This window comes from Accipiter gentilis, chromosome 4 (genome assembly GCF_929443795.1).
Source record: "Accipiter gentilis chromosome 4, bAccGen1.1, whole genome shotgun sequence".
In the NCBI taxonomy this organism is placed as follows: Eukaryota; Metazoa; Chordata; class Aves; order Accipitriformes; family Accipitridae; genus Astur; species Astur gentilis.
This window is the reverse complement of record NC_064883.1, coordinates 7984155-8128333: the sequence shown is the minus strand read 5'-3', so window position 1 is coordinate 8128333 and position 144179 is coordinate 7984155. Positions and strand designations below refer to the sequence as shown.

Here is a 144179-nt window from a genome sequence, read left to right as displayed (position 1 = left end):
TCTTATTCTTGAAAGCGAGAATATGTGAAGATGAAGAGGGGAAATGTTTGCCTCATCTCACTGCCGCCGTGGAAGGAAGCTGTCTTGCTGCAGAGGTGTGAAATCTGGAGTGCAGCACTTAAGCATCGTAGTCAATACTAAAAAGTGAAAGCCTGTAGGCACAGCAGGGTCGCAGGCTCTGGCAGGCATCTGTAGGCAGAAAAAGCCTTTTCTCTTTGCATTTAAGAGGTTAGCATTAGGCAGATCCAGTCATAAGCTGTGCATGTCAAAAAGGCCTTGCCGAAAACCTCTGTAAGAATGCAGGGGATGTGTTTACATCTACAGATACATGTTTACAAGCAGACCACAACTCCAGAATAAACTTTAGTGGTGATAGGCACCCTGTCTTCAGCATTGGATAACCGTTCGGTGGAATAAACTGCTTTATACATAAACTCGTTTATACATATATTGATCTGAAAGGAAAAAAACCCAACCAAATAAACCTGGCTGGACGTGGATGAAATGTGGAGTCTGGTTAACTAAATCATCTGTCAAGCCCTGAAGATTTGTCCTAAAGGTATTATTATAGAATGACCAGAACAGCATTACCCAGCTCTGACTTGGGAATTAAAGGGGCAGGTTTCAATTTTATCTGTGTTTTGAAGGAAAAAGGACAGAGATTCATAAAGTCTTACAAATAAAATACATGGAAATGGATACATGAAGCAGAGACAAGTTGGTAGCAGGGAAATTGCCGGCCTCCTAAAGCAAAACAGGTATAGATTTGTTGAGACAGGCTGCAAAAATTATCTAGCTCCATTTGTTGCACACCAGCAGCTGACTGCTGCCATTCAGCAGTCCGTTCAGATGATTAAAGGAAGATTTTCACTCCGCTCACCAGCTGGTTTTTAAAAGGAAGAAGGCGAGGGAATCCCTTGTGATGCTCGATACTGATACTCCTCCGTAAGGATGAGTAGCAGTTCCATCTCACCACACCACTTCAAAGGAAAAGCAGAGATGAAGTGACTACTATGTCCCCCGAGGTGTGACTTGATTGTCAGCAGCTAAAGGCTACATCAGATTAACCCTCTGCCTACTCCAGATTAGAAAAGCTGTGGGTAAGTGAGATTTGATCAGATCTTACACATCTTAAGCACCTGGATTCTTCTGTTCCTTGCATCTTGGAGCCCTGTCTGGATGATATTAGGGCCAGGACCTTCTTTTCCATTTTCTCTCCTCCGTTTCACAAGTGTCAGTCACTCTGCATCTGTCAGGGAAGGCTATTCCTTGGGGATTGGGGCACCGGGAGCTGTGGGGTCTCCTCACGGGGCCGGCAGGGCAGGCGGGGGGGGGGGGTGGGGGGGGGTGGGGGCAGCACAGGGTCCCCATCGCCAGGCATATCCCTGCTGACATGCAGGGACAGGCTCAGTCCACAGGGTCAGGATTGGGGTCCAGATAACTGGGTCCTTGGTGGGGCGCAGGTGTAGCTGTGACACAGCTGCAGCACACTTCAGGCAGGAACTGAGGGCAAGACCCTCAGCTGAAAAGCAGCTTCCTGGGAAGCAGGACAGCCCTTTGCTGAGGTCTCTTCTCTTTCTGCCAAGGCCACCAGCCGTGCTGTCCCGAAGCTGGCCCTGAGCCCAGGAGGCTGGACGCCCAGGAGCTCCTCGGTACTCTGCAGAACTCGCTCCACCTATTTGATCAAGGACTCCATCCCACCTGCCGCTGACGGCCGACCCTAACTTTCCTTCCCTCCTCCTTGTTGCGGTCTTCAGAACCGCCTCACCCTACCCTATGCTATCACTAAATCGGACTCGAGGCGAGTAACACTTCCTTCGCCGCAAGGTCAGCTTTCCCCCAGTCCTTCGCTTGCCAGCTTACGTGGGCAGGTGGTTCTCTGAGCCTCCAGTACTACACGAATAACCGTGCTTTCTGCTGGATCTATAAAGTGTATTTACGATTTAGATTGCTGATAAATCTTTGAGGAAATTCTGTCTACAAATTAAGTACATTCTGGTTTGCCACAGGCTGCGGTTTATTGGTCGTGAATTTAAGTGGTTTGCAGAGGAGTACAGTTGAGATGTACAAAAATATTGGTTACCCTGACTGTCAATCTTACAGGTTAGTGGGAATGTCAAAATAGGAAAGAAGCTATTAAAAATACGTGAAGTTAAGCTCTGAATCATATTTAGCAGTACCCAGTTAGAGAACAGGATATTTAGCAGTACCCAGTTAGAGAACAGGACAAGCAAACCCTAGATTTTCAGTACTTAAAATTCATTCAACCTTTGGGTTCCTAAACCTAATATGATCGTATCACTGGAAACCAATATCAGAAATGCTGGGGGCTCACAGAAAGATGGAGACAAGTAGGTAGATGGAGCAAACCACCAGTGTGATTTGGCTCTTGGAGAGTGCCATGTCCATTTCCTTGTGAAAATGACACCCTCCACATATCTACCGTAGAAAATAATGTTTGAAAAAGCAGTGCTACCACAAGGAATAGCCAGTGGTTACATGATTGTTTTTCTTTTTACATCAGAAGGATGCAGATTATGGAGAAATAGTGCCTTATTTAAACACCAGGAAGGAGGGAGATACGGGCATCGATTCAAGCGTTTTGTATGATAAAGTCTCAGGTAGTGAGTACAGTATGGAGCAGCCTTAACAGCAAGAGATAACTGCTCCTGCATACAGCAGCAGTGGATTTATTGCCACCTGACAGAGCTGGTGTTGATGCTTCAAGGCAGCACCTGTAGGCTCAGGCAGCATTTCAAAGCAATTCAGATACCATCAGCTAATATATCAACCAGCATGTGAAATTCTGAATGATGTTAATGTCTTTTAGCACCGTTGTGTTTGGGAAAGGAAGTTATGAGTTACTGTCTCCCAAAGGGGATTTCCTATAAACCCCTTGGGTTTGCTCTAAACCCCTTGGGGACAGATTTTATTTAGAATTTCATATGAAGGAATAGAACTTAAACTGTGAAAGAAACAGATCTCTTTAATTTTCTCATTCTTTAAAGCATCATAACTAAACAGATCCTGCACAAAGAAAAGTCTAGGCAAGGTGGGATTTAGAGTCTTACACTCCCTACATAATTTAGATGCTTTTGAAAATCCTACTCACTGCAAAGTGTATTTATTAATGGGTATCAGAAAGCTTGATAAAATGAACAGAGCTTACACTAACGGCTTTGGGGAGTATCTTGGTAACTTCTGTTTTGCAGAATAGGAGTTGTTGTTTGTTGAGTCAGAGAGAACAACACTGCCGAAGCTACAGCTTCTGGCGGGTGGAAGGTCACATTCTTGTGTCCGCCCTCTTCCACCACAGATAGATGAACCTTCAAAGAAGATTGACGTCACAGTCTACTGGCTGAGAATAGGTACCTATTTCCAACTTCTTCCAGTAGTTTTTAAAATAGGCTTTCCTCCAGATGACTAGGCTACTACTCTGACTGTGCCATGTACACATTTTAATCAGTACTGTTTGTGACTGCAATTGGAAATACTGGCTTATTTGGAATTCCAGTGCTGTGCATGATAAGGGTTTAGATGTATAGGTGATAGATGACACAGTGCTTTATGTGCATTAAAGATGACTTACCCGTCATGTATTTTGCACTTTAAAAACACAAATGGACGCAGATAAAACCATGATTAGTAATTACGAATAACATTTTCAAAATCAAATAACCCCCTTATCTGTTAAATCAATAAGCAGTGATTTGATTCATCTGATTCTGAGGATTAATTCTGTAAGCCAGCTTACTGTTCAGATCTGTAGAGAAAAAGGAAACTTGAACGCTATATTAAGATATGTTCCACTCAGAATAATAAATGTGTTTTAAAACTTGAGTGCATCAGAAAATCAAGTTTGGCCTGAGCTTTTTAAAGCTTTTGGTCTATTAGGTTATACTGATGGCAAAAAATTAGTATTTAATTTAGGAAGCAAATGCTACAGATTCTAATAATACTTTAACCGAAATACAAGTGAATACAAAATGCAAGCTTATTTGAGCAGCATAAAAAGTAACCAAAAGTCTTCTTGGCACATGAGGGGAAACAACCTTGTTCAGTAAAGGCCTTTCCTTTCAATTATGGGATAATATTTGCAATTATTATAAGATTTTTGGCCAGACATTTGTTTTTAAATAGGCTGTTTGTCCTTCTTAACCTGAGACGTGAGAGCACCTCTGTTGTTGGGAAATATTCTCTGAATGAATGAGGTGAGTTATTCCAGCAGACAGAGAGCAGATGTACTGCAGATGAAATCATTGCCCTGCAGTAAAACTAAGGAATGTTACATGGTACGTAATGCATTGTACTGGGACTTGTACAGTGTGAGTGGGCTCTTGCATAATGTCTAAGGGTCTGTCCACTCTGGATGCGGACACTGATGAATAGTTTCCCACTAGGAAGACTCACATGTAAAATGTTTTAAGTGACTGAACATCTAACTTTGGATAAGCATTTATATTACTGAAATCAGGTATGTAAATATGTATATACATATTCCAAAATCAGTTTGTATATTGTTTTGGTCATAGTATTTCGGGGTGAAAATACGATGCAAATTCTGTATTCCTTTCAAATGCCTAGTGACTCCTCAGCTGCGAAGCATTATATTCTAGCAGTGACCTCTGCCCAGCAAAAGCTGTCTCCTGTTGTCTTTCTGCCACCGTGATGGCTTTTCTATACGCTGTCGAGGCTTTGCGTTCAATGAAGATATCTGAGTCTTGATATTTTTCTCTTCAAAAAATAACTGTAGGTGAGTCAATAATAGGTTGATTAGCTTTCTCTGGAGATGTACCTTTTTAGTGTCTATTTATTGATTTCTTCTTCTAGCTACAGCACAATAAAATAAAATGACAGAAACAATATGCCTAATTTGGTGATTCCTACTTAAGCAGCATACAAAAGAGGAATTAATTTTTCCTATCAGTGAAATCAGATGGTACAAAAAGGATGTTAAAATTTTAGAACTACCCTTATACCTATCCTGAAGTCTTTCACTTTCATTTGGCCATGTGTTCATTTTATCACTGGCAGCATAGGGAGGAAGAATCAATCAACTTAAACCCTTTTTTTCATACAGTCCCATTACTCCAGCTTCATCTTGCTGATTGTGCTTGCTGCTAGTTGTTGTATACAGACTCTCTATATTTCTCCCATTTTATTGTTGCCTAATTAAAAAGGAAAAAAAAAACCCAAAGTGAAACTCAAGCAAGAAGAGGTGCCTTGCATATCATCCAGGCCTTTAGTTAGTCCACCAAGTAACTTCTTTGCCCATCAGCAGCCGAAAGACAGTTCGACTCCTTTGTGGCTTGGGCCGTGCTATGTGCCACCCTGCAAAATAGCAAACTAGCCCGGAGGTGAGTTTTTCGTGCAGCCAGTTAGTCACACAGACAATATCCAGTTCTTGGCTGCAGGGGCCACCTGCAAGAAATTGTATTTTCCCCGGTCTTCTGATGGGAAGGTGCTTGTGGGCAAAGCGGTGAGGGCACTGGTTGCCTGGGAGGAAGGCACATGAGGCCTGGGAGCCCTTGCTGGGCTTCCCTCACGTGTGTCCTTCCAGGTGATGCCCTTCCTACCCCTCCGGCAGCAGTCGGACCTGTGGGAAGGCTTGCTGGGGAACTTTGTGTGGGAATTGTGGGGAGGAGAATGGGGAGACCCTAACCCTGCTGAGCTGTGTCTTTACTGGCCCACCCTCGTCATTTCTGTTGTGTATTGTTGTGCTAATATATTCCTTTTTCCCTTTTCTTCCCAGCTTGATGGACTTTCAACAAGATACCTTCCCACCAAAGAAATTGTTTTTCTCGTCTTCCAACTGTTTTGCGTATGTGAAGTCCCTTCTGAGCTCAGCTAGGTTCACTTCAGAGAAAGGGCATTGCGGTGCTATAAATGCTATCAAATCCTTCCTAGACAAGTGTTGGCATCTTATTTCTCCACTCTGTGTTAATTTTTTAACTTCTCTTTTTTCTCACTTTATGATGTAAAATGTATTTGTGGCTTTTCCTTAGTCCCCAGAAATCCCAGAATTTACTTTCCTTTTCTCCTGATTGATGCAGCTTTTAGACCGGTATAGGACTTTTGGCTGAAGTTGACCCACTCCAGGTTTATTCCAGCATACGCAACATCAAAGTGGGACCATGCTGCTCACTTGCTGTGTGATCGTTATACTTCTATTCCTGATTGTCTCTTCCTGATTTTCTCTTCCTCCCCTTTGTTTTTATTATTTATAAGCAACAGTAGATTGAAGTTCTTTGAAGCAGAAAGCATTTCCTCATACGTATTTGTACAGTCTCCAACTTAATGCTACCCTGTCTTAAGGTCTCTGTGTAATGCTATAGTACTATGTAATGCACTGTAAAAACGATAAAAATACAATAAAACCAATAGAATACAACCGGTGGTAAGTACAACTGGGTACACTAAAGAGGAAAAGTTTTCATTTAATTTCCGAACAAGGTTTTGGGGAGTCTTGTTTTGACGTCCCTTCCCCTGACCTAGGTAAAGATACATGTTCAGCTTTAAAATTGGGTCAGCAGACCATGTATGCAGGCAGCCAGCGGAGCTACAGTTCTACCTGTCACGCCTACCTCATCTCATCCCTTTTGGCACTGAACATTTCTGAAGAGTTTTTCAGTGTCAACCACCCTCTACTTCTGCTCAGCATATATATATATAAGCCCAGAAAACATTCCTCGCCTGTTGTTTCCCCTCTTCTCTTGGAGCATTTAATGTAAAAGCTTGGCAGAGTCTTGCCCAAATTATCTGAAGTCACACAAAAGAAACAGTTGGAAGGTGGAGAAATATAAATCATGGTTTCAGTTTTCTTGCTCATTTATACTGACTGAACTGAATTGAGGGTAATTCTATAGTAGATCAAGATGGGAATTTGATAGTAGGAATTGTAACTTCTGGCACATGGCTCAGAGTTTTACTTGGTCTTGTGGGTTTTGATTTTTTCCAAGTATAGTTTCAAAACTTTTAACAAATTATTATTTTCTTCCGCCTTCCTCAGCCCAAGTTTAGCTTAGCTCATTTTTGTAGCACTACCGGTCCACATTAAAGTTTGGTTGTTGTGTTTTGCTTTGTTTTGTTTTGTTTTAAAAAAAGCAAGCAAAAAGCTGGATATCAAATTTTTCACAAAATAAGTGAAACTGATTTTTTTTTTCTCGCAGACAATTTCTACCTACGCTAAACCAGATTTTCACCAGAATCAGAACATTAACCTGCTTTTATTTTTTCACAGACTTTACATTTCTGGGGACAAGGCATCGTGTCACACATGGGATGTCAAACAAGCCTTGTCCTTCTATTTGAAAAGGATTAAAACTTTTCTTCTTTTGTCTGTGCCTGTGGCCTACAGTGAGCATGGCAGTCTGTGCACAGATCCGCTCTGTAAATAGCGATCTTCAAGATACATTGTCCATATGCACTTTCATCATTTACTCTCCTTCCTCTCTTTTAGGGTCTCTTTAATTTCTTGGGATTCTGCAAGTGAGCAGGCATAATGCATGCTATATAGCTGTGCTTGGTGCAGAAGGAGAGAGGATATGTGTACATCCATCCTAAAATTACTGCTAACTGAAAAGTGTTTGATCTTGAATGTCTTGAATGGAAATATGCTTGAGGACGGCACGTCTGGAAGAATTCCAGCTACCTTTTTCCTCTCCAATTGCACCACACAAATTTTACTCCTCAAAGTCTGCACCAGCTATGGATGTCAAATTTCAGCTATATTTTAACTTTTTTAGCAGATTCCCAGATGCAACACAATGGAACAAGTGGAATTTCAGAAACTCTGAACAACCACAAAACCATAATCTTCCCACTTAAGTGGCCATTTCTCAGGCATCGAGAATAATTATACACCAAATTGCTGCAAGTATTAACCAAGAGCCATTTAACCCTGGAATGTGCCTCATCTCCAGCTCCTGGAAGAACCAGTGGCATTCCCTCCCTTGTAGTTTCAGATTACCATATTCCTCAAAATAGAACTATAAAACCCAAATTGTAAACAGAGTCCCATCCAAGCTAGTAAAAATGGTTTTTAATTGAAAGGGCACTTTGAAATCCCTATCCTGAAAAGACTGAAATAATGTTTGGGTGTCTTGGAGGGCAGGGAAGGAGGAAATGTTTCCAAGAAGAGCAGGCTGTTCTTCCAATAATAAAATATAATCAAAACTACCGTTTAACATTTACAATTTACAAGCTGGCAGCTACATGCCATATAGACAGTAATGAAAATAATCAGTCACGCTCTTTTATGCAGTACAACCACTTTGTGCTATAAAATAATGGAAGTAGCTGGCCCTCTGGCAGAGTAACTGGCACAGGGATGATTACTTTATTTGAAGTGCGTGTGTGCTGTGGAGACCCATCTAGCAACGTTACTACTTCCCTCTCCCCGTGGTTGGTGTATCAAAGCAAAGGGAGAGGGCTGAAGGAAAGGAATTCTTTGACCAGGTTTATTTGGAGACCTTTTTGGTTTTTATAACCTACAAGCAGCTTCCTCTAAGGTAAAGGGAGTAACCCTGAGGAACAAGGAGCAGCGGCGATCACGAGTACAAATGAAGGGCAGCTTTAATCTTCAGGTTTCCATCCTAACTGTAGAATTGGCAGCACTGAAAAATAACGGAAGATTCATCTCTGATTACTGTTAGAGACACATTTCTAAGAAGTTGAGATTAATATCTGTCCATAATGAAGGCAGTTTGGATAAGATCACTTCAGTAATTGTTAGGGGAAAATGCAGAATTTGCCTTCACTGAGAAGTAAGTTCTTGAACCTGAATATGGTAGATATGATGTGACTGGACTCTATAATCACTGTTTTTCTTTTTGATTTTTTTTTTTTTTTTTTTAAGTTTTGTTTTAGCCTGCTTGCAGATCATGAATCATATCTTTGTTCCATGAGGAAGGAAAGATTCCAAACTTTTTTGCTTTTCAGATACTTTTGCAGTGAGTTTCAGACTAAGAGCCCTCAGGACTGACTGGTGCTTACTGAATCTCATAAATACAGTCTCACTTTGAAGTCTAGACTAGACGAGTTAACTGTAAGCCCAAGTGAAATGCTCTTTTTTTTCCTTGAATACGAAAGGTTATACTATATCTAGGAATACAGCTATTTTATTGGAGAATTGAAGAAGCAAACACTGCTGTAATTAATTCTTCCAAAGAAGCCGCAGACAGCTAGGCCACATATGACTTCTGACATCTCAAAAAAATCTAGCGGAGGATTAACCCTTAGAGCTGAAGGTTAAGTATGTAACTTGTAAAGTGGGCATTCCTAGGAGGAGAAAAAAAGAAGCTTGACCTTGGCTTTAGGGACCTGGGACTGTGGAAGGAAATGATGATCAAAATTATGTACAAGGCTCTAAGCAGAAGTGACCAAAAGAGCAGTTATCACCTAAAAGATCTTTGATATTTACAACAAGGAACAAGCATTGACAGATCAATGAGGAAATGGGGGAAAAACAAGATATTCAGAGAAAATAACTACTAGTTCTTTGAGGATTTTAACCTGGCCAACATTCTAATGAAATTCTCTATTGTTGGTTTAAATCCAAAATGCTGCAGAACACCAAACTCTGTTGAATGGGATTCACTAACCTTTGAGAGCTAGTGACTTCCATATTGGGGGAAATGTCAATTCTTATACTATAATGAAACTTGACCTGTAAATAATTTGTCTAGAAGGAGCTGTCTCTCAATAAATCCATACTCCAGGAGGAGTTTGAGGTAAGTTGGTCATCCATATTTGACATTGGATTAGTTATACGTAAAGGAGGCAGATATACATTAAGGATAAATGATGCCATGATACCTGAAACTCTAAATGGCAGAAAGCAAGGCAGAAATTTACAATCTGCTAGGACTGAGGAGGAAGGGGGGTTGAATATAAAGGACAGAGACATTTGATGGTGAAACAGTATCCAGGAAGTGAGATAGGAAATGGAGATTGTTTCCTTGCCCAGAAATATGAGAACTAGATCATTTTCTGCCAGCAAAAAGAGCCAGAGTATAGAGCAGAAACTGGATGGGCTTCAAGAGCTTGAATGAATAGCATGAGGGATAATAGGAGAAGATTGCAGGGTATGCACTGTGTACAGACAGCATTCTGTGGGAGAATCCCTGAGAAGGGAATTAAAGATGCAGGCAGACATTTATGATATTTCTGATACTGTATGGAGGTAGGTAATAGCAAACAGAACAGAAGGAATGATTTCATATAGGGTGATGGTAGACACGAAGATCCTGAATGTCAAAAGGAAGAATGAAGAAAATGAAAATAGTGTGAAAAGCTGGAGACCGGAGGGAGGGAGAGCACGGGGGCCAGGAAATGTGGGAAGCATTGAAAAATAAGGGAAGGAGTGGGAAAGACAGATAAGGACAGTAGGGAGAGGGGGAAGGAGAATTTTTACAATGGCCTGTAAGTATGAATCCACTGAAAAAAAGCAATTTGTCTAAAAAAATTATATCAAATACAGTATCACTATACAATACAATATACAATTCATTACACCTTTTATCAGATACTCCCGAAGCTCTTTGCAAGGCTGCAATAAATAGGATTTGAATTCTCTGCATAATCTGTTTTAGAGAGGCAGTCAATAAATTAACCATTTAAACAATATTCCCAATCTATTAAGTCAAATCCCAGTTTGTGGAGTTTGTGTAGTACGGTATTTAGTTAGTTGTAATATCTACGCAGATAGACTCCAGTGCCGTAAAATGTACCGCTTCTCTTTGTGGCCTGTGGTAATTTTAAAGTTATGCTACAAGTTGTTACTGTATTTTAAAATTATGTAATAAAGGAAAAAGAAATCAAATACAATCTCTCAGCTGATGGACCCCACAGGCGAGGAAATGAGTCACACGGCTCCTATGTCTCCAGTGTTATGAATTATTTCAGCGTGCTGGAGAAGAAGAAAAGAGTAGGGGAAGAGCACTAAAACTAAAAAGTGAAGAGCAGGCATCTTTGTTGGGTATAACCCAAACAGAGTATATGGGCTCGATGCGTAGATGGTTGCGTTAGGTTCTCTGGCCTGTCATGCCTGCAGCCAGACTAGACAGTCCTACTTAACTGTTCTAATACCTTACAAACTCTACCAACAGATTCAGCAGAAGATAACATGGAAAATAGAAAGAAGGTAACAATGAGAAATGGGATACAAGAAAGACAGTAACAAGGATGAGAAATTGGTATTAGTACTTACCCATTAAAAAAGAGCTTTTCACTAATAGATTTGAAGTAACTTTTCCAATAAACTATTGAAAACTTTTGTTATTGCCATTACAAATGGGAAAACTACTGGGTAATACTGTATCAGGTGATACCAGGGACATTCTTCAGCATCAGGATGTGTGCTGATGTTGCCATCTCACAGTTGCATTGCAAGTCCTAATACATGTAATGCTTGGCCCAGCGCTCACTGTTCTCAGGGGCAAGATTCACCCTGACTTTTCCCATGTTACAGAATCATTTCCTGGTTGCAGGAGTGTTTTCTCTCTCAACTAAAATAAAAGGAATACTGTGGTTTCTATCTTGGTCTTATTCAAATCCAGACTTACTGGTGACATAGTAATTTTGCTGAATCATAGACAAACAAAATAGCTTTACCAAGTTACAGAAGCACAAGACATTACTTAACTACCATCGGGGTAGATTTTGATAGCTAGATACTTTCCAGTCTTTTATGGTGACATCTCCAGCCATGTGTTTGTTGGCTTCTTTATGTATTGATTACATCTACTGAGGACTAAAGCATTATTAACATATTTCCTTTAACTGATTATATTTGTTCTTGGCATCTGTTCGAATACTGGCTGGGATTGTTTCCTGGTTAGCTTTAGAGCACAAATTGCTCAGGGACATAGGGGGTAAATGTCATTTCTCATGACTGTTTTGTCCTCAGAATACCTCAGAAAGCAAGAATTTCCAAACTGTCAGTCATAAATTTGTCTCTCTTCCTTTACCAGCAATGTTAATACATTTTGAAATAATAGAGGTTCAAAAGTTCACTAGGAATATATTGGTTTTCACTGCTCATTGAAAAACCTTTTATCTGTCCATAGCTGTAATTCAACATCATGTTAACATCATCAGGGTACATGACGCAGTAAATGCTTACATGTTTTAACTAAAACTCCAGCTAATTCTAATCTAATTAGTAAAATACCATGATGGTTTCTGCAGCATTCTGCATTATGCTCTTGCTGGTTTGCTTGAGCTTTTTCAAGTCACTGTTGTTTGTTTTTCCTTGAAATACAGCTGTCCAGAGCGACTGTATTAGCTGACTATGACTGCTAAGGTTCTCAGTGTCTTGACAATGTAATTCCAAAAAATGCATCTGGAAATTTTCATGGTCCTGTAATCAAATAAAGAAGATTCTAAAGAGGCTATTTTTAAAAAGGTTTGGGTCAGACTACTGGAGTTTAGGCTTCTGATTGTGAAGTTGAGAGGGACAATAATAACTTGCTGGAGTAATCTGGAAAGATCTGGCATACGTTTGTAAAGATCATATTAGATTTCTCTAATGTGAAAATGCAAATTCTGAGCAGGTTCCCTTCCTACGTGGACAATGTCCCTTCCTAGTGCCTTCTGCTAAGCCTTGATTTTGCTCTCCAGTTGGAAATAATCCTTCCCTTGAATGTTGGTGTTATCCCCAAGCCTGGATTCTTTCTCTGTCTGCTCTGCTGTTCCACTGTCTCTGCTTCTTGTCCCGCCCCAAAGAGCCAGCAGTTGCGCCATTTAGGGAACCATAGGTCTTATATAGAGTATACTGCTCCATTCCTTCACACCCATTCCTGCTTCTCTCTAGTGTGGCAGTATGTGGTGCCAGGCTCCCTAACCGATGCAAGGCATAGAATAATCCAGCCTAGACCTCTCCCTGCAGCTGCAGGGAATGGAAGCACCTCCAGAGTCAGCAGCATTGGCCTTGCTGTCCTTGGGGTGGCCTGGCTGTGGCTGGGACAGCCTTATTGTGGCCGTGCCTGAAACGCACAGCCAGAGCCCCACAAGTGCTGTGGGCTCCCAGGAGTGTGCTCAAGCTGAACGTGGAGGTTGTGAGAGGAGGGCAGCGGTCTGCTTTTGTCTCAAAATCCCAAAAATGGGGTTGAGGGGAAGGGAGGAAGAACACAGTACTTGGCTAGAAAGAAAGAGGTTGGGTTTTTTCCCTCCCTTCATCTCATAATTTTCTCTCGGTGCAATGCTCTGCAGTCCTCCTCCTGCTGCAGCCTTCCTGTCTCCCCGCTGTTTGCCTCCGGGGCTGTGGCTTCTCTGCTCAGCACCAGCAGCCCACAGCTGGGAAGAAGCCTTTGGGGAAGGCAGCAAGGCCCCCAGGGTTTTTGCCAGCAGCGATCATCCCTGCAGGCTCTGCCAGCCTCCAGCTGGCAGCTGTGTGCTCACGGGAGCGTTCAGTGAAGCCACCAAAATACAGATGCTGCAGAGCTGTCGGGCAGGAAAATTCTCACAGGAGCTGACCACGCTGTCGCTCTTTTGCCCACCTAGGCAATCCTGCCCAGTGTGTCTAAATTAGTCACTGTTGGGATCTTTGCATTTTCCCCAATATAGGAGAAATCTAGATTATCGTAAAATCATTTAGGTTGGAAAAGACCTTTAAGATCACTGAGTCCAACCGTTAACCTGACGCTGCCAATTCCACCACTAAACTATGTTCCTAAGCACCATATCTACACGTCTTTCAAATACCTACAGGGATGGTGACTCCACCGCTTCCCTGGGCAGCCTGTTCCAGTGCTTGACAACCCTTTTGGTGAAGAAATTTTTCCTAATATCCAATCTAAACCTCCCCTGGTGCAACTTGAGGCCGTTTCCTCTTGTCCTATCGCTTGTTACTTGGGAAAAGAGACCAGCACCCACCTCGCTACAACCTCCTTTCAGGTAGTTGTTGAGAGCAATAAGGTCTCCCCTCAGCCTCCTTCTCTCTGGACTAAACAGCCCCAGTTCCCTCAGCCGCTCCTCATAAGACTGGTGCTCCAGGCCCCTCACCAGCTTCGTTGCCCTTCTCTGGACCCGCTCCAGCACCTCCACGCCTTTCCCGTAGTGATGGGCCCAAAACTGAACACAGCACTCGAGGTGCAGACACACCAGTGCCGAGTACAGGGAGACGATCCATGCTGTTATAACCAGTAAACTGCCAATCTATTGGTGTGGCTGCAGTGCTCAAACCAACTCCTTTATTAATCTGCTAAGACAAGACATTAATCTACAAGAAAAGTTCTCAATGTTTTTAAGCTTTCATGGTGCGCCAGTCTTTGCTGAAATACCCTGTTTCTCCTTCTCCCTGGTGTTCAGGGCTAGGGCAGGAGAGAATGATACCTGAAGTTTCCTACCTGGACCTGAAAAAGGAGTGGAGAACCTATATAAGTGCAGGAGGAGAAGACATAGAGAGTGGACAAGATAGGACAATGAAGCTGGTTGATAGTTATATTACAGGCTACAGGTACTAAAGCTGGGAGAGACCAGTACAAACTGTAGAAGGACTGGTATGTATGGTTGGAGCTATCGCCATAAGAGACAGTTTGAGTCCAAGACAAAGTGTGTCAGTATGAATTGTGAGGCACTGTAATTAATGTCAGGCTGAAAGGGCCAGAATAATTTATGGAACTGAGAAGATACAGGGTTGAGAAGCGTACAATTAATTTATGTTGAGACGGTAGGCTTGCAGGAACCTCTGACTGAGGATAAGGGATCCAGATTTAGCCATGTGGAATTTAGGGAAAAAATGAGTCTTTTGTACGACCAAACAGAAGTCTGTGCAAGTATATGTAATTTATGTGAGTTATAGGATATTCGTCATTGTTGCAAAATGTTGCCTGTTTTGAAATGCTAAAGGCATCTTGCATCACTGGGCCAAATTCTGCTTCAGTTACACTAGTGCACTGATAAGTTCACCAGGACTGCTCAGACAAGAGAGTAAAATGTAAGCAATTGACTTTTTAATTTTTGGAGTCACGTTGCATAGCAATCATTGACGGCATGTTAAAAACATCTACACTGCAGTTATTAAATCAGTGTTTTTTCTAAGCTACAGAAAACTTGTGAAAAATCCTAATGTCTGACTCTGAAATCACTTACACCCATTTCACACTGATGTAGAACTAAAGACGCCCATAAAGTTACTGCAGAATTATACCGATAAAGGGGAACTATTCTCTATAGGATCATATTATGCAAAATGAAACACAAAGGGAATTTAGACTCCATTTAATAACCTGCAGGTAAATCAGAAGGATATCTGAATCCCTACTCCATGAATGTAAATGGAAAGAGGAACGATTTACAGTTGAAAAGAGGTGCATCCATGCTTCCCAAATGTCACAGCCGGCGCTGCCCACCACGTCTAGGACCTTGTGGGGCAGCACATCTAGTGAGCCCTATTGCAGAAATAGGAAGCGCAGTGGTGCTGGGTGGGGCAAGGGCAGCAACGCTCCAAGGCCTGCTTGCTGCTGCTGCTCTCAAACGTATCAGGGAGGATCTGTCTAGGACCTGTCTTCTAGGGCAGCATATGGTTTGCTAAACGTTTTTGCAACTGTAGGATGGCACACATCCAGGCGGCTTTCACTCCCTGCCAGAATTTTAAAGAAATGTTAACAATGTTTACACTTTTCAGTTTTGACAGTCTCTAAAAATTACCTATTTAAACCTTCTCTCCCTCTCTGACAACACAAGATCCAGCTCCTCCTTCAGATGCGAAGTGCCACAGCACTTACTCAGTTCTCACCGCAGGACTCAGAGGAGAGAAATCCCGTTGGCAGTGCCGCTCTGCCACACCAGCGGAGCCTTGGTCAGCGCTGCAGCTCCTTGGGCTCGGGGCGTGCGAGTGCCTCTGCCCGTGCCACCTACAACAGAGAAATGGGAACTTTTCCACACTCAACAAATTCGGCGCCTCAAATCTGTTTGGGGGAGCAGCAGTGGGATTTTAATAGTGGAGGAGCTTTTGTATGGTTCGGCTTGTCATTTTTTTAAAAAGGGGTGACTGCTTTTAGAAGGACATCCATCAATAATTTAGGTGAGCAAGAGAAGCATGTTTGCTTGACCAGGCTGTGAATCTTGATCGTCAACTCTCTTTAAAGATAAGGAACGGCCCCTCATTACCAGTCAGACACTTTCCTCTCATCCCCTTCCAAATAAACACATCTCTACTGTCAGCATGATGAAGTCTGATTTGTACGGTGTGGGACAGACTAATGAAAGCCAGGGAAAGTACCTCCCTCACTACGTTTAGAAAAGGAACATAACGAGACTTCTGGGAGATGCTGTTAGTGGAATACTACAGCACATCAGGGGATGTTTAAACTAAATGTAAAGACCAATATTTTTTGCAAGGTTAAGGACAGAGACAATAGCCAGAATGTTTTGTTTCCAAATAGACGTCTGGCAAATATCGATCTACAATCGTATTTAGTGTGGAATGGAAAGTACAGGTTGTGACATGAGCAGTCAATTGTTTTTTAGACTATTGATCTTTACAGTGGCTATTGATTGGTTTTTAGGAGATAGAACAATCTATTTTTTCATTTAGCTTAGCTTAAAACAAGTGGATTGCAAGTCGTGTGCCTGTACATGTGGAAAGGGACTCAATATGCAAATATTGTTTCTCATCATTGGCAATGTATAAAAAATAAATACTAATTTTTAAGTGTTTTTTTTCCTCCCCTGTTATTTAGTAGGACTAAATCTACTCAAATATTATAACTTTAATAAGATAAAAAGTGAAGTTGGCTTCAGGGGAGTCCAGATGCCACCATCTCCCCTCTGCTGCCTGACTTGAACTTTTTGCTCAAAAAAATTCTACTTCTATGAATAAAGTCAACTGTTAGAATGAACACATAAGAGATCTAGCTGATTTCTGTAGACACATAATCTTTTCACTCACTCTCATCCCATCTGATTTGTTTGCTTTATTCTGCAGAGAAAACACGCTGTTGCCTACCGCTTGGGGATTTTATATATGGTTTAGTAAGTACTCTTGAGTGTACTGGATTTTACGAATGGTAAAATAAGCTGATGATATTTTTTGTTCAGTTAAAAGAAGCTGTACGTGGGGAAGGACTGGCATACAAGAAATGGCAGTAAACTACAAGCCAGGTCATGCCTCGAGGTGTTAGTTCTTGTGATTGCTATTTATATTTCAGGGCAGACTGGAGTCTTTCTTTTGACCAAGGCATAATATTCCCACTACAGGCAATAGCCAGCTAAAGTTCCAGCCATTCTGTAAATAAGTTAATCCAGTGTTTGCATTTGGTCCCTCCTGCGAGAGCTAGAAACAGAACTGAGGTGTTTATTGTACAGTCTCAATGCTCATCTATGCTGACTTTTGGAGTAAATAAAGTGTCAAATGTATGCATTGAGCAATGCTATTTATGTTATCTAGACAAGCTGAGAATGCATCATTATGCTGTACTGCACTTTCCCAGATCCAAGAAAGCAAACCACAAATCTTTCTGCTGTTATCTAGCAAGTAGTTGTATACCACTTTTACATCAACAGCAGTAGGAAATGGAACTATTTTTTTCAGGTGTCATATATATCTTGATGCACTGTCTGTCCTGAAGGTCATGATTCAAATCATTCTGGGAACAGATTTTTATCTAGTCTGAAAACATTAATCAGTTACAGTTTTACATCTAAAATAAAGCAAACGAAAAAGTCTAACAGAAGTGTAACAAAAATGAAAGCTACCCTTATAAATTTAAATTAAAAAAAGGTCTTATAAAATGTTGCAATTTGACTACTGCAGAATCAAAAAACAGGCTGTTGAGTATTCTGAGATTTCACCCTTGACATTGTTTTAAGATAAATTTGTGTAACATACCAGTGAGGGCTATTCACTGATGCTGCTGCATACCTTTTTAGTATTTAAGAATTAGGGATTAAGGATTCAGTACATTGAATACTTTGGTGGGATGACATGGGATATTTGTTTAGAATTAAAGATTTCTGTTTTGTTTTTGGAATGAAAAAAATGCAAATGCCTTCCATTTCTTATCTTAGTGTTGCATAAAGGTGAATTTGACCTACAGTGTGAAATCTGAAGCTGGATCATGACTGCATTTGGTCAAGACCTAGAATCAGACCTTTCTTGAATGCAGCCTGGTTCCAGATGAAGGGCTGTAAACCATCCCTCCCTCTCAATGATGATTTGGGTTCCGAGAAGGTGTGTGGTTAGATTAGATCTGGGCCCATCTTTAATAACTGATATAAAAAGCAAAGATTTTTGGGCAAACTGCTGAACTTTCTTGACTTTTATTGACATCAAACCAGCAAACAGAACAGGAGAAAACCAGCTTCGTCATACAGACAACATTTTAGTCTTTAAGACACTGAAAAGTACTTTAACTTGATGTCTGTAGCTGCTTTATTAGTTTTGCCTTGATTGTAAGATAAGGGCTTATGCAAGCGGCTGTAGAACCTAAAAGGCTGTTAATTGTCTGAAATGACAACTGAAGCAGCTAGCTTCTGCAGTGTTGTCCATTTTAGCCTTATAAATTCACTTGGGATGGGAGTTTGTCTATGAGAGAAGGGTTCTTTTTTTTTCAATCTCTGTATTTTTATGAAGAAAGAAATCATCATTTTAAGCATTTAAATGTCTTCTGGGCAGTAGCTATTTATCACACAAGACAGTATTTCAGGACATCTTTATTTTCTTTGAGAAACTCTGCAAAAATACAGTATAATATCAGTTATTGCTGGATGTGCATGCAGAGCAATATTGTTCTGTTGCCTGGTAACCAGTGAGAGGGAGGCACTTTGGAAACACTGATAGAAAAAGAGAAAGAGAAAGCTTAACTGCACACACTTGAGCAGAAGACTTATAAAACTGGTATTTGTTCCAGGTAGGTTTGAAGTGGAGTTTGGGTCAAGGTTCTCATAAGGTTTTGTGAGCTTTTTTTCCCCATTAAAAAAACCCAGCAGGTTAGTTTCTTGTGTTATAATTTAATGACTAGGCTTATTTTTTTTAGCCATGTTTAAAATTTGCATACTTTGGAAAGAGGAATGTTGCTTTGTCTTAGTATACATTCTTGAATGCTTCTTAAAGGTGTGTTCTCCTTAGAATAGCACACTGATAGTGTTGTAACAAAACAAATATGCAGAAGTGTTTTGAACTGATATTCTTAACAACTCTGGATGATGATCATGCATGTATTTTCAAAGCCAAAATGCTCTGACAGTTCCTGGAATACTGAAGTGCTAGGTCATGTAACAAAAACAATTAACAAACAATAGATTTGCTGCGTCAAACAAACAAACATGAAAGAAAAACAGAAAATATTTTAGCTGGAATTCAGTCCAGCCATTGCTTCCTGTTTTACATGCAACAGAAAGTCAGCATAAAATCAAGGCAGAACAGATTAGTTCATAGGAACCAGTTTAACCTTTGGCCAAGGTCAGACAAAGTGCTCCTGAGGATTTTAACAGTCTGGGTTAACGTGTTGTTCTCTGACACTTCCCTGACTTCCTCCTTCTGACCAGCGTCAGACCCAGACGGTCTTTTTTGCGTGGTCTTTCTTACCGTAGAGCGAGCAGGAAGTGCTGAATGTCTGCGAGGCAGTTTATTGCTGCAAGATTTACAACATTGTTTTGGGAAGTTAAAAGGGTTGTGTAGCCCAAGTGCAATTCGAGATAGTCTTCAAATTTCAGGGTGTTAATTTGAATTGAGCAGAATGCAACCTTTATTTTTTCTGGCAGCTAGTTAAACTTAGAAGCTTTGTAAACTTTGTTGGGTTTACCTGTGGAATAATGTCTTACCTCATGCTGAATATCAGTATACTATGAAGAGGGAGTGATGCATCTTTAGATGTTGATCACTCCACTGATTATTGTGTACCAGAAAAATTAAGGTCAGAGATCAACTCCTCCACAATAACCTTCTGTGGCGTTCAGCTGGTGGCACATGTGCAGGATGAAGAATGCATGAAGAAGATGATACTCTTCAAACCAGTGGGTTAGCTTTTCACTTTTCCTCTTCCAGAACAACCTGAATAGTAAGTACACAAGCACTGGAAAATTCTTAATTAGGATCTCACTGATTAGTATTTCTCATTTACTTATATAGGTAATATATACATATCGGGGCCAAGAAGGAATTTTGCTCTAATGGAAAGCCTTGGAATTTTTGCTAAAATCATTAATCTCAGTTATTTGATGAAAGTCTGAAGGAAGCTGAAAGATGAGCACTGTTGTTCTGACTCCATGATTGTGTTGCTCGTTAACAAATTAATTCCTCCCAGTAGAGTGGTTCACTAAGCTCTATGTGACATATGTCACAACAGAAACAAGCAGTATTGGAGAGGTCTGTAAGGGCCAGACATGGTTGGACTTTCCTATCAGGCCTCATAAAAGGTGTATCCTCTTTCCCTTCTGTGCTTGGTACCTCAAACAAAGAACTGGTAAGTGACCGCAAAAACCTCATTTTTTGTGAATTTCTGTTAATTATGCTACACAGGAAAAATATATCAGTAATGAGGGCAGACAGCCATTCAGTTACTGGAGAGGAAGAATAAAAACTAAGTCTGAGCTATGAATAATCAGCTTGCTGGATTCTAGGGCAAAGAACCAACATTCAGCTGCCATGCTGCAATACTAGCTTATGATTGGACAGTCAACATAATGCTAAGGTATCTTGATGTTCTTTTTCCATCAGAAATGCTACCAAGTTTGGGATCTGGTCATTTGTCTTGTTTTAAAAAAAGCTCCCTCACAAAGATGCAGGAACTAGCATTGCTGCAAATGTTTGACAGAGAGCAAACTAGGGGTGACAGAGACTTAGATATGCCCTGTGGGGAAGGTTTGAGGTCCCACTCAGACCCTAGTATGTCCTGTCCTTTCAATCTCAACACCCCACAGCACTGCCGAAACACAATGACAATCAGGAATACCTTATACTTATTGGAAGTAATCACATAGCTTTTCTATGGGGTTGGACTGAAATCTGATGCAGTAATTGTTCACTGAATATAAACTTGCATATTTCAAAGAATTTGGAAGGCAATTACTATTGCATAAAGCATTTGTGCAATAGTAATAATTGTGTATGATCTAATGATGGGTTCAATCATTCAAAGTGCTGAATAGTCTGCATCCATCGAACAAAATATTTAAGGACAGGTTTAGCTTTACACAAGTAAGTAGTCCAATTGACCTCACTAAGGCCACTCATCTACTTAAATGTCAACATGTATCTAAGTGCTTTCCTGGATTAGGGCCAGAACATTTTGTCTTTTCTGAGACAAGGCCCTAAGAGGACCTGTTGCAAATGGCTGTAGTCTGCAGAGTCCCAGAAAGGTGAAGCAAAATAAAAAAGGACAGTATCACATTATAAGATAGTTGTTTATTTATTTAAGGAATGTGGTTTGTCACTAATGATTGGCATTACTGCAGAGAAGACTATTACTATATAAAGAAAGCAATACTAGGGAATGGAAAGGGAACATCCTTAGGTATTTGAAACATAGAATAGGCCTGGGAAGCAGAGGCACTTCGACTGAGATCATGATTATCTTGTTAGTGACTCAGTTATGGGGTTCTTTGGTGCTCGTTTTGCAGTGGGGGACTATTTTGTTGCATTACTGCTTCTGGAGTCCCAGCAATGGAGGGGGGTCATATAAAAATGAATATAGCTTCAAAACTGGCTTGCCTGAAGGATGGAGTACACTCTTTCCCTCCTGATCCTTAGCTCTCTGAAGGGTCTGAAGTTCATGAACTGCAGTTCATGAAGGTTCAGTGTAGCTGATTGCTCTTGGCCCTACTAAAAAAATAAAAAAATCTAAATACAAGCAATCCTCTCTCTATCTTAATCAGAGTGAATATAATGTGAGCCCAAGCATGTCACTACGAATGAAATAGAATTCCCTTCAGGGTAGCTAATGTAGCCATGGTCCTGCAGGTCATACTATCAGTTGGTGTAGCCAACCTAACTTTATGCTCATGTTTGTAGCTAAAGAGTCTTTAATTTATGTGTTGAATTTCTCAACTGCTGTCTTTTTACACGAGGAAAAAAAATCCTGTTTGTAATTCTTTTTAGTTGAAAGCATGATGAAGAATACCCTCAGAGACCTAGGTTACAGAAAAAAAATACAGCTATTCAGATAATTTCTGTAAGTTTTAATTAATTCAGAGCTTGCAAGATGTAAAATATGTAAAGTCAAGCTGCTGCCCAGCTCTTTCTGCTTCTCTGGGAATAACGGTTCTCCTCTTTGTATTATATGGACTTTCTGCCAGTCTGACAACCAAGGAACCCATATATTAATTTAGGTAGCACTACTCTTGTAGGCTTGGTAGAGCAGAAGGGACACTATAGCTAATTATAGACTGCGTTTGAAAGAAAAGCAGCTCCATATGTAGAATAGTATGTTTTAATGCTTGGTGGATTTGTAATGTTCAAACTGTTTTATTAAAGATTACAATCAAGATGGAAGCTTTGCTTTGCCTGGCAGATATTTCAGAGAAATTTGTGCTAGTGAACTGAAAGCTCAGTCTTTAACTACAAGGAAAAGGAAGAATTACTATGTAGTTTGTATATCTTACATTATTCCTATTTAAATTTAAAAATATACTAGACAATTTCAGGAAAACTAGTTCACATATAATGAAACGATCTTAATGCCTTAGGGTAAAGATTTTGTTTGCTGAATCAATTTTGGATTCCCACTGGATTTGTAAGTCATTCATATATTAAAATCTTAAGTTGATTCCAAACCCCAGAAATTCAAGTAAAGTACCTATTTATGGAACCTACTGTTTTTCTGGCCAATTTTTCTCTTTTTCTTGGGCAACTCATGTTTACATTTATGACAAGTATTTGTGAGGTGTTTCCCATGCTTGGTACTGGGGAACAGTGCTGTGTATTGTTCTTTAGCTTTATTTGGTCCTTGCACATAGTTTGTCTTGCTTGAAACATCTATTTAATCTGCTTCATGTAACTTCATCTATTTTTTTCCAGAGCACAGCTTTGTATTTTATTGGGAAAAACAAAGGATACTCACCACAGAATGTGAAAACAAAGGAAATAGTCATGAACATGTGTGTGTGCACATACTCATCATCCAGAAACCATGCTGATAAACAATGTGAAACAAAGCATTATTAATAATTCAACAAGCTAGATAGAAAAAAAAAAGCCAAAGAAACTGATTTTTTTTCCAGCTGAACAATATTTAAACATTTTAAGTGGTACCTCCTCAGTCAGAAGTAATGACTGAGATCAGCAGAATTGAAAGTTCTGAGATAATTGGTCAGAAAAAAGAGCTGAACTTAGTTCTGAGGAGTTGGGGTAAACACACCTGCATTTCTAAATGCCCAGGGAGCCTTTGTGAGGCTTTAAAAGACACAAAGCTAAATAAATCAGTCCCTGAATTTCATTGCCTATCTTATCTTAAAGAGCTGCACTTAATGAAGATTAATCAAGATAATTTTCCTTTCATTGACACCATCACCCTCAGCACCTGGTACGGAATCATTTATGTAAAATGGCTGGTATTATTATAGTGCCTCTTACTTGAGACTTCAAATAAGATTAAAGCATATGAGGTACCTTAAAATAATTAAACCAAATGAAAATACAAAGATGCAGACTGGTAGAAATCATTGAAGCCCGTTTATGTACACTGGCAGATCCTTTGGGTGCACACAGTGCTTCAGTTCTTCACTGCTCTTTGTCCTAAATTCCTTCTAGCTACACACATATGCACCAGAAGACATTCTTCCAGAGAAGAAAGATGATCAAGTGCTTAGAAAGAGGGTCAGGAATTTTGGAAGTCCCAGATCCATTTTCAACTGTTAGACATTTCCTACATTACCCAGAGAATGTCTATGTGGTCTTTTGCAAGCAGATGCAAGATCACACTGTTTGCGTTCCAAGCTGGATGGCTAGGTGCCAGCTCTGAACTGGATGATGCCATATATTTATACAGTGTCAACGGCAGTGAGCCTTGATCTTGACTGGGGCCTTTAGTCTTCTCTGTAATGCAGATACAAGTATTATTAATTTTAAAAAGATTAAAATCAGTAATCTGATCTTATTTTTCATAGACATGCAAATTTGTGTTCTGTTTCTTGCTTAGCAAGAACTCAGGAACTTAAGGGGGGGGGGGGGGGAAAGGAATTTTAAATGGAGCAAAACCCCAACATCCTCTTTCCCCCAAAAGTTACTTTATTAAGTACTGAAATGACTGATGTCAAATAGTCAAGAAGCATGCATTTAGGCCTCAGCTGCTTCTGCTGGAAAAAATGCATACGGAACATATCAATGTTAGCAATGTAGTCTGAAAGACAAAATCTTTTCTTCAGCCTGTGACTGTTACTGCCTCATTGTATCTCAATGTAAGGAGCTCTTGCATTCAAAATAATTTCAAGATAGTTTTCTTCTTCCCCTGTACAGTCATAACCCTTGACAGCTACATAAGTTCTTCAAATTTTATTGTAATGTTGTATCTCAAGACATTCTTTGCAATAATGTATTTTTCTTTCATCTGATCAACCTTTTTTTATTTCCTTCTGTCCTCTTCTGTCTTCAACTCTGTTTTCCAATTCCAGTGGCTAACAGTTCTTATTCCCTTTCTCCTACCATGGCTCTCTCCCTCTCCAATTTTGACTTGCCCTTTACCTCACGGTTCACTCTCTTCTTTTTCCCCCATCACTATATTAGTGCTATGGAATACAATAACAGTAATCTTGAAACTTAGCGATTTAGGAATGCTCAGAGGATTGAACTTGGTGTAGATTCTTATCTTAGGTGGAGGAGGAAGAAGCAGTTTTTACAATGAGTTCGAGAAAAGTAAACATATAGATCCATAACGGAAAGGAGGAGCTCGATGGGAGAATGAAGGATGGAAGGATTTTTTCCGTACAAAAAGGAGTTAGAGGAGTGCCAGATGCAACAACTTTGTTTCCCACCCTCCTGATACATTCAGGCAAACAGGTGAGAGAACTAGAAATTCTTAAAGTACTGCTTAGTCCTACCATTGTCCCACTAGAGATTCCCCCTCCTGGTGACTCTTCTTCCAGGAGTACATTGCCATAGCAAAGAACAGAAGTGGGGAATTTCCCTTCTGTTTTCTGGCAGAAGAAAGCTGGTGCTTTCCCCTTACTTCAGCTGCTGTTTACTCAGAAAATGAAGTTGTCATATATTAGCAGTGAGATTTTGTATATATACATTTATCCAACAATCCAGAGAATATAGGAAAAGTTACATTAACAGTCAGGACCATGATTTTAATGGATGGTTTATGCAAAATATAAATGTTTCAGAGAAATTACGAAGAGTATTTTCTGCCTACTGCACTCCTATCAGTTTGTGGTAAGGGTACAATAGATGCTTAGTTAAGGTCTTCTGACCAGATGTTTCAACCATAAAGCTATTTCTAGTAAAGATGTTTTGAATATGCATGTGAAAGCATCTATAAATACTGTAACTTATTAGCATTTTTAGAGCTAAAAATAAAGAAAACAAATATGACTGTTGCCTTATGCTTCAGAATTTGAAAGATTAGGTAACATTAAATGGTGGAACTGACATCTGTTAAGAGCTGTGCCGGTTAGTGCAACAAACCCAAGCCTACCATCCCTATGGAACAAGAGCTGTTGTTAATTTTACATTTGTGAGCAATACAAAATAAACTAATGGGATTAAGGAACTGCTTTACAAGCTTTAGTACAGGATACGATCTCACTGGCTGTTGTGATGCAGTCTACCAGTCTCCATGTCAAAGAGCCCAAAAAACCTGTCTTCCGCCTTGTGTTAGTAACCTTTTTAAAAACTGTTTCAAATAATTTGTGCTGTGTGATTTTTCTCAAATGACTAAAAGGAAATGCTTTTGTGTCTTGGGGTATGACGAGTTTAATCAACTCCTGTTGTCCCTCCACCTCTTTTGTGGTATATACTAAGAATACCGTGTGATTTCTTGCAATTCAGAAAAGTTACTAGGTTAAAGTGAATAATGTGGATTTTGACTGCCATTCATTAAAAGAACTTCATTCCTCTTTTATACACACCTTTTCCTTTTTCTGTGGCATTGTGTGTCATAAGCCTTCTAACAAGAGAAACTGACACCAGCATATAGTTAACTGTTTATCAGCAGAAGTGTGTATGTGTGAACTTTCCTGTTATGTCTTCAAAGTGAAGACATAACACACTGCAATTCCTACTAAGCATGTGTGGACCCTGTGTTTACCTTCACGGACATGAAAAAATGCAGACGGAAAAAATTTTAGAAGGAACTTAGCTGACAAAAATCAACCTATTTTATTTACTTACTCTCCTACAATGGAAGAGATGCAATTTTCCTCAAAGTAGTGAAAGTGTTTAATATTCTGCTGTGAAGAGAATTCACAAAGCATATCATCCTGAAATTACAAATGAAAAAAGCTTTATGTTTTATTTGTTTGTGTTTTTTTTTTTTTTTTTTTTTTTTTTAATGTGAGAATTTAATGAAAGGTTTTGATCAGTATTAACACTTCAGTTAGTTTGCAAAAGAAAAGTTTAGGTTTGAAGAAGTTATAAAAGCTCATTGTGGGCTATTTTATTTGCATGCTCCTGCAATAATAGTCAGATGCCTCAAATTACAAAAATAGATGACTTGCGAAATGCCTTATGTCCCAGAAGTCAAATGCCTCTGTATATATCCAACAGTTACTGACAAATATAAGGAGGGACAAAATGAAATCCAATCCTTTGTGGAATTCTGGCTCTCAGCCCATTTTGTAACTCTGTAACTGTTCCTTAGAGGGCAAAGAACAAGCTAGGAGATGGCAAACACTGTTTATATGCTCTTTTTAATGATGCATCAGAAACACTTCAAGAACAGGTTTGTTGCTGCAGTCTCTCTGGTAAAACATATGTGCCTCAGCTGAAATGCACATTATGCAAGTCTTATCCACTGTGTCTTTCCTAGTAGAAGGAAATACAAATTTTGCTCCATAGAAACCTTGCCCAATATAACCTCAAATATTATTGTTACAAAGTAAGTTTTTCCAAACAATGATACTGAAACCAAACAAAAAAGATTTGATTTTCAGCCTTTTCAAGAGTGGCAAACAAACAACATGCTATTAGAATATGATAAACTCTCCTTTCCAGTTAAGATAACTTCAGGATCCCCAACAGATTTACTCAGAATTAGTGCCTAGGTCAAGACTTTGAAAAGAGACTTAATTTCTAGTTTGTAAACTGAGGCCTTAAGGGAGCCTGACTTCCAGAAAGTCATTCACGTCTGCTCTTTAACTTTCCATTAAAGTGTCTAGTTCACTATTTTAAAAGGCAGGGAATACTGTCATTCAGTTTTGAAAAATCTTGACCTTTTTTTAAACATATAAACAGAGCCTCATTTTCAAAGCAATGTGATTTAATGCTGCATTGCAACCAATTAACCCCACAGCATGATAGCCTTCATAACAGACAGTTTAGTGAAGAACTTTTGAATGATCTTTATTTGGAAAAACACTCCTTCTGGATTCAATAGTCTGTAGGGGAAGAGTTGATTTACTGTTAAGCTCTTGTTAATCCTCAACCATCAAATTTAGTAGGCTGGTAGCCAAACTAATTGGTATGATAGGTAGGATAGGGAGTAAACATTCCTTAGGCTGCAATTAATAGGCTAAAATGGTTGATCCGCTTGATTAAAAAAAAATCCTCATGCTTACTGCTAGTATAATGAACTTTCCAAAATTATAAACATAATTAATATCAAGTACACAGTGTTAACAAATGCTTCCCGGTAAACAAATCTGTCAATTTAGCCTATGTTTGCCTACCTACATTTTTGCTGTCTTTAGTGCACATGCATTCATATACCCCCACTCGTACCGTCTGCTCTTTTTATGTGCATACGACACACCTGCACTTTACAGATGTTGTATACAATAATGCATTATTTATAGCTAAACTTTGCTTTGGATTAATTATGAATTAGATTCCGACTGTAATGGGACTGCTTAAACATGTATACTTAATTATAAACAAGTATAATAAGTATCTGCAAGACTGTGACCTGAACAATCAAGTCAGGCAATTTAAAAAATTATCACTGGAATTGTAGAGATACTTATAATAATGAAAAAACATATTCCAAGCAGAGATGTCAGAAAAGCAACATTTAAAGAAGATAATCGCTAATTAAAGTTTTTCATGTTTGGAATAAAAAGTATTTAGGCTATTAGTAATATTCCGGCATTTGGCTTATTTAAATACTAGTCATTTAGTCACTGGTTAGGGGTTTAAACATAGTCCTTCTTGGCAGGTTTCTACTGCTACACTATTTGAGTTAGAAAAGTCCGATGGGTAATATTAGCTTAGGTGCGCAACTAATATTTAATAGGATTTTATGAAAATAGCTAATATGTGCACATGACAGCAAGTACTCAGAGTTAAATATTGTCACAGAGGTGTCTTTTGATTCCATTATAATCCTTATTTCACTTAACAGTTAAACAAATAGAGCCTGCTGAGGCCGGTATTGAATAATGATAATGAGAAAGTTTCTTCACCCCATGATCGTCAAAAAGCTGTGGCAAAGGAAGTATATGGTATACATTAGTATAACATTAACTACTTCAGAAACGTGAGCTCACTGGGATAAACAAAGTCTCTACAGAGTAGCCCGATCTTGGTGGCCATTTCTGGGACTTTAGTTTATCAGAAATGCTTCATTTTGTATATGGAAGTATTTTTCAACTTAATGCATCAAAAATGCATCTGAATAAACACTTTGCTAATGTAAGGAAATTCTGTAAATTGGGGCAATAATAAAAATCAGTGAATGGTGATCAGAAGAAATTTCAGATTCAGAGAAATAATTATTTGCTACCTCCATCTTTCTAGCACAACTTTTCTATTTTAGTGTCTGATACCGTGTTTTTATCAGTAACTAAGTTTCAGTAATTAGAATAAGCACAATGCCGGTACTATTACATTGACTTGCAGGCATGTGTCCTCAAGATGAGGTTCAGAAGTTTCACTGGTTCCTTTGTATTAAATCATCACTTTTACAGCCAGAAGTCTGGCAATGTCTGCATGTCTTGATATCATTCATTACAGAACTGCCAAGGCTAAAGTGAAATGATTTCTTTTTCAGTGGTGTTATCTTGTTTCTATACAGGTTGGACAGATAAGCAGAGTTGAAAGGGGAGGGTTTTCTTCTTCTTTTTTCCTCTGAGAAGGGACTGATCAAATTTTGCTAAAGGCCTAAAACCTGGTGTTTTAGTGTGTGCATCTTAAGTAGTAAAATGACAGAAAGCACACATCCTCCTCACCTGTTTACTAGCAACGCTCTGTGCCAAATTATTCTAATAACATTTTGTACCAGTTGTATGTAAATCTCCTCCTCCAGAAGAAATAGCGATGATCCTAACAACAAAGTGTTTCCTGTAGGGTTGGTTTGTGATGTGCACACCTGGAGATACAATACTGAACATTCCTTTAATATTCAAGGCTGCCTTTTCCTACTTAAATGGCAAAGCAAGATGTTCAGGCAAGAGACATTCAGATATGGCCAAATGGTAAAATCACTGTATCTCCAGCTAATGGAAAACACAAACTTTGGCTATTTCAAATCTTAATATTAGTGTCCTTCAGTGTTTACAGCCTAAATCCTACAAATGTCTACGTTTTCATTTAAACTTAAGCATTGTTAATAGTTTGATTAAAATTGGGACCACATATATGAGTGATGTAGCAGTGTCAGGTTCTGAACTTCCTTGACCCACTAGAAATGATACTGAATAAGTAATATTCTCCAAATAGGTTCATACTTTTCACCAAGCTAGATCATACTTCATGGTCCCTTTTTCCTACAGTGATGAACACCATTGTAGACAGACTTGCGGACAGAATATTGCCTGCAAGTCATGGACCAGAGACTAATGATTTATTACATGCAATTATTATGCACCTGAAGGAGATTTACTCTGTGGGAGTGGTATGGCACTTCGATGACACAAAACCAAGCGGGTTCCTGTGTCTTAGTTACTAGACCTCTCACCTCAAAGGTGAGTTGTTTGGTCCTTTCCTTGCTACCAAGATGATTATTTAATAACACCCATGAGCAGATTACTGCTAAACTGCAGTCACATTCCCACTTGTGCTCCGTCTTCTTTCCGGCCCAGTGTCTCTTGGTTTCCTTTCCATAGTGTGGCATAGCTTCCCAAGGAAAATGCTCTCACCAGAACCGGTCTGTAAATTGGCAGCTGCTTAATGGCAGTGGGGACACGTGTGTGAATCCGTTCAGGAAGAGAGGGGATTGAAATAAGGGCTCTCATGCTCGAAGCGATCTAATCACTGAACACAGACAGAAAGCAGCATCACCCCTGTGTCTCTCAGTGTTTTGGAGGAGCGAGCTGTCCCTTGGTGCTCCAGAGGAGAAGCTGGAGGTGCCTTCCCTTTGGAGACAGCTCAAGGCAGTGGGCCACCAACGGGTGGAGGTACTGCTCTGCAGTCCGTGGTAAGGCCCTGGAGCCGAGGGACAGGATTGAAAATGTACTCTTTGCTCCAGCGCTTCCACCACGTGACTCCGCACCAGCACACCGAAGGGAGGTATTTATGCTGCCTTATTGTAGGTATCTACAACAGGTGTCTGATCTCTGGTGCCAAGGCTCCAGACACAGTCAGCGATGTCCAGAGAGCAACTGGGGGAACCTAAATTAAAAGCGTAGTGCTTTCGTTCGACTATAATCCGAGTCTAGCTCCTGGCATTAAGCACTTCAACCAAATGCCGAAGGTCAGATGGCGTGGGCCGTCTTAGGTGTCTCTTCGCTCAGCGTGACTCTTTGCACTCCTATTTCTGCGATTCCTAATTTCGCCCGTGATCTCAACGTAGTGCCTCCGCATCTGACTCAACTTCTGAATTTCAAGCAGAGGGCCAAGTGCCTCAACTGCGGCATTTCATTTCCCTTTATTCAACACAGTCATGAAATATCAAGCTCTTGCAATACGCAGCCGTGTCAAGAGGTAAAAATAAACGTGTGGCTCTTTGAATTATTCCTCATACGTGAAGTCACTTGTGTTTGTCTCATAGCACACGTAAACAGGTATGCATGGGGTATGTAAGGGCACACCGGCTGTGCCTGCTTTGCCGTGGACACCACTCTTAGCTAGGGTAACCGCCAAGTTGCAGTTCTCATTAAGCTTTTAATATTCCAGCGCTCCGTCACCTTCTCCCCTGGATTAATTAACGGATCTAATCGGACTCATCAGTCCCCGCCGGCTGCGAGCTCCGCAGAAGCCCCGGCGGCAGGGCAGGGCGAGGCCACCTCCCCGGCGGCCGCCGGTCACCTCACGGCGGGCGGGAGCGACCGTTGGGCGGCCGCCGCCCCCCCGCCCTGCCTGCGCGCCCCCGCCGCCGTCGCCCCGCGCGCCGGCCGGCGCAGCCCGTTCGATGGGCGCGGGCACTGGGCAGGGCGGGTGAAGGGCGCGGGGCCACAACGGGGCGGGTGGGAAGAGCTCCCGGCGCCGTCCGGGGCGAGCAGCGCTGCGCCGGCCCCGCGGTGGGGAGGAGCGGGGGACGCGGCCCGGCGCGGGGCGCCGAGGAGCGGGCTTTCTTCTGTGTTAAGCCAGGGGCGTCTGCGCGGGGAAGGAGCGTGTGCAGGAATCCACCGCCAGCCCCGGGGCGAGGGAAGGGGCCGGCCGCCGGCGGCGGGGCGGGCGCGGGACCTGCCCTCCGGCGGAGCGCCCCCGAGCTGCCGGAGGGGGGTGCTGGCGGCGGGGCCGCCCAATCCGCGCGGGGCCGGCCCCTGTGATTGGCAGCGGCGGGCGGCGGGGGGGGGGGGGGCGGCGAGCCCGGCTCGCTTACTCTGCTTTCCCCGGAGAGTTTCCCAGCGGGGGCGGCCGGGGCTGCCTGTCCCCTCGGCGCTGTTGCCGAGCTCGGAGCCGGGGGAGGCGGCGGCGGCGGCGGCAGCGGAGAGCGAGGGAAGCGAGCACATGAATCAGTTTCTCTCTGTATCCGGCTCCGGGCAGAGGCGGCGACCATAGCGGGGAGGAGGGGGGAAAAAGCGGCTACTGCAGCAGCGGCGGCAGCGGAGGGGGTGGCTCCCCTTGCCACCTGGCCGCCGAGGTGGGTAGCGGGGGCGCAGCGTGCGGGAGGGGGCCGGCTGCGGGGGAGGCACGGCGGGTAGCGGCTCGGGAGGGTGCCGCTGCCCGGGCCGCGGCTGTAGCCGCTGTGAGGCGGCTGGATGTCGGCCGGCAGCGGGGAGGGGAGAAAAGTTGCGGATGGCGGCTGGGAGGGTGCCCCGCGGGGCGGCGGCGTTGCTCGTGTTCCGCCGCTTCTCGATCCGTCGCGCGTGGCCGGAGAGGGGCTGCGGCGGGTCGTCCCCGCTGTGCGTGGGACGGGCTTTCCCCCCGGGCTGGGGCCGGCGGGTTTGGGGCGTGTTGTTCTCCAAGTTCTCTTTTCGCTCCCGCCTCGCTGCTCTGCGACTGTGGGTTTCACCGTAAGGGTGAGAATACCGCCATCACCGTCCCTCTTGTTTTCCTGGCTGAGCAGCCCGCACGGCGCGGTTCCTCCAGTCCCCCTCAAACCTTCTCGCAGCGGGCAGCGGCCGGGCCGGCCCCTCTGCCCCGCGGCGGGGCTGCCCCCCGTCCCCGCGCGGCCCCCCGCGGCGCTGCACCGCACCGCACCGGGCCGGACCCGCCGGGTCGCGCGTGTGCCCGGTGTGGCGTGGCGCCTCGCGGAGACCTCGCGCGGTCCCTCCTCTCCCCTCCCCTCCCCTCCCTTCCCGCGCGCGTGTGTCTGTAGGGGAGCGCGCCGTGGTGTAACGCTCCTCCGCCCGCCGCCGCCGCCTCGTGTGCGGGCAGGCTGTCACGTTTCGTTTCTTTTCCTTCCCCAGGTGCTGAAGCACTGGTGCTCGCCGAGACGCAACCGAGACGTTTGTCCCCCCTGCCGGAGCTACGCGGCCTCAGCTGCCAAATGTGCGGAGGGGAGAGACTTTTGCTCGAATTCCCCCGATCGTAAATACACAGAAAGCGGAAGAAGAGCCACCGCCGAGCAGCTGCAGGAGGAGGGGAGGGGGACAGCAATATTGTTTCTGCTGTAGTCAGGGAGGCTGATGGCGGAGTTTGGCAGCGGTGGCGGCACCGGCGGCGGGGGGCTCCCTTCCTCCCCGGGGCCGGTCCAAGGGAAGGTGGCCTTCAAGGCAGGAGATGGGGAAGGAGGAGGAGGAGGAGGAGGAGGAGGAGGCGGCGGCGGCGGCGGCGGGAGATCCCGCTTTGACAGTGCGGGCAGCCGGGTCTCCAACGGGGACTGTGCCCTAGCGGGAGCCGGCGAGGAACCGGGATCAGCTCCTCCTGCAAGCCCGGAGAGCTGCAGCAAAGAGAAAGGATTTTCCACCGGTCAACAGCGAGAAGGCAAACCTGGCATCCCCCGGAGGAGCAGCATAATTAAGGTAAGAGCACTTGCTCCTCCCCATCGGGGTCTTGGTTCTTTCTCTGTGACAGAGGCAGGGGGATGCGCGTTGATAGATTTGGCTCACAGAGCCTTGGCTCTAGATGAAAGGATAGGCGGCTTTTTTCTTCTTCTTTTTTTTTTTTCCTGTGGTGGGGGGACTTGATTCTTTCTTTGTCAGAAGTAGACAACAGTGAGAGGATGGCTTTATACACATCCACGCTTGGGGATTGGGGGTGGGGGGAGGGCGTCGTGTTTTGAGGTTTATTAAAACAGAAGGCTCTAACTCCTGTTGGAGAAGGTGAGAGAAACTAGCTGGCTTGTAAAAAGACAACATGGGCACCAGCCTGGCAGGGAAAGACATGGATTACACAGTATCCCTGTTATTTGGGATGCACCTGTGCAGAGCAATTTTGTGGCTCCATTGGCTTGTGTGTGTGACAGGCACACAGCAGGTGATGAGGGATTCGGGAGCTCATTGGGCTGGGGGTGGGAGAAGGTAGAATAGGGAGCATTCGTTTTGTTAAAAGTGACAGATCGTTTAACAGTAGGCTGTGTTGTACTTCACCTATAGAAACATCTTTATTTATACTTGGCTCTGCATATTCTGAATGCTAATGTTTCAGCTTGAAAAATAGGGGGAGCATCAGTGGTAGAATGCAGATTGGAGAAAAAGGAATGTGAGTGGCTTTTTAATACAATTATTTATACAAATACAGTTGTTCTCTTTTCTTAAATTCACGGTTCTGAGAGATGACACTTTTGGCTTAGCTTTCCCAACTCCACCGAAAAGGTTCAGAGAACATAGAGAAATGACTCCATTGGTGTAATGGCTGTACTGGCTATAAAATGCACAAATTCACGTACTTAAGAACTGAATTTAATCAAGATCAGCTAGATGTAAATCAAGCTAGATTTGTTGTGTTCTTAGGTATTTATATGCTTCCAAAATCAGCTGTGGTGGGTTGACCCTGGCTGGATGCCAGGTGCCCACCAAAACTGCTCTATCACTGCCCTCCTCAACTGGACGGGAGAGAGAAAATATAACAAAAGGCTCATGGGTCAAGATAAGGACAGGGAGATCACTCAGCAACTACTGTCACGGGCAAAACAGACTCAACTTAGGGAAAAAAATTTACTTTAATTTATTACCAATGAAATTAGAGTAGGGTAATAAGAAATAAAACCAAATCTTAAAACACCTTCCCCCAACCCCTTCCTTCTTCCCAGGCTCAACTTTGCTCCCAATTTTCTCTACCTCCTCCCCGCCAGTGGCACAGGGGGCCAGGGAATGGGGGTTGGGGTCAGTTCATCACATGTTGTCTCCGCTGCTCCTTCCTCCTCAGGGGGAGGACTCCTCACTCGTCGCCTGCTCCACCGTGGGGTCCCTTCCATGGGAGTTGGTCCTCCACGAACTTCTCCAGCGTGGGTCCTTCCCACAGGCTGCAGTTCTTCACGAACTGCTCCAGTGTGGGTCCCTTCCACGGGGTACAGTCCTTCAGGCACAGACTGCTCCAGTGTGGGTTCCCTGTGGGGTCACAAGTCCTGCCAGCAAACCTGCTCCAGCGTGGGCTCCTCTCTCCATGGGTCCGCAGGTCCTGCCAGGAGCCTGCTCCAGTGCAGGCTCCCCACGGGGTCACAGCCTCCTTTGGGCATCCACCTGCTCCAACGTGGGGTCCTCCACAGGCTGCAGGTGGGCATCTGCTCCACCGTGGACCTCCAAGGGCTGCAGGGGGACAGCATGCCATCTCTCCATGGTCTTCCCCACAGGCTGCAGGGGAATCTCTGCTCCGGTGGCTAGAGCACCTCCTCCCCCTCCTTCTTCACTGACCTTGGTGTCTGCAGAGTTGTTTCATGTATTCTTACTCCTCTCTCTCTGGCTGCTGTTTTTGCAGCAGTTTTTTTCCCCCTTCTTAAATCTGTTATCCCAGAGTCAGTACCGCTATCGCTGATGGGCTCGGCCTTGGCCAGCGGCGGGTCTGTCTTGGAGCCGGCTGGCATTGGCTCTGTTGGACATAGGGGAAGCTTCTAGCAGCTTCTCACAGAAGCCACCCCTGTAACCCCCCCCTGGCTATCAGAACCTTGGAACCAAATATATTCTGCCTCTCGCCTCTGTGAATCACATATTTAAGAATTATCATTGAAATCCACATTCATCGCATCATGTTCACAAACTTCAGTCACATCAACAAAAAAAGAATTCCCCACACCAAAATCAAAATAACATCATCACAGCACTGAAGAGAAGTGGTCAGTATTCACACACAATCCACCTCTCATCCCTTCACTGCAGTTGGAACAACATAAATTCCCTACAATCATTCCACTCTCTTAAAATTGTTCAGTCCATGTTTTGCCCATTCCCTCTGTTCTGTTGGCTGGATGGTAGAAAAATGTGTACAAATTCAAGGCTAGTAGTGTATCTCAAGTTGTGTTACCCTCTCCTGGACCTTGCTATAAAAACCAAGGGGAGAGCAAGGGCAGTCAGCAGTGGAACACATTTGACAGCCTGCACCCACCCTTCCTGTTTGAGCAGTAATGCTGGGCGTATACGTGTGTATGTGTGTGTGTGTTAAAGAAATTATAACAATAGACAAGGGGCAACTGAGCTTGGTGTTGGAATAACTTAATATTTACTGGTTTTGCCAGGGATTTTTTTACAGGTCCGATATTTCCTAACACTGTAGTGTTTCTTCTGTGGTAGCCCAAGAAAGATACTAGCTTTGTTTGCAGTGTGTATCATGCCATCATGCTACTTTGTAGTGTATGATTTGATTATACAGCTACCTTCTGCCTCTCTGGGGACCAAACAAGGATACAATACCTAGGGATTCGTGATATATTAAGATCAAGCAGCATGAGATAAGGAAATACGTTTTAGATTACATTTCACGAATACCCAAGTGAAGATTCTTAGTTCCTACAGAAATGATAGCACTTTGGAATATAAAATTATTCAACTTTCTGGTATTGCCTCCGATGAATACCATTTTGCAAATGTGAACGGTAATCTGTATAGCTGCTAAGAACTGATTACTACAACTTTGTGTTACAGTTTGAATAAATATACCATGAGTGGAAAAATTTGACAGCACTACCTTTAAAGTTATGTCGTCCATATTTATTTTAGATATGACTGTTATAATACTTCTGAGAAAAATCTCTTATCATCATATATACTGAATATTCTTCTGCCTCCTTAGTTCAGCAGTTCACAGGGAGTTTGAATCTAGTTGTGTAGGTCCCTAGTTTTTGATATGAAACCTTTTGGAGAATCTGGCATGAGTAGTAAACCTTAAGATGCTTCTTGTTGTCTGCTTTTGCAGACCAAAAGTCTGCAAAACACAGTGGAAAAAGTAAAATGCAGTCTGTTTTTGGAAAATGTTCTGGAGTTTTAGTAACTTACATCAGTGATGTAAAACCGCTCTTAAAAAAAATGCATGGAGTAACCTCAGGAAACAGGTCTGTCCCATGCAGATTTCATACCTTCATGCAAAACACAACATCCTTAGTTGATCTGTAAAATGCGTGTTTGTGGAATATCTAATACTTTAAATGTTTTGCCTGCTGATTACTGTATAGGCTTTTGAGTCACAAACAGAAAATTGACATTTGAATAGTAGTTCCAGTTGAGATTAAATTCTTCAGAACTGTATGTTTGTGCATGAAAATCACGTGCACAAAAATGTATTTTATTTTGGGTTTAGTCTGTGCTTCTACTGGTTGTCTGTTTGCATAACTCAGAGCACTTGCTGCTTTTTTTTCCTTTCCTTTCTTACTTGCAGTCTCTGTTATTTTTCTTTTTTTCATTGGTTCCGTATTTTTTTTTCCTATTTTTATTTATTTTATGCACCTGCATAATTTTGACTTTTTCTTTCTTGTTTGGTAGAAGAGGATATACTCTTCGAGCTTGAAGTGTCATCTAGGATGATGACAGGTGGTACAACCACTATTACTGGACAAACTAATACAATCTTCATACCATGATAGTTTACTTGGCCTTTCACTATCATATATAAGCTGCATTTAGGTTGAAAGTGTTAAAGATTGTACCCTTCATTTGTAGCAATTTTTATGGAATAGCCTATTTCATTGCTTACCTTTGCTGAACCAAATTTGAGGGCTAGGGACTGCATATCTGTGTTTATGGAGACTTTTTCACTTTCTATTTCTCACTCTCTGTATTTATGAGATTCTGATTTTTCAGAGGTGATAGTGATGACACATTGTGCATTCATGGGATTTAGGCTCTTCAGATACCTGAAGTGGTGGGGTTTTTTTGGTCACTTTTTTGGTTTTGCATAATATTTTCCTTGGTGAAACTAGCTATGGTTTCCTGTAATGTAATTTCCTACAACAGTTCGTATAATGTTCTGTAAAATGAATTTACAGTGAGTCCATCTTGCAGTTCAAAGTGGATTTAAGCATCTTATGAACTTCTCTTAGCTGCTCTGACAGTTGGCAGTGGGCTTGCCTTATTTTTGTGTGAGACTTGTTCACATCTTTCTTAAAGAGACTTTGAAGTGGTAGGAGTTTGAGAATCTTGAAGGCAGCAAATAGCATGTGGTATATGTGTTTCCTCAGAGCTGCTTGCTTCCAGGGGTCTCCAGTAAATGCTTATGGAACCTCACAGTTTGTCAAAACTATAGACCTAGACAGAAAGCGATCCAGTGGGATAAATATGTCTGTATTAGAAGAGGTGTTAGAGTAATAAAACGAGAAGAGATACATGTAGAGACCACAGTTATTTGGGAAGACAACAAAGAGAAATAGAGGGAGACAGGTGGCTTGGCATTCTGTGAGCAGGTCTGTTCTTATCAGCATGTGTCTAGAAGTAAAGTCCAGGATTTTTTTTTTTGCATGTAGTAATGCTGATCTCTGTCAATAAATCTGTTGGCCGAAAACTTAAAACAAATTTATATCTCCCTTTTTTATTCTGTGTGTAAACTCAAGCTTTCATTTTGTAAAGTCATGCACTTGCTGAGCATTGGAAAATCCTAAGTTTGAAAGTCTGTGAGAAGAGAGGAACCAAATTTAGCAGGTAGATATTCTAGGGTATAATCTTCAGCAGAGCTTTGCTTTTGAAACTAAACATTCTTATATCTGTGGCTTTGTGAGACTGGGGAGTTCTACAGCATGTGCATCAAGATCTTCTTTTTTCTTATTAAAATGCCAGCATATGTTATTATCTCATTCAATCTTTTATGATCTCCAGTTCATACTATATACCTGTTTGTATCAGGTGTACAAAATACCAACTATGGGGAATGTTACAAAGTATTTTCTACCACTGTGATTGTTTTAAAGGCTTTAATAAAGCCTTTTGTGTTCATGGTAAACTCTAAAGTAGTATTGTCAGTAGGTCTAGGTTCTCTGCAGTCCTAAATTACTTTACCCACAAAGGGATATTAGCAAGTCTTCATGGAGACCCAGGAACATATCATACATGTTCAACTTCCATCTAAAAGGATATAAAGGAGTTAGGTTGCTGGAATCAGTTTGAAGTATATGAAATTACCTCATTTTCAGTCATCTTTCATATTGGGAAAGAAACCTGTGTAATGATGCTGTTGAGATAGTTTTTTATATATATATATGTATGCATTTATGCCCAAGTAACTTTTCAATGTGCTGGACATTTTCAGGTAAACTTGATTAAGCAGTCACAGGCTCAAAGGAGCTAAGGCTTCTTAAGTTCAAAGAGAACAGACATACAGGGGAAGGAAGGAGAAAACTAGCACGTACTTTCTTTCTCCATATCCCTTCCCTTTGGAAACAAAATGCTATGGCATGACCTGAATTATTCCTAGTTACAGAAGACCTGTGTGGACGAAAGACATGAATGTCCCAACAATAGAAGATGTTTTGCTCAGAGCACACGTGCTAATTGACACCAAAGTTGGTACAATTGAGACCACAAAAAAGCGCATATATTTGGGAAACAAGGCTATGATAGTTGAGCTACTCCTACATCTTACCTTGAGCAGGCTTTCAACTAGACAACCAAAGTGTAGATTTTTCTGAGGAGCTGTTTCTGGATTTGTTTTGTTTGTTTGTTTCTTAGTTTTTTCTTGTTGATTTACTGTAGATCTATCTCATTTCTGTGGTTTGTCAGATAGTATGAGAGATCTCAGTCGCTAACTGCAGCTCCGTAAATCCTGGAGCTTTCTTTTAGAGGGTACTTTCTCTTTGAGTTGTTGGACTCTCAGCTAGATTATAGGAGGTTACCAAATACCTATCAGTATTTGTATTTCTCCTTCTTCATCCTCTACTACTGATTGTGTACTGGCTTCCTGATTTAAAAAAATATAATCTATACTTTAAAACAATAATTAACACCATATAGTGGCTCTTCCCAAGTCATGTTTTCTGTCATAAAAAAGCTGTATAGCTTAGGTATTTGCATATAGTATCATATATATACATTAGACTTATATATCAGGCAGTTTGCTACCTGCTAACAGTGACACTGGACTGAGATATGTCACAGCCACTCAGTGGGTATGTTGTGCACTGCATTTTTTATGTATTTTTATTTGCATTAGTACTTTCTGTAGACCGCAGTAATCAAATTTTTAGTTGGATCTATGTAACAAATTTAAAAAAAAAAGCGTTTGTAGAAATGTTTACACGAGGATACTCACTTTACCCAAGTTCAGCATGTAATCTAATTAGCTTATATACTATAGCACATGAAGAGAAAGTATTTTTTCCAAAAGATGACTTGGAGCAGGAGCTTAATTTGTATGAATGTAGCTTCTCTGACTTCTCTTCTGGAAAAGCTTATCTGCCTATTTCTGTCGACCAAGTAAAGAGCTTGGCTAGTGTGAGTAACAGCAGCTCCTTCACCCCTTCCACCCCCAAATCCTTAGAATATCCACAAAACATGTTCAGTCCGTTCAATGGTGAAAAATCAGTTAATGGAATTTAAAAATCATTATGAATACCTGATGAGATTTTCTTATGCCTGTTATCAGGCTTGATCGAAGATATGACTATTAGTTTAGACTTTTTTTAAACTAGGAATTAGAGCAGTGGTCTCCTACCCATGGCTCACAGATAATACATGGCATTTGGTTGCATTCATGGAAGATTTAAAAATTTAAACTGAAACTGACAGGACAAGTTAATTGCATAGTTTCCCAGCCTTTGCTCGTCCATGTGGGTGATATTGACGTCGATCTTTGTATTAATCCCACTGACTCCATTAAAAATCTGCCTTAAATAAAATTTGCTGATGTCCATCGTTCAGGGCCAAATTAAGTTAATACATGTATTGTAATACTAGTGCATTGATTCTAAAATATTTATCTTTGCACACAAATGTGGGATTGTGTACAAAATTCAGAAATCTAAATATAAATAGACTAGGAGGTAGATTTTTGGGGAAGAAACTTGTATAATAATTTGTTTAACATACCTGGAGAAGAGGAAAATATGATAAAAAGCAGCAGCATCTGTGTATTGAAGAATGTTTGAAAATAGGGATGGAAGAGACCTCAAGAGGTCAGTCTACTCTGCTCCACTGCTCTGCTATAGGATCAACTGTTAATAAATTTCAGTATGATGCTCTTTGTCTTTTAATCACCTTTTGTTTGTGATCTTTCTATGCAGAACTGCTGGGTGATTATTCCTCTTTGTATATGGGCAAAAGCAATCATCTGCAGAGTTTAAAAGCCTGCACTTGTCCTACTGACTGCATTCTAATTATTTCTGATCATATTTTCAATTTGTCAGTTTTTTTCTGATTTTAACTTACCTTCTAACTTGCATGCAGCTCTTCCATCTTCAGGTGAACAGCCAGCTTTAACTATGCTCTCATTTCCATCAATGCAATGATACGTGATTTTTTTTTCTTTTGTTAAAGGATTGTAGTTTATGGGTTTTAAATATAAGTTCAAATTCTATACTCTATGGTTAAAATAAAATTGGGTTTTTTTGCTCGTTACCACCTGTAAACTGGGCAATATGATGTTGCGGAATCTAGTTCAGAAATACAATTTATGAGAAATTATTTTTCCTTCAAAATATATTAAAACAATAGACAATAGGTACAAATTTATAATATTATTTATTATATATACCAGACTGCAGTGTTGGCATAGAAAAGGGTGCTTTGAAAGGGGCTGGTTGGTTTGTCTTTGAGGAGAGTCAGTAGCAAGTGTCATCTTACCCTGTTCTGCAGTTGTGTTTGTAAAGACTGTCATTACAGTTTTAGTTATTTGCACATCTGGCATGCCTTTTAAACATGAGGTAGTGCCATCACTGTACTTCTGCCTGTTGTAGGAGATATGTATGGAATGATCCTTTGGAAGGATGTGTTGCCTATTCTCTTCAATGCAGTACACCTCTTAATTTCTACTTAACTAGTTTCTTTTCAAGAACTGTCAGAATAGACTAATCTGTCCCTTGCTTCTGAAGACGAGCATGCCTGAGTTTGCCCACCTCTTCCCTCCTAGACCTTGACCTCGCAAAACATCAATGTTCAAGACAGTGAGGAGTGCAATATAGCATGTGACTGGAAATCAGCAGTACTGAGGCTCACAGTGTTAAATGGTGCAGCCTTGGGAAAGTTAAATAGATGTGATTCATTTCTGACTCTCCTGGGATTCCTTTTAATGTCATTTGACCCTTTGGAATAAGTAATAAAATATCCCTGAGTACTTCAGATTGTATACTGTGTTCAGGGATCTTTTCAGATACCAAACATTCATGTTCTGGAAATTGTAGTAGGTAGTTCATAAGTGCAGGCAGACAGAAAGTGCCTTTAAACAAACAAACAAACAAACCCCTTTTCAGAATAGTGGCTGAGAGTTTTATAAAATGAAAAATATAAAATAACAAGATATTAAGCTGGATTTCCAAATTTACTGAAAAAATATTTACTTTAATGAAAGAAACTTATTTGTGGATTTTATTTTGGTATAAGCAATAGGAATCTTACAAATACATAGTGGATAATTGATATTATGCATATTAGTGCCATGACTGTCCTAATACCTTTGCTAAAATGGCTGAAAATGGTTTGATATTTCCTCTAAATTACGAGATAATCATATTGCAGAAGAAAAAAGAATATCTGCCCTTTTGTTAGTAAGCACTTCCACAGAATTTTCAAGTTCTTTTTATGGTTGAGCTTCTGTGATTTTAACTTCTTTTTTCTTTCCCTATTTTCTTTTTTTTTTTTTTTTTTTTTGTCCTTTCTTCTTTACCAGCATTATTATTTTGCCTTCACTAAAAAGGGCAGAGCGTTATAAGGTTCTGTGCATGCTTTGATGTGTTAGCATCCATGTATGTGAACACATCCCCATCCTTTACTACCCTTTTTAGTGTAGGATAAGAGAGAAAGAACGATTGTGAAAGTCTGCAGCAGCAGAATGGTCTGTGTGGTTTTTGGTTCGTGAAGCACCTCTTACGATGGAAAATACTGGATGCTTTATGTATTTCATTACCTAGTTCCTGATGACAAAAGTGTTTGACATTGTCCACTGTTTACTCTAATTGCGCTCTTTAAAATAAAGTGTAAATGACACTTTATTGAAATAAAAAAAAAATTAATTTCATTGCTTAATTTTTTGTATTATTAAAGTGTAATTTGGTCTAAAAGGACAGGAATTAATCTCGCTGTCAAAGCTTTTGTTTAGGTTTTTTTCCTCCTACAAGTTATTGTTGGTGTTTTGAGGATAGGCAGTTGTTTATTGAGTTTAGGTAACTCCTGTAAATGGTACAGGAACAAGATAGCAACTTTATGTACTCTGCCATGCTTTTTCCTTTAATAAATTAGAAGCAGAATGAATATCTTTCACATACATATTGTAGAAAAAGTTAGTTTCTGAGTTGTTGGAATAATACATTCATTGCAATATATATGTGCTTACAAATACATATATTTTTGCTACATGAGGCAGGAAAACCTCAGTAATAGTTGGAAATAAATTGCTTCAGGAAATAGCTTGAATCAACCAAAACGTATTTTGCCATTTACAGAGAATGGTCACTAAATCAGGATTTTTTTTGATATGCTGATAGATTGTTGCAGAAAGCGTTTCCAGCCTGAATCCTAGAGTTAAAGACTAATATTTATGTGAAATGAGAGTGTATTTAGTTGTGGCACGTTACTACCACATAGTGGAGAAAGCTAGAGCAGACATAAGTAGTTTGAGTTTGGATAGTAGTATGTTTTTCTTGCTTTTGAAGAACCCCCAAGAGCGTTTTATGGCTTATTGGATGTACTTAATTTGTTAAACTCTCCTTTATTTTATCGTTGTTCTCCCCCGTTGTAGTAGTTGCAGTGGTTCATCTCACGAGCATTGTTTGAGGCTGACACTTTACAGCTTTAGTTCCTCAAGTAATGCATACCGTGTGCCTCACGCTTGGTCCTTCTTCAGTGAATGGCCAGCCTGATTTGGAATCTGCTCTGGGAGTGGTGGTATAGTGTGAAGGCACTGAGTGCTTTTAGTTGTGAGTGTTGTCTTTTGGTATTCTGTAGATTTAGAAGTAAGGCTGCGGAAGAATTCGTAACATGAGTCTTTTACTCTCCTGCTTGGCCTGGTTCTGGTTTGTCTCACCTTGTCTATTGTGTCACCCTGTCTGTTTGTCCCTCCCCTTCTTTGGTCTCTCCCCATCCCTCGTTCAGCTTGGCTTTTCTGCTTCAGCAGCAGAGAAACCACAGACTGGCCGTACTCTGCTTTTCTTCCTTAACAGCTAGTGGAGATCTTCTATTCCCAGCAAAGTGCTAGAACAGAGCAGAGCTCTCTGTGGGGTGTGTGCAGTACTGCAATAGTTCATGTCTGCTTTTGAATCCCCAAAAAGGAGTAACAACAAGGGAGTACAGATTCCAGTGCAAGGCTGTCAACCTTCATGATGGGTTTAAGTCCCACAGGGTTTGAGACCTGAACTTACGATGAAGGCTGACTGTGCAGCTTAGGGTAGATGCATCTGTCTCCCCCAGTCTTTGAAAGTTGCCAGCCCTCGTGAATTTAAGAAAGGCTGCCGGGGTCACACCAAAAGTCCATTTGGCTCATTAGCTTGCCTGCAACAGCAACCGCTATAAGATAGAAGAATAAATAGAAAAAGCCTCCTTTCCTGACATGTGCTCCCAGCCTTAAGTGATTTGGACCTAAGACATCGTTGCGTTTAATAATCCATATGTTTTTTTTTTTTTTTTTCCCCCCATTAATTATCTAAGGCCAGTTTGACTTTTGTAAGCTTTTCACCACTGTAAAGTCCTGTAGCAGTTTCTTAACTATGTGTTGTGTAAAGTCCTTTTCTGCCTGGTTTTACCTGGCAGCTACTGACTTGTTTACCTGCTGTCCCCTAGTTCTTGTGTTAGAAGAACACTTTCTCTATTCCACAAATGAGTTGAAAGGTGTTTGTCATGTTTGCTCTGTGTCATCTTTTTTTTCCAGGCTAAAGAATCTTAATGTGTTTATTTGTTGCATGTATTGAAGCTTTTCTGTGCTTTTTTTCATTCTGGTGCCCTTTTATGCATTTTTTTCCTTCCATTTTATTAATTTTTTGCAGTGTGGGACTAAAGTGGTATTCCAGCTGTGAGCCAGTCAAATGTGTAAATCCACTATGGCATAATGAAGATTTAGCAATATTGTGATACTAAGTTGGACTGTAATTTATTTATTTTTAGTGTTGTCATCATCAAAGATTTAAATGGTATCACTGTCACTAATTGGCAATGAAAGAGTGGTGTTAAAACCTTTTACTAAATATTTAAAACCTTGTCTTTGAAGAACTGTGTAAGAATGTCTGTGCTGGTGATGATGTTTGTGTTGGAAGTGGCTGGCATTAACATCTTTGCAGGAGACTGAAGTTCTGTTAGAAATCTTTTAACGTTATAAAGTCTTTTTATGGTGCTGGTGACACAAAACATTGCTGATCAGCACATCTAGCTTCAAGCTATGGTTGAGTACATTTGTTTGCTCACTAACAGAATAAAATGGCATGGACGTTGTATAAAGCTGAAAAATACAGTACTAATAAAAGTGCTTTCATTTTATAATAAGCTGTTAAATATGAAAGAAAGGGGACGGACCTTGTTTTTGTAAATGAAATCTGATAGTATTTTGGATGTCGTAGATTTTTAAGGTTCTTGCCCAACACTTATGTTAATGGATTATTTTATTCAATCTTCTATTTCTTTTGCTTTTATAATGTGTGAGGCTCTTTAGGAGCCCTGTGTCAGAGTCCAGAACAACCAAGAAGGCATTTCTGGTCTTCAGGAAACTCAAAGCATAACAATGAGGTCAGATAGCTTCCTGAAAACAGAAGAGCATCTAATGTTTCACCTAAGAGGAGAATTCATCTGAGGGTTAAAAAGGTTATTAAATGGTTATAGTAAGCAATGAAAGATAAAAATAATTAGAAGTTTTTAGGTCCCATGGCACTGATACAACAGCATTATCTCAGAAGGAATTCCCAACACTTTGTCACTTGAGCTGTTGAAAGTAGAAATGGTGTGAGGAGTCTGTTAGGATTCTGTTCTGAGTTTTCCTTATGATTATCTCCTTTCTGCCCCCCCCCCCCCCCCCCCTTTTTTTTTTTTCCTTCTCATTTGAAGAGGGGAATTGCTTTGTTCTTCCCTTCTTCAGAACTTTCTGGCTACTGAGAAGAGGAGTAATCCCTATTAGCCTATTCCTTCTCAGTCAGGCTGCTGTGTTGAGATGGGAGAAGAGACCTTGGCTATTCCTGAAGTCCTGAGGATTCCTGAATCCTCATGCTTTTGTGTGTCCACTTTGTGACAAAGTCCAATGCCTGACTCATCATTTCTGTGCATCACTTTCAGCAACATTATCTTTACGTAATTCTGAAGTTTCAAAGCTTCAGATAATTCTACTGCTTGCTTTAAAATGTCTGATAATGAGTTATTGTTCTTCTGTTTGAAACTGACACACAGTCAGTTGGAGTAACAGGAATAGAACATGACATGGATTTACATTGTTTTACATGTGGAAATTAATATTTCTGTCCATAAATATTGAACTTAACCTACCAAAATAGTTGTTTAGGAGTTCCTGCCTTGCCAGGAGAAAATGTACTGTTTTTGTCCTAGTAATTGCTGATGTATTTTTGTATTAGCCAGAAATCATAGCTCAAATACATACTTTCAGTGTGGTCAGCTGCAGCAAATGTATTTTTTATTCCACATCTAATCCCAAATTCTGCTCTGTCCTTAGTGGATATATAAAATTTACTATAATCATTGGGGGGAAGGGGGAAGGTAAATGGGATAAAAAAAGGGCCTTGTGATTAAAGCTTTGTCCTCTCAAGAATGATTTGCAAGATTGACCACTTGCCACAGACCTTAGAATCTTGAATTAATTTTAGTAAAAAAAAAAAAAAAAGATTCTAATGTTTAGATTTATAGTATAGTCTGCAAACAATCCCTGCATGTATTGGAAATACTCTGAAGTGAATAATTAATTACTGAATTTATTTCAGCTCTTTTCACTTTTTCTGGTGAATTAGTAAAATTACATTATGGAATACTATCAACTAAATGCATCTTTTGCTAAGTAAACATACCACCTTGTGATTTAACATAGTGCCTAATTGTGCACCATGAAATAGGTTTTATATTAATTCAGTAGAGGCTCAGAGTACTTTATCAAATGGTACTTGTGGCTGAGGTGATGGAGGAATAAGAATTTTTTGATGTGTTCTGTTAAAATACAGCATAGCTGTTAAATGTTTAAAAAGTTTTTGTATAAAACAAATAGAAGTGAAATTATTTAGTATATGAAACAGAAATGCAGAGCAACATTATGTTTTTTTATGTTTGGTTCAGAACCTTACCCCTATCTGCCATGTCAGTAAATTTTGCGATAGTCAAAATTAGCCATAGTAAAAGCTACTCCTTACTTTTTTTTTTTGTTTACTACTTTAAATATTTAGAGTACAGTTCTGTATTCTAGGAAGGCACACCTCATAACTCTTCCTTATTTTAAATGTCTGATCTGCACCACTTGTTGATGGGAATAAGTCAGGGTCTTCTGCTGCAAACTTCTGTTTGCTGCTTTGATCATAAGCCAGGTGGGCTATTGTGTGTGTTTACTTCTTTATTCCAGGATTTTTAAAAAATACAATACAGAGTGACCTCTTGGTCCATCGATTTAAAAATCTTATATAATTATTAACAATGCAGTTGTATAAACCTTCCTCTTTTTACTTGCCTAGAAGACATTGCTAACAAACTTGTGGAGGTCCTTGCAGGACAATGTAAACATTATTGGTCTTGCACTGATCAGCTGATTACACAGTTTAAAGCCCTTCGTAACCTTCCCTATCCTTGAATTCTGATTGTATTCAGGATAAAACCAATATTAGTGAATATTTCTGTCCATGAAGTTGACCTGCAGTAAGTCCTCATGAAAAGCAAGCTCATAAGCATAGTAGTAACTTCTTCAGCCTTACTCTTGAACTTCTTGGGACTCTCCAGCTGAATTTTCTTCCTTTGTTGATCCCTCAGTTGCTTTAGACAGTGTGTTCTCTTTTGCTTACTTAGATGGTTTTTCGCTTTGGTTTAACTGTAATGAAACCCTTTGAGATAAAGTGTATGAAGTACATGTTTTGCATTCCTGCTATGTTTACCTGCAGTATTCTCTAACCTTAACATTCAAAAATCACAAGTCAAGTCCTCAAACTCTGAGGTTTTTTAAAAAAAATCATAAGACATGAAAATTAATGTATTGGTTTCAGGGGTCCTTTGACTTAAGCCATTCTGCACGTGTGCCATATTTTCCAAATCTTGGCATAGGAATGCATGAATAAATATAAAATTTAAGTTTATTTGGAGATTCTGATATCTAAAGACTTTTAAGAAAACATCAAGCATCATGAGATTTGCCATAACGTTTGGAAGACCATTTGATTATTACACAGATAGCTATTATGTTGGGCAGATAACACTAGATAACAGAATATAATACTGATAAACCATTTTACTTTTTATCATTTTACATACTTGGTCTTATTCTTTTGTTTCTTTGTTTAATTGCTGTTTTATTAGCAAGACTAGCAAGGTGCTAATGTGTATTTTAAGTAGTTTCAAACTCCTCTTGGCAAAGATTTCATGAGTTTTGTAGTTACTTGTTTAATGTTTAGTTATGTTTAGGAAGAATGTTAACTGTTCTTTAAACTGATCCTATATTTAAACTATTTGTTTCAGCAATTTGAGAGCAATTACCATATATTCGGAATTGTGTTAGAATAGAGGCCCTGCAAGCTTTATCCACATACTGTGGTGATGACAGGAATCAGATGATCACAAGCTTCTGTTTAGCTGTCTGTGAAAATTTCTCTAGAGGAAATCAGGATAAACAGTTCTACAAAATTCTCAAAACTTATAACCAGTTACAGAAAACTGAGGACCTAGAAGTATACCAGTTTAAAAAACCAAAAAAGTTTTGATAGTCAAAAATTCTTAAAATGCTGTTCTTGACAGGCAAAACTTCAGAAAAAAGTGAGGCCTCAATTCAAAGCTCTTAATTTGTTACAATAGAAAGGAAAAAAAAAATAGTTCTGTATTATTTCAGGCCAGCAACTTGGCAGGAATTTAAATCTGAGTCCAAGGTTTCTGAAACCAGAGGCTTGAGAATGTTAGCAAGTTTCAGGACTGGTCATGAAGGGGAAATACAATGATTTCACAGATAGCTGGGATACAAATCATAATCAGAAAGTTTAAAGGAGTTACATGGAAAATGTGGAATTATATATGATAACAAACAGAATGAGGTGTGCGTTAAGTGTTAGTGTTGCATATGGTCCTTGTTGCTAAGTAGTAGGGCAGTTTTTGAGAGCCAGTGAAAAAAATAATGGCTTTCTGGTTGTGGGTCAGGATGTGGTCAGGGTGAGTTTTATGCCAAGAATAATGTGACTGAATGAGGCAAAATATTTTTGAGTCCTTTACCTACAACTTTGGTAGCACATAAATGATTTCAGCACGGTACAGCATTGTGGAAGGCTACTAGTCACTAGTGTTTTGTGGTGGTGTTTTGTTTGTTTGTTTGTTTTTTTTTTTTTGTTTTGTTTTTTTTTTTTTTTGTGGATGCCAGTTAATTTCTTGCTGGAAAGTGTCTTGGGAGATCTTACTGTGAGAGGCAGTTGTTGAGCAGCAGCAAAATCCCTCTGTGACTTGTTATATCATCTCTCAGTATTACTGTGTATGAAACGAATGTGACATTTCTTAATGCTTCTTCTGGAAATATGGTTCTTTTTATGATAGTTCTTAGTTTATAACATTTCTTTCTTAATATAGGCAGATTAAAATTTTGCGTCTAATATATTTTTCTTTTGTTTCTACCCTGCTTTTAATGAAAGTCACGGTCGTCCCAGGGAGGAAGCTGCATTTTCTCTTTAATGTTCCAGTGTGAAGACAAACAGGACTGCCATTCTTGCACCTGCTACATTAAGGAAAGGGAGGGAGGCAACAGTTTAGAGAAAATAAAACATGTTTGGACTTCTGTCTTACATTGCACTACTGCTCAGGAGTAAGAAACGTTCTCATCCAACTATGTTTATGTAGATGATACAGGAGAATGCTCTTCATTCACTATGTCTATGGTCATTCTGTGTGTTACACTAGCTGCAGTTCTGTGAGGCAAAAATTATGCTGCTTGAAACTTCCTTGTTTCTGTCCCTGTTGTTTTTGTAGCTTGCCAAACTCGTTACTTGTTCTAAATCAGCAATGAAAAGCCATTTCTCCTTGCCTCCAGGAATCTTTGTGTTAATTTAATTTGTTACTGTAAAACATGATAAGAAATGCACTAAAACTGTAGGAGACCTTGAACCAAACTGTTACTGAAAAATGTACTTATCTCACATTTTACATTTTCTTTCAGTGTTCACAGTAACTAATTGGGAGAAGGTGACACCTGCTAGAATTTTATAACCCTGTTTTTTTTACATGTAAGAACTAAAAAAAAATAGTCTGGTTTTAAGATGTAACTTCAACCATGAATGCCAGAAAAATGTCATGGTTTATGGGCATCTTTTCCCCAGTTCCTTGACCAAATTATTTTGAGATTCCTTACTAAAGGTATTTGTTATGCTCAACTTTTCACAATCTATTTTCCTCCAATTATTGCAAAGCTTATTAGGGCTGAGACACTTGTTTGCAATTGTATATCATAGAGAAACAAGGTCTCAGAAATCAATGTAAGGGACAGAACCATGATCAAGAAAATGTTTCTGAACAAATACTTTGGAAGGAAATCTGGCAGTTTTTCAAATAGAAGGAAATAAGCACTTGATGCAAAAAGCTGTCTTTTAAGGTATCATCATGTAACTCCTTCACTTTTAATTCCATCCACACGTTACTCACTCCCCCCTTTCTTTTTGTGTGTGTGTGTGCATGAGGCTGTGGGGAGTCTCTTCTCTGGCCCGCCTGTTATTTGAGTTCTAGTAGTTGACCGGTGTTGCTAGCTAAGAACAATAGAAAGAATAGTGTCATTTTCTTTTTCACTACTATATGCATAAAATTATTTTATTATATGTGTTTCTTCTTCTCATAGCATGCATGTCGGCTGTGTATCACTTCATATTTTTGGAACCTTTTCTTTTCTTTTAAAAGGTAGTAGCATAAAGTTACTGTCATTTTCTTGGGCCAAACTTGTAAGCTTGTTCTATTTAGTTCAATGCACAGGATTTATTGAATGGACTACTTTTATTTTTGTGGATATATGTATTTTAAGGGGAAGACCAGTTTACCAGGAAGGCAAAATATCGTATTTAATATGAGTATCATTTGAATCAAAGTTGTGGTTTTCATGCTATTTGCTCCTGATTCATAGGAATGTTCTTGATTCATAGGATTCATTGGAAGAGCCAGATGTGTGAATAAAACAGAATTCTGCTTGCCTTTAACATTGTCAATATAAACTTAAAAGCAGAGATATTTTAAATATTCCTTATTTAATTTGAGACCAATTAAAAATACTAGTTACCCTTCATGTTCATTTTGTGCCTTGGAGATGATTAACTACATGGGAAGAAAATGTTGTATTGCTGTGGTGTTCCAAATGGGCCAACTGGCTTCTGGTCCGTAGCGATACCAGTTTGCTGTTCCAACAAGCATGCATTGTTAAAAAAAACACCACAGAGCAGGTCAGAGCATAAAGGGAGAGTGTTTATATAAAGGGAAAAGGGAAAGGTACAGAGTACTAGAGTTGCACATCTCTTGAGCTCTCGTTCTTTTACACCTCATTTTCCTTTACACTTTGATACAGTCAAGGAGAAAGGAAGTGGGAGGTAGCTCAAAGCTACCTTATATTCTCCTCTCCTCCTGGGGCCAGCCACAGATGTGGTAGTAGGATCCTTGCCATGAGCGAAAGTGGCTTCATTAGTTGTTACAAAGGCTCTGTATGTTAAGTTCCTCAGTAAAATTCACTTCCATCTAGCCCGTGTTCCTGTTGGAAAAGAAAAGGTGGGTTTTGGAAGCTGTTAAACTGGTAGTTAGCAGCTAGTCTGTTCCAGTGGTGTGCTGTAAAGCAAGCATGGTGGTGCAACAATCTCCATCATTTGAAGCGGATCAGAGGCTTAAAAACTGGAATATAAATTAAAGTTGTTTATTCTCAGACACATCTTTCTTTCTTAAGCTTTCTTAAGTCTTCTGTTAAGAATGGCCTTTCTGCATCGAGCCCATCATCCTATCTCCACTGAGAGCGGGCATGCAGAAGAGTGCTTGAATGGAGGCTCTGAGAGGCATGCAAGGAAGGCAAAGCTGAAGGTCATCTAGGCAAAGGATGAGCAACAGGACAAAATAAACTGATGGGTGGGTGCCCACTGAATAGATACTAGATGGCGACAGTCTGCTCAGAAAAGTACAGGGAGTGGAGTTGGGTGGCTTGGCAAACCTGAACTCTTAATAACTGAAAAAGACAACTCAGTGCTGAATGTCGAGGCTGCCCTGTCCCTGATCCACAAGCGCTGGCTGGATTGTAGCACAGGGAAGAACAAGGTACCAAACTACCATGTTGGAGCTTCTCCAGCAACCCAGCTGCTTCACAGCGAGGTCACCTGGAGTATATGGTCACGCTAGGGCCAGTGCAGCCATCACTGCTGCCTTTGCCTCCTGGGCTGCTTTGCCCTTGAGCTGTTGTTGACTGCAGTCAAGGCTGCCAGGCTGGGGAAGCTGGGTGAGAGCTGCAGCAAAGCAGCTTTGTGAAGCCAAGCATCCAGCTGTGTGGTGTCGTCACCTCTGCGGAGTTGAGAGGCCTCCGGGAGGTGCCCAGGTGCTGTAACAGCCTCTCAAGCTCCAGAGCACTTGGAAGCAAGGACAGCATCTCCCATTGTCTCAGAAACCTTAGGGTGGAGGAGGAGACAGACAATGAAGCCCTGGTCTGTTCTTCGACTTTAATAATAAAAAATTTTGCTGCTCCTGGCCCCTGCTTTTTGCAGAGAGAAGTGCAAGTATGAAGTAAATATGTATCATTATCCCTCAATATTGACTTAGTATTTTTCAGCGACCTATTGCTCAAGGGTTTTCTGAGTCACAGGTGGTATTCTCGTATTTAGTATCTACATTTGAAGGACAGGTTTTGCTCCCATTATTTTTCCAAGTTTCTTTTTGAACCCTGTACACTTTGGTACCTGTAGCACATCCTGTGGCCCAGAGTTCTGTATCTTGAATGTGTTTGTAAGGAAAAGGTACCTTCTGTTCTTTGTTTTGAATCTGCCACCTGCTAGTTTAATCTGATGTCTCCTTGATTTTTTTTATAGGGTGAGATGGTGAGCAATCATTCCTTATTCATGTTCTGTATTTCACTTGTTAATTAATATTCCGATGTCACATTTGCTGTCCTATAAAGTAGTCATGTATGATGTGTAACTTGAAAGATTTCTTGAGATCTTGGAATCATATTTTTAACATAACAGCTGTGCAGTCTACTTGGAAAGATTTGAAGTCTTTTATTAATAATGTGCTGTGTCCCTCAGCCTCTTTTTCCTCAGTATGTGAAAGTATCTTGGCCACATCTGGAATCTCAATGCATAGGGACCTTGTGATATGTGTTGACAGAACTAGTTTATCTCATTTAACTGTAAGCCACCTTTCACCTATAGCAGACCTCTTCTACGCTAGCAGTTTATTTTGACTTTGTGAACTTGTGTGCTGCTAGTAATTTCCCACTGATAGTCTTCATTACATTGAGTTTCTGAAACATCTGTCACATCAACATCCTCACTTAAAGTCTGGCATTCCTGTTTCTCCATCTTGTTTGGCTGCATTGTTTAAATGTCTCTGTTCTGTTTTATCCTCATTCACTATTGAAGTGTAGTCACTTCCTATCTTCTCTCTTATTTGAGTATACAGTGTTACTGTGGTTCTTCCACAAAGGATTCATCATCTTAAACTGTTTGCTATTCAATCCTTAACAGCTTTTCTCAGCTATTAAAATTTAAAAGGTCACAGAAAAGTATTGAATTAAATTGCTTACACTGTTCCTTTTTGGTTTAGATGAAGCCTTCTTCCAGTATGTGCTCACTCTGTTTCTTCTCGTTTTGGCAAATCTGCTTGGAATCATTCTTCTCAGAATTAGCCTCTCTAGGGAGGTATGAACTCTATATTCTTTTATTTATTCTCCTTCCCTTCCATTCACCTCTTTTACCCATATAAAAAAAACCACCCTTAGTTCTGAAAATGATTGGAATGATTTGATGACTTCTGTGTGTGGGAGAGAGGAGGGTTATTTTCTTCATTCTTGATGTCTTTTTCTCTTTTCAAGGAGTTCAAGCTGGCCTTTTGTTAACAGAAATTGCTTGCTGGTTGAACCTATTAACAAAGTTCTTGCATTGAACTTAAGATACCTGTGACTATCTCATGGTGGGTACTGGAATTATTTCTTCATGCTCAGCAGGGGTGGGAAATGTGGTGTGTATGAGAGGTGAAAATGAACAGAAAACTCTTCAGTGATTGTCCACAGTGTTTAAGTAATATACTGATGGGAACTGATAAAATCCAGTTGATCTGGAGGGTCCTTAGCAGGTCAATCTGAATCATTTGGAACTGGAGAATATTCTGCGGCCCTGAAAATGGCAGCCCTCAGTGTTCATCCCTAAAAGCTGAGGCTGCAAGAGAGGATTTCTTCCACAGTTCCTGTTTAGTATTCAAGCTTTATTGCTGCCACGTTTTTATTACTGATTGAAAGTAAGATAAAAAGTATTTGTATTATTTCCATGCTTTTTTAAAAAATTATTTTTTTTATTGTAGATCCAAGTTAGAACATAGAACTAAATACAACCCCCAAAAACTTAAGGAAGATGACCTTGTAAGTCTGGTTGCTTAAAATGGCAGAATCTCTGCCTGGAGGATTCACAGGAATTGTAGTTTTGTTTTCAAGTAAGAATTCTTCTGTTACTTTTGATACTAGTTGGAAGCTTTGAACTCCAGTCTCTATCAAGACCTTCAGGAGAAATCTACTTTTCTCCCAAGGGAAATACAGAGAATGGTTAGTTCCTCAGAAGATTGCTGGACACATTTTCTGTCTGCAGTACTAGAAGCTGCAGATAATTTGGAAGTAGAACCTAGAAAAAACAATCTGGGCTGTGAGTGGTTAGACTAAACAAACGGCAGTTTCTGGGGTACTGAGAAAAAATTTGGAGACGCTTTGGCAACACAGCTGTTGAACAACATGGTAAAATGACTCTTTCTAACTTAAGAATCTAAAATTATTTCTGTGACTTACAGAAGTGTGTACAGGTTTAGTATCAAAATAATGAGAATACAACTCCAGAAGAAATTGAATTGGTAAGTTTTCTTAGAAGTTTATCTATTTTATTGCTTGCTCTGCAGCATTTTTCTTGGCTATTTTTTCTCTGTATTTTTGTTTTTTTTATTCTTCATATAGTTGTCTTTTAACTACAACAAGGACAGTGTTATTAATCCCAAGAAGGTGCTACTGAAGATCCTTTCAGCAGAAAACAGGGCTGGAAAGGATCATGGAAGTTACCATGTGTAGTGGGTTGACCTTGGCCAGCAGCCAAGCACCCACACAGCCGCTCACTCGCCTTCCCCTCTCACGGCCAGCGGAGAGAGTAGGAACAGCAAAAGCAAGAAAAACTCGTGGTTCAAGATAAAGACAGTTTAATAAGTAAAGGAAAGAGGAAAGAAAAACAAGTGATGCAAAAGAAATCACTCACTACCTCCCACAAGCAGACCAATGACCAGCAAGTCTCCAGGCAACAGCCACCTTGGAAGACAAGCCCTCCCCTTCTGCTAACGTGGGTTTTATTGCTGAGCTTGTTATACAGTACAGAATATACCTGTGACCAGTTTGGGTCATTTGTCCTGGCTGTATCCCCTCCCAGCTTCTTGTCCACCCCTAGCCTATTTGCTGGAGTGGGGCTAGAGTGAGGGAAGAAAGAGCCTTAATACTGTGCAAGCTCTATCCACCAGCAGCCAAAACATTGGTGTGTTATCCACACTGTTTTAGTCACAAATCCAAAATACAGCTCCATACAGGCTGCTGTGAAGAAAGTTAACTCCATCCCAGCCATATCATGGTTTTTCCCGTGTCACAGAGTGGAGTCATCAGAGTAATACACTTCTAATTAAGTACATGTATGTATGATTTGGAGTTTCTCTGTGTGTGTATTTCGGTTTGGTACGCTGATGTCTTTTAAATGAACCATTTCTTGTGGTTTGGTGTTGGTGAATGTAGGGAATATGACAGATTTGTGATCAGACAACTTGCATACAGCTAGTATGGCTTTGAAAAGTGATTGCTTTTAAATGCTTAATAGCTCTTTAGAGTACTTAATTTTTTAAGTATTACATACATTAATCAAAAATTTTGGCTCAGTCTGTAATGGAGATTGAATCATTGCAAAGCTGGTGCAGCCTGCAGGCTGTCAAGGCTGGCTTTATAACAGCTCTGTCTTCAAATTTCCCTGGCTGCTGCTAATACCAGTTTCTCTGCCTTCTGCATGCCTCTTCCCATCTTTTTGCCAGTTGAGAATAGAGTGGTGGTAGTAAAAAATCTTAAGGCTATCATGTATTTTCAGTCTTAACAAGAAAAAGAAGGCAGACCCTGGTCATTTGGAAAACGGTGACAGTCAGTGCTAGAGAGGCGAAATCTTCGTGGGTTTTTCAAAGTACAAAGTTTAATTTTAGTAACAGGGAGAGACTTTGATCAATTCCATTTTCATCTTGCAATCTACCCAGTGCATCAAACTTCCTTATAATTTCAGTAATTGTATGTCACTTTCTAGGAATGATCTAGTACATGTAGGTCAAAAAGTCTGATAAGATAATAATATTTTAATAACATTTTAAACCAATTAATTGTTCCTGAACTGTCAAAAACTTGTCTTGAATTCAAAGAGAAAATGGCTTGCTATCTACAGTACTCATATATTTGGGAAAAGGAAGTTTGTCTTTCATGTAAAAACTGTTACACAGAAACTGTAGAGAAATGACCATAGTTATTATTTCATTGTTCAGGCTGCTTTATTTCCTCTGTTATAGAGGTGAGTAGCTTAGCAGGAATTAGTTTGAGAAATAGGTCCTAGATTTTGTGTCACTTATTCTTTTTCCGTGTGTAGGTATTTAGAACAGGACCTTAGATTAACTGCTCTTTAAAGCCCTTGTGTATTTTTGTTTGTATAAAATTTTGGTTTAGGTAAAACTTAAAGTTACTATCTTTGTATAAACAAAATCAAAGATTTTTGATTCCCCTAGTTGTTCCTCAGTGTATGTGGGGGTTTTTAAAAAGTAAAGTATTAAATGCTTGCAGAAGATGCAAAGCTTGACTTGAAGTGTTTTCCTGTAACTAACTGCATTGGCACAAATAGGTGCAATTTTATGCATGAATGTTTTTGAATTAAATGAGAGATAGACCAAGTGCTAAATTAGCATTAATTAAATTGGCATACATCTATTATGACTTTCTGTAGCCATCAGAATATTGCCAGCTGAAGTGCTCTTTGGTTGACATGTGAACATATATTGTACATTCTGTGACTAATGTTTCTTTGAACGTTTTACAAAACAAGGCAGTGTTAATTTTACTTCTGCATTGTTAACAGAGCTCAGTATGCAAGTGCCTGTAACCTCTTTGCGGGGTTTTATGCAACACAAATGGAGGAATTGGAAAGAAAGCCCTTTTGCTGTAGAAGAACTTGCACATTGGTTTACAGTGGAGTGTACTAGCCTTGCATGCAGCCGCTGAACAGCCTAGCAAACGGGTCATCAGAAGGCTTGAGAAACAGACAGCTGGGAAGTCAGCCATAGACTGAACTGTTACTGATGGAAAAATACATTCCCAAGCTTGGCATCTTGAGTCTGCTACTGCCAAAAATATCTGTGAATGGTCCGTTCTGAAACACATTGGGCAGAAAAGGTTAAAAAGAAGCACAGTATTAATACTACAAACAGGAGGAAGCAGTGCCAAGATAGTGTTGGATTTATCCTATGACCAGTTTTCTTTCTAGGTGCGGCACGGTAGAAGGCCAAAATGTGTGTTGCAGACCTTGTTTCATTCACACCATGTAGAAGTTGCAGAGAAAGGATTGCTATGCAAACATCCACTTTCAAACGACTTTTGGTCAACTGTTAGTGAAATGCCAAATAATTGGGTTTTTTGTTTGTGCATTGTTAGGGAAAGTTCATTAGTCCTGTTGTCTGAAAAGCAGATTTGTAACCCAGTGTGCAATGAGCCAAAAACTGCACACTCAGGGGAGACATTATTTATTTCATATTTGCGTGAAGATGGGTGCTAGGTGTTAATTCCACAAAGCTAGCACACCCTGCAGTTAAACAAGCAAGCAATTTATACAGTTTTAGGTTCACCCACTTAATTCCAAAGTCCTTCCCCAAAGTCATTATTGGTAGTCACTTATCTGCTGCCATTTCTATTGGGCTAAGGTTTTCTCTGTTTTGAATTAAAAGTACAGTGTTTTATTATATAGTACATGCTCAAGGCAGAGCGGGGGGGTAAGTCTTTTAGGTCTTGAATTGAGTCGGTGGTCGTGATCTCCCCCTGCCACCTTTACGTTTCCCTTCGTTCATGCTTCTTTGGCAATCATTCGGCCTTTGGTGTCTTCTAGAGCAGGATGTTTCCTTCTTATCAGTCTTTAGTTCCTTCTTCAAGGGTATAGTGGCTGGCAAAGCCTGCATCGTTTATAGAAAGTAACCAGGCCTACATAGTGAAACTGTTGAGTAGTGGTCGTCCTTATAGTACAATGCATCTTGTTTAACCCCTTTTTCAGCAGTATCACCACAGTTAGGCTGTAACTCAAACAGACGACTGCAGTCCTATTAAAATATATTAGTTCTATTAAACCTGATATCTTCAAACAGGAGCGAGCAACTGCTCTTGTTTTAAGATTTAGGAATAGAAGATGTTAATGCTGGAGCATGGATATTATACCATTAAGAACAATTGTTTGAAGTGGGTATTTTTATCTGGGTTTTTTTCGGCAGTCTTACACTCCTTAGTCGTCATAATTTAACATATAAAACTTGCCAAAGTTAAATAGAATGTGGGAAGAACATACTTATTCTTAGTTAGCATCCATTTAGAAGTGGGGGAATGGTGGTGGGGAAAAAAGACACTTTGCAGAATCTAATATTTTTGCTGGATTCTAGTACTTATATCTGTTACTATGTTCTTAGTCTTTGAAACATAATTTTTTTTTTTTAATGTTTTAAAGCTTAAGAAAAAGGTAACGTTTAATAGATGAAGTTAGCAAGGAAATGTGAAATGTCATCAAATGTTAAAGAGCCAATTGGATTTTTGTTGGTGCAACACTGAAATGAAGAAGCCAGACCATACTGATACTGCACTTTGCACTCACTAAAGTAGAAGTAAGCAGCTGTTGTATAGCTCAGTGTTAAACACAGTAGTGCAAGGGTCGTACCAGTAAAAGCAAAAAATTAACTTACCATGTTGTGTTGGAGAATTGTTGCATGTGCTGTTCTCAAATTAAGACCTGACCTGAAAGGTGGTGTTTGCTGATTCTAAGTAATGACATAATTGTTATGCTTTTCTGCACTGCCTCCAAAGATCTGAGTAGCTGGCTTCCCCCCCCCCCCCTCCCCTTCATTAAACGTGCCTATGGAAGGAAACTTTTATCTAGATTTTGTGGCAGCTGAACACCATTGCTTTTGTGACTTGAAGTCAGAAACAATAAGAAGATTGCAGATGAATTTCAGTACTTTGGTTTCAAAGAAAATGGCATGAGCAAAACCATCTCCCTAAATTGCAGGAGTATATAGTTTAAAGACACTTGAAATTAAAAACGTAACTTTTCCATTTAATTTGAACTTTTATCAGAGTGCTTGTAATATTTAGGCAGGACGAGTGTGTTAAAACACAGTAAGATAATAGAAAAATCACTCAAGCTTGAAGATAAATAGGTGATTCTTAAGTTGCTTGGATATAGTTCATAAAAATAAGATACCAGAAGTACACAAATGGGATGAACACTTTCAGAATCTTTTTGTAAAAAGGTTTGTACTCTTGTAGAGAAAGTAGCAGGCCATGGCAGCCAAGTGACTGCCCTAATATTGTCTATTCTTGGTTACAGTATAAATGTACCTATGAAAGGAGTAAAAAAGAAATTGCACTTGTCTTTAGTTGCAGAGTTACTCAGCTAAGATGCACATGTCCAGAGCTACCAATTATTAATGAATACTTATTCCAAGGAGTAAGAGTGAAAGTAGTTCTATATTGCTGTTTATAAACATGCCTGCACAGCACCATTCTAATGCTAGTGTGTTTACCTCACAAGGGACTTGTGTGCTGGGAAAGGGGTTTTATCTCTGTTCTATGAACATAGTTTCTAGAGACTTGAGTTGAATTCCAATGTTTTGTTGTTTTTCAGTGAAAAGTAGCCCAAGGGTTAGGTTAGTTACCATGTGAAACATTGCTGAGAAATCACCACTTCCTCCCTTTCTTCCCCTCTTTTCCTTGTGAAGACTTCTTCAGACTGCCTTTGCCTTTTTCTCCAGTTCCACGATCTCGCAGGTCAAGCAGAACTGCTTTCCCATCTTCATCAACTTGCACAAAATCCTGTCTTAATTTCTTAAAAAAAAAACAAACAACCCATACAAAATTAATATGTCTTTGTCATCATCTTCACCCAGTGCTGTTTGTTTTCTTCTGGTTGCCTTTGTCACGCTACTTGCTACAGTGATAAAACACCTTCTTGTTTCCCTTGCTTCTCCATGCCTCGTTTTCCTTTTACTTTATTTATGACTTGCCTAGGTTCTGCCACTCTCAGTGGGATATGCTCAAGGACTCTTGCCTCTCTAATTACAAGTACTATCTTTATTCTCTCTGCAAAGTTCATTCTGTGTGCCCTGTCAGCAATGAAAAGGAGTGTACCTGTACATGATTTAATGCTGATGGCTCTGGTAGCTCAATGTATGATAAAATTCCTGATCTTGAATGACACACTCAGCCTTATTGTTTACCAGTTTATAGAGTGCAGAAGAAAACCTATGGACTCTTGATTTCTTTTTGTCAACTCTGGGACTGGCAGTTTCTAATAACTTATGTTCGGGTGCCTCTCCTAACTACATTTAGGCACTATCACAACATACTACAGTAACTGTTTAACTGATGTAGTTTTGCAGCCACTTCTGTTTAAACTTTGGAGGATAATCTAGAGGTTATGTCTCTTCTACTGCTGGCCTTCAGGAGTTAGCCAAATGTGTGCAAACATTTGTGATCTCTCACCCAAGAGCAGAATAAATTTGCTGAGATAATTCTGTAGTCAGTATGCTTGCAGTAGCTGTTAGTATTTGCTTAGATTTTATAGCATGGCAGCTAGAAATGTGAGTATGTAACTAACAGAAATTAGTTAATTACAAAGCAGCAGCTTGTACCAGTTGTAAATAATGATAGGCACATAACACAGCACTAACATTGGCAGCTTGTTTTTGTAATATGTTTATGTAAGTATACTATCTAGATTTTATAATTTAGTAAAGCTTAAAAAATATTTATATTGGCCCTAGTGACATCTTAGTTTTCTTGCATTTATTTCAGTGTATATGTGGTTAAAACAAAATTGCGAATATGATTTGAAAATACTCTTACTGTATTAAACAATATAATGGGTAGTGCAGTGTTTTGAGAGCTACTCCTGCTGTTCATGTAGAATATTGTCCTTCACTGGGGACCTTGTAAGTGGAGAATTCTAGTGTTATATATTACAAGCTATTAGTAATAAGGACATGAATTTGACAAGGTAATATACAGTGTAATGATGGAAAAATGGGTAGGAAATTGACTTTCAAGTTCCCAAGTATAAATTAATGAATGTAAATCAATGTTGCCCATTGTTACTAAGGTCTCTAATAGAAAACTTCCAAATCAATACAGATACTTAAATAGCTTCATTAAAAATCAGACCCTGAAAATTATATTTGAACTGGTGTTAACATTTTAAGCTATATCGGGATATGTCTAACCATTTACATCATGTCATGGCAGATTCTCAGTAAAATGTGGGATTCAGGCACATTCCTCACTGCTTTACTAAGAAGCAGCAGGATTTTCTTAATTTGTTCAATTGTCAGTAATCTCAGGAAATAATTTCTTCCTCTTCTGACCAAAGTGATTCCATGTTTGGTATTGAAAGTCATCTGAATTGCCCCAATATCTCAAAAAACTTGCATACTTTTTGATAGCGAATCCTTTTTTGTCTATCAGGTCATTAGCACGTATATCACTAGGAAGAAAGGATGTAGTTGTTTTCACACATTGATTGTGGCTGCTGCCCTTGTGCCAGTATAGATAGGTAGTGTCATACTGCAAGTGGAATATGTGAACTGCTGTTTACTTAATAAGCATTATTACTTCAAATACTTATGTTTATCTGGGTACTTGACTGTTGCTGATGCAATCAGAAGTTTCAGGGTAGCTAAATCTGTTGACATTTTGTGTAGACAAGTATGGGTTGGGAGAAGAGATCTCTGAAAAAGGCTGTGTAAATTAATTGCTAATGCAGATGTTATAAAAATTCCTATAAAAATACATGGAAGTTAAAAGTGTCAGATTAGGGTTCACTTGGTTCTAAAGTATTTCATGTGATTATAAAAGTGTTGATAGGTATTGAATTCTCCTGCAACAATCAAATCCTGTTGGACTGGGTTGTCTAAGGAAATTTTTTGCAAATGTAAATATATACCAAAAAAAGAGTGCATTTTTTTATGTTTCAGGAAATAAGGTTCCTGGTCAACAAGAAATCTTGATACCAGTGTTTTCCTTAGTTGGTAAAGTTTTATGACCTTATATAAGAGTAGATGAAAATAAAGTTCCTTTTTGGTCCTACAGCTGAGGAAATCCCAGAACTTGCAACCTGTTGCCAGAAGACGTAATGATGACTGTTGACTATGCCACATTCAAGAAGTAATTAAAAATAACTTTTTTTCTTACATTTTCGGAACATGATGTCCTCATTCGCAAATTAATTTTACAGGGAAGAAATAAATATTACTTTTTGTTATTTGGAAAGTAAAGTTGAGAGAGCATTTCATAATCTTGTGATGCAAGTTTTGGTTTCAGGTTTTATTTTTTAGAAGCACTAGACACTTATAAGGGTTCTGTACATTTGTATGTGCACAGGAATAGATAGAAATTAATAGAAAAGATGTAAAAGCTGTAGTCAGTACAATGACTGTTATTAGCTGACAAGAATCCAATGTTTGGATCCAACTCTGCCCTGCATGCCCGCCCCCCCCCCCGATTAAAGTCAGGAGTAATAATGCTTGATTATTTGTTAAGGGACTCATGCTGAATTGTTGAAGATGTCTGGAAACAAAACAGAACATGTAATTTTTTTTTATATATCTCATTACCTATCAACAGTGATCAAACTTCAGATATACCATTTTCTGCCTTGAATAAGTAACACTAGCTCTTAAATGCATAGAGCTAATTTATTCTGCAAACCAAATCAGATAATGACTTTTCAATATTTTTATTCTTAGCTGACTACAATTCTGAAAAACGCAAAATATGCCTATAATAGCAGCAGTAAGACAAAACATGCTTTAAAAACTGCATTTGTGAATTAGAAATTCTAGTATAAAATTGCAATTGCATAAGCTTCAAATGAGTCTGACATTTTTCAAAACTGCATTAACTTACTCGTAAAAAATAATCCACTCCAAAAATACGAGATGTAAGCCATTGCAGCATAGTATCTTTCTGAGCCTTCTATAATCCAGAGAAACTTCTGATATTCCATTATCAGTTCTTCAGCCCAGGGAGAATGGGATATGCTTTATTTATAAGATGATATACCATGAGGATATTCTGGGGCTGATGAGAGATTTCTGATTACCATCTGCTGCAACTACTCGAGTTTCAGAGTGGATTAACTATGTGTACTGAGACCATAAGATCCTAAATCCAGCTGTAGGCTGTTTATCAGTAGTGGTAGACTGTAAAATCTCCTTGGGTAGAATGTCTGAGGCCTTGTCTACAGCTAAAGAAACTTGGCATGTGGAAGTCACAGTGTTAATGAAACAGTTGCTCAGTCAAACCACAGTTTTTGTTCCTTAAATGGTACTTTTCCATTTTGGAGAAGATGAAATGGGAAATTGAATCTGTTGCTTCTAAAGGTGTGACAATGGCCAAAATGGCTTTGTAGGAGTTTGCCATAGCAGCAGCCATGGTTTTGCTGTCTAAAGAAGCTGAAAATGAGGGTAGAACATAATTTCGTTTGAAATTCTGAATCTAAGACATGATTCAATGCAGATCTTAAGATTCTTGAACATGCGACTTCTGTGCGTCTTCCTGGCTAAGAACACAAGGTGTTCTATGGGTAGTAGAAAAAAATGAGACTTTACAATAATAATTGTTAAGTTTGAGACGTATCTTTAGAAAACTCAGAACTTTACAGTAACAATTATGAAGTTATCCTGTTAAGCTCCATTCTTGAAGAAGCAGCTGTATAGGTAGCTATAGATATGCCAACTGGGTGATGGGTTTTGATGAGCAGCTGAATTTCATGCACATTTTCTAGTGAGAAATACTAATTTGAGTCTCCCTCCTTCTAATACCAATTTTTAGGAAAACTGCTGGAATAAAATGATGTTAACAGATGTCTGTCTTCTCTTTCAAATTTCATTAAGGTAGGCTTGTACATTTAAAAGCTATGAGTAGGGGACTGTAAGAGGGAGAGACAGACTAGGTGAACATTGAAAGTATTTACATAATCTCTGTGTTCTTAGAGAAAGTTAGTTTAAAAATATAGACTTATCAGTTTCTGAAAGAAGAAAATTAATTACGTCAGTAAGGATAAACCCCCTTTTTTTAGAAGAATGCCAAGACCTTATGTAACTTTCGTTGCACTTCAGTTGTCAGTCTGCCATAATTTTCCTGCTTGGCAACTGTCATACACGCTTCTGTGGGAATTTGCAGGTTTTTTTTAGGGAGGCTTTTCACTATTGATGTATGATAGCAAAGTAATCCTGGTACTAGTGAAGCTATATAATCTTTTCCTGAACCGTAGTCCAGAATTGTAGTTTATCTGAAATAGTTTCTTACTTGAATAGATTTTGCCTTTGTGCAATCTGCTGTGTCCCTACTAATTCCTGATGTCTGGTTACTCTGTTAGTTGAACCCTACAGCCTGAAAAGGGTGCAGGGAAACTTTTTAATCTATTCTTAAAACAGCCGCAACAGGAAAGAGAATAAGTTGTGCTTAAACTCTTTTTGGCACAGTGCTTTTCCAAGGTAATTTTAGTAAACATGTTTTGTAAAGGATATATAATTAAAATACATGTTCTGAGAACTGTCTTTTTTTTGGTACTTTCTATTGCAGTGGTTGATTAATTAATGTTTGTGGTACAATCAATGGCCTTATGAGTGGTAGGTAGAGGCTTTTGTGGTTGAGGACTTAGCAAATACTTTTAAATGAAAAACACTAGCTAGTTTTTGCAAAATAGCTGGTAATCTTTCTGGCAAGCTGAAGCAGCATTAGCAGAGGAAGAAACACGGTTTTGCTGTTGACTAGAGAGCTTGCTTTCTAACTTCATGTTATCACTGGAGTAATAAAAAAATTGTTTTCACTCTTTCTTGTCGTCTTAGTTGCCTAGGAGTGATTGGTTTACAATATTGGAAAGTACAGAATGGTAGAATTTCACAAATAGGACAGTACTCTGTTCAGGAAACGATGAATAATCTTGGCTTCTGTCATGAATATTTTTCTTGGGTGCATACTTCTTTACTATGTTGATTTTTGTAGTGTCTGAAGGAAAAAAACCCACCTGTGAAATAAAACTTGTACATATTAAGGTGAATTTCGTACAGTTGTATGAGGAAGACCATGGAGACTGTGAACAACAGGATCATAAGTTAAATTCTAAAAACGGCTAGAACAGGCTAGTCCTAGTGTAATTTTAAGGCTATTGAGTCAAATTCTGCTTAGTTGCACTGCACTGAAAATCCAGAATACTTGACTTTAACATTTGAAAGCAGATTAACAAGGAGAATCTGGATGCTATTCTGCAGCTGGTAGTTAGAGAGTGGTTAAACAAAGAAGTAGTTTTTGTTGGTGGAATTAGAGACAGGGTGGAGTAGAAATGTCATCAATTTTGGAACAAAAAATTCTTACTAAAAATTGTCACAGATTTTTTAAAAATAATTTTTTAATCTTCAGTTTTTGCCTAGAATTTTTCATAAAACTTCTTCATGTGCTTTGCAGTAACTCCTAGTACACCTCAGGTGGGGTTTCATTTTGCAAATTGCTAGCACTTGGCTAAGAAATAATATATGTGATGAGAAGAGAGGAATAGATCATTAAGTTTGATTCATATTGTTTTCACATATAATCTTTCTTATAAAAGGAACCCTTTCGTACTCCACTGTAGTTCCTGCTTATTTGTGGATGTTTATTTTTACAGACAAAGTTCTTTCAGGTTAAACCTGTAGAATCATGTGTTAAACAAGTTGACATACAGAATTCAAAAATCATATGTATCACAAAGTTCCAGATCAGTCACTTATGTATGAACACTTCTAGAGGAAGTTAGAAAATAGTTGTAGTTCTGAAGTAGATGGATCAAAACATCTCTTCCTCTTCCAAGTCAAAATATGTAGCTAATACCCTTCAGAATGTTCCAAAAGTACAGGACATTCCTTTGGGAGTAATCTGCTACTCGCTTTAAGGTAATTGAATGTATCTACAAATATTTACATTGAAATGTGAAGGGCTAGTGCTTTTGGGGGGGGGGGACTTTCAAAACATAGAGAATGTTGGGAATGTCGCTTTATATAACAACAAAGGAGTTTCTGCTTCCAGCCTATAGCTATGATCACTTGACTGTATATTTAGAAGTGAGGAAATGCCTGGAAATGTTTTCTGACTCTTACTGATGTGTGTTAGTGAGAAGAATATCGCGTATCCTTATTATTATAAAATGTAGAGAATGTATTGTACAGTTGTAAAGATGTAGAGAATGTTTTGGGTAATGCTTTGACACCAATCTAAATAAACGTTTACAATTCAATTTTATTTTTCATTCTTTTTTGGTATATTTCACTGAGCTTTCAGAATGAATATCAGCTATTCTTTTTTCTTTCCCACTTACCTGGTGCTCCAATATTACATGCAGCATTTGGGCCTCAGACGTTGTGGGTGAACCTTGTAATTCAAGTAACATTTTTTCATTGGAAGGAAAACTGCTGTGTTTCTGGAAATTCTTGTAAACTGTTTTTCACAGAGCTTATGTTTATAAATTATTGAGTGCACTCAAACTGCCCATAATATACAGATCTTGCTAATTGTAAAGCACTGAAAAATTAGCTTGAAGTATGTTTTGATTAAATTTTGAAAGCCTGTTGCTCTGAAATCAGGCCACTACTGCACGTGACAAAATGTATGCAAACATTCTATAAAATTCTGATGCAATCATACTTGTATCATTAATGCTAATGAGAAGAAACTACATAATACAGTAGTCATAATACAGGTGGCGATACTTGGCAGGATGCACTGCCTTGTGCTTCTTTTCAAAGCAGAATGTATGTGAGACTGGGAGACAGCTATTCTCCATCCCCTTTTATTTTTTTTTTTGTTTTTTTTGTATGTTTACATGTATGTACATGTACACACCCAGAACCCCCTGCATTTCTCTCACAGGTACAATCACTGCTGTTTCATTATACTCCCTTATTCATTTAGCATAGAGCATGGCGCACTATGCTTCAGAGTCATGACTTGGCCCCACTGTAAAACCAGTCCTTTTCTCTTTCAGAAATTTGAACCTGTGAAGAGTTTTTAACTCTAATGAGTAAGATGTGAATAAGAGATTATTTTAATATTGAAAAGAAAAAGTATAAGATAGCCAGAGCGGTTTGCCTTTTTTTTTTTTAAACTAAAAATCATATTACTTTTTTTTGAATGAATGGAAACACTTCAAGGGAGTCTTCACTCTTTTTTATATCATTTTTTAATTTTTGATATAACTTTTTTTTTTTTTTAAAATCTCAGTTATTGGAGAGTGTAATGATCAGTTTTTCCTCTGCTACCACTGTGCTAAGAGGAGTAGGGTCAGCTATTTTGAAAGTGGTTCCAGAGCTCTGCTTTCTTCTATCTGTAGTCTTGAGTTTGCAGAACGATGCCAGAACTCTTACTGATCATCTCAATGTGTTGTGTTGAAAGTTTTTCTAAATAAAAGAACTCCACTGGATTTTTCTTCTAACTGATGGCATCAGCTACAAATGAGCTTTTTGTTTATACTGTAGGCTTGCTTGGCTAGTCTCCCTCCAAAACCCAACACATAATAAAGAGGAGATACTGTGCTATATTACCAATTTAAAACCGTATCAAAAGGCTTATAAGCTAAACTAAATGTAAAGCTGTGATTCTTTCAGAGAATAATGCAAATTAGTTTGAAATGTAATACTGGGTATAGTATAGTAAACAAATTAGAAAGTTCTGTGTGGCAGTGTGACTTACTGTATAAGTAGTAAGATATTTTTGATAAATGAGAAAACACCCCGGGTTTTACTCTGTTTTCTCCAAGTCTGTAGTCTTTTCTCTCCTCTAAAAGTTATTATCTTTTTTTTATAAAGCCAGCAGGAGACCAATCTTTTGTATGTACTTGCTGCCTGGAGTGCTCAGACAATGGAAAAATAACTTAAGGTTCTAGTATGCTAAAGTAAACCCGTAAGAGGATTTTTTTTTTTTTTTTTTTTTTGAAGAGGCAAATTATAGTTGGAATGTGTTTCCCATTTAATGTGTTTTCCCCTTTAACGATTGGGAGATCCAGACAGATCACACCTTCTTACTTACCTGGGGAAGAAAAAAAGCTGAAAGACAATGAGGCATATAATAAACTAGTTACCTTGATACTAGAGTTTAATCCAAAGATTCCCAGTTGTATTTATAAAAGTTAGATTATAATTCTATGAGAAGAAAATTTTTCCAGCCAAGGTTCCTGAGGAAGTGAGTTACTGCATCTGCCTGCCACTAGCTGATTTCTACCAAATAAGACTAAAGAACAGAGGTCTTGGACATAATTTTGTTTTCTAAATTTCATGAACATTTACGGCTGGGTGGAGAAAAGAGGCACAGTTTATTCTTTATTACAATAACTCGGGGAAAGTGCAGTCACTATGTGTTATTTTAGTAGTGACTTACTGAGCAGGCAACATGTTGGTATTGCCTAGCCTTTCAGCACAGGTGTCATTCCAAATGAGCTACAACATGTGCTGTCTCTTGGCTGTTCTGCAAGCCACGTAAGCAGAGTACAAGAGGAAAGGATCAGGATTCGCGTGAGGTAAGAAGAAGCATTGCTGGGGTTGAGAGGGAACCATAAAAGACAGGAAGAGATAGTGGAGAGGAGTGTGTGTGGTTGGGCAGATCAGGGATGCGATCAAAACCAAGACTTAGAGAAGTTGAGGAATCTAGCAATGTGAGAAGGCGTGGCTTCAGGCTGTGTTCAGACGTATTGAGGTTGGGAATGATAGTTTTCTCCCCATGTTCCCCTCTGCCGGTTTTGTTAAGATGAATTCTTTCTCAAGTGCCCTTCTGGACTTGGGCTGTCTTCTAGTGCTGCAACAGCTGTACTAGCTCAGTGCGGTGCAGGGGGTTGCATTGATGCATGGCACATGCAATTTTAACATGTATTTGAAGTCTCTTGAAAGATCTGTAGTTTACAGTAGCTGACAGTGACCTCAGAGGTTGCCCCGGTAACTGGTGTCCCAGAAGCCTCTCTAAATATATCCGAAAAGTGGCCCAAAGTCTACATGCCAATGCAATGTCTAAAAATACTGAGTAATTATGTTTATATTTAAAACTAGTTATATCAAGGTGGTTTTAGTAGCAGTCTCACCCGAATATAAAAATAAGAAAAATCTTTAAGATAGCATGCACTTTGAAATTATGTGGGTTGAAGATTTCTGAAAAGACACCAGTGAGCACTCTCCCAAATTATGAGCCATTATTTGATGATGCCTTCTACTTTTACCATAATGACATAATTAACAAATTAAGTTCATTTTGTAAGAATTATATTTAAGTCATTAGACGAATGACTTCTGCCTTCATATGACCTAAAAGGAGGAGGTGTGGATCAAGGTACTTTCACACTGTTGGCCTCTAGATGAAGAAGGCAAGAGGATACAATATTTTTACTAGGAGACACAAATGATACTGCTGTACGTGGTTCTTTTATAATAGCTTCAGTAGAAAACAGTTATGCGATGGTGGGATGTTCAACTGAACAAGTCTCTCCATGTCTTAATTCTCCAGAATTCAAGTATATTATATAGTGGTCAAATTCATTATTAAAATTAATTCATAAATAATAAATGATTAAATAAAAATAAATTAATTCATAAAATTGTTTTTCTCCCCTGTGGAAAATCCATATGGATTCGAATTCCCAGCTGAATGTTTGATAGTTTAGCAGAGTTTTGGTAAATATAACTTCTAGTAAAGGAATAATTCTCTTCATTTTAAGTACTTCCTTTCTTTCCCTCCCTCTCTCTTCACTGTCGACCCTGAGCAGGATGTGGCTTAGCAGTGTTGGCACCTTGCATTTGTTTGTGCAGTTCAGAGGAAGAATCAGCTGTATCACCACTACCTTTTAGTTGGAAGATGCATAGTATTGCCCAAGTCATAGAGTGCCTATTCTCTCATAGTTACCTTGACTTCTGGAATGCTTTTTCTTTTGTTTTGTGGATTCTCATGACCAGCTATAAATAGAAATTGCAGAAAGCAGTCTAGTTTATTCAAGAAAAAATGGGACTTGTGAATCCTTACTTAAATCTTGACATGTGGTACATATTTAAATTTAGTAGCTGTACAGCTTAGTTTCAAAACATACATCAATGGAATTTTCCTAGTAAAACAAGAATTTAGACCAGTGTCATGAAGACTTCCTGATTCTACTGTAATTTCACTAAAATAAGAAAATCAGAAGTGTATACACCAGTGACATAATTATTGGGTGGTGAATAGTATCATTGAACAAGAATATATTAAAATAGCAAAAGGTGTTAACAGTGTATACAATTGTTACGGTTGTGTATGTTGTAGTAAAGTGTGAGTGGTCCATTCCTGAAGGAAATGACAATTTATTCTTCAAAGGGAATCAAAGTGATATTCCTTAAACTAGTTTGTGGCTACAGATGTAATTTATCTAAATACTGTCTTTAAATAAATTAAAAAAAGTTTACCAGGTGAACGTTATGACCATATCAAGCAAGCTTCAGAAGGTCACAGTTTCTATAAATACTGGCCTGCTGTGGCAACGTACAAATAAACCAAAGAAAACCACATACAAAAGTACTACTCATCTCTGTTGCTATGTATTAGGGAGCTGACTGTGAGGTAAAGAATACACAATCAAGCCCCTTGTCTTTTATGCTCCTAAATCTTAGTCTTAACTTTATATTCTTCATATTCATTATCAGTCTTTATCTTATGATGGCAAATGAGCCTGTCCATTCTCCTCAGACTTCGGCCACATTTGTAACATTTAAAACAAATTAATGTCACACAGTGAGTCAGAGTTTCAGTCTGAATTTGGAACATTTTCCTGAAACTTGTTAAAGTCTCTGGATGAAAAGCATCCACAAGATTTACTGTTGTTTACCCTTCGGGTTCAGCTGTTCAGTTTGTTCTGGAACCAGCCAAGGACAGATGTGTGTGCAGTCTCACCATTAGCACTTGTCACCATCCATTTACTTGTTTTTATGACTTCTCCACACACTTCAGGATTCAGAGCTGTGAGAAGTCTGTCAGTTTTTCTTGAGGAGTCTTGTATTGCTAATGTGTATGTTGTTCAGTTGTGTCCATAACAAAAGGATGTGTATGGCAGACTTGCTATTCATAAAGTTATGTATATACCTCGAGTCTAGTTTTGGATAGAGTGATTTACTTTTAATCTCAAGCAGAATTGCAGTCCTATTACCATACAGAATAGAATTTTAGGAAAGTTGCCTGTGTAAACATTTCTTTTTAGCTGCCAGTGTCTTAGAAATCAGTGAATAATATACTTGCATGCATCCATAAAATGTATCTATTTTCTCTGCATAACATTTTTTTCAATCTGGCATATGGGAACAAAACTAGAATCATAATTCTGTAGCTGCGATATATTCACAGCAAAGTGCAGTGAACAGCTAAATGGAGTAGCAAATTTTGGATATGTTTTCATGCATCTTGAAATACAATATTGGTGTTATGATATTGCTTCAACAACTATTTATTAGTTAGGAACTAAACAAGGATTACAGTCCTGTAAGATTTCCCTGATGTTGAAGATACTCACATTAATATAGGAAGTGGTGATGATGTTGGACAGTTCATTTTGAAATGCTTGACTTCCAGCACCTCCTGGAAGGAGTGACTAATTTTTGCTAGGGGTCAGGAAAATATATCACTTGAAAAGGTTTGGTGGGGGCAGCTGAAAGTTGAGCTCCAAAACTCAATAGCTGCTCCAGAAAGTTTGGGGCTATGTAATAATGACATTTCATAATCTCTTTGATCTTTGTGGTTTTTTTTTTTAGTGCATTTTAATCTTGTCTAGTTTATAGACCCCCAAAGTTATCTAGTAGTGTCATAACAGGGAAGGTGTCTAACAGGGCTCGTGCTTTGAGTTAACTTTCATCATTCTAAGTATCACTTAGAAATGATCCAGAAAATCTGAGAAAACCATAGACTGTAAGTCATAAATCCTGCACAGCACAGAAGGTATTATTTTGAGTTTTTTCAGGATATTTATAATCACCACTAACAAGCTAAACAGTAAACTGTGTATGTGTAGTATTGTTTTGCAGGATTTTCAGCACTGCTTCTATTAGTGCTTTCTCACTAACCAATGGGTAGGCTATGTGCTCGAATGGTATCTTTTCTCTCTAATTTACAGAACGTAGAAAGATGTGTGAATCAACTGGTCACTGGCTGGGCCCAAAGAGTTGTGGTGAATGGAGTTAAATCCAGTTGGTGACTGTCCACAAGTGATCTTCCCCAGGGCTCAGTGTTGGGGCCAGTTCTGGTTAATATCTTCATCAATGATCTGAACGAGGGGATTGAGGGCAGCTTCAGTAGCTTTGCAGGCAACACCAAACTGGGCGGGAGTGTTGATCCGCTTGAGGGTAGGAAGGCTCTACAGAGGGATCTGGACAGGCTAGATCGATGGGCTGAGGCCAGTTGTATGAGGTTCAACAAGGCCCAGTGCCAGGTCCTGCACTTGGGTCACGACCACCCCATGGAATGCTACAGGCTTGGGGAAGAGCAGCTGGAAAGCTGCCCTGTGGGAAGGGACCTGGGGGTGTTAGTCGACAGCTGACTGAGTATGAGCCAGCAGTGTGCCCAGGTGGCCAAGAAGGCCAATGGCATCCTGGCTTGTATCAGAAATAGCGTGGCCAGCAGGAGCAGGGAAGCGATTGTCCTCCTGTACTCGGCATTGGTGAGGATGCACCTCAAATACTGTGTTCAGTTTTGGGCCCATCACTACAAGAAAGACATGGAGGTGCTGGAGCGTGTCCAAAGAAGAGCCACGAAGCTGGTGAAGGGTCTAGAGCACAAGCTCTGTGAGGAGCGGCTGAGGGAACTGGGGTTGTTCAGTCTGGAGAAAAGGAGGCTGAGGGGAGACCTTATTGCTCTCAACAACTACCTGAAAGGAGGTTGTAGCGAGGTGGGTGCTGGTCTCTTTTCCCAAGTGACAAGCGATAGGACAAGAGGAAATGGCCTCAAGTTGCACCAGGGGAGGTTTAGATTGGATATTAGGAAAAATTTCTTCACCAAAAGGGTTGTCAAGCACTGGAACAAGCTTTGACTTTTGGTGGAGTCACCATCCCTGTAGGTATTTAAAAGACGTGTAGATGTGGTGCTTAGGGACATAGTTTAATGGTGGACTTGGCAGTATTAGGTCTGCAGTTGGACTCAGTGATCTTAAAGGTCTTCTCCAACCTAAATGGTTCTATGATTTTAGGTTTAATGTGTATACTTGTGTATGTGTTTTTTTTAGAATAAAATGCATTATGAATCTTGGTGTTCTGTAAAGATACACTATGAAACAAAACTCTGTTAGCTGCATAAATATTGTGAAGATAAGGAAATGTCTAACACTGTTTATTAGTCAAACTAATACATCTATTGCCAGTTGCTTTCTCAACATGCTTTCCTAAAAAGCACAGCAGTGATTGATATGCTAGAGAGTAGCAATTTTCCCTATAAGAATTAATGTCATGGAAGAGGGGTGTCTTTCCATCCCCCACACTGTATATGCTGTCCTTGAAATTGTAAAGGTTTTTTTAAGCCTTACTGAGTTTCATATATTCAGCTGTTTCATCTCTGAAGCTGATAATGGTTAGTGGAACAGGCTATTAAATAATAAGTGAAGGAGTTCCTAACAATGGATAAAGAGGACATGGATAGCATTATCACTTTGTTCATTGAGAACACAGGTAACTGCTAAATTATGCTGAAATTATCATAGGTTGCAGCCAATGTGAACCCTCTGCATAATGAATTTTCATTCCATTTATTTCACTGAGCACACTGCCTTTAAGAGCAAAGCTCCTAAAGTGGATTGTGTTTAAAACAAGCTAATACATAGAAAGGGTTCTAACTTGTGATGAAAAATCATCAGTAATACTTAGTTGCTGGCTGGGGTTAAACCACGACATCTATGTATCACTACTCTGCTACCTTTTCTTTTTCCTCTTGACAGTCCTTTAGCTGTTTTTGTCCTTTAAGGCACCTATCAATGAAACATGAAAATGTTCATAGTTTGCCGAGAAGGACCTTGGGATCGTGGTGGACAAGAAGCTGACCATGAGCCAGCAATGCACCCTTGGGGCAAAAATAGCCAATGGTATCCTGGAATGCATTAGAAAGAGTGTTGTCAGCAGGTCAAGGGAGTTGATTCTTCTCCTTTACTCAGCACTGTTGAGGCCACATCTGGAGTAGTCAGTCCAGTTTGGGTCTCTCCAGTACAAGAAAGGCATGGACTTCCTGGAGCAAGCCCAGTACAGGACCACAAAGAAGGTTAAGGGACAGGGCCATCTTTCATATGAGAAGAGGCTGAGAGAGGTGGGACTGTTCAGCCTGGAACACAGAAGGCTCAGGAGGATCTTACCAATGTGTATAAATACCTGGTAGGAGGGAGTGAGGAAGATGGAGTCAGACTTTTCTCAGTAGAGTTCACTGACAGGGCAAGAAGCTATAGGCACATACTAAAAAACCAGGAAATTCCATTTGAACATAAGACATGTTTATACTGTGAGGGTGGTCAAACAATGGAAGAGGTTGTGGAATCCTCATCTTCAGAGATACTCAGCATCCAAGTGGATGTGGTCCTGGGCAATCTGCTCTATGTCATGCTGTTTGAGCAGAGGGGTTGCACTACGTAATGTCAAGAGATCCCTTCAAACCTAAAGAGTTCCCTGCATCTGTGTCAGGATGGGACTTTAGCAATACAGAAGTTAAAGTTTGGTATGAGTCAATACACAATGACTTTTGTGAACCCTCTATGGGTGCTATTGTCAGGAATATGCTTACATTGACTAATCTGTTACAGTTTTGCCCCATGTATGTAGTTCTATCCAGCCATTTTGTTGCGATTTCATCTAACCAATGGTCACTCTTTTTTCAGTGTTCTGAGTCAGAGACAGTCAGTAGATGAACAGCATTAATGTGTTTCTGCGTGCTTTATGGTTTTCTGAGGTTGTCATTCATTAGTTTACAGGTGCAATATCTGCACTGAAGACTGGATAGGAAAGGTCTGCAAATACAGAACAGGTGCTGCTGGAGTTGTCCTCTTAATTTATCAATTACTAAGTGTTCTTGGTATATTTGAGGCAAAAATTATGAAGGATTATTTATCCATATGTAATGAGTTTTCCAGTCACTATTAACCTTCTTAACAGGTGTGCACTAAGTTATATTAGCTATCAGCTAACAGTAAATATGATTCTAAGTATCATGAGGTTATTTACTTGTGTGTGGGAAGATAAGCAACCTATGTGATTGTTAATGGGAAAAGACATGTTACCAATTGGTTTGTCCATGTTACAGAATTCTGACCAATATATTACTCTTTCTACGAGTGAAAGGAGATATGCCTTACAGGTAAAGGCAACAATTTATTGCCAGTCTACATACAATCTTAGCACTCTAATGAAACAATTCTTATTAGTCCAGCTATGATAGTAACAGAGTTCACGGTTGGCTTTATACCATTATTACATAACCATTATGTATGGTTAAAGTCCTCACACGCAGTTTCTAGTATATACCCCTTTCACTGATGTTATGGTCAGACTTCCACTTCCCCTACGAATGGATGCTACAGTCAATGGTTTCATTTGGGGATGAGGCCAAGTGTCATGGGAAGTTTTTGTTGTCAGTCTTGAGTTGTCCTGTCAGCAAGCTATCCTTTTACAAGAAGAATATGATGTTGGTGGGGTTTGTTTTGTTTGTTTGTTTGTTTTCACCCTGGGGTCTTCTTGGAATCATTTTAATGTGTTTTTTAACATGCTCAACATCTTGATCTAACCTCATTGTGTCCAGTTTTCTACATATGTTCATATATGTCTTTTTTGCCTTAAAACTGTTCTTACCCACTTTCCAAGGTTGCATTCCTTTGGCTAACAGTAATGGGCTGTTAAATCCTTTGGGTGTCCGGTATCATCCTGTGCACATACTTTGAAGGCCCCTCCTGTCTCTGCAGCTCTGTGCTCTATGCTGTGTTTTTATTCGAGGGTCACAGACTGTTCATTCTACACAGGTCATCTACTCCTTATTACTGTTAACTACAAAAATGTATAGTGTTACATTGTGCCGTTGACCAAGGTCTAAAACAAAGCAGGTAATAATCACCTGGTCATTAGATCATTGCTATTATACTAGACAAGCTAAAACAATCCAGGCAGAACCTGACACGCCTGAGGCTTTTGGTATTATTTTAGCTCAAAGCCCGTGGCCCCTTAGTAGCAATGTCTATGGAAGAATTCTTAAGTTAATTCTTAAGTTAATAACTTAAGTCTTATGAAGCTCTGATCTCCCTTAAGAAAATAAATCAATTGAGATTAGGGTAATCTGTACTGCATTAACACAAAGAACTCATTTCTGAAATCTTATGGTTTAATTCAGATGTTCTAATGTAGACAAAAGATTGTCTTCATAAAAGGAAGTTTTGTGACTCTTGTGTGTATCCACCGCTTGTCAGTACCTTCTAAGGCCAGTGGGATGGGTGGTTTTGTTTAGATACAATTTACAGCTGTCTTGGTAGAAGGAGAGTGAATATAGTACAGTGCTGGTTTTAAGCACTTCAGGCAATACATGAATTTCCTACATTGAAAGAAACACCTGTTTACCACAGTAGGGATTTTGATGCAGGTTAAGATCTGTTCTGGAACTTTTCCTGTTCTCTCTCAAAATTGCCAGTTACTTCTGTGAGAATACAGCAGGCCATGCTCAGATGAGATAAGCCTCTCTGTGGTTTCTTGCCTAGAGGAGGTAAGGAATCTTAGTCTGTAGTAGCAGAGAGTGTTGTCTTCGAAGAGGCAGGTACTCTACACCTGCCCTTCTTGGAGCAGGGTTTGACTGATAATGTAATACAACAAGCTCTTGTTTTTCTTCCCGAGCCCTTGGGAGTTCTTGGCAATGCCATAAAATCTGCTGAGGAAATCTGAACGAGAGGCAGTAAAGAGAGGTAATTCAGATGTTTAGATCTGAGCACTGTATATCTGTTTAATTTATATGAAGCCAGAATGAAACAAATGAAGGGGAAAAATTGTTCTTTGGGCTAAAATGTTACTCATCTCTGGGAGACAGGACATTGTAGAAAGTGGCAGGATCTTCTCTCTGCTTTGGACTCAGTTGTGTCTGCCACAAGGTTAATGACATGTGATCTCCAGTCATGTGATCATGACTTCTTGGTTGACTTGGGGATCCAAGGAGGTCTGAACTCTTGATCTGTGCTTTTTTTATAATCTGAATTTTATTGATTCACTTTTTCTTCCTGGCTTTTTGGTTTTGGAAAACTTGGTGGAGCCTAGTCGTCTTTAGATCTCCTCCTTTGTCAGATTTAGTTGAAATCAATAAATAAATTCTAAAGTTAGGAGGAGGGAACATAAAGAGACACACATAGATGACGTGATCCCTAGGATTATTTTCCTAGGAAACCATCTAAAACATAATATATGGTTCATTGGTAGCCCTGGAAACAGCCTGCTTCTGTCTCAATCACTTTTATCATTATGAAGCTTACTCTGCCATGATTTTCTTCTCATAAATCTGTAGCTTGCTTTTCAGAAATAGTTTTTATTATAACTAAATGCCATTGTGAGAAGTGTGCAAATAGGGAAAATAGTAAAAGGTTCTATGTAAACTGCGATATTTCTGCTGTATTTGAGTGCAGCCCATTTAACAAAGGTTTCTGAAGGCTGAGCTCCTTAATGTTCTAGAAATAATATTGTGCTGGATGGGATGTGCTGGCGACGAAGGATATTCAAATTAAGGGTATTTATAATATATTACTGAGCCCAAAAATGAATCCTTTACAATGTAATGCATACAACTGCAGCTGTTCTTAAAAATGCTTAAGTAAATAATCCGATGCAATAGGCTGAGACCAAATGGTTGTTGATTTTCCAAATTTGTAAAATTTCTGCACTTTTCTATTGTAATGTTAGTTTATTTCCAATTACTACAAGTTCAAATAGCTAATAGAGTTGCAGCATAGAGCAAGTTACTGAAATAAGGTTTAAACATACATTGAATGAGAAGTTACCAAACATCAGTGAAATAGTTATACCACTTATTGTTTGTTTTTTCCGTCTAAACTATACTGACAGTTAAAATCCAATGACACAGAAAAACTGGGCAGCAACAGGTTACTACAGATATGAATAGAAAGTTCTGTTAATGTTGCCAGAATGCTTTTGCTACATTCAGTTAACTTTGTACCTCAGAGACCTGGTTGATTTATAGCATTTTTAATTGTAATGTGACTATTTTTAGTTCAGAATTCAAGGTGGATAATAGATAATGAATTCCATATTCAAATGTATAAATATGCAAGTTGGAGTATTCAAATTATTTAATAATTTTGTTAACTTTTCAATTCACCATTGCATCAAATTAATTTGGCAAATTATTTTTCCCTTACATGTATTCTTTCTACGCTGTCTTAGAACAGAAATCTGAATCTTCTAAAGCAGCATTCAACTAATGGCACATCTGCTTCCTCTCAGTTTTTATGCTTTGCTTTGGCTCCTCTGTCATTTCAGACTTAAGTTCTGTTGAGTCCAACAGGGCAAGTCATGTTGCAGCATGAACTTATCAAAATGTGTGGAAATCTGGGTAAAGTTGGTTAAAGATGTGCTTTTAACATGTTTTACATACAACCTGTTTTTAAAGCAAAAAACACAAGAGTTTTTAATTTTAATGTCAGTGCTTTTTATTGTTTTTGTATCTAATAATTTCTTTGGCTTTGTCAAAGTTAGAAGATTTACTATTTTAGTCCGTATATTAGTTAAACTATTCTGAGAGTTGTTTAATATACAAAATGTAGTTCCTTCATTTTTTTATTATAGCACTTGAATGCTTGCCTTTTTTCTCAGGGTTCAAATGTAAATATTAATACTGAAGGCTTGTCTGATTTTGCCTAGGTTTATTGGTACAGGTGACATAAGGGACAGCTCTATTTTTAGGGACTACACAGATTCTAAGCTTCTTTTGCTGGCGTAATTTAACTACTGAGAGAAGTAAGCTAGGTAACCAAAAGATGAATTTGCAGATATAACTGTGTCCATTCTAGTACTTTCCTGGTACACTGTGTCGTTTACAGCTGAGATTTTCTTTACGTTACTGTTCACCATACTGGCAAACTTTCAGATACAATCTAAATATATTCTCCACCACATATTGATGACACTATCTGCATATGCTTTATGTACAAAAGTAGTTACTGTGATTTATTTTCAGTTCTGATTAACAGTATTAGGAAAGGAAAACATTTTTTGCACAAATGTTTCTGTGTTGAAGAAGAATGTTTAAATAATTTTGAAATAATGAAATATAAACTCTTGAAATATTAAAATGTGTTTGGAAAGTTTTGTTAAATCAGTAATTATAACAAAATAGAAAATAAACAGTTGAATGTAGGAAGCTGGGAGAGTGAGGGGGACGACTGTAATGGAACAGTTCTAGTTTCTGTCTCTCTGCTACGTTGCAAGAACAAAACTTCTCATGAAGTCGTTTAATCACTGTGAGGTTGTATTGTGGCTGGTTAGAAGGTTGAGGTAAGGAAAATTAGTATAGTTTCTAAGTATTATCTAAACTTTTCTTCAGCCTTTTCTTTACCACCCAAGGCATGCTCATTTTTTCCCATTGGTTTAGGCAGATGGGCCTTCGTGGTGGGACACTGACCTGATTTCAAAGGATGGGGATATTGCTTTGTGCTGTGAGCAGAATCAGTGGAGGCCTTTGGTTTCTGAGTGAGCACAGTCATTTCAAGTAAATGGATGAGAAAATTGTTTTGCTTCTATGATTGGTTTTAGTTTTTAGATATCTGAGTTAATTTTTGTGCTCGGCAATGTGACTTTTTGAGTATTTGTGATGTGTAAGATACTCAGAAAGCTGCATACAGTGTATTGAGGTATGGTACATGAATATTTTAGTGAACGATTGATGATATTTCCCTAGTATGTCTTAGTGACTTAAAAAAAATGTGTCCTGTTTTCCTAGTAATTATCTTTTCCTTCACAGAATACAATTATGGTATTACCATATATTCATGATTGCCCATACCAAGCGTTAAGTACATTGAACTCTGAACATTGAAAGTAGGATTATTTTTACTTGCCATATTATACTGAAGTTTGAGTGCATACTGGATCCATAGCCCTCCTCCACATCTAGGAGGGTCGCAAACTTTATTTTAAGATATCTGAGATTCTTGCATACTTTCTTACCACCTCAAGTGCTAGAATTCTAATCTATATTGAGAATTTGTGTTAAGATCATCAGCTGCTTGCTAAGATGCTGCTGTTGTAGGTGGGATTTCAGAAATTGTCTTCAGTGTATTTGCTCTTGACTGTGGCATCCTTTAACTTCTTGAAACTGTAATGTCCTGTAGTGATGCTTATTCAGGATTCCTCACAAGGTACACTTGTAGCAGACAATCAAAGTAAAAGTCTGGAGAAAACTGTTATACCTGGTAATTTTTATTTGTTTAATTGTAATTGTTTGGCAAAGTGTACAGATGACTTACTAGGTTTGGTTTGTCAAAGCTATGAACATTTATGTAGATTTAAAATCTAAAGAGCGTATGCCTTATTGTTGTTGGCTTAGGATATACAAATACCTTATACTATTTGATTTTTGTAGTCTCTCTCATGTTATTCTGTTACAGTCCTCTTCTATTAAATATTTATAGTTCACTGTTCTTTTCTAAGTGCTTGTAACTGTTATGAATAATTAAAGAACAGAGTATAAGGGGGAAGAAAGGCACTGATGTAGTGTTCAGAATGAGAATTTCCTATGATTGTTTGACAACTGTAAATTACATACATCTGAAAATCAACAAGGAAGACATATCAGAAGCAGCAGTATGTTGTTAGCAAAGATACTTGGGTTCATGTCTTCTCTGCCTGTGTGATTGCTGAGTGATGGTAACCTAATATTTTTTGTCTAATTCATAAGAATTGTCCTCCTACATCTTATTCCTCTTAAGCCTGAATGTTTTACTTGAATAAAATAATCTTTAGGCAATAATTTTACTTCTGTGTTTTTCCTGGAAAACACTCAGCAACAGGAAAGGACACCAAAAGACACCAGAAATTTGCCAAGAGAGCAGATGATATTTGGATTGAAATTTGGACAAAATATATGAATTGGCAGTACAGGTGGAAATGAACATTTTGCCACATCAGTGAAAGTGAAATTGCGTGACTTAGTCATAACCTTGTGCTGAGAGGTTGGGTGGGGGGACCTGTATGGATGTGTGAAAAAGTCGGTCCTTTAACTTACATAACACATCCCTGGTCAATCTGCTGCTCATTTTTTGTGAGCAAGAGTTGTTTGACAATTAAGGAAATATCATGTAGACTACTTATCACAGTAGAGGAGAAACAACATACTTTCCTGCTTTCTGACTATATTAGTCATTTATAACAAACACAATTATTTTCATTTGTTGGCTGCATTTGCAGCATTGAAAAATAGGAATCTTGCCTGCATGGAGTAGGTTGTCCTTTTCCATATTATTGTGTCCTTGTAGTATTTAAATTTATGTAACTTCAATTCCATCATGGAGTACGTACCTGTGATGGCACGCTAAGATGCAGGCTGTACAAGTTTGGTTTTGTTATGTGGTTTTTCCTCTTGATTCCCTTAGCTCTGGTGACATGCAGAAAAAAGGAATGTTGATATTAATAAAATGAAACTTAATACAGTTAATTGCAGAAGGGCTTGGGCACCCCAGCTCCCACTGAAAATATCTTCCCTCTTGGTACTGAAAATGTCCTTCAGCATGATCCCTCAGAATGATTCCTTACTTGTCTTCTTCAATTGTACCATTTTAAATCATACAAAAGTGTGAAATTTACCATGTACATAGAAATACATACAATTATGGTACTTTTAATAATTAAAACTTAAGTTCTTCAGAAGTAGTTTAATTTGCTAGGAAAGCTGTAGAGTTAGGTTTGTGAACTGATTCTCAAAGGTAACAATTGAGAGGCTAGCACATTAACAGTTTCCCTGTTTTGTGAACAAAGGATTGCCACCTTCATGTTTCAAAACACCTTCAATGAGTCTTGCTTTTTTTGCACCATGGTCAAATATTTAAAACCCTCATTTAATTATACTTTGCTTATTTGGAAGTAATGTAGAAACAGAAGTCTTTTATGATCCACACATTGTTTGCGCAAATCTGCACAAAAATTGCCTTGTTGGTTGTGAATCAGGTAGGATGGTGTTTGGGCCTGCTAGGTAGGAAAGTTGGGAAAAAAACCCCAACCCAAACGTCTGTGGGAAACTTTGGAAAAGCTGCTGGGAAGGCTTTACCAACAGGAGTGGGAAAGGGTAGGGAGGCTTGAGCCAGTGCTCACACTCGCCTCTTGCTGGACCTGCTGTTGGCTTCTCTTTCCTCTCTGATGCTGAAGAGGAGCAGCACGGGAAGAAGTGAAGCAGCTTTCTGCAGAGCCTGTGCTGCATCTGAAATTACAAAAGTCTTAAACGCGGTTATTGTGTTATCTTTCTAAGTCACCCACATGCTGTATTTTTGCTTTAAACTGTGAAGCCTGACAGCTGTGTTACGGAAGTTGCTTATTTTGCCAATTCAGTAAAATTGTTGTTTATGCCTGAAACGAGAAATGGAAAAATGCTGTGCTTTCTACCAGTGGAACTGACTTGCAGCTATGAATACTTGAAAAAATCTGAGATTCAACTTCAGACTGATAGCTGTAGTATTCTGCATATGAAATCTTGCTGATAGGTTTTGATTAAAATGCTCGTCAAAGTGTATCTTAGCTATAACGTTTAAGTATTTAAAACATTATTGAAGAACTGAAAATGAAAATGCTCGGAGTTTAAACAGTTGTGCATGTGTATGCAGAAAAAGTGTCTTGCTGATTTTAAGGATCACAGCAAAGACTCGGAGGCTTCTTCACTCCTGAGCCATACTGAACTTTGTTGAGCCAACTTGCTTGTTTGAATCCTCCCATAACCTTCATCTGCAGTGTGAGCTCTGTCATCTTCAGTTATTCTTCAAGCTGAAAGCATATGTAACTATTATTCCTTTTTCTGATCATCGATGGCTGAAAAAATAAATGGTTATAATAAACATTATTTTCTCTATAGTAGTTAAAATGGTCTGTTTGCCATAGTTTAGATATAATTTCTTAGTATGAGAAATTAGGAGTCTAAAATACTTCCTACTTACTTATCTAGGGTTATTGCCTTTTCACGCCATCAACTAATTTTTAACAACTTTCCATCAAGACAGATTCCTCAGTTTAAGACTGAACAGTACATAGTAGCTGCTGGTTTTCATAAATAATTATTGTAGTTTATATGAATTTGGTTAAAATGTTGCTTGTTTGGATCTGAAATATACATGTTTTGCTTTTATCAAGTTTGTGAAAACCAAATGCCTCTTTTGCTCCATTGGAAATGCTGCCCAGAAGCCTGAACTGTAACTGACTCAATAAAACCAAAAACTTAGATATTCATGCCAAGCATAACTCAGGACTTCGGTGCTCTCAATGCTCACAGCAGTCTGGGTAGTTTCCTTAGATGCTTTTTATTTGTTTTCTTTTGAGGTTAGACTTTTCTTTTCCCCTTTCCCCTGCTCATCTGTATTGTAAATTAACCCCTGAAACCAAATGCCCCTTTATTTTAATATTATAAATACGAATGCCTCAGTGGTGTTTGGATGTCATTTTAATGTATTACCTTATTTTAATATTCAGATATAATATTACCAAGTTCTCTCAGGATGTGTATTGCTTCATAAACATAACTGCATTTCTGTAAGTTACAGTAGTTGCTGCTAGAAGGCAAATGTACTTGGCAGCATGAAACTGCAGAATGGAGAAGTCTTAGTTACTATAAACTTTTTAAAATTTAGGTCAAAATCAAACATAGTATAAGTAATTACAGCTCCTTTATTTTCAGCAGAGTAAGCAATATCAGATTGTTTCCTTTCTCTTGAAAAACATATGCAATGGATCTATGTGTGCTGAATTAATATGGGGAAGTATCACTGTGATTTAATGTCTTGTTTTTAAAAAGCTAATTAATTGATCCTCAAGAGATCAGATATACTTTTGCCATTAAAAACATGGCCCTAAGAAGAAAAGGCTAAACTATTTTTGTATGTTACCCTCTGTTATGGTTAAAACTGAGGCTCAGAATTAAAACCTTAAAACACTTTTTGAAAACCAGGAGAACCAGGAGTGCTCCATGTAATCACTGTTCCGTCATTTAACTGAAGAACATTTTCAATCTGAGCTGTCATTTCTTTTTAGTTCTCTTTGTAAAACTTACCAATATGACTTGCAAACACTTAACAGTGAGGAATATAATACAGTCAATGTTTTGGGACATGATTTGGGACATGAAATGTGTTCATGCTGCTTTAGCGAGTCTTAGCATTGGAGTTAGGACATTCTGTTACCTTGCTCGGCTCGTGTCAGCTTTAAGAGCTGAGCGAGAGGGAGCAAGCAGCAGCATGCCTAGGGGTGTCTTGGGTATCTTGGTGGAAGAAGAGTCTGACTCATAGCAAAGGTTCACAGAAAGCTCTCCTGTGACATACTGCAAGAGCATTTGAATGTTGAAGAACCTAAGGATACTTAACACAGCAACATAAAAAAACATATTAAAAAAATGCTTTCTTTACTCTTGGTAAACTGATCAAATTACTAAATAATCTCTTCTGTAAGAAGTTTTACATAGAAAGCCTTAGTCTAGACTTTTATTTGCAAAACCATATCCTGTTATTTCCCTGCTCACTGCTGTCATAGTCTTTAACTGAGTTAAATTGCCTGCCCTAAAAGCAACAAGGACAACATAGGCTACCATTTTTCTCTGCTCTTTCTAATAGGTAATGTAGTAGTGATCTCTCTCCTGTAATACAAATTTTTTGGTGTCCTGTTTTCTTGAAGTGAGGCAGAACAAAAATGAACCAAAGGAGCCCTGAGAACCTCAATTCTGTTATTTTATGGTGTTGGTAGTTCTTTCTTATACCTTGCCTTTATGTTCAATATGTTTATGAAATTGATGGTGTACATTCTGTGGGGTGGATCAAGATGAGAGATTTTGTTTTCCCTAATGACATAAAATCCTCTTGTCAGGTCATGTAGGATCAGATTTCAACAGAACAGTTTCAACTGCATTGATTTTAATTGAATACATTTCTTGATAAAAGTGAGCGATTCTGTTCTTTCCTCCCATTTTTAATCAATTTCCTTTTTCTAGTGGTTATTTTGGACCAGCTTGATACTTTCCCGATCACATGGCAGATTGTTTCAGCTCACTAAAATTGCAGAAAACTAATTCAGCAAAAAAGAGATTTTTCATTTCCCGAGGTAGTGAGGTAAATTAATTTACTGCGTGTCAGACAGGTGCTAATGTGGGCCTGAGGAGCTGGGGTGGAGAGAAGGGAGATGCAGCTGGGGCAGGAGGATGAAGAGACAGGACAGAAAATTAATGTTTTGAAGAGGATTTGAAGGGGGAATTGGTTTAGCTGGATCATGAACCATGCAATTAGCTGATCTGAAATAATGTAGGTCCTTTTTGTTTGAATATTGAGCTAAAACTTGCCCCTGTGTCCATTTTCCTTTAATTACAGAATTCCCTTAGTAAAAACAGATTAAAAAAAAAAAGAATTGTTACTTGTGCAGCTAATCTTCATATTTTTCTTTCCTCTTCACTGTTATTTATAACGTGTAACTGGGTCTGGCTGGGGTCAACCCACCACACATTGAAAAAATATGTTTCTCTTAAAAGATTTCTGCAAACAGCAGATACACCATGAATGCCAGTTGGGAAAAATGTTTAAATGCTGAGCTCAAATATAGCGATTCACAATGAGTGGGAGGCCCTGTGTTTTCCAAATAGCTGGTGTTTTGTCTCCCCCCTAAATGCCTGTTATTTCAGTTGAGGACTTTTTACTTTGTCTTAAATACAACTGGTCAGCCCTGTGTACCATTAAACAGTGGCTACAGTTTCATTCAGAAACTATTGTACATGATGTGATTTAATATGTGCTGTTTCTAAAGTGTTTGAATTTCTGTCAGCTGAACTGCTAATTACTTGGGGAGTTTTTTCTTGGTTTGATTTTCACATGCTCTGCAAGCTTTGGACATCTGTGTTAAAGCATTATAAAGTACGTGCTTTTTAGTGAATTGGGTCACTGTGTTAGTAAGAATTTCCTAGTGATGGCAACTTAATAGGTACTGACTAGGAAAAACATAGATACTTGCCTAGAGGAGAGAAGCTGAGTGGTGGCTGTAAGCAGATTCTTCTGCCGAGTTGTTGATTCCAGGGGAATTAGGCTGAGAGAGGGTGCACCAAGGATGTAGACCTCCTGCCTTCGAGGATATGGCTCCTGATGATGAAATGCCTTTTCTGCCCCACCTTCTCTCTTCTTTCCCTCCCACTTTCTCTCTTTTTCTCACCCTCTTCCAAAGAAGACTCTCACTCTGTCTTTAACTGCACGTAACTTCTAAAATCCATGCTAAGTTTTGTGTAACAAAGATGAAATGTTGCTGGTTTTAGTTACCTGTTATTTTCCTTCCTTTTTTCTACTGACTCTCACACAAAAACTTGGTTAGCTTCTTTTATAATGCTGCATGTTAAGTTCTGGAATGAGCTGGCAGCTGTACATAGGCAACCTATGAATAATAATGAATTCCTTTTTTGTGTTTACAAAAATAAGTGGTCCTGTTTTATTATTGCTGTATTGGTTAAAGACATTTTTTCAAAGAAAACCCTAAGTATTCTTGCAATGAAAATATTTAGAAAGAAAAGGATAATGTGATACTGATGTTGCATTTGTAACTCATTTGCTGATTTATGTCTGCATTTTAAGACCACAGGTGAAACCTCAGAAAAGAACAAATTACTAATATCATATTTTTATTAAAATGCCTTTAGAAATTGAATGTTTTAAAATACTGCCTTAAATATCTGTGTGTTTTTCCTTTGAATAGACCCAACTATATATACACATATCTTAATGCTTTCTTAAGTATAAAGAAAATCTATAAAACTCAGGGTTTTTCTTTTGCAGGGTTCTGAAGAAAACTGCTTAGGAATCTTAATTAAATAAACAAAGCTTCAATTTTATTTTATTTTTTTTTTTAACTAACCACTTCCTGTAACAGGCTTATGCTATACATCATGTTATTAAGCTAGGTGATCTTGCAATTGCTGCTAAATTGCATTTGATGAAGATAAGCAGTTTTCATCCTCAAATTGGCTACTTAAGTATCACATGCACTGTAAAAGCAAGTCATCAATGACTTGTATAGTGTCAGTAGAGTAGTTTGCTCTATGTTAATCATGAAAATCATTAGACTGTCCTGGTCATGAAGTAGTGAATTGTATTGCAACTGTTGGCTACAGATGCATATTATATTACTTCTAAAATGCCTTTTACGCTATATGACATTGAATAATAATGTGATTTAAAAAACCGCCAAAATTAACCAAACTTAGGCACAGCCTGTGTTCTCACCTACTCACCAGTAATTGTTCAGAGTATTGCCACAACACTGACCCTCAGATTCACAGACCTGTCACTTAATTCAGAGCTTGCATTCAAAAAAATTCTGATTTATTTAAAAGCTCTTGAGACCCTGTATGTGATTGCAGTCTTGTTACTACACATATATGCAAAGACATTGCCATCTTTGCTAGGCTGAATGGCTCAGCATCCATCTTGTTTCTAAGCCCGTTTTGGATTAATTAAGTAGGCGTTCTTGGAACTGTGGCTCCTGTAGTCTGTGTGCATCATTGTCACAAGGTGTGTGAGTTTCTTCACACATTGTCAGAGCTCAGCCATTTACAATCAAAAAGCCTGCAGTGAGGTGCTGGGGTTGCGGGGAGGTGTGTTGTGCTCTATTTTTATGTAGCTGCTTGGTTGATAGAGCACTCACCTACTCATTGAGTGATTGGGCTCTAGTCCTTCTGCCTGGCGATCTTCAAATGCACAGCTCCTTGTGTGCTACCCACATGCTCTAAAGACTAGGAGGGGCTGCCTTCCATGCTTCCGATGAACCTCTGGTGTATAAACACGAATGGAAATTTTGTACAGTTAGAGCATAAGAAGCAGCAGGATCTGTCACCTGGGGAGGCAGGTATTCCTCTGAGAGGGCAAAATTCAGTGTTCAGGTCCCTGCTGCACGGACTGTTTGTATGTTTTGCATTCAGGGCCACCAAGTGAAATGTTTATGGAGTAATGATATCAGGGACTTTCACTTCCCAGATGAGTGCTCTAAAAATGTGTCATTCTGCCACTTCCTCTTGTTACCATTGTCTTTTCTTTGCAAAGTCCTCTGTCTCAAAAGGAGTACCTTAGTGGGCTAAATGCAGATAGGAGCCTTAATTTTCAAATCCCAGTTAGCATTAACTACTGCATCAAAGCTCCAGGTAGCTGCTTTAGTTGTGGAGAGAGGCAGGATCACAGATACCCATCTCCAAAGTCTGCACTGGTGACTCTAAGGATCGTTCTGTGTTGGCTGATGGAAGGACTGTCCTGCACAGTGCTCTGGTTGCAGCTCCTCACTTTTTACCTCGGGTGGGTAGCAGACCCTTGCCTTGGGCTGTAAGTTTTTTCCTGAAGTGTTCTAGATTCCACTGTACCAACCAGTACTGAAACTTCTTGGTAACTCTGGGACTGAATGTTCTTTGAAGTACTGCTTTCCCCATGGTGTCTTCTGGGGCATGATTCATTTGGGCATTTACAGGTCATAAAATTCAGTCTCTGCATCCTTTCCTTTAGTAGATGGTTACAAACCTTGCGCTCTTCATTGTTTTCTCGATCATTCTGATCTATTACATTATCAAATCTCTGTTTGAACTCCACCACTGTCTCTATCAGTAACTGGTTATTTGAACTGCTCTTTAAGTAATTTTATCATGAAGTTGTATATACTTAAAGCTTTGCTGTTCAGGAGTGATGTGCATATCTTTTAGTGTCCGAGGCAGGATTCTTTCATTGTCTCCAGAATTCTGTTTTGTAGGTAGTGCTTAGTCACACAAACATTTCTTTGTCTGTACCTTGAGAGGAGGAACAACAACAAAAAGTTATCATGGAGATACTCTTCCCTGTTTGCTCTGTTAAGCTGTTTTCTCCAGCTGTCTCTGTCTAAGTGCCATAGATGTCAGCTGGGATTATTTCTGTTTTTTAAACTGCTGGATACTTTGCTTTCTGTTGCTAGAACTCCTGCATAAACTAAACTCTTTGTGTTGTCACTTGTAGTGGATATTAGCAAAGTTTCACAACAGTTTTATCTGTGATCTGGTCTGTTTCTCAAAACTTCTTGCAGGTGACTTTGGATGTGGCATAGCTGGTTTTAGGAAGTGTATTGATGGGGTGGTTATTTTGCTTTCAATGGTGAAGTCTTCTGAAGAACGGGCATTCTTCAGGGGAAGTCCTGTGTTGCGATGACAGTACCTGTTATAATCTGAAGTTGTTTCAACACAAAAATTGTAGCTTCTGTTCTGGACAGAATTATGCATCTGCACTGTAAAGCCAGTCTCACTTCGAGCCTCTTGAACAGCATCAAGAACACTGTAATTCTCAAGAATGCCGAGAAGTTCATTCAGATACATACAGTTCTCCGATGTGCCAGTCTTTTTGATTCAAGACAAACTTAAGACCATAAAAGAGCTGACACGGTGCATGAATGCCAGCCCACTTTCAGGGTGAAATCCTCCACATCATGTAGCAGAATATTTCTGCCTCCTTCTCCATGCCAGACTATATCTCTGAGGCTCACAAACCTGTTTCATACAGTTTGTGCACACTCTATGCAATTACATTCTCAGCTTATGAGTGAGAGTTTCTTTTCTGTTTCTTTTCAGACAGGTGGGTAATTCAGACGGGCAGATAATTCTGGCCAGTGTCTTTGGGAAAATATCCTTTAAGTTCTTCTGTTCATGCAGATTGATTGTGACTGCCATGTCTCTCTCAGCATGGGGACTTGCACAGGCAATCTGGTAGCTCAGGATCATTGATCTCTGGAAAAGAAGAAACTTAAGAAGGGTATTGTGGAGCTTAGAGCTGTGAGAAACTCGTGAGTATGTTAAAATTTGTCTTCACGGTCATCACAGTCATCATTCAGACAGTGATGTCTACTACCAGCAGGCTTTACATGAATAAGCCAAATGGTGAGATTGCTTTACCCTGCAGAAGTGCAGAATACTGTCAGACTGGCTTCAAGTTCATCTGACAGGCAAGGAAAATAGTATTGCAGGTAGTAGATTGAATTATTCCTCTGATCCGCACGTGTAAACTCCAATTCAGTCTTTAGGTAAGTAGAGTTGGTAATGGGGTTGCCTTGAGATGGACCTATTTACACCAGATGGCATCAAGAAATGTCAGATTTTTTTTCTCCCTTGCCATTCAGTGTCTCGGATCAGACACAATCCTTATCATAGAGAAAGGCACAGACCTTCATTCTGTTTGGTAAATACTGATCATGGTCAGGCAAGGTAACACTTCCCAGGTCTTGATGGTTCTGGTGTCAGGAGATATCTGTCAGCTTTCACTGAAGAGTTCAAGAAATACATTCCTCTCCTAGATCTGTGACTGAGAAACCTGGAGCATTAAGGAGTTTCAGCATGCTTCATTCCAAGCCCTAAAATACTGGACAGGAATGTCATTGCTCATTTCTGTGGGGCTGTCCCTTGCCACTTTTCCAGGTTAGGAGATGTAGATAGGTAGCCAGACAAGAAGCTAGGCTTAAAATAGAACAAGAATCTTTGTAAACAAAAATAACTTTTGTAATTCATTATTTTTTTAAATAAGGAAATTTGCTTTTGTTTGAAAGCAATCCTTATGCCCAAACTACATGTAATGAGATTCCAAGAGTCAACCCTGTGCGGTATCCATTGCAGCTGTTTGATCTGGAGTTAGAAATAAAACAGTCCTCTGTAGGGTTATTCACTTTTACTGGTCTCTTGAGAACTTGCATAAAGCAAATTCTGCTGTCATTAAAGGTGCAAGAATTGTTATGGTTGATTAATTTTCTCAAACACAGAACAGCAAATATTAACTCTGCTTACTTTACTAGTCATCATTTTCAGTGAAAGGCTTTTTGGATGCTTATACATTAAATTGAAAAAAAAAAAAAAAGAATTCTGCATTTTTAATTTAATGAAATTAAACATATAGCTTATATGCCTTGAAATGGAAATACATTCTGTAATGAATGGGTTTTATTTGAACATCTGTTCAGTGTAGCAGTTGTTAAAAGTTTTCTTTCCCTCACCTTTCTGCCATATAAGCAATGCTGATTTACACTGGAACATACTTCAAATGGAAAATTATTAGAGGAAAAATCAACATTCTTTTTGTATAAAGCTGGAAAAGTAATTTTGAGCTGTGCTGGAATATAAGAACACTTCTAAACGGGGTATCTAACATAAAAAGATTATTTCATGGAACTATTATTTCAGAGTAAAAGTTAGCTTATTAAGACACATGGCACTTTTAGAAAAAGCAAACCAGCATATTTTCAATCTCAGAAAATGCAGATAATGAAAGCACACAGGTTTCTTAAATTCAGTTCTTATAAAATTGATTATACTCAAGTCATCTGTTACTGATTTATTTGCACTTGTTTGAATTAATACAAACAGCAAATAGAGGTAGCTAAGTGACTTTTTTTGTTGTTGTTGTTAAATGGCTTATATATCCAGTTTTCAACCCAAGCTTTCTCTAGTAAACTAAGACCTCTGGGTTATTTCATTGTTTTAAGAGCAAAGGTGAATCACTTTTGCTTCCCTTCCTTATGAGGCCTTGCATTTTCCATTCAAGTTCTTTCTAATGATACACAGCTTCTTTGGAACCAGTTAAACTTTAATCCTCTCGGACAGTTCCCTCCTGAGTCACTGTTGTATTTCCTGAAACTCAGAACTTGCATTGCATTGTATCTGCTGCAGTCCAGTCACTTGTGTTTCAGTGTAGTTTCTTAAGAAGAACGTGCATGTTTTCCTAGTATAGCAGTGGGATGCATGTGTCGATGCTCTGGGCAGTCTGTGGGAAGAACATGGATGGGTGCAGTAAAGAAGGGAGCTATGCGTGGTAAGTGCTGTTAATGTCTTGTATGCTTAGATTAGGACCATGTCCTATGGATTTTATGTAGTTAATTATGTATTAATGTTTCTCAGGTGTTCATGAGGACCCTGTCAACGTGGTATTAAAGCATTTTATTCCATACTGACAAAGTTCAGCAAGTATCTGTAGGACTGTATAAGGACTCAGAGGAAAGCTTACTTTCTACTGCCTTGGCTGTAGCACCCATTATTTCTCTAAGTAGGTTATTACTGATAAAATACATTTATACAGCATTATTATTTCATTAGCATTCAAAACTTGCTTTGTTTAACTTTGTGGTCATATAAAATAAATAAATATATATATATATATATATATATATAAAATTACCCTGGAAGGTTACTTACATAGGCAAGAACAAATATTAAGCCATTACTAGCATTTTCATTTGTTATGATTCCAGTAAGAATTTCCATCTTACTGGTCATTGCACAGATGCTAGACCTTGTTGAACTGCATTGTGAACTTTCACCTGTAAGTTGAAACCTATTTCAGTGTTGAGCAAAATCATACTGATACATGTTTTCTTTTTTCCCCCCCTTGTTTACCAGGATGGTACGAAACAAAAGCGAGAGCGGAAAAAGACTGTGTCGTTTAGCAGTATGCCAACTGAGAAAAAGATCAGCAGTGCAAGTGACTGTATAAACGCGATGGTTGAAGGCTCTGAGCTCAAAAAGATTCGATCCAACTCTAGGGTGTATCACCGATACTTTCTTTTAGATGCAGATATGCAGTCTCTACGCTGGGAGCCTTCAAAAAAGGATTCTGAAAAAGCAAAGATTGATATTAAATCAATCAAAGAAGTAAGAACAGGAAAAAATACAGATATTTTTCGCAGCAATGGAATATATGACCAGATATCAGAAGACTCTGCATTTTCCATTATATATGGAGAAAACTATGAGTCACTAGATCTTGTTGCTAACTCAGCAGACATTGCAAATATTTGGGTTACTGGCTTAAGATACCTGATTTCTTACGGAAAACATACTCTAGATATGATAGAAAGTACTCAAGATAATATGCGGACTTCATGGCTTTCACAGATGTTCAGTGAATCAGATGTAGATAATTTGGGACATATACCGCTGTGTAATGCTGTACAGTTTATAAAAGACTTAAACCCTGGTTTAAAAACTAATAAAATTGAACTAAAATTCAAGGAATTACATAGATCCAAGGAAAAAACTGGTACTGAAGTAACAAAAGAAGAGTTTATTGAAGTTTTTCATGAGCTTTGTACCCGACCTGAAATCTATTTCCTGTTGGTTCAGTTTTCAAGCAATAAAGAATTCCTAGATACCAAGGACCTCATGATGTTTTTAGAAGCAGAACAGGGTATGGCACATGTCACGGAAGAAATAAGCCTTGAAATTATTCAGAAATACGAGCCAGCCAAAGAGGGCCAGGAGAAGGGTTGTCTTTCTATAGATGGGTTTACAAATTACCTTACTTCACCAGACTGCCACATATTTGATCCAGAACATAAAAAAGTTTGTCAAGATATGAAACAGCCTTTATCTCATTATTTTATAAATTCTTCTCATAATACATACTTGATAGAGGATCAGTTTCGAGGGCCTTCTGACATCACAGGTTACATTCGCGCTCTTAAAATGGGTTGTCGAAGTGTTGAACTGGATGTATGGGATGGTCCAGATAATGAACCTGTGATTTACACAGGGCATACAATGACATCACAGATTGTCTTCCGTAGTGTGATTGACATTATTAACAAGTATGCATTTTTTGCTTCAGAATACCCTCTTATTTTGTGTTTAGAAAATCATTGTTCTATTAAGCAGCAGAAAGTGATGGTACAACACATGAAGAAAATTTTGGGGGACAAACTACATACACAGTCTCCAAACATTGAAGACTCTTATCTTCCATCACCAGAATCACTTAAAGGGAAAATACTAATCAAAGCAAAGAAGCTTTCCTCTAATTGTTCTGGACTAGAGGGAGATGTTACAGATGAAGATGAAGGAGCAGAAATGTCACAGAGAGTGGGGAAAGAGGGGGTAGAACAGCAAAACTCAATGACGGGGAAACGATTTCAGCTCTGCAAAGAACTCTCTGAGTTGGTAAGCATATGTAAATCCGTTCAGTTCAAAGAGTTTCAAGTTTCATTTCAGCTCCAGAAGTACTGGGAAGTGTGCTCGTTTAATGAAGTGCTTGCTAGCAAATATGCCAATGAGAACCCAGGAGACTTTGTAAATTATAACAAACGTTTTCTTGCGAGAGTTTTCCCCAGTCCTATGAGGATTGACTCTAGTAATATGAATCCCCAGGACTTCTGGAAATGTGGTTGTCAGATAGTAGCAATGAACTTTCAAACGCCTGGCTTAATGATGGATCTTAACATTGGTTGGTTTCGGCAAAATGGAAACTGTGGGTATGTCCTTCGTCCTGCTATCATGAGAGAAGAAGTATCCTTCTTCAGTGCGAATACAAAAGACACTGTGCCTGGAGTTTCGCCTCAGCTGCTTCATATTAAAATCATTAGTGGGCAAAACTTTCCTAAACCCAAAGGATCAGGTGCCAAAGGTGATGTTGTGGATCCTTATGTCTATGTTGAAATACATGGAATCCCTGCTGACTGTGCAGAGCAAAGGACGAAAACTATGCATCAGAATGGGGATAATCCAATTTTTGATGAAAGCTTTGAATTTCAAATAAATTTACCAGAACTAGCTATGGTGCGTTTTGTAGTACTGGATGATGATTACATTGGGGATGAGTTTATCGGGCAATACACTATTCCCTTTGAGTGTCTACAGACTGGTTATCGGCATGTTCCTCTGCAGTCTTTAACTGGTGAAATTTTAGCACATGCTTCCTTGTTTGTGCACGTGGCCATTACTAATCGAAGGGGTGGTGGGAAACCTCATAAGCGGGGCCTGTCTGTGAGGAAGGGCAAGAAATCAAGGGAGTATGCTTCTATGAGAACATTATGGATTAAAACAATTGATGAAGTGTTCAAGAATGCTCTCCAACCTATTCGGGATGCCACGGATTTGAGAGAAAATATGCAGGTACAGTTTTTACAATGAATTTATTGGTTCTTATGTGTATTTTTTTATTATGATGCATATGGAATACATGTTTTTAAAAGTCTTGCTGCATTTTGTAAGTTACTTTATTCAAATCTAACGCTGAACAGCTTTAAAAATGGGTTATGCCAGAGCAGCCTTTTAGGTGATACTGTCTACTGAGGTAATCTTGGATGTGTGTGTGTATTTTGTTGAGTGTGAGCTGGAAATACGACTCCAGTGTTAGAACTCAAGCCTGTTGACTCATCCTATGCCTTTGAGGGAATGTTAGATACACACTAGAGGAAAGTATGGCAATATTTTAGTTTTAGAAAATTAAGTTAAATAGAAATGCAGGAGTAAAATACAGCTGATAGAAAAAGGAGACTTTACTGCTTATTGGAAAAGTTATTGTACGTGAAAGTACGTTTAGCATAGTTTCACTGAGGTTTTGGTTTTTTCCTCATTCCCAAATAGAAAGTAGTACTTTCAGAAAGACCATTTGCTTTCCATGATTCATCCTAGCAACAATATGTTAGAAATATGTGGAATTAGCACAAAGATATTAGAAGGCATCCTCTAGAAGAAATTACCTTACCTTAAAGGTCACGTACAGAAAACACATTGAATTTCATGAAAAAGTACCGGCTGAGGTGCTTGTTTTTGTGGAAGCCAAGAGATCCCACTTCAAAAACACGTTGTTTGGAGATTCCAATAAGGTTTCCTTGTAAATAAATGCTTTTAGACATATACTAAAGTGAGTTGTAAAGTTGTGTTTTATTTAATAAAGCTTTTAACTATCTATAATAAACTTCTGATGGAATACTAGCAGTGATCAATAAAATTAAGCATCATAATTTCAAATGAAGTGACCTATTAAATCCTCTTACTCTTATGTAATGTTAGGTGGAAACTGATTAAAGGAAATGTCTGAAACTTCATTTTTGATTTTAAAGGCACATCAGAGTAAGTAAGTTTTCTTTGTGAACAATCTTCTATTGAAGAGATTTTTAATACATTTTAAAAAATAATTTTTCTTCATAAGAAAGGAGAAATTAGTACAGCATCATGAAAGTCTCATATTCCACTCAGTATATAAAATTGCTATACTAAAAGTTCATTAAAAAAATACAGGGATGATATTTTGACTTGTAAATATTTCACATTAAGGGCTACATACAAAGTGAACTTTACCTGTAGTTAACCTGTTGAAGGGTAGAATTCTGACATAAAAAGGATACTGTATTTTAAGATACCTTTCAAGGAAGAGCTGAACCTAAGATTTAAGGAAACAGTGAAAGCATACAGGTTTTGTAGCTACTTTAAACTCTTTACCATGCATGCTGCAGTATTTTCCAGTACTGATATAATTGAAAACAGGCCCTACAGTATGGGTTTTTGAACATGAGATATTAGAAGGTATTTTATGTATTTTATTCTGTCAGTTTGAAAGTTGTGCTATCAACTAAATTCCTCATTACCATTTCTCAAAATGCTATCAAGAAGATATTTTAGGTGCCTAAGGGAATATCAGTTTTGCATAGTTATACTGACAGAATATATAGCATGCACAATTTAAACTCTGTATAACTAAGGTTTTACAGCTAATCAAAGTAAATAAACCACTCAAATATCAGCTTATGGAAATGTGAGATTTGTTTAATTCCTATATTACTGAAATTTTGTGTTATAAATTGTTACGAGTTTTATGATACAGAAATAATGTCCCCACAAGCCAGGTTATAAAGAGCAAAGTTGTTTAGTAATATAAGGTGGAACAAGAGAAAAAAAGAAAGTGTGCAGCAGTGAGTTTAATGGTTTCTCTAAATCTGTATACAAATAGGTAGCCTTTTTTCTTACTTGTTAGGTACTGCATTACTGTGACAAAAACTGATGTCATAACTTGTTACATAATAATCACTGATAAAAGTATAACATAAATGATTAAACTGGATGTGATGTTGTATGTTTAAATTGCTTGGCAGTATGAGGGATAGTCTCTGGATATAGGGTTGGAAGTTCAAAGGTGAGAGTTATAGCTGTAGTTCTGTCCTGCCTGCCATTAGTTAATATATACATTCCCTGGGTCCTCCTTAACCTCTCTGTAAAATTGTTGTTTGTAATGGTTTACCCATGATGTTTATCTCAAAATCTGTTTGAATAGAATTCCCAATGTCTGTCTTCTCAGCTATGTAATTATTGTGTCATTAAAGTGTAGTCTAGTTAATAAAAGCAATTTCTGTTTCCTGGACATTTACTAGATGCTACTAAACATTTACTTAAAATATACTGTAAGTGACTGTAGTAGATGTAACTTAGTATTCACATAATTTTTCATGAATATGCTATATCTACATATTTTGAAGTCGTCTTCAGGTAATTTGTCCCATAAAGGGACAACAAAATATTTCACATTTGATTCCTGTTTGCATTAAAGTTGGCATTATGTCTTTCTAAGAAATTTGTCCACAAATGAGTCTTACCATGCCAGCAAGATGCAAAGTGGTTTTGATTAAAATGAAAATCTGGGTCAGATACCCTGCTTTGGTAAGACGTGAGAGTAAGGAGTACTGAGCACATTTGTAACTTAAATATACCATGTTTTTGTTTTTGTTTCCTACAGGAACACAAACTCCAGACCTGCCATAGATCACCAGCTCCCACTTGGTACAAAAATCCTAAATTCGTTACAGTGGTGAGAATATTCCCATCATGGAATTTCAGTGGCTACTTGGAGTCACATTTTATTTCTAATATTGGAAATTTTCTTCAAGTTTAAACATATGGTTTTATGTTCTACCATATTGGATATAAAATACAACTATAATAAATTTTTAGGGAAAGGTACCAAATTGGTATTTATATTAAAGTACCTAAAAAATTCACTGAAGTGTGATTCTGTGATAGGAATGACATCGGTAGTGGAGTGCTGTTTTTGTGAATCACACCAAATGGGAGCCAGCAGATCCACAGCACGTCTGGACTATAGTTCAGGTATGTTTAATGTTACAAATGGGCTGAATTCCTCCTTCCACTTCACTTATTTGGGACATTCAGCACCTAATATTTTGTTTCTTTTGGTGGCATTTTAAAAATTACCTTGAAATGTCTTTTAGAATTTTTCAAAATATATAACCAGTGTGTTTTAGAATTAATTTATTTGCATGGTTAATTTTAGTAGTGATAGATACCAGACTTACTTGTTCTAAATATTTTTTTTTTTCCTGTGGCAACTATTGAATTATGTTTGAATTTTTAACATTTTTGGTGAAATATATGCGTAATATTGGTTGCTGTGGAAAACTGCCAGTTCTTCAGAGAAAAGCTGTGGTAATTCCACATTGTAGCTCAACTATAACAGTGAAGTATTTTATCCTGAAAGAATGAGACATTAAAATTCATATTTAACTGTAAAGGAAACTCTTTCTTTCCTTTTTGCAGAATGCAGTAGTTTCATTCAAAGAATTATGTGGCCTCTCTCCTGTAGCAAATCTTATGCAGTGCATTTTGGCAGTGTCTATGCGCTTGGTTGGGCCTGATAATACACCCTTGGTAGTACTGAATCTCAATGATCAGTATCCGACTATGGAGCTCCAAGGGATTGTTCCAGAGGTCTTGAAGAAGATTGTAACAGCATATGACATGGTGAGTAGTCCTTTGTGGTTATTTTCTATGCTATTTGAAAGACTTTCTTTTTATAATATACAGTACCATGCCTGTTTTGAAAGGTTGTTTTAACCTGCGACTTCCTATTTCATGCTTCATTACATGTGCTTGAAAGTCATTCCCGTGAACATACAGCAGCTGACAGTGTTTTCATACTGAGTAAAACATAGAGATTAATACACTGCATGCAAATACATAAGTGTTTGTACACTTCAGAAGTCAAAGTGGTTATAATCAAGAGGATTTAACATGAAGAGTCTGTATTAATTTACCTGTTTTGCAGTAACTTGAAACTTTTTGCATATCTATAAAACTCTTACATTAATTTGCTACTTTACATTTTCCTGTTTCTGGACCTTGATTTCTTTCGGCTTTGACTCAACATAGAATAGAAAAATGTCAGCAACTGCTTTTAGGAATTGTAGTTTTATAAGCACCTTCAAGTGTTAATTCTACACATGCTTTTTCATTTTCCTTTGCTGTATCTTTCTTACAGATCTCATTTGATTAGGCGTTTTTACATCCCTAAGCAGCTGTAATGTTAACTTCAGCCCTTATACTTCAGTAAATATGTAAATTGTGTCTTTAGAGACTGGAAATTAAGCATTTTGCAAGAAGGAAGGAAGAACTAATACACTGAGAAATACTGATTTACATCTGCCTTGCAATAATTTAAAGTATGGAAAAAAGATCCAGACTAGTGTGATTTGAACTGTCCTCCTTACTTCCACTGAAGTAATCTGGCACAGAGTAACTGAGCCTTTATTTATTTATTTATTTAATGATTTCTTTAATTTGATACATCATCTGACAATAAGTAAACATTTCTAGGATAATTTTGCATTAATTTTGTGCGCTAAAATGAGAAACCTCACCTGGCAGGATCAAGTCACTCTGTTTAAAACAGTCTTGCTATTTAAAGACAGAAAATGAAGGAAAAGAAACCAGTAGCCCAGTTTCATGTTTATATTTTAAACTGCTTTCTAAAGAAAAAGTAGCTTTAGAATAATGCTATACCAAAGTCTGAAAAGCAGTCATTGATAATTAGGTGGAGTTTATGTAGTTTGGTGATGATGTAAATACAACAGAATTTGATTGGAATGGTAGCACAGTTACAAGAAGATAGTGGTGTATCCTCTTAGTGGTAGCTTATAGGATATCGCTATAATTGGGATGCAAACAAGCTTGATTGTTGGGATTACACCTGTAACACGTATGTAATGATGTTCTGTCTTGTTGATGGAGATGTCTCTACTTGCAGTTTGTTCTAATGTGGTGATGCCGCTTGTTAGTTACTAAGCTATTCCAGATACTTAAAATCTTTCTGTAAGCCTGCATTAAATTTTTTTTTGAATGTCACTAAGATAGGGGTGGCTCATGACTCCAGAAATCTTTACAGTCCAAGTGTGGTTTGGTCTTTGTCTCTCACATACGTTTTTTTCCCCCACATCCTGTAGTCTACATGTGATTTGAATATCTGTGTACTTTAGAAATGTATACTTTATTTTCATATATAAGAATTATAGAATATTTATTTAATAGCATGTTCAAAGAATTTTTCCATCTCCTCTTCCCTAAAGGATCAAGACTCAATTTCAGACAAAGAGAAAGAGTATGGTAGTGCTTCTAGCTCTAAATGATATTGAAGATAAGTAAAAATTAAGATTATTCTCGTCAAATAAAACTTATAAATTAAAATAATGAGATGCATTTCAATTTGTGAAACTTTGGTCTTGCCAATACTCTGACCAGTTTGACAAAAGGTTTTAAGCAATTAAAATCTGTAGGGCATAATGGAAAATGAAGTCAGCCATGGGAGCCATACTGATAGCACTCGTTTCTGAAAGCACATTGTGAAACAGTGGGAGACATCCATATCAGCCTTTGCTCAAGGGGAGGAGAAGACATGGGAAGCTATTTAGCTCATATATTGATATTTGCTATAGTGGCAGGTGTTTAGAGTCTGATACTATCGTAAATAGTGTTCTTTTTGTGGGTTTTTGGTGTAAATTAATATAGTGAGCCCTCAAAATGACACATTTTATCTCAATGGTTGGTTTTGGCTTGAGAATTTTTTTGATGTGATTAATTAACAAGTGGGTGTAAAATTCAGCTTAATAATGAGAAGCCTTATCCGGAATTAAAGAAAGGGTAGATGTACTGTCAAAGTAATGATTACCTACTTTTGTTATTTTCTGCTGGCTTAGGCCTCAATATAGGTCAAAGTTATATGACTATGTTCTTCTACTGTGTGAAGTACTGTAAGTATGAAATCATGTTGATAACAGAAATTATGTTAAATGTTTATTAAATAAACCTTAGTACCTTAAATGCATAGGCTGTCATTACCTTGTGTGCATTCTCAGTGTGGCATATGTGATGAAATTCTCAAAGTACTGCTGTTTCAGGTTCACGGTATTCTTGGCTAATGAAGAGATTCTTATTTGTGAAAAATACTCTCCTTTTTATAAAATGATAATAAACGCAGAAAGCAATATTCAGCCAAGATTTTTAATTATTCAGAATTTGTTTATACTGGAAGTGGTTAAAGGACTCATCGTTGCTCTGTAAAGTGAGAAAGCATGTAAGACCTTTACAGTGAGACAGTCAGTCCATGTTGAAATAATTACAAAAGAGTGTAGTAATGCAGGGGCACATGGAAAGGTGAGAGTATCTTCAGTGTAGAACATATATTTTTTTAAAGAAACAATGAGGCAAATGATAATAAATTAATTAGCATATCACTAGATACTTGGGGTTTTTACATGTAAAAAAATAGCACATGCTTGCTTAAATTGTTAGCATTCACTACTACATTAGTGGAGGAGCTATAAGTGATAAAGGCTAGTATTATTCACGGATTAAAATAATGTGGTTTTGAATTTAATGAGTAATTTGTCACCAACATTACTGGAACCAGTTTACCCAGAAAATAAAAGGATCTTTTGCTTTTATCCATGCTATAGGAGCTGGGGTCTCTTTTCAGAATAATGAAAACCAAATATAACTAGAACTTTTAAGACAGACGTTTAAGTTGTGTATTTTTCTCTAGCTTCTCCATGCTCCTGAATATTTTTCACCCTAACATCTTTTCACTGTTTAACAATGTTTTATTTTTCCCTCTTGTTCATGAACTTCAGCTTCCTTTATGTGATACTTCAGCATGCACTCTGTTGGTGTCATCACACCCATCACTGATCAGTGCTGCAGACTGAAGCTTGGAGTTAAGGCAAGTGCCTCTTCCACACCATTGCATGTTTTTTGGTTTTTTTTTTATAAATGTCTTATAACCTTTAAGATAAACAGTAAGTAAATCTTAAAATATATGCTATGGCAAGAGAAAAAAAAAATCTTGTCCTAAGTCTGCAGCATTATTCAGTGATGAGTATAATAGCACTGCAAAGATATGATAGAGGATCATAAAAATGAAGCCAGATATTGTTGAGAACTTGACTGTCTCTGTCTGCCCTTATTGGAGGATGAAGTGTCCCATCTGATGAAGATAAAGTTTTCTGAACTTTGCAAGCAGGCATTTACTTCTAAGAGGAAAGGTAACACATAAAAGGGAGAGAACTGTACCTGTGTGAAAGAAGATAAAGTAATGCTGCTACAATAATTAGGATTAAATGTTATTAAATCTTAATTAGAAAATGCTGCTAGATCCATTTTTTTTCAGTTTCTGGTGGTAGGTTTTTTTTTAATGTTGAGGTTATGTTGTAATTCAAAATCTCTGCAGACTACAGTATCGGAGGTCTGTATTTGATTCAAATGAAATCAAATAAGATTAATAGATTTCGTATACACGGCCTAGGGATAGGCTCAAGATCAGGGCTATGTTTATTAGTGGTGGGGTTGTGAGATGATGAAAATTAGAGGTATTAAAGCAAAAAAAAAAAAAAAGCTGCTAAACTCAAACCCACCATATGACTCGTGATTAGCAGCTGTATAGTAAGCTTAAATCCAGTTACCTTATTATTGGCTCATTTCAACTACTGACTCAATACAGCAGATTGCATATATGCAATGACGTGGAAGTTAACTTCGTGTCACGGAGTTGCAAATTTGGCCGATGACATGAGCTAAATATGATAGCCTGTCTTTTGAACTTGAACATGTCCATCCTGTTGTGAAGTAGATAGTTTGACACTATGCCTTGAAGAGTTATAGGCTGGACTGGTACTAGTAGGGTTTATTAAAAGACTATCTAAAAAGTACTGATTGTCAAGGTTTTGGTAAAATGTTAATAGTCCTCCCATACTATAGCTATTGCTCAACACCCTAAATATTCTTCACCTTTAAAACTCATCTTGGTATCAAGATAGATGAATTGGGTGGGATACTTCTGTATCAGGCATATTGGATTGAAACTCGTAATTCTGAAGGAAGCAAAGAATATATTTATTTCCTGTTTCACAGGGCCTAAAAAAGAATGATTAACAGATCTGTTTTGAGTTATGCTTAGCTCATAAAATCTGTATCAGTTACCTTGTTGTTGATGTAGGTCCTCGGTTATTGTTACTTTGCAAATACAGTAAGACATAAGAGGGATTTCAGTCATTCTGCTGTGGTTATAGAATTGTATCTTGAGAGAGAACAAGTAGACGAAGACTTTTTTCTATTGATTTCAGCTTACCAATGTGCCAGAGTTACTCAGCTGAGTAGCCTTTGTTCCGCAAATGTAGTTATGTATTAACCATCTCAGGTTGCAAACTTTTGGGGTAACCAAAAAATACTAGATCCAGTGCTGGTAATTACCAGGTTATCTCCTAAAACGGAGCGAGCAAATAGGTTACTTTAACTTCTGTGTAACTTTCTTTTGATCTAAATACTCAATTTCTGATCGTGGCAGAGAAGGGTGAGTTCAAGATGGTCACCAGTCTCCTGTGATTGAACTTAATCTTTAGATCTCATGGTTTTAAATCATGTGATAGCATCTTACCACTATCTGCTTTGTGCACATGAACAAAATCCAGATTTTTCCATCTGGTACCTTTTCTGAGGAATATGTGACTGGCATAGACTGTGATAACACCCTTCTGTTGCCTGGTTGGTTCAGAATGTCTTCTGGAGTCCAGCTCCATGGGTGTTCCATGTTATAATTTAACTCTTAGAATTATCTGGCTTATAAAGCAAAGAACTTAGGCTTTACACAGAAGACTGAAAAGCTATTATTCCTTGCTTTTATACTTAAGACCATAACTACATAAAAATAAGCAACCTTGTTAAAATGGAAAGGTAAGAGAAGTAGTAAAAAGAACAGACATCTTAGACACTCTAAAGATACCGCATGGGGGGCTTGAAGTAAATATCTACCACTTATCAAAAAACACTTGAGGAGGACAAAAAGGAGGAGGTGCTGTTCAAAAGAAGGCAGCATCTTTCAGAAAGCTGAAGTCACATGCAAATGAAGAAGACAGGATACATATTTAACCCTGCCATTGTTAAATAAAAAATATAAGACAGCTGACAGTGAAGAATTTCAGGAACAACCTGCACAGACTTAAAAATAACAGTAACCTCTTTTCTGAAAATACCAGAAACAGGAAAACTGTCAAAGAGTGTGCATGACCACTAGTTGATCAAAGTATAAAAGAAAGCCCCAGGAAAAGAAATAAAGCCACAACACTAAATTAGTTTTTGCATCCATTTACCTGTAAAGATTAAGGTTTCACATGAAATGCCTCTTTATGAAGGACTCATTCAAGAATTCATCTCTAACTGAAATGCTGATAAAAGATATTACACAGGAAGGGTGAAATGAGTTGAGAAAAAAATTACGAGAAAGAGGTGGTATTCATTCAATGGTTCTGAAAGATCTCAAGAGTTGATATATCTGAACTGCTAATTGTTGTATGTATCTTCTCACTTAAAACTGATTATCAAAGTTGTTAGTTGGTGCCAGTGTTTTAAGAGGTTTCCAGGGAAGATCATGAAACTACAGATCAGACAAGATGACATCTGTACTGTGGAAATGGGTAGGAACTGTTTTGAAGAAGAGAATTAGAGGAAACATGGAGAAACATGTCGTGTTGGGGAAGAGTCAATACAACTTTTATAAAGTGAAGGGCTCATTAATCTCTTGGAGTTCTTTGAAGTCAAGAAGCATGTAGACACAGAAGATTAGTCTGGTTGGATTTTCCAAAAGCATGTGACAAAGTCTCTTTTCAAATGCTTATTATATTGAAATGAAGTTACTATTAAATTTTTAGCCTTTTAAAATTCTTAGCTCTTCTCTGATAGGTGGAGTAAATGTTGAACTTAACCTGATGTTCCAACAGGAAAAGAACTGTTGAAGACAGTTCCTTGTGTTGATTTTTGCATTAGGCTGTTTTTCCATTAAGTGGATTAGAGATAGTAGGTATAGCTCCAACAACTTTGAACTAGCTAAAATAGCTAAGTACTCTTGAAAATGTATGACTTAATGATGCCCTCAGATTTGCAAAGATCCTGAAGGTGTGAGGTATGTCAGCGCTTGAAGTTTAAACAATTTTCTCAGTCTGAGTGGTGAATTGTTATAATGTGTGTTAAAACAGTAAGTTTCAGAGTTGGCAATATAAATGCAATATCGAAATACTGATAATACACACTCTCTCACTATTTCCATTATTGCCTCTGGCTTTGTACAGTATGTTTACTTTCATTAACAAGTCTCTGCAGAGTTAGAATTGTCTTTATTTAGGTAATAAATGGATACAGTTCAGTGGTGAAGAGATCTAAGGGAAAACATCATTCATTGCAATTTAATATTGCAAATAGCCCAAGTAATGGGTTTTGTCATGTTAAATAAATGGTAATAATTGTAGATCCTGGTTTTTGAGGTGAATTTAAATAGTTACTGATAGTGTAGTTGTTAGTGTGTCACAAAAACTGATGAAAACAAAATATTGATTGAAACTATAGTGAGTAGCTTGGGCAATTTCTTCAAAAAGAGTTATTTTGCTTATTATCAGTTTTTATTTTCCTGTTTTATAACAGGACAGTCATTCTAAACTGAAGGTTGCAATTATGCTTCCAAAAACAGAGCTGCAGATGATAACCTCAGCTTATGTTGGGCTTTTCAGTCCACAAGGGCAGAAACAAACGTCTAATTTTAGACATTCAGACTCCAGTGCCAAGTGCTGTAAAGTATGAGCTGTTTTACATTGATTGAAAAGCTCTGATAATGACAACTTGATGCTTCTGGGAAGTCAAGATTTCTTCATTTTTTTGTTAAGATCATGAACGGTGAAGCTTTTTGTGTCCTCTCAGTAATCCCATTATGGCTAATGGCTGACTCACAGTATTCATAGGAGCATAAAATAATACGGCTACTTAGGAAGAGGAGTTCATCTAGCTTACTGTTCTGTTTCTAATGTAGTCCAATGGAATGTTTATGGAAGAGCATAAAAATAGGTCACATGCATAGCAACTTCTCTTATATATACTCTGTATTTCTAATAGTATTTCTCTTTTTCTTTCTCAATAAATTCTTAATCTTCTGTTTGAATTTTTGTCTCCTGTGTGAAGAAATTGTGGTTATTGGAACTGCTAGCGATGGTTTTACACTACCTATTATTTTTCTTCGCAAGGATGATAAATTTCTGCTTCTCTTTACGGATACAGGCTATTTTCCTTTCATATGTATGTGCTTCCTTATTGTCCACTTTTTACATAGTGTTTTCATTCTATCAGCTTTAGTTTAAAAATTATGAAAATCATTTTTCTGTGGAACAGCCAGAGTGTCAGGAAAGCAAAGAGAAATGACTGTTGGATTTAGAAGAGTTTAATGTCATTGTGTGCACAGTTCAGAAGAGAGATGCTGATTATTTTATTTACTCTGTCTTCAGCCTAATCTTTCTCAAATACTTTACTCATGAGGAATTAAGAACATAAGACTTTTTAATGGAGAACTTGTGGGCTGTTTGTTCCTTTGGTAAATTTTCTTGAACTGTGGGAAATCTAATTCATTTTGGGATACTGCAGAATTAAGAACAGATGATGTCCTATTTTTTTCTTGGGCCTGCAAGAGTTAGTTTTGGTAAGTAGATTTCATCCCTTATGCTCCTGCACTGCATTATGGCATAATCTGAGCTTGCTTCTTTCTGAAGACAAAAAACCTGTTCCATGTATGTGTTCCCTAGAATATAAAACATCTCAAAAAGAAGTGAGAGAGGAAAGGAAGGCTGAAAAAGTGAAATGATGAGTCTATTTCTATGTTTTTCCCGCTTAGGGGGATATACTGCCACTGTCACTGAGGTACAGCATTATGTTTATATCATAAAATGCCAGTGAGTTCAGGAAGCATAATGAAAATTTCCTCTGCATTTGTCTGGGAAGAGGACAGTGTTTTAAAGTCTAAAGGGAGCACAATGATAGCATAATATATAATATATGTTATGGTCAAGGGAGGTGATCCTTTGCCTCTATTCAGCACTGGTGAAGCCACTCTTGAGTACTGTGTCCAGTTCTGCGCTCCCCAGTACAAGAGAGACATGGACATGCTGGAGAGAGTCCTACAAAGAACCACTAGGATGATGAAGGGACTGGAGCATCTCTCCTATGAGGACTGTTCAGCCTGAAAAAGAGAAGCTTTGCGAGGGATCTCATCAATGTGTATAAATGCCTGAAGGGAGGGTGCAAAGAGGACAGAGCCAGGGTCTTCCCAGTGGTGCCCAGTGACAGGAGAAGAGGCATGAAATGAAACACAGGAGGCTTTTTCTGAGCATCAGGAAACACTTCTTGACTGTGTGGGTGGGTAAGCATGGGAACAGGTTGCCCAGAGAGGTTGTGGAGTCTCCACCCTTGGAAATGCTCAATAGTCATCTGGACGTGGTCCTGGGCAGCCTGCTCTAGGTGGCCCTGCTTGATCAGGGGGAGTTGGACCAGATGACCATCCGAGGTTCCTTGCAATCTCAATGACTCGTGTTTGTGTGCTAAGTTTATTTTCTTGCATAGTTGGAGAAGTAATTTCTAATTTAGACAACAAGTTTGCTAAAAACTTACTGCTTTGAAGTGAATTTAGTTTGATGTGAGGAGTCCTCTGCATGTACAGAAGTAGCAGTTAGAAGCTTTGTTTTCTTACCTTGGTGCTTTGGACTATACTTGGGTAGTAGGAAGATCAGTTGTTCTTCATTATAGAGCAGCTTTGGACTGTCTGGGCAAAACCACAGCTGATTTTTTTCTATACTGAAGTTATTATTGATTGTTGCCTTGAGCCAGAAAATCGGTTCTGTAAACTTCTTTTGATTAGAGATGTCAACTTTACTAAAATCCTTATTTACTGTATTGGTTTTGTGTGGCAAGGTTTTGGTAACGGGGGGGTTACAGGGGTGGCTTCTCTAAGAAGATGCTGGAAGCTTCCGCTGTGTTTGAGAGAGAGCGAGCCCATACCAGCCGGCTCTAAGACGGACCCGCCGCTGGCCAAGGCTGAGCCCATCAGTGATAGTGGTAATGCTTCTGTGATAACATTTTTAAGAAGGAAAAAAGTTGGGACAGGGAGAAACAGCTGCCGGAGTGAGGAGTGAGAACATGTAAGAGAAACAAGCCTGCGGACACCAAGGTCAGTGAAGAAGGAGGGGGAGGAGATGCTCCAGGCACCGGAGCGAAGATTCCCCTGCAGCCCATGGGGAAGACCCTGGTGAGGCAGGCTGTCCCCCTGCAGTCCAGGGAGGTCCACAGTGGAGCAGATATCCACCTGCAGCCCGTGGAGGACCCCACGCCGGAGCAGGTGGGTTCCCGAAGGAGGCTGACCCCATGGGAACCCCGCGCTGGAGCAGGTTCGTGGCAGGACCTGCGGATCTGTGGAGAGAGGAGCCCACGGAGCAGGTTTTCTGGCAGGACTTGTGACCCCGTGGGGGACTCACGCTGGAGCAGTGTGCTCCTGAAGGACTGCACACCGTGGGAAGGACCCATGCTGGAGCAGTTCGTGAAGAACTGCAGCTCGTGGGAATGGCCCACGTTGGAGGAGTTCGTGGAGGACTGTCTCCCGTGGGTGGGACCCCATGCTGGAGCAGGGGAAGAGTGTGATGAGCCCTTGCCCTGAGGAGGTGAAGCGGCAGAAAATAACATGTCATGACCATAAACCCCATCCCTGTCTGCCTGTGCCGCTGGGGGGGCTTGGTGGTGAAATCCGGGAGTGAATTTGTGCCCGGGAAGAAGGGAGGGGTGGTGGGAAGGTGTTCTGAGATTTCGTTTTATTTCTTATTACCTTGCTCTGGTTGATTTGTAATAAATTGAGTTAATTTTCCCAAGTAGAGTCTGTTTTGCCCCTGACGGTAATTAGTGAATGATCTCTTCTGTCCTTATCTCGACCCGCAAGCTTCTTGTTATATTTTTCTCTCCCCTGTCCAGCTGAGGATGGGGGAGTGATAGAATGGCTTTGGTGGGCACCTGGTGTTCAGCCAGGGTCAACCCATCACATTTACACAGAATCATTGAGGTTGGAAGGCGCCTCTGGCGATTGCCAAGTCCAGCTGCCTTGCTCAAAGCAGGGTCAGGTAGAGCAGGTTGCCCAGGATTTTGTCCAGTTGGATGTTGAATATCACCAAGGATGGAGACTCCACAACCTCTCTGAGCAACCTCTTACCATGTTTGACCACCCAGAATCCCCACTGAGCCTTCTCTGCTCCAGGCTGAACAGTCCCAGCTCTCTCAGACTCTCCTCATATAAAAGACACTGCAATCCCTTAACACTTTTTGTGGCCCTGCACTGGACAATAAGTCCATATCTTTCTTGTACTGGAAAGCCCAAAACTGGACTGAACACTCCAGATGTGGCCTGACCAATGCTGAGTAGAGGGGAGGGATCACCTCCCTCAGTCTTTTGGCGATACACTTCCTTAGCTGTGTTCAACTTCTATCCACCAGGACACTCAGGTCCTTTTCCCTGAAGCTGTTTTCCAGGCAGTCAGCTTCCAGCCTGAATGGGTATATGCCTGAAGTCATTCCTCTCCAGGTGCAGGACTTGGCACTTCCCTTTGGTGAACCCTTTTCATGGGGTTCCTGTCAGCCCACTTCTCCAGGCTGTCAAAGTCCCTCTGAGTAGCAGCACAACTGTCTGCTGTATCCAGCCTCCTCCAAGTTTTGTATCTTCTGTCAGCTTGCTGAAGATGCACTTTGCCCCATCATCCGGGTGATAAATGAAGATATTTAAACAGTAGTAGCTCCAGTATCAACCCCCAGGGCACACCACTAGTGAGTGTCCTTCAGATGGACTTGATGCTGCTGAGCACAATGCTTTGAGTCTGGCTGGTCAGCTAGTTTTCAGTCCCCCTCACTGCCCACTACCTGACCTCTATTTAACTTCCTTAGTTTATCTGTGAGGATGTTACAAGAGACAGTGTTGAAAGCTTCAGTAAAGTCAATAAAAAACATCCACTGCTTTCCCCTCCTCCATCAAGGCAGTCACCTCCTTGTAGAAGGCTGTCAGGCTGGTTAAGCCTGATTTCCCCTTTGTAAATCCATGCCGTCTTTTTCCAGTCATCTTGTCCTTCATGTGTTTGGAAGAGGGTTTCCAAGAGGATTTACTATACCACCTTCCCAGGCACTGAAGTGAGGCTGACTGGCCTGTGGTTCCTCGGTCCTCTTACTCTTCTTGTAGATAGGAGTGAAATTTGCTTTCTTCCAGTGCTCAGGAATGTCCTGTGATTGCCATGACCTTTCAAAGATAATCGAAAGTTGCCTTGCAATGACTTCAGTCTGCCCCCTCAGGACTCATGGGTACATCCCACATATACGTCTCTGTTTTGATGAAATTGTCGTTAAACAAGGTTCAGTGTGTCTATTGCCAATCAATACCTGCTTTACATAACACGAATTACCCAACTCATGGACTGGCTGTGGTCTTGCTGTATTAACTTCTAAAATTTCACTGGGATTTGAAGAAAAACTTAAAAATAATAAAAATCTGTTCTGCCAAGACCTTTGCATGTTGTTTCCTGTCTCATCACTTGCCAGTAGTAGTTGTCAGAAAGTTGGAAAACTGTTCAGCTATCTTTTCAAGTTATGTTTTCCATGCAACCTAGCAAGGTATTCTTCAGATATTTTAAAGCTCTACTAAGAGGTCTCCTGGAAGACTGCAACTTGAACTCGGGACAGAGAAAAGTATATTGTCCCTTCTGTTTAGATGCTATTTCGCAATCACTTCAACATATTTCTTTGTTGTGTATCACTCTTGTTTGAACTGGAGGACCCTTTACTCTTGGAAACTGAGTAGCACTGATCTAGTGGTGCTAGCAGTCTCAAGGGTGGTAGGTATAAGGTTTTTGTCACTGCTTATTGCATTTTGAACTGAGTTCAGTAACGTGAACATGAGTCGCCTGCTTATTAGAAGTCCACTTCTGTTGTTTATGGTAGTGCTGGTTAGAAGTTGGACATTACGGAATACTTTCAGTTTGGTGTCTACACCATTAGAACAATTCATTTGAGTTCTGAGGTTTAATACGAGTTTACAATCTGATCTTCCAGTCATTTCCTTCCTTATTACTATAACACCATTCTTTTCCAGTGGAAAAGTAAAGGCAGTATATAAAGTTCAACATTTATGCAACTTCAAAGCAAACTGACCATGGCAATTGTCACTGAAAGGACTAAGAACAATTTTTTTGCTTGTTTCAGTGCCACAACAAAAATGCCTTCTGGTGCACTGACATTGAATAGTGGACTGCTTGGATATAGTTTATACATATATTTAATTAGAACTGAACATATTTTGTTTGAGTTCCTGGTACATATAATGGTTCTTGAGAATAGAAGTGTTTATATGCTGTCCCTACCAGAGTTCCTTTACTTGCTGTTATTACTTGGGGCAGTGGTAGCAACTTCTGACCCTCTCTAGGTCACACACACATCTTTTGTAATGGTGCAGTTACTATTAGCAGTTTATGTGTTGTAGTCGGTGATGCCCTGTGTTTGGTTTCCTTTTTTATGAAGTGCTATTTGCTATCGGTGCTATTTGTGCTATTCTGGGCTTAATAAAATGTCTGGAAAATGTAAATGGCATTTTTATTACTACTGTTAAGAGCACCGGTTTGGCCACTGAATACTAAACTGTTTTCAGAAATGGTGTAGCTTGTGGTTTCAGAAGTATATCTAATATACTGAGATTTGAGGCAAAAGGAGAATGTGAGCAGCATTTTGTGGAGAGAGCCCTTTTAATAAAGATTTGGTTTATACCTACTGTAAGTATGGTTTCAATTCTACTGCTGGAATGTAGGTCTAACAGTATTGGCAACACATATTCACAGATTTTGAAATGTAAATGTGTAGTGTGCTTTACTTGCTAAAAATAAAGCTCATCCTTGGTGTTGCAGCTCTGTCAGTGTTTTCTCTCACTGAGTTTCATCAGCCAGACCCAGTTTATCATTGGCTGGTTTTTCCATTTTAAAATGCATCTGATGTCTCTCTGGTGTGCTACCAACCAGTTCCACGTGCAGAGGAATTAATAAATCTTTGGGTTTTTTAAAGATGCCTTTCTTGAGGTCTGTATTCTTTGTTAAATGTGATTTTTAAAATATTTAGGGTTGAGTTCAATCTACATCTTTTCCCTAAGTTGGGTGCATAAACAGGATATTCTGTCTTCTACCAGAAGACCTGTCTTCATGAGCCTGGTAGAAATAGATCTTTACTTTTTTCCAATTAAGCTGAAATTGAATGAATGGTCTCAAATACATGCATGTGTACGTACATGTGAGCACTTGTATATGTGCATAGATATACTCAGTGTTAGTTCATAGCACGTCTTTCATAAAACAACAAAACAGACTTAACAAAGCTTTGCAACATAAAAATAAGCCTAAAGGGTAGTCTAGTGTTGTATATTCTTTTTTAAATTTTCTGTAACTGTCTTTCTTAATGTGAGAGTTCTATTTTGTTGAGAAAGGATAGATATATTTTTTAAGTATATGACTTTTTCATTTGGTTTGTGAAGACACAGTCACATAAGTGGTGAATGGTACTGTTAGCAACACAGTTCCATCAGTTTGAAGCAAGAATTGGTTTGATTTCCCATGCTTTTTAAGGCAGGGACAATATGTAATAATACAGATCTCTAATCCTCACTGAGAACTCTGTACTAATCATTTAGTGTTTATTTCTAAAACCCCTTAAGAATAATTTAAATGTTTTTTTTACATCTTTCTTGACATTTGTCCTTTTGTTAGAATTACTGACGGAGTTTGATCAAACTGTCAGCCTGGCCTCTGCAAAAATGTGATGACTTCAAGAGTCATAGACCATACCATTCTGCATTTCCCATTTTCCATTGACCCAAAAAAGAAAGGAAGATAGCCCAGTATGTAGTGAGTACTGGAGCAGTTCTCTGGTCATACTAAGATTGTGGTGGGGTGGCAAGAATTGAAGGTAGAGTGAAGCAATGCCAGCAAGTGTTATACATTCTGTATTTAAAATATTTGTTGCATATTTTGAATCCTTACTTCCAGGAAAAAACAACATAGGTTAGAGATGGGAATTAATATTGTACAAGACTTGCTAGAAAGTATAGCTACCAAAATTCATATAATACCTTTTCTTTTCTTAGAATAGGTATGGGTAATTTGCAATGCATTTTTAATGATCAGCTGGTAACTGGTTGTTCACTATTAGGTTTGTTTGCATTTCTTTTCCCAGTTTTATCACTGTTAATATTCTCATAGTTGGCTGTGGTTAGCAAATACCTGCTTATTGATTGGCTTATTCAGTGTATACTGGTCTAATATATACTTGACTCTACTTGGTCTTTCTCCTTGATTTCCACAACTAATTTGCCTTGAGAATTTCTCATTCTGCTGCAGACATACTGTTTTTCGCACTGAAGCTCCTGCTTACTCATCATTTTCTACTTTGCTTTTATACCAAGCACACACACACATACAAGTATCATTTGGATCAGGCTAATTTTCTGTTTAGATATAACCATTTATACTCAGTTGTTCCATATGCTGTGTGTACCAAAGTCTTTCAGTCTCTGTTAATATCTACATGAATGTTTTCATGGTGTTACAATTTTGGCTTGAACACCAGAAAGAATTTATATGTTCAAACCTTCCATAAAAGTCGTTTAACAAATAGCTGAATACATATGAAAAGGTGACTGCATGGTGAAGAACAATGTAAGAATAAAATTATAATGAACTAATACTATTACTTTATTAATCAAACATGACTGAAAGGTGACACCTACTCATGCACACAGCATACTGCTCTGTTATTTCCTTAGTGAAGTACATCAACAGCATTGGGGTGTAGCATAAACTGATGGAATGGTAGTGGCAATCAACCCTGGAATTATTGCTAGCTCAGCCACTTTTGCTTAGTGGTGCTGTTCATCGTAAATACAGCTTTGTATGTATTTTAGGGACCAAAGATAAAGTAACTGTTACTGGCCTTGGTAATATAAAACTTGGTATTAGAATAATTTCTGTCACATGAAATGCATTGACATTTTTCTTCAAAAGTTGCAAAGAGGGCGTTGCTTTTGATCTGAGAGTATTTAGGCAAAGCAGCTTTCCATAGCAAAACTGTGAAGTATTAGATCTGCACATTATTATAAATTCTTCTTCAATGTTAGCCTTGCTGTGATGAGAGAGGACTAATACAGCTATTAGTTTCATTTCCTTTCATCTGCAGAACTAGTACAACTTTCTTGCCTTGTCAATACAGAAAGTAAACAAAGAAGCAGTGATGTAAGCATTTTTATGTGTCTTTGAATTCTCTTGTTTCTGCAAATCAGTGCCGTATATTAGAGTAAGTTTTCTAATCTGCCGAGACTTGATCTCCACTATTTTTAAATTGCCTGGTGTGCATGTAGAATGTATTGTGTGAAGGAAACAGAGCAGATAGAGATGCTCTGTGTTTGGAATAGGACGTAACTGAGATGACGTAGAAATTACATTATTATACACATGGGGTCAGGAACACAGAATAGACTAACATAGGGCAGTTGCAGTATTTCTTACAGTTCTTCCAGAAAAAATACCTTGAATAGGCAACACAACTGGTCTCTCTCTTTTATGAGTTTCTGTCAAAAGGGTTCTCAGGTGAAAGCATTCTTATTAACATGAGAATCCCTCTGTAGTGCTTACTGTTGTGTATTAGCATTCTGACAAAACGAGCCATACGTGTTCAGCATTTCATTTTTCAAGGTGATTTTCAATGCACCAAAAGCTCAGTGAAGGATGCTTTACAGTATCCTTTCAGCTAGTTAGCAGAATAACGTCAGTTGTTGGAAGTATATTTGCAATTGAAGTCAACTGTGTTTTGGTTCTTTTCATTTAAGTGCATTACAGAAGCAAATGTGTTACATGCCATACATATTGAAACAGGTAAAATCCTTGCCTTTCAAGCAAGTTTATAGTGGCTTTATTTCAGTTTCTGAATATTGTTTTAAAGACCAAATAGTAATGAAACAGTGAAATGCAGCTTTCTCCTTGATGCATCAGGAATAGTCAGTTTGCAGTGCGCCCTATAAAGCCTATCTGGGTGAAATATAGTATTCTTGTATTTAAGTATGCTTCTCTTTAAAATAGTTGTCTTCAATTTATCACACCTAATTATTAATTGGCCTACTTCTATTTATAGGCAGTTTTTGCTTGAATGAATATTGATATTTATATTCAAAGAACAATCCAGTTAAAAATGGGTAAGCTAAAGTATTTCACTTGCAGCTTAGCAACCTGATCAAGTTATTTTTTCCTTATTTATTATAATTTGCATTTTTTTTTAAACTGACTTAATATAAATCAGGGTAAATAGATACTTTGAAATTAAACACAGGTGAATCAAGATGTGAAGATTAAATTAAATTATCCAGTACGATGATCTCCACACACTCTGAAGTTGCTTGTTCATGTGTGGTTTGTATGTAGCATAAACGTGGAATTGTGGGGTTTGCATAATTTTCTTTATTCTATCATTTTAAATTGTAATTACAGAAACAGAACTAGCATTATTTTTAAATGCTTTGTAATATACATAAACCAGATTTTTGTGTAGCTGGAAATAATAGAAGTCTGTAAAGCAGTTTGCATCTGTGCAGGTGTTCTTCCTCTTCACTTGCTTACACACTTGCCATCATGAAAAATCTGAGGCTTACTTGCCTGCTTTTCCAAATTTGTTTATGCCTCAGAGCAATGTTCAGAAAAACAGCCTTAATGTCACTCAGCTGGAGAAGGCTTCTTTTAATACATGTGAAGAAGGACTACTGTAGTCATGCCTCTTAAAGTATTATTATCTCTCTGAGGAAGAGTCTTAAGAGTGGTTTGAGGTTTTTTTTCTGTAACACGGATCATTCCTGCTCGTAACAGCAATTGTGGTCCCAGAGGAAAAGAACACCCACATAAGTGACATGTCAAACTTTAGACATTGTTTTAGTGACAAGAAGTGCTTTGTTGTTAGCATAATGATTGAGTGGATACCAGACATGTCAGTGGGTAAGGTGTGAAGCAAAGTCATTACTTCTCAATACATACCCCAGGCTGAAAGATCTGCATGGTTCCGTCTTAATCCGTGTGCTTTCAGCTGAGCTTCCATGAAAGGCTTTTTGTTTAGAAAGATCAGGTAAAGGAATCATTGTGTTTTCCTTATCCTCCAGTACCAGCCCCGAGTGATTTGTTTTCCTCCATAGAGTTGTCTCATACATATGTACAGGTCAAGCCACAGAAAGGCAAAATGTAGAGGAACAAATCTGGAAAAGCAGTGGGATGATCCCTAGGAAAAAGAAGGCACTGGGTGGTGAGTGATCATCATCCTGAATGTCAGAGTGAGTGAGGAAGAGGAAACCTGCATCCAGGTTATCTCACCGAAGCCACCAAAAGTGAATTACCTGGTAAATAGTTGTATAATTTTCACTTGCTTTGCTAGGCAATGAATTATGGAGTAGATATTTTACTTCAGTGTTCACAGATGCCAGCCCAAAACCATCATATTTTTTAATGTCCTTATGCCACCTTTAAACCACTTCTTTGCCTGGTCACAACCAGGAAAATGAATGTATTCATTATGTTAACAATAAGTATTAGATTATTGACTTGAGTTCAAATTTAAGCACCTTTTACAGATTAAAAATTTTCAGTAAAAATTGAATTTTACTGATATTTCTGTATATTTTAATTTATTTTCTCTACAGATGATTCAGACCATCAGGACTCTAGTTGAAAATACAGATAGCTTATATGAGAAGATAGTACAGTGTCAGAAAGCAGGTAAGTACAAGCTGTTTTTTAAAAATGTTATAAAGAACTTACTGCATTTCTCTTTCTTTCCCAAAACTTTTAATTGAGTTTATTTATTCAACTGTAGCAAAAAAAAACCCCAAAACCCAACAACAGGAAAACAAACAAAAAGGTTTATTGTAATTAAGGCATGTACAGTAACAGTGAAAAGGACATTTCAAATCATAGAAAGCAAAGATCCATAGAATTACAGCTTGACTTTGGAAATCATGAGCATTTTATATATGGACAGTAGCTTGTCAATATAGTCATTTCCACAAATGCAGACATAGGATTAGAGGAAAGAAAGTGAATGATCTTTCTTCACAATGAAATCTTTTAACCATTTACTCTGATCTTGTCTTTTACTACCTTTTACTACGTGAGAACTTTTCCCCTTTTGTCATGGTAGGCTTAATGTCTTCAAGAGCCTTGGTGAAGTACTTTGCCTTCTGATAATTACATGACAGTAGTTCAGTTATTTCATCCCTGTGTTTCTCTAGATCTATTGGGTGGATACCCTCTGGTTCTGCTGATTTGTTACTATTTTATCTATTCAGAGTAAAACTGATATTGTAGACAATTACACTTATCTTCTGTGGCAGACTTTTTAAACCACATGGATGCAGAAAGTCTGATTTTTTTAAAAAACTTTCTTATGACCTATTGGTCCCCTATTCTCTGGAATTTTTCCTGTTTCTGATACATACTTGAGAGACATTGCATAGTTAGTTCTTTATCCCTTCACAAATTGCCTCTTTTTCACCTGATACTTTGTAATGGGGTTCTCATTTGAACACAACTTTGAGTTTTGAAGGTTTCCCTCTTATTTTGAACGTCTCTGACCTTGCTGTTTAATCATGCTTGTTTTCTTTTGGTCTTTCTAACTTATTTTTTAAACAATGTTATAAATTTACTCAAGAGTATTGAGGCATCACATTTTGCATTAGAAACAGGAAGGCTGCCGGAGAGTCAGTCAAAGTGTCTGCAACCATGTCTTGCATGACTCAGCTGGGACAAAAACTTTTTATATACAAATACATTTTTATCTGTCAGATATTCAGCATCCTGCTGCTCCCATAATATTCCATGATTTTCTTCCATTCTTTGATCTGCTTCTCTGCTCTCCTATGAATTTCAGTATCTTTTCTTCATTCTCTTTTACTGAAAAGAAAAAAATAATGCTCTTCCACCTTCGCCCTTCCTTTACAAACTCTTTTCTGTTAGCAGTGTCTTCCAACTTGGATCAGCAACAGGAGTGCTTACCCACTCTGAATTTCTAGATCTCCCCTTTATTCACAGCTCATATTCCTCAGACTCTGTGAACTTTAGTCAAACCACAGAACTGTCAAAATACTTGAAAATTTTAATTTGTCCTATTTACTTCAAGCTGTCAAACATAAATAATCATAAATACCATGAGTGACAAAGTATTATTTCACATAACTTTTTGGTAGATGCAGAGATTTATCTAAACTACGAAACTTAAAATATATCATGCTGCAATAAAGACATTGTCATTCATGTAGACTTCTACGCTTACTTCTTGAATCATCTCCCATTTTTGTGGTGATAGTGTGCCATATGTTTTTAGCTTTGTCACTGTCTGAAGCAGCTTAGATCCTTGGTTAGAGGTAAAGCAAAAGCTAATTGCCTATTTTACCTCAAATTTTAGAATTGTTGCCCTTCAGAAAAGATTGCTTTCTACTAGCTGATACAGATTCCAGTAAACTTCCACATGTCTGATTTTCTTGAGTCTTACAACCTTATTTTACGTGAAGTGCAGCTGGGTCCAAGAATCCTTTGTTTAAGAATGCTAAAGACTTAAAGCCCATGCTAAATAGCAGAGATTTTGATCTCATTTGAATGAGAAACCTCCAGCATGGTGACATAAGCCTAAGTATGGATTATGTAACAGATCCTGCTATTCAGGGCAGCTTTAGCCCTGCAGGGTCAAAGTACTTTTTAAGATGAATCAGCTGAATTGAATTACCTTTTAATATCAACAGTTTTCAAAGAATTTCTTATGACTAATTGATCTCATGATCTCAGTAGATGCTACTTTATTTAATTCTGAGTAAAAGAGTGTATGTTTTCCTATGTAGTTTTTTTATAAGGAAAAAGTAAAATTATGCTCTTGTCTGGGCTTTTTTGTTCTGTGGCTCAAAGAGTGAAAAAGCTGCTAAAATAAGAAGAAATACGCAAGCTGCCAATAAGCAGTAAATTTTTCTTGTCATGAAGAGGCTCATAAGAGCATTCTGTTAAGTAGGCAAAGTGGACTTCCTCTATTAAACTGTTTCCTAACTTAAGTTTAATAATAAGACTTTTGGTCTCCTTTAAAATTAATTACTAATTTCAAAATAAATACACCATTATTTCTTACTTAGGTTGATGCCTATTGAATAAGCAAAACCACAATTCTTGAGATTCAGATTCTTTGCTATTAATCTCTAAGAACACATAACTGGAAACGTCTCTCCTTATTTTGGTCCTTTAAAATTAAACCATATCAAAAAACTTCTTTGTTTTCTTCATATCAGCATATTAATTTCAGCTCAACACAGTTATTGTAGTTGAGTAGTTATTGAAAGCATTTTAGCGGCATTAACTAATGAAAAGATAAGGAAACATAATATTGCTTTGGTTCCCACTGTACTTCTCATTCTTTAACAGAATTAAGAAAAAAGTCTGGGTAACTTCAAAATGATTGCAGTGCCATTTATTTTGCTATTAAGCCAGCTAAAGATCCTGCAAGAAAACAGAATGTAGGTGCTAAAGGAAATTTAAAGATAATCCAGTCCGTCCCCTTAATCTGTTAAAGACCTAAAATGCTCCTGTATCTTCTCTAGAGTAAAGAATTTGAATGTCCACGTCACCTTACCCAATTCGTGGACCTCGTTTGTACCCAACTCACATCATTCTTGTACTTCTCTTTTGAATCTTCTATAGCATTCTTTTGCTTTAAAATTTAAATACTGCCTGAGCTCATCACTGGTTAAAAGAGAGAACCACAGTTTAGGAATTCATTTTGGTGTTCAGCACTGGGAGCTTAAAGGGACATGCGATATGCCAAGTATTCATTAAATGATATGGGGGGCAAACAATGACCGAACACAGTTTGCTGGTGACAAAGAATTATTGAATGTAATCTCATGTAGATATGACTGTGAAACAGTACAGGAAGATCTTGTGACACTGAGAATTACAAAACAATGTGTGAAATGCAACATCAGTAAGGGTAAATGAATGTAGGGGAAACAGCAGTCTCAATACCTACAAGAAGTGGTCTCTTAAGGTTTCTGTTTTAATTCAGGAAATTAAGTGATTGTATTCAGTTCTAACAGTGTCAATTTACTGCTGATATCATGCAAAAATACGCATTCCAGCACTGTCTGCTGATAATTCAGATTGCTTTTTTTCTGTGTGGCTTTAGAGTTGTAACCTTCCCTAGTCATCTGTGCAGCCAAAACTCTTGTTCACGTTTTCTTGTCTTCTGGGATCTCGGCTACACTATCGTTTTCTCTGAGTTTGACCATTATAGTTTGGCATTATGTACGTTATTTTCCTGACTGTTGTTTTGATGATGTCTGTACCTATATTCATTTCTATACTTTTTCCTCATTCTACATGAATATGGAGCTGCTTTCACTTTTCTTGTGTTTGCTCATTTGGTAGCAGGAGTTTCTACTGCCTGATAGATTGTCAGCCATCGTCATGCTTTCTATTGTGTTGTCCCACAGGCTCGCTGTAAACATCCACGAGGCTGCTTCCTTTGAATTGTTTTTTTAAAATATCCTACAAATACAGCTAGATTGACACATGTCCTCCTACTACCTTAACCAAAGTAGTTTTCATTGCTTCCTTGTACTCCCCACTCTTTCTTTATCCATCTGTTCTCGTCTTTCCTCATACTTTGATTCTAAGTTTTTGGAGCAGGGACTGTCTCATTTATTCCATCTGTACAGTGACTAAAACGGAAGGGACTTAGTTTATTAAATAATGCAAGTAGTAAAAGACATAAAATGAGCACATTTTTAAACGTGTACTCCAAAGCAGTCCTTCAGCAGTGTCAGAAACAGGATACAGTTTGAAAAAAGGGAATATCCAGCCATTCTGGTTGCTGTCAAAGATAAACACAGTGCGCAATATCCATTGGGAAAAAGTTTTATGTCTGTGCTTCATGCAGAAAAAGACTAGGATAAGGGCCATACAAACACTGCAAATACTTATTGTAGTTGAAAATTAAAGTAATAAAATCAATTTTGTTCAACTAGCGATAACTCTCAGTTCCCAATTGTTACTGCGTAAGTTTTTCAGCAAAACAACACATTTACTGAGCTGTTTCTTTTGCTGTTTGTTCCTCTTATTTGCATTCTAAATTGCCTTTTGACTTAGGGTCCACCAAAACAAAGCATGTAAGATGCAGAAAAAGTAATATTCTATGTTTTATGTTATGTACAGATTAGGTAATCCATTAATAGAGGAAAAGAAATTGATACAAATGAATGTTGAGGAGCACTTTTGGCTGGGTATATAGGCATGAGATTGAGTTTTTATTTAAACAGTGAAGGAGAATGACTAAATCAGTTGCTCCCAACATTTTTGTAGTTATTCCTGACTTGAAAGAATTTGCAGTGTTCATTGCTAGGTACTCCATTGTGTAGAGTTTGCACAAGTTCAGCAGAACTTGTTAATCCATGTCTTCTGAAATGCTGCCTCTCATCAGCAAGTCTTGACTTTTGATTAGAAGCCACTGCATTTAAACTATGGCTTCATATGTAGAGATTGAAGAAATGCTGCTTTATCCATTACCGTTGGACTTCATAACTAAGCAATATTTAATCTGACTGCATCAGTAGGACATGCTGATCTTCAAGTTAAGTCCTATAGTTGGATCCTTTACTATATTTTTTCATGAGGTTCACTGTTGAAATTAAACAATCTGCAATATTTACCACCATCACATAAACTCCAACATCGCCTGCTATGACTAAAACAGCACTTAGAGGCCCCTCTCAGCAAGTCTTCATTGTTCTGAAATACCTGTTTTTCCCTGTTTTCTCCTTCTTCCCATTTTTTCTAAGCCAGCTATCAAATTATTTTAACTCCTTTCTTCACACTTGTCACAACATCATTTTGTAGGTTTATTAGCACAATAGGCTGTCTCCTGTACTTAAGGAAAGGTGTCAATAAAGGGCATATTCAGGACAATCCTTTTCTTGGTATGTCTCTTAACTTTCTTTCTGTATTCAGTCCATTTTAACCTGTTTTTTTCTTTCCTCTTTTACTCCATCTGCTCCATTTTTTCTACAGTTTTTTCTTCCTATTTGTCCTTCCTCAGGTCACTCCACTAAGCATCTCTGGGTACAGCTCCACAGCAGGTTAGGTTATACTGTCATTGCATATACTCCCTGGCTCTGTAATCCTGTTCCTCTCCTGTGCCTTGAATATTCTTGAAGCCACATTCTACTGGGGAGAAGGGGGGGGAAGTGAAGAATTGTGCTTAGATTGACTTAGGTAGCATTGGTGAATAAACGATCAGTCTTTTTTCTCGATGTTCAGATTTCTCTCTCCATTGTTACTCGCACCAGTCATACACCGTATTTTTCATATATTGCTCCTCGTACATAGCTCACTGTGATACCTTGGATGTTGCTGGGTTTTTTGAGAATCTGATATATTTTGCACAAGGGTGGATGATGCCTAGGATACAGCTCCTATACTTCAAGATGTTCTTAATTAACTCACTTGCTGCTTCCAGGGAAAACACTTAAACTAACATAGACTTTTGTATTGTTCTCCTGAGTTTGCCCCTTCACATGAAGCCTTTTTTTCCCTACTATTAATGCAATTCTAGCCCAGTAAAAGATCAGCTTGTATTAATCATGACTATATAGAGCTGCATGTTCAACTTCCAGCAACCTCAGTGAGCAAAAATGATTGGACAATTTAGTTATGTACTGGAAATCAGAATAAAATTGTAAGAGGCTAAAATAGAATTCTTGATTTTAAATAGCCTTTCCCAGTACAGAAATATTTACAAAATTAATCTGTTATATTAGCTTGTAGTTCATATTTTTTAGCAGTTGCCTTCTACCTGCTAAAATGATGAAAGAGGCAAGATTAATTATACCTCTTAAGATACAGAGATGTATACTAGAGTGCACAAATACAGCAGACATTTTATGTACTAAGATCAACTAACAGGCTACACTGTTAACCACAGTCTAACCCGAGACAGTAGGAAAGGATGAGGAGTCCATTTATTCCCCTGTGGACTATCTATATCTATGTGTGACAACATAACTAGTACAACAGCTGCTGACTGAGACTAACCAACAGTGCCAACCTATCTATCTATAGATATAGATGGGTGTTTAAAAAAAAAAAAAAGCAGAGTTAGTAAAGTGTTATAATTTGAAAGACAAATTTTGTAATATGTGTTATTAGCCTAAAGCACTGAAAAGTTGAACAGGCTTTCAGATATACATTTCCCCTTCTTCATATTTTAAACGATAGCAACAAACAATAACAATTACAGTTTGGGGAAATGGCTCTGCGTTTAACTAATTGTGTTAATCAGGCAATTTGAAAGAAAAAGGTAACCAGCTTCTCCAGAGCAGAAGGTGATATTAAAGAAAGGAGAAGTTACATTCCTGTGGAAGCAAAAGAGATAATAATTACGATTGCAATGAAACAATGTGGTCTTAGCAGGATCTGAAGACTGGGAGAAATTTTAATGTGGCATAAATCAATGTCTTTATTAAGTCTGCTTTCTAGCATTCAATGAAATCAGGATCTTTTTTGCTTAGACTTTCACTGGTGTCCCTTGAGGATCAAGGCTGATAAATAAAAGATGGAAACAGCAGTCTGTGGAAAAAATCCTCTTCCTCATAGCTTTGTGTTTGTGCCCTTTATTAACAGCATTAATTCATTCTCATACCTCGTGTAGTGGCTTGACTTCACCCACATTCAGAAATGTGGTCTGTCTTCACAGAGGACTGTCCTTGTGGATGAAAGTTTTCCCTGCATTGGGGGTGAAATACCAAGTCTTCTTTCCAGAGCAAATGTTTTAATATGTGAAGGCCTGGTTTTCTGTGTGTTTTTGTAGGACTGCTGTTTTGGAGGTACACAAAAAGTGTTGGTGTGTGGCTTTTATGTGTTTTGTAGCTTGATACGTATTTTGCCGACTTCGGTGTCTAGAAGGTTAATGTTACATAGGAGCATTCTTGACAGTGTTTGAGGAACGTGGAGCTGGTTACTCAACTCCTGGAAGTAAACAACTTTTAATTAAATCAAGGCCATATGTCACAGAAGTCCGCTTTGTAACTTCCTAACAGTGTAAGCTTAGTGCTGCAACTACATTGAATCTTGTCTGACAGTGGTTCATAAAGAAGTTGGTGACCATCTTATGTCATAAGTGGTTCCCCAGCATTGAAGAAAGTGTCTTATATTGAAAACTGAATTACTGTGATTGCATATGGAACTGGATGAGTCTGGATTAGTCCTTGCAGAGAGGATGGCTTTCAGCAGGCTGTGATGCCATTGTCGTTTGGGATGTTGGGATAAGAAGGTTATCTCAGGCATAGAATTTGTTTTGCTACTTTTAAAGAATAAAAGGGCAGCGGGCACCAAAATGTATTTTTAACCATCTAAATAGAGGCAGTACTTGGCTGTCTGCATTTGGGGAACATTTCCACTTACTATGGAGATACTGCACATTGCCAAAGTTGAAATAATTAAAAAATACTGAAAACTGATTTAGTTAATGTATTATTTTGTCAAGTATTAATCTAAATATTTTGCCTTGTGTGGCAAGGTTTTGGTAGCAGGGGGGCGGTTACAGGGGTGGCTCGTTGTTTTGCTAAGGATTCCTTGAAAAATGAGTATCTCAACTCTCAGTTAAAGAAAAGGTGTGAATTTTTTTCCTATAAACTGAGGTTGCGTGCCAGGGCTTTGTGATAGTAATTCTTACAAAAGCAAACAAATTGCAGAGTTCCAAACAGTCTGAACTCCCACCTTACAGACATGCACTCCTATTCTCCACGTTTCAGTCTCTTTTCACATCAGAGTTTTCCAATAAGGATATATGTATTATACAGTAAAAAAGAAAAAATGCAAACACATGCAGCTCAGTGTCTTAAGGCTACTTGTGTAATATGTGCCATATATATGCCTCAGTTAGTTAAAAAATAGCAGAATCATGTATATGTCACATTTTAATCAATATCTTAAGTATACTACCTTGGAACTATAGTGAAAGCCCAGTAGTGGGAGGAATTGCTAACCAAATTCCAACAGTTGTCATTTCTAGTTAGTAATTAAGGATAGTGAGATTCATATGAGGTTATTTCATTTTGAAGAAATTAAGAAACTGTTTTTTCCAAGCTAAATACAGTTGAATATGAGTAACTTTTAATAGTATCTACAGTATTGTTTCTGATATGTATCCCCAAATAAAACTTTTTCCTGAAGATACAGTGTTGGCACTACAAAGCCAACATATCCAATATGCAGGGAAGCAACAGAAATAGATCTTTCTTCCTCCAGGATTTCAAGCATCAGCAAAACAATAACATGCATATTGTAAGCTCACATGCTTGTAAGTTACGAAAGGTTTTGGATATTTTGAATATATTTGTGACAATTAAAATATTGATTAAAAATCCAGGACTATAAAATAGAGCTCAGATTTGAATCTGGAAGTTATTCTGACAAGTGAAGGCTCAGAGTTCTTATCAGCCCATCAAGACTTGTATTGCCTTGTATGTTTTATTTAGGAAAGACATTTTTTTACTGAAGTATGCCATAGCAGTAACATACCCCAGTTTCTATACTATCATATCAGTTCTTGTTTAGTTTATAGACATAAACATTCCATCAGAATATGCTGAGCATATTAATTAATTAATGCAGGTTTGAGGTCTGCCATGTAATATTATTTAGAGGATACATCATGCAGCTAGTTGAGGAAACACAGGACTGGAAGGTCCTGAAGTCTACCCCAGGTACAATTTTTGGAAATTGATCGTGTCAAGCTCTATTTTAAAATGGCTATGAGGTATTGATTTGAGTAATTTTCTGCTTTTCAAGGCTGCTTACAGAACCACATCTACAATGGTAATAAATTTTACATAAATTCCAATTTTACTGTTGCGCAGTCATCCTAATATTGTCCTTTAGCTGAAATGATTCTTTGACGTCCACGGTCTTATCTGACTGATGTGTATCTATAGAGCAGTTACTTCTCTTTTTGTTTTCTTTTTGCTAGCCTAACCAAGCAACTTTTTATTAAGTGTCCTCACATGATACAGGGTTCCTATTGCATTGATCAGCTTTATAGCACTTCTGTTTTCCTCATGCTGTTTGAAGTTATTGAAAATGGGAGAAAAGAATTGTACATAAAATTTCAGAAGAGCATCTTGAGTGTTAGGATTTTCCCAGGAGGGATGAAGAAGCGTTAAAGCCATCTAATGCATTGCAGGGTTGGGGGGGAGGATCTGAGAGAGGCAAAAGCTAAGACAATCATGAAATTCAAACTAAACTAATCAGCATTCACTGGGGAACCAGAAAGTGATTCAGCACTGTAGGGGAGAATAATTATTTGGCAATACCGAAGACTGAGGGAGGTGATCCTTCCCCTCTACTCAGCATTGGTGAGGCCACATCAGCAGTGCTGCATACAGATCTGGACTCCCCAGTACAAGAGAGAGACAGACATATTGGTGATGGTCCAGCAAGGGCCACAAAGGTGATTCATGAATGGAGTTCATCTTTCATATGAGGAGAGACTGAGAAAGCTGGAGCAGAGAAGGCACCGTGGGGATCTTGGGTTGTCGAACACTGGACGAGGTTGTGGAGCCTCTGTCCTTGGTGATTCAACACCCAACTGGACACAGTCCTGGGCAACCTGCTCTACCCGACCCTGCTTTGAGCAAGGCAGCTGGGCTTGGCAATCGCCAGAGGTGCCTTCTGACCTCAATGATTGTGTGTAAATAAGGATTTTAGTAAAGTTGACATCTCTAATCAAAAGAAGTTTATAGAACTGAGCTTTCTGGCTCAAGACAACAGTCGCTAATAATTTCAGTTTAGATAAAAACATTTGTGCAGTGGGCACAGACTAAAACCCAGGAAATTCCATCTGAACACAAGAAGAACACACATCCTATATAATCTTTGTGATCACTCAGAAACTTATATATAATATCCTTTCTAACATCTGCCAATATAAGTGGAAAACATGAGTAACTTGTGCTTTTTGGATTAAGCAGGTGCTATATGCAGGAATATATTAAGAGTGATACGGGTTAATATTGTGTCTGTTATCGTCCAAGAGCTCTCAGGCAGTTGAAATTTATTAATGGACTAATAATACTAGAAGTAATTAAGCCTCATGAAAATTATTTGCTTACTGTATCTTAAGGAGAGAGAGATATGAATTTTTACTTGCAAGGAGATAGAAAATTCTGTGTATTTATTAAAAAAAGACATTTAGCATTCAGTTTTCTTTGCAAGCATATCTTAAAGGCACTTTTACATGAGTTTATATGGACATATTTTTCATTTTATTAATGCAGCTGTAAATGAAAAGCCATTTCCTCTTTTTTTTCCTTTTTGTGTTAATCTTATAAGAAGTCAGTTTCATTTTGTAATTTAACAGTTTTGTTGTTATTTTGCCACTATTAATACATGAAATAGTTCCAAGGCAAGATGCAGGAAAACCAAGCAGGAACATAGAAGGGGACTACAAAGAGAGACAGTTAGCAGTTTAAATGCTGTGCTGCATTCATACCCTGAAATTAAGTTGTCCCTATATTGTGTAGTGAATATTCTATTCAGCAGATGGAAAAACTGAGACCGAGAGGTGAAATAATCCATTTCAATTTATCATGCAAACTAGGAACAGAAACAGAAATAAAATTCAAATCTACTTGTCCCTGGTTGTATGTTTAGACTTAGAGTAGGGTAGCTTTAGTTTAGCGTGATAATGAGTTGCCCTATCCAGCCCATAAGAGATGTTGAGTGCTGTTTAAGCAGGAGGCACTTGTCTGCTGAGGGTTTACATGTGTGTACCCTGGTAGGATGATCTGACTTTGTTTCATTTTCTGAAAAAGGGCACTGAGATGTTGCTGCTAACTGCCAGGAATATTTAGCTGGAGTGGAATGACTTTGGCAGAAGAGACATGGGTGTAATGCATGAATGTCAAGAAGGAAGAGAGTCAACACAGAAGGTAGTCGGTGACCTAGAAAAGAGCTCTTCTAGTTACCTGAATATGTGGCCACCACTGTCTCCACGTTTGAGATGCTAGTGACTTTGTATACATACGCATAACCAATTTCACATCGATCATGCAGGCCCTCACCATTATTCTTAATCTCTCTCTCTCTCTCTCTCTCTGAGTGGCTTCGGTTCAAGGTCATTATTGATCACGACTGCCCCTTGATTTGAAGGGTAATATTTATAAAGAAGGAAATGAGGTAAAGAACTTCAAAAGTTTAGCAGTATAGTCTCAGAATTCGTGGTACAGATCATAAAATCTGGATTTTTATGGTGGCTCTAGAAATGTAATGTTGTAAATATGGATCTGTGCATAATCTTTCCATGATCATATTGCGAGTTTATTTTTTTTGGATGATGTGGACAGGAGATGAATACTTGGAAATGGTGATGGATGAATGAACTTTAATTTCTCACCTGGTTAGAAATCTGTTTTGGGGAAATAGAATATGAATGGCTCACTTGAGGCTGTACTGCAGAGGCAGAGATGGAGAAGTGTTTGAAATAAAAATGATACAGTAGTTCAATTTAGGAAAAATATTTGCCATTTATTTTCCTTGTAGTAAAATTTAAAATGGTAAGAAAGGCTAAATAGAACAATCTTGTCTTTCAAATGAATTTATGACTAATTTTTAAAATGTGTATATATATATATATGAGATACAGTGAAAACATTAAGTCATATCTCTTTCTTGTAATGAGACATGAGTGTGAGGTGAGAATCTACGAAGAATAGATAGTATAACGTCCTTAGAAGTCCATCTACTCTAGGATTGACAGCCAACACGAATTTGTGCGGTTATTCTATGATAATTAATTACATGTAAATTTTGAAGCATATATACTTACTGGGCAAATAGATGTCAAACAACATAGTTAAAATTATAATTTCTAATTAAGCTACAACTTGGTTTTACATTCATAGGTGTAAGTCACAACCACTTGCCAACTTTTGCCCACAAAGTACCCTTTATGCTGTTAGTGATGGAGATCCTGAGAGCACAATTTAATGTATGTTTTCCATAGGAGAGTTGCTGTAATCCATGTTGGGTTGATATGTGTACTCATGGAAGGACATTTTACTTCCCCTGTATGAAGGAAACTTTCAAATTTATTTTCATATGACTTGTAACAGCAGCATGGAAAGTAAATTGTTTTTCTTACATCCGTGCAGCGTGCTGGGTTAAAACGAAAGCTCTGGTCACTCTACTCAATGTTTAGGTCAAGCTAATCTGAATTTTGCTAAGAATTTTTGGTTTGGAGTTTGTCAGATACAGGTTTTGTGGAGACAGTGGTTTACATGGGGGTGGTAAAATGTCCTTGGTGGTTCACTTGGCACAATTCCTTCACAGTAACTCCTTTTCTCCTCAGGGGTTAGCTGAGAGGGTTATTTTCTAGGCTGGCCCCAGCATATAAGCTGTTAGCTGGACAACTGTGATGTAAATTTAGTGCATAAAAGAGTAAGGCACAACATAAATTTGTTGGGATAGAGTATTTAATGAAATTATTGTTTCCATTCTATAGCAACTCACAAAAAGTTTTTTACATATGGTGCAACAAATTCAGTTGTGCTTAAAGAATATTCTTGTGTAGTAAATACTTGCTTGGCTCCATTTTTGTATGGCAGTGACCCAACAGGTACTTCAGTGTGGATTTTGGCTTAGAGAGATTTGTGTATATTGCTATGTTGTATAATGTTGCTCATTACTAGATCAGATACATTTGTGCTTGAAGAATAAAATTTCTGAAGCTTTTTCACTGTCCTTTTGTCTTATTAGTTTCAAATCACTACCTCTCTGATCACAAAAATGTACTAAAATAGATACTATATTCCTCCCTCTTTTATTCTCCACAGCAATGGAGTTTCATGAAAACCTGCACAATATAGGAGCAAGAGAAGGCTTAAAAGAAAGAAAACTGCAAAAATCAGTAGAAAGTTTTACATGGAACATTACAATTTTAAAGGTAATGTGTCTTCCTTTGGTTAGTTACTGTATTTTTTCCATTCACAACTGACATTCTAATATTGTTACTGGTCATTGTTATGTGTCACAGTTCAACTGGATTTATTCACTTCTATAACCATATTCAGTTTAGTTTATACAACTTGAAAACACAGCAGACTCTCAAAAGTGAATTTTTCTTCTTTTCTATTGTTGTGGGGGGTTGTTTCATTTAGTTTGTCTGACATTTTCTTCTTACAACCTTTTAACGTTAACAGGATCCATTGTAATCTTGAACGCATGGGTGAAACAATGACTATTGATTTCTGTGGAGTGACTCGGGCTGGGAGGAAGCTATGCTGCTGTTTAAACCCTGATTTGTGATTTAAAAGGGAGTAAGAGTGTTAAGGTTAATGCAGTTATTGAAAAACAAAAAGGAAACAGTTGCTACTGCAGTCAGTGATGAATGGTGATTAATGATACATACAAATTATATTAGTAATCCAGACTGGAGTAAGTTGAGTGCATATGAACTGGGGATTCTCTTTGCATTGTTGAGTGCATTTGCTTACGTTTTGATGCAACAGTAAGGGATGAAGTATAAAGAAGCTTTCAGCCAGAGACCCTCAGGAAACTAGAATGTGGAACAGTACAGGTTTCTTATCACTGGTCTTTCATCTAAGTAGAATATATAAAAATTTATAGAGGCAGTAAAACTGCCTCCCTTAATTTATTCTCTTGACACTATCCTTCTAGCCCAAATTATTCAAGTTTTGTGTTTACATCCACTAATGAGTTTTTCTCTCCCACTGAATCAAATATTTCTTCACTACATTAAACTATAAAGTCTATTTTAATTAGAAAGAAAATTATTTTCTCCCACATATTTTTTTATTTTTAGTTCTTATTGAAAATAAAATTCCCTATCACCTCTTCTTACAGTGAACTACTATGGAAAAGCAGTAATACATATGTATTTCTCCAGCTTTCCATGTTGGTTTCAACTGTTAAGCTTTTCATGGTGTTGCTTGGTGCTCTGGTCCCTCTTGTGTTACATTGCACAAGTCCAGTGCAATGGAGAATCTCAAAGAGGTTAAATTTGCTGTAGCATGTACAGTTAATACATTCTAAAAATATGCATGCAGGTTCTGCTTATGGGTAAAAGGACTAGACTATCACTTTTCCTTTATTAGAGCAGAGTTTCCTGAAGACAGTGTATTATGGGTTGTGTCAAATACCATTCCTGTGCTACCTAGGGGATAGAGAGGAGGGGAGTCAGTTCAGTGGGTTTGGGCAAATTTCAAGGAAATAAATTCTTATCCCTTCTTTACTTTTCTGTCAAAGGTATCAGATACCAACTTGGATAGGCAAATCTATTTTGATGCTGCCTGAAACAGCAGTACCTTTGCTTCACCTCTGCTTTCCATTCAGAACATAAGGGTTGGTGGGGGGGAGGTTTGTAGTTGATGAGCAACTGAAATGTGAAGTCGTGATTTCTGTGTAAGCCAGGAATTGGAGAACCCACATGGCAGATCTGGCTCTTCAGAGCACTGAAAGGCTTTTGTGCATATCCTTAGGATTAACGTAATTATGAAGTTAGAAGGCTTTCGTTTTGAAGAGATTATTGAGAAAATCTCTTCAACATTGACTTGTTGGGTTGTTGGGGTTTTTTTCTACTTGCAGATTAAGGTCCTATCTGTAGGAAGGTACAATTTGTCCCATAATTAATACTTCATCAAAAAAATTGCTGAGGTGTTTAATCAGCCTGTTGTTGAAACTTTACAGAAGTTGTTACAGAAAGTTCTGGTACGTTGTTACAACTCTGAAGTTATTTACAAGTATTACAGTTCACATAGGCATATATTAATTGCTGTTATTCACATTTAGATGTACAAAAAGTTGGAGGTTGTGATTTGTTTGAAGTAACACACTGAGGTTTTTCACTCCAAACTCTCAAATATAGGCTGTAACCATAACTTCTCTTGGGTGTTGTAATTAAATAGAAAAAGTTTATCAGTTTCTTAGACGCCACTCTTCCTGTCTGGAGGAAAAGACCTGCAATTGTAATTTTGATCTAATACTATGTTTTTTCATTTCCATTTTTCCATTTCTCTAAAAAATATGCGAGGACAGTGATGGAAAGTGAATGCCCACATTTTTTTAGAGTAAAAATGGATCAGGAGAGTGACAATCTGAGCCAGTGTAAAAGAATTTCTTTTTTCTGTTGAATTCTCTGCCTATGTCAAATTAACTTCCCTCTTGAACTGTACAAAAATAAATTCCTGTCTATTAAGTGGCCCCAAATTTTGCTGTTCAACAAGCAAGACAGTTCAGCAACCAACACACCGAAGGCAGTGCATGCTTAGATGGATTTAACTTTTTATTTTTCTTGTAATTAGGAACAGTATTTTACATGGCCTCTTGGCTATGATTTAGGAATTGCTGTGTGGCTTTGAATAGCATTACTAAATAATTCTGCATGAGCGCCATCCTCAGCTCCCTCACAGAGGAATCACAGAATGCTCACATGGTGTGGCTGATGTGTTTTCCAATCCAATTAAGCTGCATTTTACCCTCAAGGTACATATTGATCTTTTTTTCTCAATTGGGACATTTTGGCTACAGTTGATGCAATGGAAAGTTTGATAAAATAACAAAAATTGACAGCTTAATTCTAGGGGAATTCTTTGTTTAGAACATTTGATGTAGCTATTAAATATCTAAATGTATATGTGTGTGCGTGTGCATTGCAATTTGTAAAAGGATTTTATTTTTCTGAATTTGAAGCCATGTGGCCAAATTTATTATTGGTATAGTATGTTTGAATTCAGCTGAAATATCTCTGTCGTGTATGTGTATATGCACACATTCCCATTCTTATGCACCCCATATATGCACATAGAGATACTTGTTTAACTTCAGAACATCACTTAGACTAAATTTAGTCTGCTTTAGTGAACTTTGTTGTCTATCTGAGAGATTTAGGGATTGTACAGTGTTAGAATATTCTTCTCTTTCAAACAGGCAGTTTGCAAGATCATTTGCTAGTAATTTGTTTATTGTTGTTACTCAGACTGATGGCACTCATATTTTCTAAATATAGATAATCACGTTTCCTGCCAGAAAGAGTACACAGTTGAAGAAAGAAAATCACTCTAAGTGCCGTTGCAGCAGACTTCTACGAACAACCTAATGTTACAATTTATGGACTTCTCTGGCATACCAAAACTTTGGAAAAAAACTCTATAGGCTCAGAATTTGAGATGCACATAAGAAGAGCATAACAGCATCTTTAAATTAGTCTTTGCAACAAAGAGCTGTTCCAAACACGTAGGGAGAGTTCAGTGGAAGTACTCGGAATGAAGGTGGGACTCCTAACTCCAACATTTGTTAGAAGCTTCTTGTTGGCTATGAAATTTTTAGACGTCACATTAGACAACATGAATTACTTTCTCTTGAAAGAAATCCTGAGGCATGCAGTTCATGGCATCTGTTATCTCTGTAATGACATTGGTTCTGCATCTACATTATTTTTATAAACGTATTTATAAAGGGAACATTCAAGGCACTTACAGGGGTGCAACTTCTTACCTTTTTCTTTTTTCTTTTTTTTTTTTTTTTTTTTTTTTTTAAATAATGTCAATTTTATGGGCCAAATGTACAAGTGGATTCAGGCAGCACTTTTGTCACCATGGGGCATTTGTAAAGCCTCTGATAGCTGCTGCCTAGTCTTGTAGGTACTCAGAAAACCTCTTGCATCACAGTTCAATTTAAATATCTAAAACTACTAGTCTGTTGATGTTGCTGGACTGGTGGAATTTTGGATCCTAATTAAATCCATATTTAGAAGTTAGGAAGTTAAGTCCTTTATGTCCTGATTCTGTAAATGCAGTCAGAGCATGTCAGCTGGAGCACTTGCAGTATGTCCCATTGTACCTAGCAGCCACTGCTCAGAGGAACGCTTTGAGAAAGGGATACTGGCTTCTGGCTTCTTACTTTTCCTGATAGAAGCTTTGGGTCCCAGAACCTGAGCTAAAGCCCAGTCTTGGGATTCGGGGGGAGAAAGAGTGCTCATGCAGTTAGTTCGAATGTCATCTCTACAGTTTTACTTGGATGTTCACACACTCACTGAAGAACCTGTTAATCAAAAGTCGTGAGTGAATACATGCCAGATTATACAGGTAGCTGTGCTGAGACATTCTAGTTGATGCTATATCCGATTGACTCTGAAATGATACCTCATTTCATAGGTATGAGAACTGATAGGAACCATTTGGGGTTTGTTTTTAATTACCTTTCAGGAGCTATGATATAAAAACACTGCCTATTAGCCGAAAGCTTCAAAACAAACAGAAGATTTTTAATGTTGATTTAAAAAAAACCCGAAGAGAGTAGTTGATGCAGGCATATTGGGACAGAGAAGTATGAAGGATATTGAATTGGGGTTCCACATTAATTCACATCTTTTATTGTTGTTTATTAAAAGCTTATGAATGAATATCAGTTTTGTTCTTTGATGTTCTTCAAGACCTTTTTCATGTCTGCCTAAAAAAACCAGCTTGGTGCTTTATTCTTTTCCTGAAGCTTGTAAACATCAATGTGTGAAATAGGTATTAAAGTTACATAGCACTCAGTTCTGTTAGTGAATTTTAACCACGGTGAAGGAAGGGGATCAGCGATTGCCATCTGCTGCTGTGAGGACAGTGCTCTTAGGGTGCTCTGCACTTGGGATGTGCAAGGCCTGTATCGGTCCCATTCCTAGCTGGGAATTATCACAAACTGCCTGTTAACCACAGTGCTGGGAGTAAATTTGAGTTTTGTGGTGTGTTTACCAGACAACACTAAGGACTAAGTTAATTTACTTTTTGACTTATCTAAGGTGAAAGCCTGACAAAGGCAGCCCTGCTGTATAGTGAGAAACGTATGGGTTTGGTTCTGCAACTGCTCCAGACTCCAGCATTGAGTTGTCTCTGCAGACCAGTTTTGTTTCTTTGAATGTGGGGATTTTTTGTACTTCCTTATGATAAATCTGCTTGACTAAGTTTTGAGCCATTGAGACTAAGGTCTGAGCCACTGATAGTTTCTTGTATTGGCTTTACAATATGCAGTTTATGGGAGCAAGTAGCCTACAGCCATTTGGGGCTGGTAAGAAGGTGAAAGACCTCCAAGTAGTCCATAGATCTGAGAGATTCCCGTGTTCCAGCTTGTAGTCAACTGACTGTGCTATTAACTTGCTTTTTAAGTCAACGGCACCTACTGCAAAAATAAGGATCTTATGCAGCTACAGGATGCATAGAATATAAAGAATTGAAACTGAAACTTCAGAGCCCTTGGACAAGAGACATTTGATATATAACTAGAAGAAAGGTCTTTGAACTCTTTTAATTGAGTGTGGGGGGGCAATTTTTTCAGATCTGGATGACTATTTTCTGCCTTTCAGATGCGTTGTATTACTGTTACTGTGACTACAACTTGTTTTTTTAAGATGCATACTGCTTTTTTTCCCCAGCATATGGCTTCATGATGGTACATCAACAGAGCTAGGCATTTTACATCAGTTGTGCAGACCTCTCTCAGTTGAGCTTGTGCCATATTTCATAGCAGCGGTTGGCTCTTGTTTTATCTTTGGATCAAGACACGTCAGCAGATAATGACAACACAGTTGGTTTCACCAACATTTTTCTGAGTTCAGTGCATTCGGAAATCGAGTGCTTCATTCTGTGTGTTGGAGAAGAGAGTAATATACACAGATTCATTTTTCTGTTTCACCCTGCTCTAAAATTGATCCCACTTGGCTGGATGTGTTTAGTCTGAACCCTTTATCTGCAATAAGCCAGTCCCTTATCCCAGATCCTCTCTTGTCTACGAAGTTCATCTTCCCTGATCAGTCTTGTCCAGACACTCCCAGTTCCCTGCTGAAAATCTAGCCATTCTTGCTAACCCTTGGCTTCCTCCTTCCCCTCTCTCCTTCATCCAATATTCTGTTCCCACTTGGCACCTAATTTTCTCTTCTGGCAGGTCTTTCCCATTGCTTTCCAATTCATATTACCCTCTCTTCACCTCCTCTAGAGATCCTTCCTGATGAGTCTTAATTTTAGTTTTCTCATCACCTTTTCCAATTTCATTGTATTCTGCAGTCGTCTCCCTGCTCTGCATTTTTGTTTGTTTTTCCCTCTCGCCAGCTTTTAGTCTCATTACCAAGCTCTCTCACTCTTTCTCAGTTGTTAATACTTCTACTTGTCTGTCATTTTCAGACTTCTTTCAAAATGGTGGATTTTGTCAATCTGTTTTCTCTCTGTATTCCAATCCCAAATGTTGCCTCAATCTTTCCCTTTCTCCACTCACCTGTCTGATCCAAGTTCAGTGTTGTCACACTGTGTTAGTTTTTCATTATTTCACAATCTCCTCTTTCAGTAAGATCTACTCTGCTTTGTATAATACAGTCCAACTTCCCTTTCTGCAGTCCTAGACTTCTTACCAGGTCAGTCCTAGAGATTGCTCTTGCCCTCTCTTTTTCTCCATCCACCTCCTCAGCAGAGTCCCTGTCCCCTCCTCCAGTCTGGCTTTTGGACTGCCTGCACTGGCAACCAAATGTTGGTGGTAAGACAACTTGGAGAAGCCATACAGGAAAACCCCAACTTTTTCTTCTAATGCATGTTCATTATTGTCTGGGAATGGAATATGCATTGTATTACCACATTGCTGGAGCTGTCAAGAGATGAAGAATGGTCAAGAATGAAATCCTGAGTGATTGTACTAACCACGTTCAAAATTTGATTTCTGTTTATTAAAGGCTCATAATATAGATCCACTACTCTGGGTCCCTGCAGTCATTTGAATTACAAGTCTCTACCCCAAGTGGGAGTGGGGAGGGAAGGATGGAAGATTGTTAAAGAAATCCTGACAGCATTTTCCTGTCTTTATGCTCAGAACTGAATGAGCCATATGGATGAGGTTGAAGAATACTATTAAATAGTAATAATAATAAAATCTGCCAATGGCAAAAATCCTGCATAGAAAGTATCAGCTTAAGTAGTTAAAAGTTTGGCAAGCATATAAGCAACTGAAAGCAGGATTTTTAAATGAGAAGTTTTGGGCAACGTTATTAATAGACTGTTGCTAGCAGCTCTGCCTATAATAAATAACTTGATTAAAGTTCCAGAACTATATTCTACTAATCCATGTAAAATGGAGCTTGGGCTAGAAACAGATGCACTCCAGATATGACTCATTTAGTCTGCTGGAGTGTTTTAAATTAGCTTTTAGTTGTTTGTCAGTTTGGAAAAAAGTATGTGATTAAAAAAAAAAAAAAGTAGCCCTGGTGTTCTTCAGAAGAAAATATTACTGAAGCTTGTGCTGTGATTGGTGAACTTCTGGATTTTTTTCCTGTCTGGTGATCAGAAAAAAACCCACTTTGGCTGTTACGGTCTTGAATAAGGGGAGAGGGGGCATTATTTCTTTGAAGAAAGCTATATTTGTTTTCAATTTGTGTGCCTCAGATGTGTAATTCTGTTTACTTCATAGGATAGTATTGATGTTCTGAGTAAGGCTGAAGTATCACACCGTGAGTGCACACATGTTTTTGTCTGACTGCTGTTCTACCTCTCCTCCTTCATTTTTTAAATCAAAAAGTAAAGCTGGATTTCAACCTTATTTGGCAGAGGAGGAGAGGCAACATATCTGTTATGTCTCTAGAAGAGACATTAGCATCTCTTCAAGAGAAGTGTCTCTTAGGAGCTAGAATTTACACAGGAGAGACCCGTGTACCCCAATTACAGGAAAAGGTGCAGTCAGTGTTCATACCTTATGAGACATTGTAGGAACTGACAGTCTGAAGGAACTACAGTACCTGGGGTTTTTTTGTTTGTTTGTTTGTGTGTGTGTTTTTCTCCCTTTCAGTTGGAAATGACACTGTTTAAGATCGGGTATTTTTGAAGCGTCATTTACTTTTCTGTAAGCTGTGGGGCAGTTCTCCTTCGGGAGTGCAGGCACAGTGCAATCGCTTTGGCCCTTCCAGACTTTGCACGTGTTTGTGAACTTCTCTGTGTCCACCGGTAAGACAGGTGTGCTCACCATGCACTACGGCCTTGCTCATTCCCTGCACACGGGCAGAATAGGCAAGGTAATGGCTGCAGGAAAGGCGGTCCGTAGTCTGCTAACGAGAGCTGTTGCTGTTAGAGGGCTTTAATCAACACAGAGAGTCGGAGTAGCCAGTACTGCAGGACAAAGCCAAATCACCTAAGCCTGGGACAGTTTATCTTACAGCTTTACTTAAAACTTGATTACTATGAAGACTAAGAGTGCAAGTAAAGAGGGGCAGTGATAGCGCTGAACTGCAGACAACCCTGTGAAGTCTTTGTCATCACTGTCCTTTTTATAGGTTGCTTGCCAAGCTGTATTTTCATATTTCATGCTTTGACAAGCATTGATCCTTTACGATGCTCCTGTTGAATGAATCACTTTGCTAGGAAAAAAACCCTGTAAGAACCAAAAACCCAAAACAGTTTAATGGCTCTCTGAAGTATTAAAATCAGCCTTCATGACTTTCTCTACGCAGAAACATTTGTAGTCCCCATCGATTAAAAATACAGCACAGATTACTTTCCTGAAAATTGTTAGGTAGAAATGATCCCTATCCCTTTGTTTATGCAACTGGTTGGCTCCGGAGAAAGCAAAGAGCTTGGTTCTTACTAACATCAAATTATCCAATTTTGAGTTTTGTTTTGGGTTTGTGGGTTCTTTTGGGTGTTTTTTGAGGGTTTTTTTGAGCAGGGCAACTGTACCATTAATCTGAAACAAACAGAAGGGAGGGGGAAAAAAAAAAAGAGAGTCCTATTATCAAGTGTGTATTCTAATTGCATTTATTTTCTTACAGGGACAAGCTGATCTTCTCAAATATGCTAAAAATGAAGCACTGGAGAATCTGAAACAAATCCATTATGCCACTCTTTCATGTGGACTCAATAAGCCAGGCACTGAAAATGCAGAAATCTCAAAGCCCCGTCGAAGTCTGGAGGTCATACCTGAAAAAGCAGGTGATGAAAATGGAGAATGAGAGAACACTCTTCTCATAATTATGGAGTTTATAACTCTGTGACCAATTGTAGCTGCATAGGACATTTGCTTTGCACTTACTGTTGGAAAATATTTGGAGTTTTTAAAGCACAACTGGAGAAGCTAATTACAATCTACTGAAACTGTGAATGTATGTAGCAACTCTGCTTGTGAAGGCAATGATATTGTGTAACATGGAAATTACATTATTGGCCAAAATATAATATATATGTAAAAGATACTGTAATTCAGTAATAGCGTGCTGAAAAATTCATTATAGTGCCATAGGGAGATGGAACATTTTTTAAATGAGCTGTAACTAGAGGGAAATCAATTGACAGAATGTGACAAGATGCCTTGATTTTCAAATGAATTGGATGCGCAGGTCCTTTATTTCTTTGCACAATTTGTTAATTGTGCTAGTGAGGTGGATTATTCTTTTGAAAATCAGGTCCAAAAAAGTAGAATCCACATGTTTCACACTATATTTAATTCAGCCGCTCAGATATTTGGGTTTGAAGTGGTATTGATTTTATTGTTGAGCCATAAATTGAGAATGTAATTAGACAGTGATCACTGACTTCAGTGCACTGTAGGAGAGCCATTACGTAAAAGGAAAATGTGCAATCAATCTGATAGCCTATGTCAGAAGAAGATACATACCTATTTTGCCTAAGATCTTCTGCAAATGTGTGTAGATAATGTGACCAAACTGCAAGCAAAATGTTGTAAATAGTTTTTGTGAAGTGAAGTGCTCATATTAAAAAGAGTTTTATGAGATTGCTCCCGGACAAGTAAAGCTTTTAACTAAATTTTAACTTTTTTATTTTTCAAGTATTTTCTTCCTTACAGAATAGGTGGTATCTCAATAAGCAGGTTTGTCAAAAAAAAAAAAAAAAAAAAAAAATAATTGCTGTTCTGGTTCTGTTTTGGTTTTCTGACAACATTAGGTAAAGGTATTGTAGCTGATATGCTCATTGTAAAATGACTATACCAACCTAGAATGTTCTCTTACTGTTTCTGATTTAACAATAAAATGGACTATATAATTACAGAAGCTAATAAATTTGAAGAAAAACACGCAAAACCCTACAGAGATCAAAATGCAGTTTTTTTCACTGTGGGGAAAAAGGGGAAGATTGTGATGCCTGTTGAAAAGCATTGTTTTAATTAGAGATCTTCAAGACATGCATTGTAAACTGATTTTTCTTTTTTTTTTAAACCAATTCAAGATGCTGTTTCTGCATTCGGATTGTAGTGAACATCTACATATACATACCGTCCTGTAAAAGTCAATGGAGCTCTGACCAACAACATTGGTATATTGGCACTTAATCTGAATTATTAGGGACTTAAATTTATTTTCTAGTCATTATAAAATTAAAGAGGGGGGGAGGAAGATGAAAAAAATTTGCATAGTAAATGTCACAGCTTGAGCCTGCACTTTTAAATGTCAAACTGCATGGGTTAAGAGCAGTTTTAGAAGGTGCTAAGCTCTTTCAGTGTCTAGTGACAGATTGTATGCCTCAATATTACAGTCTTGCCAGAAGCGAGTTCTATTCTGTGTTTGAAAAAAATGAAAAACATTTCCAAAATGAAACATTTAACCTGTGGTAAACACCTACAAGCGTTGCTTTTTAGATAGTCCTTCTCTACGTTGTCAGCTGGAAGTCTTCTGATTGCACCTGAAGTTGATGGGAAGCAACATGAAATTCCCTGTTGCTAACGATGTTCTGAGCCAGTATGAAATTAGTCTTCCAGGGCCAAATCTATCAGATCTAAATCTGATTTATCTACAGCAAAAAAACTGTGTTGCATCAAGATTCAGCTGGTCCATAAATATACAAGGTCAGTTTCACTTTATCAGAAAACCTAAAACATAGGCTGTTGGAATTTTAAGTTCCAACTTTTAGCCATAATTGAAAGTTCTAGACTGTAGGAAGATGTCAGTACAGTTAGCATTATACTTCAAATAGGTCTTAAAAGCCAGTGAAGCTCCATTTGCAGTCCTGGCCCACCACTGTTTGCATGGTATTTACAGAATGACATAATTTATATCACAAATCAAGCGTTTCTGTAGAGTCTCTCTCTCCAGCCACGTTATCAGAATTGATGGCTTGGGTATTCTTAGCATTTATATATTTCTGTTTAGCATATCACAACCTGGAAAGAAGTGAGGGAACATTGAAAGGATTAAACAGTTTGGTGGTTTTTATTTCATTTTAAGGCAAAAAAAAAAAAAAAAGTAAGTGAACAATGAGTATCACATAAGCTAGGACTGACGGACTTTGTACAATATATTTAACCACTTGCTCTGATCCTGTTCTGTCTTGTTAGAAAGGAAGATGATACTTCTTTGGAGTAATATCCTTACATAGTATCTGCTTTTAAATAAAAAAAGAAAAAAAGTTAAAATATATGTAATTAGCTAAGTGACCATTTAAATATGTTTCAATTTCAGTGTAGTTCTGATTGCTTAAAATGGAGGTCACTTTTGTCCATTATTCATACTCAGTCCAGATGTGTATGTAGGGTAAAGGCTTAAAATGAACTCAGTCAAGCAGTTACTCTGAAAGATGATGTGTAGCTAAATCCTTTAGGGAGTTTACATGTTGCATGTTAAAAGAATGCAGGATAAATACCTGCAAGCAAAGTATCAGGCTCTATTGTTAACCCAGTGATGATAATTTCAAAACCATATTTATTAGCATATTTTTCTCAGTTGTGTTTTCTTAAAACGTTCTTTGCATCCCTGATGCAATTTACTTTTATTATTAGTCCCATTTTTTACAGTGTTTATTTTAGATTATATAGAAGAATAAGCACCCAAGATCTGGTGAAGTATTCCAAATAAAATAAATCACAGGTTGACTTCACACTTTTTTTTGCCTTTATTTTCTCAAATGTGCTGTAATGCAGTAAAACTGTTTACATATTTTCAAGTATGAGAAATGGAGCCAAAACACAAGTGACTATTTATCTGATTGCCTTTCTTGCTTTTGTTTGGCTCCAGTAATCAGTGAGTGAGTAAGGGTATGTATGGAGACCTAAGTCAACATATTACTCAATTTAAAAGAAAATACTAATTGGGAAAGGAGAAGTTCATGTACAGATTAACCATGTAGACACTAACAGTGAATTCTTTTTTTGAACACAAGAAAAAGGATGAACAGTACCTGTTTGAAAAAGGAGCATCTCTAAGCCCCACCTGCGTTCTCCCTGCCTAAACTCCCCTCCTTATTGGTTGTGCTTGGTGTGGTACATAGCAGCTGTTAGATATTAATTACAGAGCCTAAGACCATGCCCTCCGTCCTCTGAACACACCAGCCAACTACAGAAGACAACTCTGTTCTCCAGGAATTCCCTCGGCAGCACTTACTGAGGGGCACTGCTGAGACTATTGATGCCACCAAAACAGCAAAAAGCCTTCAAAACAGAGCTGGGGGCCAAGCTCTGCTGGTGAAGTTGTGGCCCTTCTGCTGTCGGTGGTAGTCTTCTACTCAAGTCAGTAGGGTCAGGATTTAAGTGCAGTATTGCAAAGTTTCCCCTTTGTCACAGGTCTTTTGTTTCTTTACCTTTTCTTCATGTTCTTACGTTGCTGCAGCAAGGAGCCTTAGATGGGTGCCCCACACAATTTTTCAAGCTTGCCCATGCAGGCATGGTGAAAGATGCTGTATGAGTCAAGCATTTTTTTCAGCTACTTTGTACAGCACAGGAATATTTTTATGAGACTCCATGGCTGGATACTATGTTCACTTTTTCCTGTTTTGAAGTTGAAGCAGCAGAGAGAGGGGTGATTCACAGTTGCCATCATGAAAAATGGAAGTGAGTTCCAAGCTGACTAAAAAATTTAACTCTGGTCTACTAATCAAATGAACTAATCCAAAAGGACCCAATCCTCCAGTCTTGCAGTGCTTGAGTTTCCCTTCTGTTTGTATGATTTCCTAGTTTTCTACTGCATGAATGTTCTTTTGTAAGTAATGCTGATTCCTTCTTGCTGCATGCATTGTTTGCTGCACAGATCAGGAAAACCCCTGAATGTCCTGTGCATGGTATAATAATAATCCTCCATTAAGCCTTAGCCTACATAGGTTTACGCTTGTGTTAACTGAAGGTTCAAAATTAATATAAAGAGCAATATTTGCAAAAAGGGCGATCATACAGCCATATTCATGGCACAATATGCACTTGCAATGGCATGTACTTCACTGTGAAATCATTTTATCCCCATATAGCTACTAACAGTTGGAGTGCTGCTGCTGGAGGATGACTAGCCCATGGGATTTTAATACCGTGAGCAAAATTCTGAAACTGATGAAGTCACCAGCTTTCTTCTTTTGACTGTAATGGGT

The 144179-nt window shown here is 38.4% G+C and overlaps 1 protein-coding gene across 4 annotated transcripts; it reads left to right on the top strand.

Annotated features, from left to right (window-relative positions):
* The first annotated feature begins 31839 nt into the window (after positions 1-31839).
* On the top strand, positions 31840-140900 carry PLCL2 (phospholipase C like 2). 4 transcript variants are annotated; one of them, XM_049798066.1, is made up of 7 exons: positions 31840-32060; positions 32830-33384; positions 93218-95704; positions 99143-99346; positions 117468-117543; positions 130686-130795; positions 139649-140900. In XM_049798066.1, the coding sequence occupies exons 2-7, from the start codon at positions 33049-33051 to the stop codon at positions 139826-139828; spliced, it is 3393 nt and encodes a 1130-aa protein (XP_049654023.1). In that variant the 5' UTR covers positions 31840-32060; positions 32830-33048; the 3' UTR covers positions 139829-140900. The 4 variants fall into 4 exon arrangements, 2 of the variants coding, with proteins under 2 accessions (XP_049654023.1, XP_049654024.1); XM_049798067.1 differs by lacking the exon at positions 31840-32060 and adding an exon at positions 62675-62749 and having other exon boundaries at positions 33310-33384; XR_007505769.1 differs by lacking the exons at positions 130686-130795; positions 139649-140900 and having other exon boundaries at positions 99189-99346.
* The last annotated feature ends 3279 nt before the right edge of the window (positions 140901-144179 follow it).

Coding starts and splice junctions, on each gene's coding strand:
- PLCL2 (XM_049798066.1), top strand. CDS start 33,049: ATGGCGGAGTTTGGCAGCGGTGGCGGCACCGGCGGCGGGGGGCTCCCT. Junction 95,705..99,142: donor ATTTGAGAGAAAATATGCAG/GTACAGTTTTTA, acceptor TCCTTTTTGCAG/AATGCAGTAGTTTCATTCAA. Junction 99,347..117,467: donor TTGTAACAGCATATGACATG/GTGAGTAGTCCT, acceptor TTTTCTCTACAG/ATGATTCAGACCATCAGGAC.